This window comes from Pygocentrus nattereri, chromosome 23 (assembly GCF_015220715.1).
Source record: "Pygocentrus nattereri isolate fPygNat1 chromosome 23, fPygNat1.pri, whole genome shotgun sequence".
NCBI lineage: Eukaryota > Metazoa > Chordata > Actinopteri > Characiformes > Serrasalmidae > Pygocentrus > Pygocentrus nattereri.
In genome coordinates, this window is record NC_051233.1 from 1,388,347 (window position 1) to 1,525,000 (window position 136,654).

At 42.3% G+C, this 136,654-nt stretch overlaps 6 protein-coding genes and 1 long non-coding RNA gene across 13 annotated transcripts; 3 read left to right on the forward strand and 4 right to left on the reverse strand.

The window, feature by feature from the left end:
• Nucleotides 1-16,545: 16,545 nt before the first annotated feature.
• Nucleotides 16,546-22,223, reverse strand: LOC119262217. Its single transcript, XM_037533244.1, has 7 exons — nucleotides 22,072-22,223; nucleotides 21,869-21,992; nucleotides 21,676-21,765; nucleotides 20,336-20,413; nucleotides 19,703-19,908; nucleotides 17,529-17,576; nucleotides 16,546-17,312 (listed from the first exon to the last, which is right to left on the reverse strand). The coding sequence occupies exons 2-7, from the start codon at nucleotides 21,990-21,992 to the stop codon at nucleotides 16,998-17,000; spliced, it is 861 nt and encodes a 286-aa protein (XP_037389141.1). The 5' UTR covers nucleotides 22,072-22,223; the 3' UTR covers nucleotides 16,546-16,997.
• An 8,009-nt stretch (nucleotides 22,224-30,232) lies between these two features.
• LOC119262288 (cell division control protein 2 homolog 3-like) lies at nucleotides 30,233-35,583 on the reverse strand. Of its 4 annotated transcripts, none has more exons than XM_037533729.1 (7): nucleotides 35,545-35,583; nucleotides 33,124-33,625; nucleotides 32,650-32,735; nucleotides 32,392-32,564; nucleotides 31,573-31,693; nucleotides 30,829-30,941; nucleotides 30,233-30,668 (listed from the first exon to the last, which is right to left on the reverse strand). In XM_037533729.1, exons 2-7 carry the CDS (start codon nucleotides 33,593-33,595, stop codon nucleotides 30,515-30,517), a joined length of 1,119 nt encoding a protein of 372 aa, XP_037389626.1. In that variant the 5' UTR covers nucleotides 33,596-33,625; nucleotides 35,545-35,583; the 3' UTR covers nucleotides 30,233-30,514. The 4 variants fall into 4 exon arrangements, with proteins under 4 accessions (XP_037389626.1, XP_037389628.1, XP_037389625.1 ...); XM_037533731.1 differs by lacking the exon at nucleotides 35,545-35,583 and adding an exon at nucleotides 35,166-35,261 and having other exon boundaries at nucleotides 33,124-33,622; XM_037533728.1 differs by lacking the exon at nucleotides 35,545-35,583 and adding an exon at nucleotides 35,166-35,261.
• A 1,347-nt stretch (nucleotides 35,584-36,930) lies between these two features.
• LOC119262221 lies at nucleotides 36,931-39,430 on the forward strand. Its single transcript, XR_005129490.1, has 2 exons — nucleotides 36,931-37,428; nucleotides 39,137-39,430. It is a non-coding gene; the product is annotated as an uncharacterized LOC119262221 (long non-coding RNA).
• Nucleotides 39,431-42,100: 2,670 nt separating this feature from the next.
• LOC119262223 (E3 SUMO-protein ligase ZBED1-like) lies at nucleotides 42,101-44,581 on the forward strand. Its single transcript, XM_037533294.1, has 2 exons — nucleotides 42,101-43,868; nucleotides 44,030-44,581. Exons 1-2 carry the CDS (start codon nucleotides 43,233-43,235, stop codon nucleotides 44,564-44,566), a joined length of 1,173 nt encoding a protein of 390 aa, XP_037389191.1. The 5' UTR covers nucleotides 42,101-43,232; the 3' UTR covers nucleotides 44,567-44,581.
• A 21,973-nt stretch (nucleotides 44,582-66,554) lies between these two features.
• Nucleotides 66,555-119,927, reverse strand: LOC119262274. The gene is made up of 6 exons (XM_037533679.1): nucleotides 119,883-119,927; nucleotides 69,526-69,649; nucleotides 69,333-69,422; nucleotides 67,981-68,058; nucleotides 67,376-67,581; nucleotides 66,555-66,665 (listed from the first exon to the last, which is right to left on the reverse strand). Exons 2-6 carry the CDS (start codon nucleotides 69,647-69,649, stop codon nucleotides 66,555-66,557), a joined length of 609 nt encoding a protein of 202 aa, XP_037389576.1. The 5' UTR covers nucleotides 119,883-119,927.
• LOC119262271 (cell division control protein 2 homolog 3-like) lies at nucleotides 76,454-81,796 on the reverse strand. Of its 4 annotated transcripts, none has more exons than XM_037533650.1 (7): nucleotides 81,758-81,796; nucleotides 79,337-79,838; nucleotides 78,863-78,948; nucleotides 78,613-78,785; nucleotides 77,794-77,914; nucleotides 77,050-77,162; nucleotides 76,454-76,889 (listed from the first exon to the last, which is right to left on the reverse strand). In XM_037533650.1, the coding sequence occupies exons 2-7, from the start codon at nucleotides 79,806-79,808 to the stop codon at nucleotides 76,736-76,738; spliced, it is 1,119 nt and encodes a 372-aa protein (XP_037389547.1). In that variant the 5' UTR covers nucleotides 79,809-79,838; nucleotides 81,758-81,796; the 3' UTR covers nucleotides 76,454-76,735. The 4 variants fall into 4 exon arrangements, with proteins under 4 accessions (XP_037389547.1, XP_037389550.1, XP_037389546.1 ...); XM_037533653.1 differs by lacking the exon at nucleotides 81,758-81,796 and adding an exon at nucleotides 81,379-81,474 and having other exon boundaries at nucleotides 79,337-79,835; XM_037533649.1 differs by lacking the exon at nucleotides 81,758-81,796 and adding an exon at nucleotides 81,379-81,474.
• Nucleotides 88,314-90,794, forward strand: LOC108416186 (E3 SUMO-protein ligase ZBED1-like). The gene is made up of 2 exons (XM_017689220.2): nucleotides 88,314-90,081; nucleotides 90,243-90,794. The coding sequence occupies exons 1-2, from the start codon at nucleotides 89,446-89,448 to the stop codon at nucleotides 90,777-90,779; spliced, it is 1,173 nt and encodes a 390-aa protein (XP_017544709.1). The 5' UTR covers nucleotides 88,314-89,445; the 3' UTR covers nucleotides 90,780-90,794.
• Nucleotides 119,928-136,654: the final 16,727 nt, after the last annotated feature.

Here is a 136,654-nt window from a genome sequence, read left to right on the forward strand (position 1 = left end):
AGAAACGCTGCCACCTTCTCTGGGCCTGAGCTCATTTAAAATGGACTGAGGGGAAGTGGAAAAGTGTCCGGCGGTCTGAATCAACATCTGAAATTCCTTTTGGAAATCATGGACAAAGAAGTAAAATTAACAAGCTTATATAATTTTTATCACAGCGAATAATTAATTATTAACTGTCTACAAAGTCTAAGTTTACAGTGATATAAGATTTTAAATGAAATAGGATTTTCTGAAATTCAATATTTTTATTCTTTAGTTCACACTGACCTGTATGTTAAGGTATATGGTATATTTATATTAGTTTTGCATTTTGGAATTAATTATTATTTTAAATTTAATCCACTGAGCAGTATTTACATCTGGGTTACATTCACCTGACGAGCAGCTGAAATCCTGTATCAAACAAGAACAGAAAACCTTTCACGTTCAGAGCTACAGCAGCGTCTCCTCAGAGAAGAGGTGATGAAACACGGCGGTAAACAGACCCCCGTCCCAACGTTTTTGGAATGTGTTGTTGGCATCAAATTCAAAATGGGCACATATTCAAAAAAATGATAATTTCTCAGTTTTAGCACCTAATTTGATGTTTTTGTGCTATTTTTAATTAAATATAGACTTAAATATGATTTGCACATTTCCTTTTGTTTTCATTGACATTTCGCACAGCGTCCCAACTTTTTTGGAAACTTTTGGGGTTGTATAACAGGCACATCACTTCTAACCATACAACTCGCATTCATGGTAGATGCCAACACTGCACTGACCACCCCCCCATTCCCCACTGCAGGAACATCATATTATATCATTTCTCCTCATTTTTTCCAGGTATGTTGTTGTTGTTTGTAATGGTGCCAATTCTGGAGTTTCTATCTTCACAGAACTTCTTGGCCTCAGTGCAGCTCCCTTCATATTCCCAGAACAAGTAAAACATGCCGTCGTGGGGAATCCGCTGGTCTCCACTCCCGCTTTCATCATCTACTCCTAAAACTACAAAGACTAAAGTCATTTCACTCTGAAATGAAGAAGGAAGGAAAGCCTGTTTGAACTTCTGCTTCGTGAAATATAAAGATCTTCTACTTGAGTTACAAACCAAAACGTCCAGCTCAGAAAGTTATTCTGCAGTAAATTCACAGGTGACCTTTAAATGACCACCTAAAATACCTAAAGATATGCAAAGCGGGTGATGACCTCTCCCAAAAATGGACACCTTCATGACTTTTATTCTATATATCTGTCATCATCAATAACATGGAACTGATCTCAAAATATTGCATTTTGATTGTGTATTTGATCGAGTCCTGAAATGTTTCCTCACCAGCGGTGATGTTTCGGCTCACTTCTGTGTTCCGCTTGTTTTCTGCAGCTGCAGCATCACAAGCATTAAAGTTGAAGGACAAAAAGAAGAATAAAGTCGACTCAAGCACTTTTTCATCTGACCTGTCAAGGCTTACTTAATTAGTTGAATTTTCACAATAAAACAATATTTTTTTAGTATATCAGATTTCATACTAAAATTGGCAGGAAAAGGTCATATTTCAGTGTGTCTCCTTACAGGATGTGTTTACTTATTTTATTACTTTGTTTATTTACAGTTAAACAATCAACACAAATATGAATTGGTGGTGTTCAGATTTTTGCAGAAGTCTGCAGTGTAGGGAACGGAAGGGAGTGTTAGGTGTGTTTGTGTGGGTGCGCTGCTCACCAGGAGCTTGTGGTTTGTTCACGTCAGCACGTTCTTGATGTTTTGAAACTGCAACATCAAAGAAAACATTTAAATTAAGGTGGAAAATGACATTTTGCACAGCGTCCCAACTTTTTTGGAAATGTAAAGTTTTTTTGCTCTGAGTGACCTTAATTATATATTAATTATGATTTCTTTATTAAAACAAATCACTACATTTTCCATTTTGTCATTTTCAATTCAGTTTTAAGACGACTTCACCGAATGTTTACAGAATGTTTGACAATTTTGGCTCATTTTGCGCTGAAAAACCCAGCAAACACAGCTGGACACAGAAAATCATCATGTTTTTCATTAAAAGACTAAAAAGCTGGAAATCTGTTTCAGTAGTGATGATTCTTAATGGTCCTCACTGACTTTCAGACTTTGGGACACGTTGACTTCAAAACACTGGGATCTAGCTGCTCACCATGTGGCCATGAGGGACAGGGATGCAGCCTCACCTCCTGCTCCCAATAGAAAGTGCCCTATAGTCCATTCTCTATTCATAGCTCCATTACAAACCTATTAGAGGACTAGACTTAATTCCATCCATCCATTCCCCCCCCACCCCCACCATCTGCCCTACAATGGACTGGAGACCCCCCCCCCCCCCCCCCCCCCAACCGACAGAGATGCGGCTTAGAAAATGGATGGATATTATTATTATTATTATTATTATTATTATTATTCTCACCTGATTTGAGTCATTTTAAAATTACGTTTACTTTTATTATTTGTTCTTACACATCAATCCCCTGATCTGTATTAACTCAGCAACGTTGTAAATGAGGGCCACCTTCAACGTTCTCCGAGATTAAATTAGATTGATTGATACGATCTTGGAGTTGATTGGTAACGGCTCGTTCGAGAACCTTGAGCAGGAACGGAAGAGTAAAGACGGGGCAGTGGTTCTTACATTTGATTGGTCAGCTGTTTAAGTAGAGCAGTAGGCGACCATGAGAAATAATAATGTAACAGGACACTTATTACTGAAATAAATCTGTCACGATATCATATGACATGCTTCTGGCTTGGTTACGTCAATGTTGCGTAGCACGGTTCTAATTAAAAAATGTTGCCAACATGCTGGACATCGAGAAAGTGACAAACAGCCACTTAAATGATTCAAAATAGCAAAAGAATGATCACAGAGATCGATACACACTCATTTAAAACATCAGTTCAGTTAAAAGACTCACGGAAGATTCCGATCATGATCAGGATGACGATCAATAGCAGAGTGTTGAAGACCATCAGCTTCGTCTTTATCCTGCAGCTCCTCACTGGCTCTGTTAGAGATGGACAGAGGAAACGTCCAGCAGCTCATCAGTGACCGTGAGACTGATTTTAATGCTGATTCTCTGCTGGGTTGAAGGTTCTGTGGGTTCTCACCGTGTGCTGGGTTTGGGTTCTTCACTGGAGGAGTTGGCTGAAGAGTCTGGTACACGTCCTCCGTCTTCACGCCCTCGTCCTCCGTCTTCACGCCCTCGTCCTCCGTCTTCACGCCCTCGTCCTCCGTCTTCATGCGCTCCATCTCCATCCTGCTCCCCGACGGCGCGTCCTCATAAACATTCATCTACAGCACAAACGTCCCACCTGTCTGTTATCAGTGAAGTCAGTCAGGCTGCAGTACAGAGTAATGATAGGGTACCAACCTTTCAGCGTTAACTGACCACGGAGTGCCAGACCGTCCTCTGCTGAGTCTGTGGAGAGACAGAATGAGGAACATTTCCTCAACAGTTCTGTTTTTTGATGTTTAATTTTAATGATCAGAGTGAATCTCTGTGCTCTGAATATACATGCAGGCATATGACTATCAAAGGAGGAAACACTGACGTCTGACATCTGACGTCTGCGCATGAGATCAGACTGTGCCTTCAGTTGGTGGGACAGTGTGATCGAGGGAGGCTGAGAGAACTCAGAACTGGAGTTCTGGGTGGGTTCTGTTTGCTGGATCCCCCCTACTTTTCAGACAGTGGTATGACAGACAGACGGAACGGAGCCAGGGTGGAGATGGAGTGGTGGTGGGGAAACAGAAGTCAAGTCAAAATTTATTTATACAGCACTTTTCGCAACAGGTGGTCACAAAGCAGCTGTACAGAAAATCCAGGTAACACTATTTGGAGTGGTGCTTTTTAGATGATTAATAAACTCTTAACAGATATAAGATCAGTGAAGTAGCAGCAGGGAAGCATCTGAATACACTGAAGTAAATATCTTCATGTTCTGTTCATTCATTACCGGTAAATAGATGTTTTATTGGTATGTTATTTGCATTACGTTGAAAATCTAATCATAGACCTCACGCTGGCCCTAATCCTAACTTAACCTTAAATTCAACCCAAAACCTAATAATAACCCTCACCCTGGCCCTCATCCTCACCTTGACTTCATCCCAAAATATAATCCTAAATTCACCCTGGCCCTAATCCTAAACCTATCCTTAACCCAAAACCTAATCCTCGCCCTGGCACTAATCTTAATTTTAACCTTAACCTTAACCAAAAACCTAATCCTAAACCTCTCCCTGGCTCTAATCCTAACCCTAATCTTAGCCTCCGCCCAAAACCTAATCCTAACCCTAAATCGTAATCCAGTGCATCTCCAGGTCCAGGCTGGTGTCAGCTTGGTGAGGATGTTGGTCTGTGTTAAACCTGTTAATGTTCAGATCATCTCAGTGAAACATCTACACATCTGAACTTGGACTAACTGAAATCAGCAGCTTATAAACACATTTATTTACACGGTTAATTAAGCGTCTCTTGATCTACTGAATGTATTCACTGCTGCTTCATCACTGATGCGTTGATGTTACAGAGAGTCTGTTGAGTTTTTTCTTCTAAAAAGGACTTAAAATAAAGTGTCATCAAATCTGAGCCCCCGTGAGTGTCACCAGTGACAAGAAAGGCTCCCTAAGAGCAAGAACCCTCGAGAGGAACCAAAACGTAAAAGCGGAACCCGTCATCTTCTGGTTCACAGCAGAAGACAAGAGCAAGATGAAGAGAGAATAAGGATGTGATATTATTATAAATATTAAAAATAGAGAAAGTGGAAAAAAGCCTGTCATTGGGCAAAAATGTTTAGATTAAGCAATGAAAACTAATGCCTACCGATAGAGGCCTGTCAGAGTAACAGATAGCGGTGGACAGTAACCGAGTAACTGAGTAACTGAGTAACTGAGTATCTGAGTAAATGTAATTAGTTTCTGTACTTTAGTATTTTTGGTGTATCTGTACTGAAGTTTCTCCATTCTGGGCGACTTTCTCCTTTCACTCCACTACATTTCAGAGTCTAATATCCGACTTTTTCCTCCTACATTTTGAGAAATCTGTCGTTCCTTTTGGTTTCTGTGTGTATAAAAACGTAACATGTCAAAACGAAAGAAGCGCAAAGCCAGAGCACCAATCAGGGCCCAGCGGTCACTTTGTTTAGAGCTGGTTTTGACCTGTTGGTCATACCGACCCAGTGCAGCACGCGGTTCAACGTCAGCGCAGCAGCGTAAAACTTTGGGAGAGTCTGTTCAACATAAATGATGAACTAACCTAACTTTGTGTAAATAGAGCTCAATATAGAAATATGTCCACATATGCAGTCGAGACTGACGCGGCTTTTTTCTGAATTTCTACAAACACCGTTTCATTTTATAGTAAATGAGTTTGGGCTGGTTTATGTTTATGAACAGACGCCTACAGATCAACATAGTAAAGGAGCTCATCTGTGATCCTGAGTTTAAAGCCAGTTTTTATTCAACTTAAACTTGGAACTAAGTTGTAAATAAATCTGAAACTGAAACTTTGCTTGTGTGTAAAAAGTGATTTCAGAGCCACTCGGTTCTCCCTGATGGAAACTGTTTACCTTCAGTGTTTTGTGCTTCTGATCATTTTAATAGACGTCAGCAGGGGAACGTTTACACTGTTTGTACCTTGATGAATGAAACATGTTCCTGCACAGAGCCTTTATTTCTAACAGCGGAGGAAACCATGAACATTAATGACCACTGTTGGAGCCTGCAATGACAATCTGAGTTCAGAGTATGGTGAGGCAGGGGAAGAAACGTCTGATTAAAAAATTTGAGCATCATCATCATCAGGAGGGTCAGTTCATGCAGGAGAGGCATGCAAAGCGTTGTACAGCAGGAAGCTCCATGGTGGTCAAGCTGGTCCAGAAGTCTGGCGAGCAGTGGCACCTGATCACAGGACGCACAGGATGGGCAGCTGATCAACTCAGCACAGAAACATAGTCATGTTAATACAGTTTACAGATCAAGCTGTTACAGCCTCACTCAGGGAGAAGCCAGCAGAGACATGAGGCTTCCCCTCCATAGTCAACAAACCTGAGTGAGTGAGTGAGCAGCAGGACGACGGCACCAACACTCCCAGTTTACTATAATACTCCATGAACCCCCAGATCTGCACCTTTTATCGAATAGGGAAGAGTAATCACCAAAGACTCCACTAAACAAGTGGGTTTTTAGCCTAGACTTAAAGACTGAGGCTGAGTCTGAGTCCCAAACATTAACAGGAAGATTATTCCAGAGCTGGGGGGCTCTGTATGAGAAGCTCCGCCCCCTGATGGAGCTTTATTAGTTCTAGGTACCAGTAGTGAGCAGCACCTTGTGATCTAAGTAGGTGTGATGGTTCATAGTGGGAGAGAAGGTCACTCAGGTACTGAGGGGCGAGTCCGTTTAGAGCTTGATAGGTCAGTAATAGGATTTTATAATCAGTGTGAAATTTAACTGGTAACCAGTGCAGGGCTGATAAAACTGGGCTGACCTGGTCAAACTTTCTGGCTCTTGTGAGACTCTGGCTGCAGCGTTCTGGACTAAGTGAAGCTTCTTAAGGCTTTTGCTGGGACGTCCAGACAGCAGGACATTACAGTGTCCAGCCTTGAAGTAATAAAAGCATGAACTAGCTTTTCTGCGTCCTGTAGAGATCATGCATTTCTTAATTTAGCGATATTGTGGAGATGCAGGACGGCTGTTCTAGTGATACTAGTTATAGGTGCATTGAAGAACAGATCAGCGTCTATCATGACACCAAGATTTTTAACAGATGAACCAGAGAAATTGTTACGTTTTAAGTTTGGTTTTTAGCCGCTTTTAGACCAAGAAGCAGAACTGCTCTTTCATCCGAGTTGAATAGGAGGAAGTTACTTGACAATCAGTCTCTTATGCCTTTTACACAGTCCTCAGTCTCATTAAGTTGAAGTTTATGTTCTGGTTGATATATATATATATAAACTGTCACCAGCATAGCAGTGGAAATTAATGCCATGCTTACTGATAATGGTACCCAGTGGTAGCACATATGTGAATAATATAGGCCCTAAAACAGAGCCTTGTGGAACACCATACTGTACTTTTGTAAGAACAGAGTATTTGCTGTTTACATTCACAAACTGATAGCGATCATTCAGGTAAGATCTGTATGGAGAAGTTGATGTCACAAGCCTGTTTTGCTCAGTGTTATTAAACTCCTCTGATGATGCAACTAAACAATCATAACAGCATATTTACAGTGTTTAAGTGAACCTATTATGCTCATTTTCAGTGTTAATAATTTTAGTTTTGGGCTCTACTAGAACAGATATACACCTTTAATGTCAGCGCGCCCACTCTGTTCTGACTGGTCAACAACCAGAGTGGTTCCACCCCTCCACGTTCCGCCCCTGTCCTGCAGGCTGTAGACAGCGCCTTCTCTCCTGAGCAGCTGTAAACTCTGCTGTGGCTGATTCTCCAGCGTCATAGGCTCTGCCATATCAGTTCGATCCAAAGTGTACCCTGAAAATCCGGTCCAGCATCTTCGCCACATGCTGTGCGCTGTGTGAGGGGGCCGAGCTCGCCGGGAGGCTGGCAGTAAGGACTGTGTTTCAAGATGTCATTCTGTAACAAAGGAAAAGGGCTGGAATTCCAACGAGGCACTTCAGCCAGCTGAGAAAAGTGGGTTCTGTGGGAGAGATCTTCTCCCTCTGGAGGAAACACTGAGTTTTGGTACTTTGCAAAATGTTTACATGAACAAAAATCAAATCAAATTTATTTGTAGCGCTTTTTACAACCAATGTCGTCACAAAGCAGCTTCATAGAATTACAGTAAAGATGTTTTAACATGAATGTAAAAACCCCAGGTGAGCAAGCCAGGGGCAACAGTGGCCAGGAGAACCTCCCTCAGAGCTGAGGAAGAACCCTTGGGAGGAACCAGGCTCACCAGGGGGGACCCATCCTCCTCTGGACTACCTACAGAGTTATTATACTACTAATATTAATAGCAGTAGTGTTAGTAGTAGGAATAGCTGGGAGTCTATGAGAACATCAGGGTAGGGATGGCAGCTAGTCCAAGGCAGTTGGTTGTAGCTGGGGCGTGGGCAGCTGGTCTGAAGTGGGCAGCAGGAGGGCTCAACAGTCAGTCGTCCTTCAGTGTCCGGCCAGACATGTGGACGGTCGTTTATTCGGAAAAAGGCAGGGAGATGGAATTAGTTTTATTCTGTCTGTTTGTACATTCCCAGAGTGTGGCTAACGACTCCGGCAGATCTGACTATGACAGCTTAACTAACAGGAGAGAACCAGAAGGACACACAGACACGGCAGCACTCTGAGACAGTTAGGCATCCCTCCACTCCACCGTCCGCAAACCTGAGTGACCGCGTGCGAGCAGTGGGACGACAGCACCAGCGTCTCAGTTTACTATAATTCCCTGTGTCCATGGACCCCTGGATCTGCTGCCTTTATCTAGGGGGAACATTAGCTACCAAAAGCTAAACTGAGCAAGTGAGTTTTCAGCCTAGTCTTAAAGATTGAGACTGTGTCTGAGTCCCGAACAGTTTCTGGAAGATCATTCCAGAGTTTGGGGGCTTTATAAGAAAAAGCTGTTCCCCCAGCTGCAGCCTTAGGAATTCTGGGAACTATTAATAAGCCAGCACTCTGGGATCTGAGTAGTCGTGATGGCTTGTAATGGCAAATAAGGTCTTGCAGGTACTCAGGAGCCCATGTAGGGCTTTATAAGTCAATAAAAGGATTTTATAATCAATACGGAATTTAACAGGCAGCCAATGAAGTGATGATAGCGCTGGACTGATATGATCAAATTTTCTACAGGAAGGGACAGAGCAGACTCTACCTGCTCAGGAGACTGAGGTCATTTGGAGTGCAGGGGCCACTCCTGAGGACCTTTTTCAACACAGTGGTGGCATCAGCCATCTTCTATGGAGTGGTCTGCTGGGGCGGCAGCATCTCCACTGCAGACACGAAGAAACTGAACAAACTGGTCCGGAGGGCCGGCTCGGTCCTGGGAACTCCTCTAGATCCAGTGCAGGTGGTGAGAGAAAGGAGGATGCTGAACAAGCTGGAGAACGACTCCCACCCCATGCGTGAGACTCTGGCAGCACTGGGCAGCTCCTTCAGTGACTGGCTCCTTCACTCCAAGCATGTGAAAGAGCGCTATCGCAGGTCCTTCAGTGACCGGCTCCTCCACCCCAAGCGTGTGAAAGAGCACTATCACAGGTCCTTCATTGACGGCTCCTCCACCCCAAGTGTGTGAAAGAGCGCTATCACAGGTCCTCCAGTGACGGCTCCTCCACCCCAAGTGTGTGAAAGAGCGCTATCACAGGTCCTTCCTTCCTGCTGCTGTGAGACTGTTCAACCAGCACTGCTCCCAGTAGACCACACACACACACACACATATACACACACACAATATACACACATACAATATACACACACACATACACACAATATACACACACACAGAATATACACACACACACACACAATATACACACACACAGAATATACACACAATACACACACACACACACACACACATACAATATACACTTACATTCAGAATGCGAACATTCTTCATTGTGCAATATGTTAAGTGCAATACAGATATTCTGCAACTCTTATTTTATTTTATTTTATTATTATCCTTATTTTCCTGTAAATAGTCGAGATTTGGCTTTAATTTTTATTATTTATAATGTTTATAATGTTTATACTGTTTCCCGTTTCTACTACTGAGAGCCTCACTCCTGTTACTCTGCTGCTGCTGTAATACTGTGAATTTCCCTGCTGTGGGACTAATAAAGGATCATCTTATCTTAAGTTATCTTATCTTATCTTATCTTATCTTATCTTATCTTATCTTATCTTATCTTATCTAGTTTTAGTGAGGACCCTGGCTGCGGCGTTTTGGACTAGTTGGAGTTTGTTTAAATTCCTGCTCGTACATCCTGACAGTAGCGCGTTACAGTAGTCTAGCCTGGAAGTAATAAAGGCGTGTACTAGTGTTTCTGCATCACGCAGGGACAGGGCATTTCTGATCTTGGCGATGTTGTGAAGATGTAGAAAAGCTGTCCTAGTGATGCCGCCTGTGTGTTGATCGAATGATAAATCTGAATCTATTATAACGCCGAGATTTTTAGCTGCTGATCCAGGTGCGGCTGGAAAGTCGGCGAGATTTAAGATTAAATCTGGTGATTTACTTCTGGCTAATTTTGGACCCAGAAGGAGAACCTCTGTTTTGTTACTGTTTAATAGGAGGAAGTTACTTGACATCCAGCCTTTCACGTCTTTTACACAGTCCTCTATTTTCTTTAACCTGTGTTGGTCATCAGGCTTGGCTGATATGTACAGTTGAGTATCGTCTGCATAACAATGAAAGTTTACGCCATGATTACTCATAACTGTGCCTAACGGTAACATGTATAGTGTAAATAGTAATGGTCCTAATATAGAGCCCTGCGGAACTCCAAATCTCACTTTTGAATAACTGGAAGATAAATTGTTTACCCTAACGAACTGATAACGTTCTGATAGGTAAGATCTGAACCATGATAGGGCCGTCCCTGTAACTCCAACCATGTTTTCTAACCTTTCTAGGAGACGCGCTGAGGTCAAGTAGCACTAAGAGAGATATGTAGCCTTGATCAGAGGCCAGAAGAAGATCATTAGCTATCTTAACTAGAGCGTCTCAGTGCTGTGATGTGGCCTGAATCCAGACTGAAATTTTTATATATATGGCTTGTGTAGATATGAACTAAGTTGTTGGGCCACAGCTTTTTCTAAGATCTTTGATATAAACGGTAAGTTAGAAACAGGCCTGTAATTAGACAAAACGGTGACATCAAGATTTGGTTTCTTGATCAGAGGTTTGATAACTGCTAGTTTAAAAGCTTTGGGTACATGGCCCAGACTAAGGGAGAAGTTTACTATAGTTGAGATAGGGTTTATAATAACTGGCAGTACTTCTTTGAGTAATTTTGTTGGAATTGCATCGAGTGTGCAGGTTGTGTAGTTTGCAGAAGAGATAATCTTCTCTAGTTCCAGCTGTGGGAGGGGGTGAAAAGGCTTTCCAGGCTCTTTTCTACAGCTGTGTTTTGTTCTATATCAGCCACGTCAGATGACGGCCAAGCTTGGTTTAATACTGTGGGTTGAATTTGTCGTCTAATATTTTCAATTTTATTATTAAGAAGTCCATAAAAACTTCACTGGTGAGAGTTGCTGGAATTTGTGGTTCAGTACCCGCCTGATTTTTAGTGATTCGGGAAATCACATTAAACAGAACTCTAGGATTATACTTATTATTCTCGATCAGCGAGGCCAGATACGGTGGTGCTTGAAAGTTTGTGAACCCTTTAGAATTTTCTATATTCCTGCAAAAATTTGACCTAAAACCTCAGATTTTCACACAAGTCCTAAAAGTAGATAAAAAGAACCCAGTTAAACAAATGACACAAATATTATACTGGTCATTTGTTTATTGAAGAAAATGATCCAATATTACATATTTTTGAGTGGCAGAAGTCTGTGAATGGGGCAGTGGAGTGTGTGTATTGGATGTCGTAAAGGAGGTGACCTAGAGCCGGGTACGAAACGCCGCTGTACCAATCGGCGGTCCGTGGAGTTACTGATGCCACCGGGACGCACAGGTAACTACGGGTGAAGCCCTTCAAGGAAGGGAAGAAAAGAAAGGCAGGAATGTTAAACTAAGGAATGCTGGATCACAGGTGTACGGACTGAGCCTAATTAGTCCGTGGCTCCTCGTCTGGCAACAGGCGGTGCAGGCTGGGCACCTTGCTGCCAGCTTTAACTGTGTTATGTGCAGTTTTTGATTGATTGGATTGGACGTTTAACAGAAAGATCTGTTTGGGTAAAATGACCACCTGTCACTGGACAGTGCAGTGTGAAGTCTCTGAGACGTGCAGCTGCAGATGGACTGGATGTTCTGTCCATTCTGCTGATCTACAGCGCTACACTAACCACAGCTGACATCATTGACAGCTTCACAGTTCTGGGTAGTGTGAACTCACTGGCTTCTCATCGTACATTCTCATCTCTATTCACTGTTTACTTCTGTTTATTTGTAACTAAATCACCAGTATGTAAATAACTCAAGTGAAAAGATGTGTGCCCAAGTGTAGTCGCACCATTTACGGCATTTTGCAGACGTTCTTACCCAAAGCGAAGGCGGTGTTAGGAGTCTTGCCCAAGGACTTTTATTGGTATAGTGTTTGTTGCGTGCCCAGGCAGGAATTGAACCCCAGTCTACAGCATAGAAAGCAGATGTGTTGCCCACTACACCAACCAACCACCACCACACCTTAAGCAAGTCCTACAATACATAAAAAATCTATATTAAAACCCTCCAAATGATTAGTTTTGAGGTTGTTTTGGTTTAAGATGTGGGGATGACACATATGATATGAAGCTATGATTGACAGCTCCTCCTGCCAGTAAAAATACTCAAGGAAGCTTTTGAAATGATCGTTTTGGTTATTATATTATATAGAATATCAAGAGAGTCAACACCTGTAACACTTGTATCTATGACTCCACTGTGCTTGTAGGTCCACTCCCTACATGGACGTCTGGTTCCTATCACCACCACTGTAAATGGTTCTGCTAATAGAGCAGAAACAGACAGCAGTGAACCAGCAGCCGTGTTCTAATTTACTACGAGGCACAGGAAGAGATGCTCCTCTGCAGCCTCATTGGCTGAAGGGCTTCCTTCATTAGCATAAATGTAAAAATACTCTGCATTGTTGAAGTTCAGCAGATTGAACACTGTCTGCTGGTTTTTTGTGAAGCTTCAGGGGCTCAAACTCTGAACAGCTGCAGTGAACTAAGCAAACGAACACGTTAGTTACAGGTTCAGCCTGACAATATAAACCCTGTTAACGTATACAGGGTGTCCCAAAACACTCGAGTTTCTGAGGAACTGCATGTCGTAGGCCAACCTAATTAAATAGGCTTCATGTTGAACGAGTTCCCTCAAGAACATTCAGAGGAATGTAGACTTTATAACCAATTTCACGGCTTCACCAATGTCCAATAAGGGCACCACCTGTCGTCCAGATCCCTTTGCTCCGCACTGACGGCCTTCCTCTTTAAATTTTTTGTGCCGTGTCCAAATCTGCTTCCCAGTCGGTGCGTTTTTATTGCATTTTCTGCTCTTGTTAGACTGTGTTCAAGAATTTCCTAACACACAAAATGCCTTTTCATGTCTAGTGAACCTGAAATAAACATTCAAAATGATTCTTGGCTAGTTTTTACACACTTTGTTAAAATTTGAGATCATTTGAGGGAGAATTGGCTGTTATTAGGCTACAAAATGATGTTTGGGACACGCTCTACTATAAACACCTGAACAGAAATAATTCTATTGCTTTATATTAGCATGGAATTAAATTTTCAGGTATCTTTATTTTGCAGGTTTTTATTTAGATTTTTATTTGACTTGATTCTAAAACAGCAGTTTTGCTAATTATAGCCATGAAGAATGAAAAGTACATCTCAAATGTTCTTATTTATTCTTTTATTCTATTGCGGTCAATGTTGGCGTGTTAATAAAGTGATAACATTAACATCATTAATGTTTCTTTAAGGTCTGTAATATTTCCGGCTGAATCCAGCTGCAGTGCTGTATGTCAGTCTGACTGTGGATCTCATTCACATACAGCTTTACGACTTTTAAAGCAAAACCTTCAGCTTCTTCAGCCGACCACGCTGGACAAACCTACCAGCAGCAAACCGACAAAAGCAGAAGCAGCAGCTCCAGTTCCCCTCAAGACTCTCCGCAAGAAGCTGAATAAACAAGAGCGAGAGGTTTCGGAGGAACTGAACCACTGACTGCATGTATTATACATACACTCACTAACTGTATATGATACATAACGCTGTTGTCAGAACAAAATCTTGTATCTCCAAAATGACAATTTTACAGGAGAAGGAAAACCGCACTTTACTTTCAATGCAAGTCAATGGAACCAGACGTCTTTCCAAGTCATTTTAGGCCATTTCTTTTGGTCCGCTCATTATAAAATTTACACAGAATGTAAAGGGCAGCAGAAGTTTTCAAATTATGTCAGAAACTGAAAAATGTCAAAACTGGAGATACAAGGTTTTGTTCCGAAAACAGCGATATATATGATATATACACTCATTGACGGTATATATCTATATATACTGCATATACACAACCTCATTTCCTAAAAAGCTGTGACACTGTGCAAAATGTAAACAAAAACAAAATACAATGATGTGCAAATCATTTAAACTCTATATTATAAGGGCCCAGCTTGCCTGAGGCACCACAAGCACAGCAAACTACAATTCCCAGAAGCCCTTGGGCTTATTAGGCCCAACCTGGCACACCTGTGGACTCCTCTACTTAAGGCCGTGGCAAACAGCAGCCTTTTGTCACACCTCTGTAGAGTAGTGACTGGTATGGGACTTACCCCAGGTGGGTATTTAGACTAAAAGAAAACGAAAAGAAAAGAGAGCTGGAAAAACCAAGAGAGAGACAATGTCCCCAAAACTGCTAAAAAGCCCAAAAAGAAGAAGGCTTAAAAAAGGGACGGCTCCAAGCCAAACAGGCGAAACATAAAGCTGACCTACCTTTCATGATCACACCTCGGATCACCAATCAGTACAGCGGCGGTTCTCTGAGCTGCTTCAACCCCAACATGCAGATCACTAAACTCTCTCTCCTTCACCTCAATGTATTCATGTAGCCTCCTAAACTCCTCAGGACCAAACCGCAGATCATGTTCTCCATAACGTTCATACTCCATAAGCTCCATTCAGAAGCTGGGCGTCGTGTGAGGCTGTAGCTCTTCTCTCCAGTCTAATAGACGGTGACGTCATTTTAAACCCTTATAATAAAAGAAGCTGAACTCAGTTTGTTTTTCTACTGAAAGTCGACCCGTTTTTCCCCAAATCTGGGCTCTAAACTATAAACAGACTGCGTCTCTTCAGTGATCTGCTCTGGAAACATCACTTTTAGAGAACAACACAAAGAGCGGCGCAGATTTTTGGCTTTCAGCAGTGAATTGTGAGCGTATAGGAATGTGATCATAAAAGCATTTAAAACAAATAAAATCATTTATATTTATTTCATGCTGTTACTGAATAATTCGCCTTGCGATTTGGACATGAAAATTCAGTTGGACAAACCAAAACATGCCCTGGGTGTGACGCATGCAGCCAGTCCTCAAACGGACAAGAACTGCATTCCCCAGAATCCTTTGGGGAATCACGAGGTGGAGCCATTTCCCTCACTCCTACTTCTAGACTCTAACTCTGCAAAGTCACAACTCCTGAAAGGTCCCAGTCATCCCATCATCGTTCAAGATAGTCAGTTAGTATTCAGGCGATCTCCAGCTGTGTATCTGTCAGATGATTGGTTAGACTAGGATATAAACCCAGGCTTTAGCTTGTACTAGTCAAAGTATTGTTTCATCCTTGTGAGACTACTGAGCGGTTTTTCCTTATGACACATCGTGTTTTTGACCTTCTGCCTGTTTTCTCCTGGACTGTGTTTGGATTTGCCCTTTTGTACTTCTGCCTGGTTTGTTGGACTCCTGGTTTTGACCCATCGCTTGTTTTGTGGACTCTGCTCTGATTTGCCCTTGTTTATGGTCTCCATTCTCACTCTGCTGTGTTTACTGGAACTGACCCCTGCCTGAATCCCGACTATTCTCTGCATCCCTGATTTCTACAAGTAAAGCTTCACTTGTTTTCAAACCGCAAGCGTCTGCTTTGCACGTTACACTGGAGAATAAGAGGTTAAGACCTTCTCCCTCTCATGGGTTTTCGTCTCTGTACTCCCGTATCACATATGTAGTTGAAAATGGTACAAACACAACATATCAAGCTGGTAAATTCATGACTGGGTATAAAGAGCATCTCAGGGAGGCGGAGTCTTTCAGAAGTAAAGAGGAGGAGGGTCACCACTCTGTGAAAGACTGCACCATCAAATAGAGCAACAATTCAAGAAGAACGTTCCTCAACATAAAACAGCAAAGAGCTTCTGTCTATCATTAAAGACTCAGAGAATCTGGAGAAATCTCTGTCTGTGAGGGACGAGGCTGAACACCAGTATCTGCTGGCCGTGATCTTTGGGCCCTCAGGCAGCACTGCATTAAAAACAGACATGATTCTGTAGTGGAAATCACTGCATGGACTCAGAAACACTTCTGAAAACCACTGACTGTGAACACAGTTCATCACTGCATCCACAAACGCTGTTAAACTCTAAAACACAAAGAAGAACCCAAATATAAACAGGATCCAGAAACGCTGCCACCTTCTCTGGGCCTGAGCTCATCTTTTTCATCTGAGCTCGTCTTTTTCAGGGACGGCCTTCATTATTTCAGCAAGACAACGTCAAACTACATTCTGCATGTATTACAGCAGCATTGCTCTGTATTAAGAGTTACTAAACTGACCTGCCTGCAGTCCAGACCTGAACCACTTTTTCATGAAAAAGGCTTCAGTTTCCTAGAGAACATAAAGATTTGTCTTTAGTAACAGCCAAGACACCACAGATCACACAAAGTCAGATTTATTCAGCTAAAAGCTCATTGGTACAAAATCAAGCGATGTGGAGGAAAAATCAGCTTCCACAGGAATGAAGATCAAATTCTAATCAAAAGTTTTGTGACAACCTCTACAAAAGCAGATCTTCTGGAAGCAGCTTTGGAAACAGGTTATTTACATTGACATTCAGATTACGGTAACACAGAACTGTGAATCTCAGAGACCCCTGTCATTAATTTCCAAGAGTCATTAAGTACAAGTTCATTTGTTTTGCATCAGGAAAGTAACAAACTTTTTATTAGAGCTTCTATACTGGCGTTCTTAAACCAATGGACTGACCACCCCACAGTCCAGACTTCAGCATCCCTGAATGTGTTTGATTTACTTTAGAAAATGACCAGCTGAAGACTGAACATTGGAGGTTTTCACAGTCCTGAACATGGTCAGATCTGCACAAACTCAGAGAAGGTTCAGAAGTACAGTAAAGCCAGAACAGAGTGTAATAATGTAGATCTTCACAGAGAGAACAGACAGTGCAGGGATCTCATGCTCAGGTGCTGCTGTGTCATAATCTGGTACAATATCTCCAAAATAATCTTCATAATCCTCAAGATAACGTCTACGACTTAGAAAATGTCGATAATGTCTATGACTTAAATGTCGTGGTCTGATTTCACACACCCAGCCCTGCATTCCCTCTGCGTTTCCTGGGGTTTCTTCATCTGGTGGACAATGACGGAAGGTCTCATTCAAGGGTCCAGTCGTATCACTATCCTGAAGATAAAACATGCACAGTTTACTAAAAAATGTCATTTCACTTTTTACTATCCTCACATGTTTACATTAATGTCCTCAATTTAATTTCTCATCTGGTGTGAATCAGCCAGTTAGATCACATCACTGGATGTCCTGTGGTGAAACTAATCGAGCTGATCAGGGCTTCAGTCCTCATCACTACATCTGCCATCAATGAGGTCAATAATATCTCACCATATTCACCCACAGCTTCCTCCCGTTTGCCTGAGACAGAATCCAGAGCTGTAAACACAAACACACATAGCAATGTTTTAGTTAGAAGCCTCTCTACTCAGTCTGAGGGGCCCCAAGCCGCTCCCAGGCCAACTTGGAGATATAATCCCTCCAGATCAAATGCCCGAGCCACCTCAGCTGGTTCCTTTCAGTGGGGAAGAGTAGCAGCTCTACTCCGAGCTACTCCCAGAAATCAAATAGTGTAGCTGCCACCCTGTGAAGAGGCTCATTTCCGCCGCTTGTATTCGTGATCTCATTCTTTCGGTCGTTACCCACAGCTCATGACCACAGGTGAGGGTCGGGATGTAGACCAACTGGTAAACAGAGAGCTTTGCCTTATGGCTCCGCTCCCTCTTAACCACTACTGTCCAGTACAGTGACCGCATTACTGCTGCCGCCTGTCCCAGCCTGCGGCCGATCTCACCATCCCTCTTCCCATCACTCATCAACAAGACCCCCAGATACTTGAGCTCCTCCACTTGGGGCAAGTCCTTTCCCCTTACTTGGGGTGGGCATGCCATCCTTTTCCAGGCCAAGACCATGGAGGTGCTGATCTGCATACCAACTGCTTCACAAGTTGGTTGCAAACAGCTCCAGTGAGCGCTGGAGGCAACCATGTGACCCCACTTGTTCATGAATATCATGAACAGGAGTGGAGACAGGGCACAACCCTGGCAGAGTCCAACGCTGAAAGAGTCTGACTTAATGCCGAGTGTACGAAAACGGCTTTCACTCCAAATACTGAGATTAAATGGCCCGGCCTAGTAGCCTCGGCACCACATACTCTGGAGGACCTCCCGCAAGATATGTCTGGGAACATGGTTGTAAGCCATCTTCAAGTCCACTAAAACACATATAGACGGTGTTGGCAAACTCCCGTGGCCCCACAACAATCTGAGTGGGTGAAAAGCTGGTCTAATGTTCCATGACTGGGATGGAATCCTTATTGTTCCTCCTCAATCTGAGGTTCAAGTGTCGGTTGAAGTCTCCTTTCCAGCACCTTGGCATATAGGCAGTGGGAGATAGTGGGGGAGGCCCTTTGTGGCATTGGCCCCTGCGTCAGAAACTGGAATCTAACCTCACTGGGGGTAAGGAACCAGGGATGCAGGAGGTTGAGAGGTATCAACTAGATATAGTTGGGCTCACCTCCACCCACAGTGTTGGCTCTGGAACCAAACTCCTCGATGGGGGTTGGTCTCTCTCCTACCCAGGTGTTGCATAGGTTGAGAGGAGCCGGTTGGGTGTGGGGATACTCGCAAGTTTGTCCCAGCGGACGAGAAGGTAGACTCCAATTAATCTTCCGGGAAGGCTTTCCACAAGGGTGAGGAGTGTTTATGGGAATTTCTTCCAGAAGCTCATTTGTGAGGTCAGACACTGATGTTGGACGAGAAGGCCTGGCTCACAGTCTCCGCTCTAATTCATCCCAAAGGTGTTCTATGGGGTTGAGGTCAGGACTCTGTGCAGGCCAGTCAAGTTCTTCCACACCAAACTGGCTCATCCACGTCTTTATGGACCTACTTTGTGCACTGGTGCGCAGTCATGTTGGAGCAGGAAGGGGCCGTCCCCAAACTGCTCCCACAAAGTTGGGAGCGTGAAATTGTCCAGAATCTCTTGGTGCTGAAGCTTTAAGAGTTCCTTTCACTGGAACTAAGGGGCCAAGCCCAACACCTGAAAAACACCCCCACACCATGATCCCCCCCTCCACCAAACTTTACACTCAGCAAAATGCAGTCAGACAAGTACCGTCTCCTGGCAACCACCAAACCCAGACCCGTCCATCGGATTCCCAGACGGAGAAGCGTGATTGGTCACTCCAGAGAACTCGTCTCCACTGCTCTAGAGTCCAGTGGCGGCGCTTTACACCACTGCATTCCACGCTTTGCATTGCGCTTGGTGATGTAGGGCTTGGATGCAGCTGCTTGGCCATGGAAACCCATTCCATGAAGCTCTCTACGCTGTTCTTGGTTTTATACACCTGTGGCCATGGAAGTGGTTGGAACATCTGAATTGATTGATTTGGATGGGTAACTGAATACTTTTGGAAATATTGTGTATCTGGAAATGCATTAACTTATGTTGTCAGTGCTCTCATAATAGGGAAATTAGACATCGACTAGATTTAAGAATTCACTTGCCTCGTGATCAGGATTTGCAGGGTGGTGAAAAGATTCATCCAGAAACATCCAGTGATCAAATCTATCCCAGCCTGAAGTGGTGGCAATTTCTGAGTTTCTATCTTTACAGAACTTCAGGGCCTCGCTGCAGTTCCCCTCAGCCTCCCAGAACAGATAAAACACATCGTCGTGGAGACGCCACAGCTCCTCTCTCTCACTGTCCTCACCTAAAACTCACACAGACACACAGATCATCTGACATGCAGAAGAAAAAGTCTGAGGAGCTTGTTTAGTCTCTTTGTCCTCATCTGACTGTTTTACAGATCTGCTGCTTCACTTCAACGCTTTTACAGCTTCATTCTACAGGTAGATAAACTGGTGAAGCTCTGCAGAATCCAGAAGAATTATTAGTGCATTTATTGTCAACATCTCTTTCTATTATTGAAAGTGATTCCAAACTTCTGGGCACAAATAAAAGAGAAAATCTTTTAGAACTTTGACATTTTATCTCATGGTTTTACCACCAATGGGTTAAATAAAAAAAAAAAAAAAAGGCTGTGATGAGAACTCAAGTTTGAATGTTGAAAAGAATCGTGTGTGTGTGTGTGTGTGTGTGTGTGTGTGTGTGTGTGTGTGTGTGTGTGTGGGGCTCACCAGAGGCTTTCATTTCCTTTACGTCAGCACTTTGTGGTTCTGGCTTGTTCACTTCAGCACTTTGTAATTGATTTGCAGCTACATAAAAAAGGAAGAAACAATTGCACACATCAAAGCACCAGGACTTTGTTTTACTTCTTTCTTTCTAAATAAATATAGAGAATAAAATGACTTCATTAATTTTCAACATTAAATATTCCTGAGAAATGGTTCATTAAAGGTTGGTCATTAGGAAAAAAATTCCTTTGATTTTAGCACAGCTGGATATTAGGATTCTTTAAGAAGAAGAAACTTTTCAAAACAATGCTATTCTGAAACATCAGTACTGTTGAAAATCCAGCAAAATCCCCCACAACTCATCCTGGTGAGCTCACTTTAGCACACAGCTCGACGCACAAACAATATCTCTATGAATTTTAGATATTTTCCTATTAATCTGTTTTCTGATGCTCTTTAAACATCAGTGATCTGTGAAGATGATGTTTTATTTGGTCCATCAGAAGGTTTTAAAACATTTAATCTAGAAAACACTGTTGATATGAACATGCATTCTGAGGGCTAATAAAGTAAAGATTTGGCTTTACTAAACTTTCAGCTAAAGTTTCCTTTATCATGTAAACAAGAGGTGCAAACTCAAGTACTAGATCATTTATTTTAAACTGGCTCAATGTTCTGTTAACTAAACTGTACAATAGGTTTTAGATATTAAACAGATAAAGGATGTAAAATTAGTAAATCAGAAATTCCTCCATTTAGCCAGTAAGTGGAAGTGGTAAGAACCCACTAGAACCACTGGAAGAATCTCTGCCTTTTCTTTTGGCTTATGGATGATAAACAGATATCAGTCATTGCTGTTGGAACAAAATCTTGTATCTCCAAAACCGTAACTTTTACAGCAGAAGGAAAAAACCTACTTTACTTTTAATGTAAGTCAATGGAACCAGAATTTTTTCTGAGGCATTTTAAGACGTTTCTTTTGGTCCATTCATCATGAAATTTATATACAATTAAAGACTGACAGAAATGTCCAAATTATGGCAAAAACTGAAAAATGGAAAACAATGGAGACATTAGGTTTTGGTTTCGACTGGATGCCGTACAATACTGCTTAAACTGCATGAACGTCTGTGACATGATCTATGCAAATGAATCAATATAGTGACTGTACCTATTCAGATTGAAATGGAATCTGTCCAATAAAACGTGTAGGAAAATAAAGACATCTGCATAATTTCAGCACAAATTTTATGATTGTACCAACAGAAATGCTCCAAACTCACTTGGAATAAAAGCTCTTCACACTGACCTCGTGACAAAAATGTGAATATAGTTTAACTCACTGGAGAGTCCGTTCAATATCAGGATGACGATCAATAGCAGAGTGTTGAAGATCATCAGCACAGTCTTTATCCTGCAGCTTCTCACTGGCTCTGTTAGAGATGGACAGAGGAAACGTCCAGCAGCTCATCAGTGACTGTGAGACTGATTTTAATGCTAATTCTTTGCTGGGTTGAAGGTTCTGTGGGTTCTCACCGTGTGCTGGGTTTGGGTTCTTCACTGGAGGAGGCTGGTGGAGAGTCTGGTACACGTCCTCCGTCTTCACGCACTCAGACATCTCCATCCTGCTCCCCGACGGCGCGTCCTCATAAACATTCATCTACAGCACAAACGTCCCACCTGTCTGTTATCAGTGAAGTCAGTCAGGCTGCAGTACAGAGTAATGATAGGGTACCAACCTTTCGGCGTTAACTGACCACGGACCGTCCTCTGCTGAGTCTGTGGAGAGACAGAATGAGGAACACAATTTATTTTTGGACAGATTTTATCTCAACAGCCAATGAGAGTCATTGTGGTTAGAACACAAAGGAAACGTTTTAACCCGTTTCATGTCATTGAATGTGCTCTGGTGGTCCACCCTGGACGCTGAGAACTTGGCTCTAACTGGAAACATCAAGATTTTGCAACCACTTGCTTCTGTGATGGGTCCACCATGGTCTTCACCAGGGGCTTCATCAACAAATCCTGAAACCAATTGTTTGTAAACCCCCTGACTGTGTGCAGAGCCCCCTGCTGGTTAGTGTTATTGCTAGTAAGCTTATTATGAGGTGCAAAAACTCCAAATAATATTCAGCAATTTCAGTATAAGTGATGGAATGATTGGCATCTAAGGTCTCTGTGGAAAATGGACACAATGGTTATAATGTCTCAGTCAGAGTGATATTGTAGTGATAGTGTTATTTTAGCCATGGCAAGTTTGATATTAGTTTGATATTCTTGACGGCTTGTGGTTTCTCTAGTCTGCCAAAGATATATGCTACTTGCAGTGACCTGTCCAGTTAAAAATATGTATGCGAAGCAGCTCGAGCATTTATCACCTCTCATGTTCTAAACAAAGAAAGAGTGGCATGTACAGAACATTTCTGTTCAGCACGTCTCTGGTGAGGACGAGGGTAGATTTCGAGTCACCTACTAAACTGACCCACATGCACCAAAGATCAGAGCATCATGCTGCTTCAAGGCTCATCCAGAGGTAAACAATCACAACTGCCAACGAATGGCAGTCGCTCCCAGAGGATCAGCTTCATCTTCACCAGCTTCACAGGAGCCATCAGGAAGCTACACTGACTGACAGCTGGGCCTATCACCCAGACTGTGTTCTCTTGACGCTGGAGCCTCTTGCTCCAACAGCTGCGTTCTGACATGACTCTTCGAACACAGACGTCTGGATTCACGTCTGATTTTTCTCAGCAGAATGAAATTGTGATGAATATGAAGTTAGATTAATGTAATTCCAGTCTGGCAGGTCAGGCTGAGTCGCATCGCAGCAAATCTGATGCGTATTGGATTTCAGTACCACACATGAAAGCGTCTCAAATCAGAACTGAAAATGTGTTTGTCTGTTCCCACTGACACACAGACACTCATCTGTTTCACAGGAGGAAGATCAGATTTGGGCCACTTTTACCTGCTGTGGGAGCAAAGCCTTTATTATTTCCATGCTGTGGGAACGATACTCATTGCTCAAATCTGATCTCTGACATGATGGTTCGCTCTCGTTTAGGTCAGTGATTCAAATCTGTCATTAATATGATGAACCGGCTCCTGGACTGACCCTCATGAGCTCCTCCTACTCAGTGACGTCACGTGACTGAATCACTGCATCATCAGCACAAACTAACGAGCGGAACGAGCTTCGCTGAGAAGATCATTAACTCTGATCAGCTCTCGGCTTCATTATTAGAGCCAGACGGAGGAGAAAAAGGCGAGATGAGCTGCTTTTCCACCGTTTACAGGCTGTGACGTCTGTTCGGCGCTGCTGCCATGGTAACGCTGAATGATGGAGCAGCGCAGTGGATTAAAAAGTCTATGAATTTCGATCTGAGCGTCACATTAAGGTCACATGACCACAAATCGGATACGTATCCGATCTAGGACCACATATGAAAATGACTTGGATTTGCAAGGATCAGATTTGTGTCCACACAGCCCTGAAAACCCCAGATTTGAGTCCAATTAGGACAAAAAATCAGATTTGCTTGACTTCAGCCTGGTAATGTGAACGTAGCCTTAAAGTGGTGTGGCTGCTGCACTCAAAGCTTCAAGTCTGTTTTTTTCCACCATGTCATGAATACAAACCCTGCTCATCATGCTGCTTTCAAAATGGGTTTGAAGCGGATTAACAGAGAAATAGTTTGTCGTGATGGGTGGTGTTGTGCAGTCATAGTAATAGTGACCCTACTGTCCAAACCAGTGAGCTATGCTGAATGGGCAATATGCTGTGGTCATGTGATCAGGCTGGCTGTATGTTGTTGGAACCGTGGGGAGCTGTACACAGAGTGGTGTTTACACCCATGAGCACTAACTCAATGTCAGAAGGTGCACATGGTGTGTAATCCTGTAAAACGTTTAGCCAACAGAGACTTATTTCCCATTGATAGTGTAATTTGTAAATTTTATAATTCAACGTTTATTTTGTTTGTTTTTCGGTGTTTGAAGCTGAAAAGGAGGGTAGTAAACATTTGTTAGACCTCAGTAGGATGATTGGATGAATCCTTGGACAGGATTGCTGCCATCGCATACCGTCACGTGTCCACTGAGTCTTACCCTGGATCTGGACATGATCTCCCAGACTCTTTTATGACCATTGCTTTTGTTGTGTCCACTTTGCTCCGCCCTTCGGATTGTTTGCTGCATTCTTCTGATTCATGTTTTCGACCACGTCTTTTGCCTGCCTCTTTTTCGGACTGCTGTCTTTTGGGTTTGACCCTCGCATGTTTTTTGACTAAGACCCTGGACTTCAGTTCTGAAAGTAAAGCCTGTTTTGTGTTTTCGAACCACGAGCCTCTGACTCTGTGAGTCAGTCCTAAGGCACTGGAAACATCGCATAACCTTTAGCAGGTTGTGACAGACTCGAACTCCACAGAGCAAATATGATAATTATACCACCCTCATCATCTTCGTCATTGAGGTACATCCAGGTTCTGACACACAGTGCAAAAAGCATGTTTCCCTAGTTTAACTGGAAATGAAATGGGAGGCTCTGCAGCCGGACTGAAGACTGTGAACCACAGGACACTGATCATGTGAATTTTACAAAAGCTTTTTTTGTTATTTATATCTTGTCTTTTTATTGCACATTTATCCCAAGTTATGATTCATGTCTGCACCAAATCCATACAAACCGGTTTCACATCCTCCCCAGTGCAGAGAGCTTCAGTGCCATCTACTGTACACTACTGTCACAAACCCGATTTCCAGGTTTTCTCCATTTTAATACACTTGACATATTGGAGGTCTTTATTTATATATATGTGTGTGTGTGTGTGTGTGTGTGTGTGTGTGTGTGTGTGTGTAACACCCTGCCTAACTCTGTGAAATAAAGGCAGGGCCCTGGGTCCCATTGACGTAGGGGTGACGAACAGGATGTGTTACAATTTGTTTGATGTAAACAAAATGAAATGGACTTGGGGTCAAAACGCCACCGGGTGTCTCCCTTTTCTCTCCCACCCCAGTAAAGTTTTAGTGCTTCATGTAATCCCTTAATCCGAAGAAATACAAGTGTGATATACAAGCAAAGTGGCAGGAAAACTACTGAAAGGAGATTTAGTATTTAGTGGCGCTATAGCTGTATCTAAAACAACAGCTAGATCAAACGAGAACACAGGTAACCAACCCCCCCCCCCCCCCCCCCCAAAATTTCTAGAATTTCCTCTGAAACAGAATAAATTCCATAATTGGGAAATTTGATTTCTAGGCATCTATACACATGTTATAATGCATTCATGAGGCATCATAAACATGGTTATAAATATTTATAAAAATGAATTACACTGAATTACACTTTATAGCCATGTTTATTACACATTATGAAATGTTAAAATATTGCATTATAAATGGTTAATAACATGTGGACGAAACCAGTTCTGCGTGTTCGTTGATGCAAAACCAATGAGACGAGTAGATCAGACTGAAGTGAAACAAAGTTTTATTACAGAATTCTGGTTACAAACAGAGAACAGGCATCATGCGTCTCCCAGGTCAGCTCTGACCTCCCAACGTGTTCTGACTCCTTTTATACCCTGAAGCTGAATGTGTACATGTTCCTGTTTAGTGGGTGCAATGGACATATGCTTTACCATGTATGGATGTGAAAACCTCATGTTCTAACGAAAACCTCACAGTTTGTGGCCTTGGCCAGTTTCCTGATGCGTACATCTCTGCACGCTAAGCGCGAGTTAACGCCTTCTGATATTAATGCTTAAAAGTGTACTACTACAAACATTAATACTCAAAAGTATACTACTACAAGCATTAATACTCAAAAGTATACTACTACAAACTTTAATACTCAAGTGTGCTACTACAAACTTTAATACTCAAAAGTATACTACTACAAACTTTAATACTCAAAAGTGTGCTACTACAAGCATTAATACTCAAAAGTATACTACTACAAGCATTAATACTCAAAAGTATACTACTACAAACTTTAATACTCAAAAGTATACTACTACAAACTTTAATACTCAAAAGTATACTACTACAAACTTTAATACTCAAAAGTATACTACTACAAACTTTAATACTCAAGTGTGCTACTACAAACATTAATACTCAAAAGTATACTACTACAAACTTTAATACTCAAAAGTATACTACTACAAACTTTAATACTCAAAAGTGTACTACTACAAACATTAATACTCAAAAGTATACTACTACAAGCATTAATACTCAAAAGTATACTACTACAAGCATTAATACTCAAAAGTATACTACTACAAACTTTAATACTCAAAAGTATACTACTACAAACTTTAATACTCAAAAGTATACTACTACAAACTTTAATACTCAAGTGTGCTACTACAAACTTTAATACTCAAAAGTATACTACTACAAACTTTAATACTCAAAAGTGTGCTACTACAAACATTAATACTCAAAAGTATACTACTACAAGCATTAATACTCAAAAGTATACTACTACAAGCATTAATACTCAAAAGTATACTACTACAAACTTTAATACTCAAAAGTATACTACTACAAACTTTAATACTCAAAAGTATACTACTACAAACTTTAATACTCAAGTGTGCTACTACAAACATTAATACTCAAAAGTATACTACTACAAACTTTAATACTCAAAAGTATACTACTACAAACATTAATACTCAAAAGTATACTACTACAAACTTTAATACTCAAAAGTATACTACTACAAACTTTAATACTCAAAAGTATACTACTACAAACTTTAATACTCAAGTGTGCTACTACAAACATTAATACTCAAAAGTATACTACTACAAACTTTAATACTCAAAAGTATACTACTACAAACTTTAATACTCAAAAGTATACTACTACAAACTTTAATACTCAAAAGTGTACTACTACAAACATTAATACTCAAAAGTATACTACTACAAGCATTAATACTCAAAAGTATACTACTACAAGCATTAATACTCAAAAGTATACTACTACAAACTTTAATACTCAAAAGTATACTACTACAAACTTTAATACTCAAAAGTATACTACTACAAACTTTAATACTCAAGTGTGCTACTACAAACTTTAATACTCAAAAGTATACTACTACAAACTTTAATACTCAAAAGTGTGCTACTACAAACATTAATACTCAAAAGTATACTACTACAAGCATTAATACTCAAAAGTATACTACTACAAGCATTAATACTCAAAAGTATACTACTACAAACTTTAATACTCAAAAGTATACTACTACAAACTTTAATACTCAAAAGTATACTACTACAAACTTTAATACTCAAAAGTATACTACTACAAACTTTAATACTCAAGTGTGCTACTACAAACATTAATACTCAAAAGTATACTACTACAAACTTTAATACTCAAAAGTATACTACTACAAACTTTAATACTCAAAAGTATACTACTACAAACTTTAATACTCAAAAGTATACTACTACAAACTTTAATACTCAAAAGTATACTACTACAAACTTTAATACTCAAGTGTGCTACTACAAACATTAATACTCAAAAGTATACTACTACAAACTTTAATACTCAAAAGTATACTACTACAAACATTAATACTCAAAAGTATACTACTACAAACTTTAATACTCAAAAGTATACTACTACAAGCATTAATACTCAAAAGTATACTACTACAAACTTTAATACTCAAAAGTATACTACTACAAACATTAATACTCAAAAGTATACTACTACAAACTTTAATACTCAAAAGTATACTACTACAAGCATTAATACTCAAAAGTATACTACTACAAACTTTAATACTCAAAAGTATACTACTACAAACTTTAATACTCAAAAGTATACTACTACAAACTTTAATACTCAAGTGTGCTACTACAAACATTAATACTCAAAAGTATACTACTACAAACTTTAATACTCAAAAGTATACTACTACAAACATTAATACTCAAAAGTATACTACTACAAACTTTAATACTCAAAAGTATACTACTACAAGCATTAATACTCAAAAGTATACTACTACAAACTTTAATACTCAAAAGTATACTACTACAAACATTAATACTCAAAAGTATACTACTACAAACTTTAATACTCAAAAGTATACTACTACAAGCATTAATACTCAAAAGTATACTACTACAAACTTTAATACTCAAAAGTATACTACTACAAACTTTAATACTCAAAAGTGTGCGACCACAAACATTAATACTCAAAAGTATACTACTACAAACTTTAATACTCAAAAGTATACTACTACAAACATTAATACTCAAAAGTATACTACTACAAACTTTAATACTCAAAAGTATACTACTACAAGCATTAATACTCAAAAGTATACTACTACAAACTTTAATACTCAAAAGTATACTACTACAAACTTTAATACTCAAAAGTGTGCGACCACAAACATTAATACTCAAAAGTATACTACTACAAACTTTAATACTCAAAAGTATACTACTACAAACTTTAATACTCAAAAGTGTGCGACCACAAACATTAATACTCAAAAGTATGCTACTAAAGACGTAAAAATCCACACATGTTATACTGTCAGTGCCAAAGAAGTGAGCCCCTCAGTGGTGAAACAGTGGTGAACATTGACTTTCCCACATTGGGTGAAACTCTGATGTTGCTCTAGTTTAAACTCTGACATTTGAAGCCTGTAATGAGCTTATTGTGTTTTAGTGTTTCAGTAAATCCTTCAGTAAATTCTTCAACTTGAAGCCTCAGTCTGAACCCTGGAGGAGGCTTTAGTCCAGTACGCTCCACTTTACACAGACCGGACTAATACAGCTTATGAGCTCTTATAATGTGTTATGAACAGCACTTATAAAGCATTAACAATTCATAATGCATAATAAGCATGGCTATAACATAGAATGCATTTTTATAAATATTTATAGCCATGTTTTATAATGCCTTATGAATGCATTATAACATGTTATGAATGTGTTTATAGATGCTGACAAAGGTGAAATTCAGAGAAAGTGTCACCAAAATCATTACAAGTGAGCCCTTACTGCATAACAGTAAACTAAAATATTCAGTGCCCTGTATGAAATCTGCAAGCATCTAAACATATTTATAGTCATCAAAACACTGAAAGGACACGAACACACAGAACATTTGACCGAATAAGATTAATAAATACTTTTGTAAAAGTATAAACTCTCATTTCTCTAAAGAGCGAATAGTTTTCACAATCACAATCAATGTCGTCTTGGCAGCTTCATAAAAATTCCTTCATAAAAACGTTTGGATGTAAACTTTATCTCCATCCTCTCTGTCTCAGCCGAGTGTCGAGTGAGGAGTGACCGGACGCGGCAGCGACATTCAATACTGGGGTTAACTGCCACATTTTGAAACGTTAAATAAAAGTAACTATTTAAAAAGTGGAAGTGTAAAAGATGGAAAAAATGGTTTTAGCAGTGAAATTATTTCAGAAATGAAAGTGACTGATCTGAATGTAGGGTCAGGGTTAGGCTGGGGGTCTGGTCGGGATTTGGCAGCAAATTGGCTTCAGCCAGTGCAGGACAAACGGCTCTGCTGCAGTGGAACCGCCCCCTTCGGCCAAACTGTGGTGGTTCTAAAAAATTACAAACAGAAAGAAGTGAGTGAGATGACGTATCTGCTGCTAAAGAGCTAGAAAATCTGGAAAACAAGTTGTCCAGTGTTCTACACGTTTAACATTAGGAGCATATAAGTAGTTATTTATAGCATTACTTATTGCTGCTGTTGGAAGAACTTCATATCTCCAGAATGGGAACTTTACAGGAGAAGGAAAAAACCTCATTTACTTTTAATGTAAGTCGATGGAACCAGAATGTTTTCCACATCATTTTGGGCCGTTTCTTTTTGTCCATTCATCATGAAATTTACACACAATATAAAGGACAACAGGCGTTTTCACAAATGGAGATACGAGGTTTTGTTCTGAAAACTCTCATTTCTGTTTGGGCAAAATCTGGCATCGTTACCTTTTTCTACATAATTTGAAAATGCCAGCTGTGAAATGGATGAATGGACCAAAGAAATTCTCTACAAGTCACAAAATTATATTTTTACCAATTCACAAATAAGTTCTCTCTCAAATCTCTTAAACAGATTAAAACCCGTGTGTTTAACAGGGAAAATGACAGTAAAACATAGAGGTCATAACACAGTGACGCCAAAGACTCTCCCATTCGGTGAAGATGTCCTGTAGAGATCTCCTGGAGTTCCAGCCCATCTCCTCAGCAAATAAGTAGACGGTCTCAAAGAGGTCAGGTGAGGTGAGGTGAACTTCATGGACAGGGCCAGCTCAGCTCTGTAGAGGGAAAATAAAGAAACGGGATCTGTGATTTACTGAATATTCCAGAATAGATTTGAGAGCAGTTTCAGTTACAGGTAAAAATGCAGCACCAGATTTTTCATTACCTGAAAAACAACCACAATAAAACGTTTGAATGGACCTAAAAACAACTCACCTGTGTTGGTACACATTGCGTATGAAGCGCAGAAGCCCCCATGTATTGTCCGGGTAGGGGGTCTTCAAATACTTATCCATGCCCTCCAAAAGCCCAGCAAAATCTTTTTCCACCTGAATCAAAACAAAACCGCATTTATAAACAAATTAGATGGTCAGCTTTGAACCTGCAGTTAAGCGAAGATATGAAATCACATTTTCAAAGTTTTATGAAGATTAATTAATATAATGAATGTAATCAAAGTACCGGATGCTTACACCCCACCGGTCAACAAGGCGCCAGCCGCTTGCCTAAGTCCTCAGAGTTCTTCAGTATCTCTAATAGTCTGGATTAAGTGGTGTCATACTTTTTGTACTGATTTTTATTCATTACACTGTCAGAAATGAAGGTTCTGGTCAGGAACGTTTCTCGTGCATCAAGGTACAAACGGTGTAGATGTTCCCTCAAAGGTTCTACAGCGGTTCTGAGGTCTGATTGTAGAGCTTAAATCAGGTTCTCCAGGTCAAAAGTTGGTATTTGTCCCTTTTCATAACCGAATGTTTTAAAACAGAGCAGATGGTCTAGTACCTTTTATTTCTGAGTGCAGAGGTTAAAGAGAAAGTCCTGATCACTGCTTTCTGTTTTTATTCAGGTTTCACTCACTGCCCCAACTTTTTGTGGGCCTGGGTTTGTAAATTAACTAAAAAAAAAAACACCAGTTGACATGAAGAATTTACATCGTTACATGTTAACAGTTAAACCCACCTGTTGTCGCCACGTCATGAAAGACTTGCCCTTGGATGCTTTGATGAGTTTCCGTTTGACCCCTTCGTCATATTTACTATGAATTATGAAGTTCCCCACAGCCTGCAGGTACCACGTCTGTCTGTGAAATGAACGTTAGAGAGAATAACTGTAAATGAAAAAGGCGGTGAGTCTCTCACCCGGCTCACAGCTTAAGAGCCAAAAGACGTTAAAATCTTTATGCCTTTAGTAAATGCCATGTCCCACAGTTCTGTGCGGTACAGCAGTGACATCCTGGTGATAATTAACGTTGTGTTTTTAGCAGAAGTTCGTCAGACTGATTTAATTAAGTGATTATACCACCAGAGTAGTTACTCATCTTGAAATAATGACTCATTACCCTAAAATAACGACCTACTTTCTCAGAATTGTTCGTTACCGTTACGGTCTCGGACTTCACAAAGATTAGAGATGCACTAGAATAACCGGCTGCCATGGTGAGTTTATACCACTGTCATTGTTTAACCTGGGCCAAAATCCCTGCCACACTACCTCCCCGCCCACCTAACTGATATCCATCCAACAATCTGTGTGGTTAGTGCCAGTAGGAGCTGGAGAGTAGCCGCATTCTTCATTAGATTTTTATAACGCACGTATTTATTTATAATTATGCTAATATTAAAGCCAAAATGACGCGGGAATTAAAAAGGCTGTAATAGTACTTTCATTTAGGAGGAAAGGCCTAGTGTTACTGTCTCTAACCAAACTTTAGGGTTTTGAGTGTTATTTCCACCAAACACACCAGAAAAGTGGCTTTGTGTCAGTCTGAGTGTCTCTCACCGGATCTCGGACCAGAAGATGGGGTGGTGGAGAGCATACTCCAGACTTCCTGAGCGGATCATGCCCTCAATGAGGTCCAGGATGAGGCACTTGTTACTCCAGCTGCCATCACCGTCAGACTGAGGGTAAGACTCTCCACCAGAGAGGATATAATATGCCACATTAGCAGCTTTCTGAAATGGAGGAGAAATACTTCATCAGAGATTTTATATATATATATATATATATATATATATATATAAATATAAATGTATTTACCTTGATTTCTTCTTGGATCTTGATATCACCATCCTCCACTCCTTTACTCTTTTTGAAATCAATTAGTTTGGCAGTTGCATTTTTGTCTGTGTAAACAAGAAATTGTCCTAAATGAGTGAGTCGTCATATAATATTATGGTTAACTGGGTTTATAGAAAGAGGGAGATGTACAGTGCATTTCTTCATCAGGTTTTTACTGCATTACTTTCAATAATAAAGAGAACTGTCAGTTGGAGATTATACCACATTTAACCCTTTAAACTCTACAGGTCTGTATGTGGCTCCACAAGCTCTTCATTGTAGTCATTGTTGAATACCTTGTAGTAGTTGTGAATAATCTTAAGTCTTAATATTAGTAACTGAATGAGAAGCCTAGAGGGTTAACTCTGTATAGTAGCACATCATAGGATTTAATATCATAACATGTCATACCCTAGCAAGTACCCTAATAGCACATATGATATAATGTCTTACCCACTAGAACATGCTGAGGTTTAACATCACCGTGAATAATCTTCTTCTCATGAAGGTAAGATAACCCGTGCAGAAAGGTCTTCAGAATTTGTTTCCTTTCCTTTGGGGAGTAATTCTTGATGTTTTTCTCTAGTGTTTGTTCTACAAGCTCCATAACGAGATATGTGAAGCCTGAACAACTAGCACTAAATTTATATTGTATAATGCTGGAGTTATTTAAGTCATGAAGTGTTGTCATTTCATTGATTGATTCTTCAGTCATAGGGCTCTTTTTGATGGCTACTGCAGTGCCATCACCAATCATGCCCGGCAGGATGACTGAGTCACCTGCCCCACAATGTATTATAGAGTTGGGTTCTTCCACGTAATCTATCAGAACAGTAAGTATTAAACGTCCTGTACTGTTTTGAGAAAACAGTTGAACTGTTGAGTGGTGCACCACTTGAACTGAGAGAGGCATGTCGTCATCCATCGCTTATTTGGTTTGTTTTGTTAGTGGCTTCTGCAAAAGAAGAAAAGTGTTCCATTACAAAACGGTTCATATAATCTGCTTTTTGCTTTTATGCATCATTTTTTTATACCACAGGCTTATAACAAGAACGAACTACATACAAGTACAGTGAAATTTTCTATTTCCCAGCGCTGCAGGATAGGCATAACTGATCAGATATATGAATCTGATATTTGAATGTAATTAGACACGGTCGTTCTGATGAGGCGACTGGAGAGATTTTGCATGCATATGCACTGTTACACTAAAAACATCAAATCGAACCACAGCTCGTAGTCATTACAATGTAGACCCATGCTTTTAAACCCCCAGCCGTTTACAACAGTGACACGCCCAAGCCTGTAGTTAGTATGCTGCCACCTGGTGCTGCAGAGGCCTCATGCTGTGATATTGTAGAAAAATGACCAGACCTCCAGAAAAAGGTAGCTAGATAAAGCCCCATCAGATAGTTGTGCTCAGTTGATGATCCAGGCCTACACATCACACTTTCTCACCAACACACTGCTAATACTAACACTGCATTTGATTGTGGTGCCTTTATTAGTTGCATTCAGTGAATAAACATGACTGAGCTTCTCACTACTATGACCATCACCATTACTTATGCTTTTATTGGATTGTATGACGGAGTGCTTCCATCTCAGAATTGGCTAAAAGAGAAATTTCTGCATGAATTTTTCTTGAATAAAAACCTGTTCATCTGACATGACATCTAATAAATAAGAAATAAATATTCACAGCGCATTCAGTAGACAAATTAGCTAATTAGCTAAATTCTCAAATTTAAATGAAAGAAAAATGCAAACATAAAATTAATAAAGGGTTTATTTACAGTTCCTTTAGTACAGCTGACGAACATGCGGTTGAAAACCATGTGTGGGGCCTGCGTGTTCTCTAGTTTCTTAGCAAGGTATCGGTGTGGCGTATGTGAAGGGGGTAGGCTTAAGAAGGAGGGAGAGAGGTTGAGTGGAGGACGCAGTCGAGAGCAGTTGCGTTTTTCTCTCAGACCTGCGGCACTGAGTAGCCGAAGCTGTTGTGTGGATTTTATTAAAAGTGGCTCCACCGAACTCAGTCACCGGGTCCTTCACTCTTCTTTGTTTCCTCGTCCTCACTACTTATCGCCAACCGAACTAACCCACAGCCCCGAGTCTCGGTAAGACCGGGAAGAAGCGAACACTAAGTTTTACACTAACATGAGCCAAAAGCTCATTTCTGTCGTTTAAAGAAATAAATCACCATACATTAGCATGAAGTTCTGGATTTCTGCTTTAATAGTTCTGAAACGTGACCTCGTGATCTGAATTCCAATAATTAATAAAGGGTTTATTTACAGCTCCTTTAGTACAGCTGACGAACATGCGGTTGAAAACCATGTGTGGGGCCTGCGTGTTCTTCGACTGAACACACACTGGTTTGAAATGTTTGTTAGTCTAATGCAGATGACAGACACGACTGAGCTTCTCACTATTGTTATTACTATGCTTAGTCACCTTTAATAACAGTATCATCACGGATCTAAAACCCAAGCCACCTGATTGTTTTAACTCCGGTTTGCCACCTGCCGCTGAGAGTAATGCCGCTGAGTTTGAGTTCCGATGGCGAAGCAGTATTTCTGGACAGACCAGCAAAAAACCTGTGAGAACAGTTTTGATGAATCCAAATGAGAATCGAAATCCAAGTCTCTTTGCGGAGCAAATATATGTAATGTTTACAGAATTGAGTATGATGATCCAGTGATCCACAAATGAGCATAATAACGTGAATTCCGAAATGGTGCGAATTTCTTTCTATTCACTGCCACCTCAGAGACAAAGAGTAGAATACAATACATAGAATACAAGAAAAAAGTAGCAACAACAATTCGTGTTGATGAAGGCATAACACTGATATGTCAATACAGGTGTCCTTACCTAGACGGGCAGGAGTCTTTGTGTATGTGTGTTTTCCTCGTTGGCGGCTCTTATAGTGGTGAGCAGGTCAGAACAAGTTATGACACACCTCTTATGTAATGACGTGATCTGTGAAGACAAGGAAAGTTGGTGGTGGAATGAGGAAGTCCAGGAGAGTATTCAGAAGAAGAAGGCAGCTAAGAAAAAGTGGGATAACCAGAGAGATGAAGGAAGTAGGCAGGAGTGCCGTGAGGCTGGTCGCATAGTGAAAAGAATGGTGTCAAAGGCTCAAAGGCTCAGGCCTATGATGAGCTGTATGAGAGGCTGGACAGTAAAGAAGGAGTAAAGGACTTGTATCGTTTGGCTAAACAGAGAGATAGAGCTGGAAAGGATGTACAGCAGGTTAGGCTGATAAAGGATAGAGAGGGAAATGTACTAGAGAGTGAACAGAGAGTGTTGAGTTGATGGAAGGAGGACTTTGAAGAACTAATGAATGAGGAAAACGAGAGAGAGAGGAGAACAACGGGGGGAGAGACAGTGGATCAGGAAGTGCAGAGAATTAGTAAGGTGGAAGTGAGGGCAGCTTTAAAAAGGATGAAGAATGGAAAGGCAGTTGGTCCAGATGACATACCTGTGGAGGTATGGAGATGTTTAGGAGAGAAGGCAGTGGACCTTTTAACCAGGTTGTTTATCAAACTCCTGGAGAGTGAGAGGATGCCTGATGAGTGGAGAAGCAGCGTACTGGTCCCCATTTTTAAGAACAAGGGTGATGTGCAGAGCTGCAGTAACTACAGAGGTATAAAGTTGATGAGCCACACCAAGAAGGTATGGGAAAGAGTTGTTGAAGCAAGGCTAAGGCGAGAGGTCCAGATCAGTGAGCAGCAGTTTGGTTTCATGCCCAGAAAGAGCACCACAGATGCAATGTTTGCGTTGAGAGTGTTGGTAGAGAAGTACAGAGAAGGTCAGAAGGAGCTGCATTGTGTCTTTGTGGATCTAGAGAAGGCAGATGATAGGGTGCCAAGACAGGAACTGTGGTACTGTATGAGGACGTCTGGTGTAGCCCAGGGTCAAACCCATAACCCTAGTCTAACCTAGTCTCACTAAACATTTATTGAAATATGTTTTGTTGAAGTGTGTTCTACCATGTGAAAGACTTTTAAGCTGGCGGGGCATAGCTAGCTGCCCTAACTAGCTGTTCCAGTTAATATGCCAAAGTAGAGTGAAGTGTAGAGGAATCCCATGTGCTCCAAGATCTAACCTTACTAGCCGAGCTCTGAAATCTCATTGGTACAGAGACAATCTGTCTACCCTTTTCTCCAATCAGAGGGTACTGTGGAGCAGGGGAGGGGCAAGCACACACGCACACACGCACACACTGATGCTCGGGCTCAGAGACAGAGAGTCAGACAGAGAGTCAGAGAGAGACGTGGGAGAGGAGTCATGCAGCTCGCGTGATTTAATAGTACTCTGTGTCTGAATTTATTCAGTTCTCTTACTGTTTAAAGTGAGTAAACTGCTACCAGTCAGGGTTTAAACAGCAGTAACGACACTCTGCTGAAGTGCAGCCTGATAGGGGTGAGTTTGCAGTGGGTTTCCCGGCGCTAATGCTGGGGTGCAGTAGCTTTAGCAGTAGCCGCTAACCGCTAACGCTAGCTCCAGAGCCATTCAGAGGCTAGAGTTTTGGACTGTAGTCTGAATGTCTGCCGTGATAAACCAAGCTACGTGGGACAACCGCTAGCTGATAGCGCCCTGGGTTACCGGAACGCTCAGGGTTCCTCAGTCTATCCTCCGAGGGACGTGAATGCTGTCCGCTAGCGCTCCGAGTTACCGGAATGCTCGGAGTTCCTCGGGTGAGCCACCAGTTCAAGCCCCACTGTATCCCAAGAGCCGCTGACGGACAAGTTTGTAAGCACACCACACCTAAGAACTGATTTGAGTACTGTCCCAATAAATAAAAACAAGGGATTTCTGGAATACTACACTTCAACAGGCCTGCACCTTTTATTATTTTATTCTTTTCTTTGCCGGCTTTAAAAGTTTCCTTAAAGAGTGACCGGTCACAGTAGCATTGTATAGATAGAGCCAGAGGCTTTTAAGTTTTATTTTCTCTAATATAGCTGACAATTATATTTGAGTTTACACTGGGTTGAGAGTATAAATGCACGGTTGATTATCCTTATCTAAATTTGTTATTTGCAGCATTTGGTTATTTACAGCATTGGTATTCGTATATTGTCTTTTCGTTGCATAAAATATATTTTTATAATACACACTATTTTCAAAACTGTCTGACTCCACTCTATGGTTATATGGTTGGTACGTGTAGTACAGTTAGAACGGGTGAAGTTAAGTTAACTGGTAACAACGGGAGCTTAACTGGTGGGAACCACACCCACGAACTCAGTATAACACAAACACCACCCCCTCTGTGGTAAAAGAGGGCTACACTGGTGTAGCTGAAAAGTATGTTAGGGTGGTGCAGGACATGTATGAGGATAGTGAGACAGTGGTGAGGTGTGCAGTTGGAGTGACAAATGGTTTCAAGGTGAAGGTGGGGTTACATCAGGGATCAGCTTTGAGCCCCTTCTTGTTTGCAATGGTGATGGACAGGTTGACAGATGAGGTCAGGCAGGAGGCTCCATGGACCATGATGTTTGCAGATGACATTGTAATCTGTGGTGACAGTAAAGAGCAGGTGGAAGAGAATCTGGAGAGGTGGAGGTTTGCACTGGAGAGGAGAGGAATGAAGGTCAGTAGAGACAAGACGGAATACATGTGTGTGAATGAGAGGGAGGCAGGTGGAAAGGTGAAGATGCAAGGAGTAGAGGTCGTAAAGGTGGATGACTTCAAATATCTTGGGTCAACCATCCAGAGCAATGGACAGTGTAGAAAAGAGGTGAAGAAGAGGGTGCAGGCAGGATGTGGGTGGAGACGGGTGTCAGGGCTGATGTGTGACAGAAGGATAGCAGCAAGAGTGAAAGGGAAGGTCTACAAGACAGCAGTGCGTCCTGCTATGATGTTTGGTTTGGAGACTGTGGCTCTGTCTAAAAGACAGGAGGCTGAGCTGGAGGTGGCGGAGATGAAGATGCTGAGATTTTTGTTGGGAGTGACCAGGATGAACAAGATTAGAAACGAGCAGATCAGAGGGATAGTGAAGGTGGAGCAGTTTGGAGATAAAGCCAGAGAGGCCAGGTTGAGATGGTTTGGACATGTGTTGAGGAGGAATAGTGGATATATTGGGCAAAGAATGTTGGAGATGGAGCTGCCAGGTAGAAGGAGAAGAGGTAGACCTCAGAGAAGGTTTATGGATGTAGTGAAGGTGGACATGGAGATGGTTGGTGTGAAAGTACAGGAGGCAGTGGATAGGGCAAGCTGGAGGCAGATGATCTGCTGTGGCGACCCCTAAAGGGAGCAGCCGGAAGAAGAAGAAGAAGAAGAGGAAGAAGTGTATCTAAATGAAATGCATTTAAGGCATCTTGTCAGTGCTCTCATAATAGGGAAATTAGCCACGTGATTTGCAGGGCGGTGAAAAAGCTCAATCTTAATTGCCCGGCCAATATGATATTTCTCATAGACTGACATGGTGGTTATTCTGGAGTTTCTATCTTCACAGAACTTCAGGGCCTCGCTGCAGCTCCCCTCAGCCTCCCAGAACAGATAAAACACATCGTCGTGGAGACGCCACAGCTCCTCTCTCTCACTGTCCTCACCTAAAACTCACACAGACACACACAGATCATCTGACATGCAGAAGAGGTACATAAACTCTACAGGTAGATAAACTGGTGAAGCTCTGCAGAATCCGGAAGAATTATTAGTGCATTTATTGTCAACATCTCTTTCTATTATTGAAAGTGATTCCAAACTTCTGGGCACAAATAAAAGAGAAAATGTCAAAGTTCTAAAAGATTTTGTCTTTTATCTCATGGTTTTACCACCAATGGGTTAAATAAAAAAAAAAAGGCTGTGATGAGAACTCAAGTTAGAATGTTGAGAAAAATGTCTGGCTCATTAAAGGTTGGTCATTAGGAAAAAAATTCCTTTGATTTTAGCACAGCTGGATATTAGGATTCTTTAAGAAGAAGAAACTTTTCAAAACAATGCTATTCTGAAACATCAGTACTGTTGAAAATCCAGCAAAATCCCCCACAACTCATCCTGGTGAGCTCACTTTAGCACACAGCTCGACGCACAAACAATATCTCTATGAATTTTAGATATTTTCCTATTAATCTGTTTTCTGATGCTCTTTAAACATCAGTGATCTGTGAAGATGATGTTTTATTTGGTCCATCAGAAGGTTTTAAAACATTTAATCTAGAAAACACTGTTGATATGAACATGCATTCTGAGGGCTAATAAAGTAAAGATTTGGCTTTACTAAACTTTCAGCTAAAGTTTCCTTTATCATGTAAACAAGAGGTGCAAACTCAAGTACTAGATCATTTATTTTAAACTGGCTCAATGTTCTGTTAACTAAACTGTACAATAGGTTTTAGATATTAAACAGATAAAGGATGTAAAATTAGTAAATCAGAAATTCCTCCATTTAGCCAGTAAGTGGAAGTGGTAAGAACCCACTAGAACCACTGGAAGAATCTCTGCCTTTTCTTTTGGCTTATGGATGATGATGATGATAATCAGTTATGTCAAAACAGATATCAGTCATTGCTGTTGGAACAAAATCTTGTATCTCCAAAACCGTAACTTTTACAGCAGAAGGAAAAAACCTACTTTACTTTTAATGTAAGTCAATGGAACCAGAATTTTTTCTGAGGCATTTTAAGACGTTTCTTTTGGTCCATTCATCATGAAATTTATATACAATGTGAAGACTGACAGAAATGTCCAAATTATGGCAAAAACTGAAAAATGGAAAACAATGGAGACATTAGGTTTTGGTTTCGACTGGATGCCGTACAATACTGCTTAAACTGCATGAACGTCTGTGATATTGTGTTGATAGTGTTATTTTAGCCATGGCAAGTTTGATATTAGTTTGATATTCTTGACGGCTTGTGGTTTCTCTAGTCTGCCAAAGATATATGCTACTTGCAGTGACCTGTCCAGTTAAAAATATGTATGCGAAGCAGCTCGAGCATTTATCACCTCTCATGTTCTAAACAAAGAAAGAGTGGCATGTACAGAACATTTCTGTTCAGCACGTCTCTGGTGAGGACGAGGGTAGATTTCGAGTCACCTACTAAACTGACCCACATGCACCGAAGATCAGAGCATCATGCTGCTTCAAGGCTCATCCAGAGGTAAACAATCACAACTGCCAACGAATGGCAGTCGCTCCCAGAGGATCAGCTTCATCTTCACCAGCCTCACAGGAGCCATCAGGAAGCTACACTGACTGACAGCTGGGCCTATCACCCAGACTGTGTTCTCTTGACGCTGGAGCCTCTTGCTCCAACAGCTGCGTTCTGACATGACTCTTCGAACACAGACGTCTGGATTCACGTCTGATTTTTCTCAGCAGAATGAAATTGTGATGAATATGAAGTTAGATTAATGTAATTCCAGTCTGGCAGGTCAGGCTGAGTCGCATCGCTGCAAATCTGATGCGTATTGGATTTCAGTACCACACATGAAAGCGTCTCAAATCAGAACTGAAAATGTGTTTGTCTGTTCCCACTGACACACAGACACTCATCTGTTTCACAGGAGGAAGATCAGATTTGGGCCACTTTTACCTGCTGTGGGAGCAAAGTCTTTATTATTTCCATGCTGTGGGAACGATACGAGTCTGTGAACACAGCAAAGTGCTGACCTGCACTGAGGAAAGCATGATCTGGCGTTGAGCTCTCGTTTAGTGTGGATCATCTTAAAAATGCTTCCATAGCAAACTGAACCAGGATTCACTTCCAAGCGGACCGACCCGACGACTTTTAATGAACGATAGTTCAGCTCTTTGGAGTGAACCTGAATACAAGTTCACACCTGGTTAAGAAAAAGGACTAGAGAAAAAGTTGGTAGGTCCGCACCAAATGAGGTAGGCGTGAAAGCGCTTTGACCCTTTAAGTTGGTGGTCTGTGCAGTTTGGGGACAGCGGAGGGTTTTGTTTTCCAGTGTAAGCATCCTGGTACATTCACATTACAAGCCTCATTGCTCAAATCTGATCTCTGACATGATGGTTCGCTCTCGTTTAGGTCAGTGATTCAAATCGGTCATTAATGTGGTGAACCGGCTCCTGAACTGACCCTCATGAGCTCCTCCTACTCAGTAACGTCACGTGACTGAATCACTGCATCATCAGCACAAACTAACGAGCAGAACGAGCTTCGCTGAGAAGATCATTAACTCTGATCAGCTCTCAGCTTCATTATTAGAGCCAGACGGAGGAGAAAAAGGAGAGATGAGCTGCTTTTCCACCGTTTACAGGCTGTAACGTCTGTTCGGCGCGGCTGCCATGGTAATGCTGAATGATGGAGCAGCGCAGTGGATAAAAAGTCTATGAATTTCGATCTGAGCGTCACATTAAGGTCACATGACCACAAATCGGATACGTATCCGATCTAGGACCACATATGAAAGTGACTTGGATTTGCAAGGATCAGATTTGTGTCCACACAGCCCTGAAAACACCAGATCTTAGTCCAATTAGGACAAAAAATCAGATTTGCTTGACTTCAGCCTGGTAATGTGAACGTAGCCTTAAAGTGGTGTGGCTGCTGCACTCAAAGCTTCAAGTCTGTTTTTTTCCACCATGTCATGAATACAAACCCTGCTCATCATGCTGCTTTCAAAATGGGTTTGAAGCGGATTAACAGAGAAATAGTTTGTCGTGATGGGTGGTGTTGTGCACTCATAGTAATAGTGACCCTACTGTTCAAACCAGTGAGCTATGCTGAATGGGCAATATGCTGTGGTCATGTGATCAGGCTGGCTGTATGTTGTTGGAACCGTGGGGAGCTGTACACAGAGTGGTGTTTACACTAGGGATGCAAATGATTAATCGACTTTAGATTAATTGTCGATCAAGAGGTTGCTCGAACAAAATGTATTAATCGCAATTAATCGCTAGAGGGCGCTACTGTAGTAACTTGAACAGAGCGTAAGAACGAGAGGTGAACACGTATCGCGAGAGAGCAGGGTTGAAAACAAAATGAAGCGGGCGAAAAGAAGTGCGGTGTGGGACCATTTCAACATTGTTAATTTAGGCAAAGAAGTCAAATGTCCTCTGTGTAATGCGGTATTGAAATACAACAGTTCCACCAGCTCACTCAGTTATCATTTGAACACCGTGCATGCAGCTGTCCTGCATGGCACCAGTGCACCTGGTCAACCTAAAATCACAGCTACACTGGGAAGGCGAGCGTGTGATGAGAGAAGGGTGGAGGGCATTACAGAGAGGATATGCAGCATGATCGAGAGAGATTTGATGCCAATCAACACAGTTGACGGTGCAGGATTTCAGGTTCTCATTGCGTTCGTAGAGCCAGGCTACAATATCCCTTCGAGGCCATCAATAACCTCCTGCCTCGAAGCTCGCTACGAAAAAAAGAAGAGTGAGCTAAAAACAAAGCTAGCTACTGCTACTGCTGTAGCCCTGACAACAGATTGTTGGGCGGCTCTAACAACAGAAAGTTACATGACCGTGACGTGCCACTACACTGACGAGAACTGGCAGCTAAAATCTGCAGTGCTGATTACGACAAACATGTCGGATAGACACACCGCTGACAATTTAGCTGACAAGCTCAATGATGTTGTGGCGACTCTCCGGTCGCGTTACAGCGTGTGTTCACGACAACGCTAGAAACATTGTCCAAGCAAACAACCCCACGCGAGTCAGCTGGAAATCAGTTGCATGTTTTGCACACACGCTAAATCTCGCAGTCAATGATGGCTTTGCTGCTGCTGGGGTAAGCAGAGCAATAGTGGCAGCGGGAAGGTTGGTGAAACATTTCCACCACAGCACAATCGCAACCAAAGCCCTGGAAGAAAAGCAACAGCAAATGTCACTTCCACCGCATCGCCTCATTCAATCCTGTAAAACCAGGTGGAACTCTGTCTGCGACATGTTTCAGCGCCTAGTCGAACAGCGGTGGGCCGTGTCAGCCGTGTTATCAGACCGGTCCGTGACAAAACTGGCAGATGCGAGGACGCTGGAGTTGAGAGACGACTACTGGCAGCTAATGGAAGATATGGCACCCGTGTTGGGAACCCTGAAGTGTGCAACTACGGTGATGTCTACCGAGTCGGAGGTGTCAATCTCAAACACTTACCCAATCACGTTCAGTCAAATGAACAATCACCTTGGCGCTGCAGATGGGGACAGCCACAAAGTCGCAGAGTTCAAGGAAAGAGTGCGAGATTCGCTGGGCGAGCGCATGAAGGTATGCATCCATTAATTATTAAAACTATCTATATTCAATAATAATAACAATAATAATAATAATGATAAAAAATAATGATGCAAACAATAGGCCCTAATGTAATTGTCATTCAGTTGTATCGTTTTTAATAATTGTAGGCCTATTGTTTCTATTTTCAACAGATTAAGTCTGATGACCTCGACTCATCCACCCCTATGGTCGCAACTATGCTTGACCCTCGCCACAAACACCTGGAATTTCTACCTCCAGCTACCAGGAGGTCAGCTCATTCCAAACTGCTTGAACTGGCTACAGCTGAACGCGACAGCGTCACAGCAACAGGTGCCGCCACCGCTGGAGAGGACGGGAACACTGTCCAGTCAGCAGCGCCTCAGCGACATGGGGCTACATCTGCTATGAGTTTACTCCTGGGTGAAACCTATTCCAATGCCCGCAAAGGTGGCGTGGAGAGCGAAGTCGACATGTACTTAAAGGACCCTCCTGCACTTCTTGAGTCGAACCCCACATTCTGGTGGAAAGTGAATGAAGGGAGGTTTCCGAAGCTGGCAAAACTAGCAAAACGGTATTTGTGTACGCCAGGCACATCAGTCCCATCTGAGCGTGTATTTTCAGCAGCTGGCCTCACTGTAAATAGACTGCGCACACGCCTTACCCCTGACCACGTTAACATGCTCATTTTCTTGAACAAAAATATATAGGTCCAGTTGTGATATGAGCTGTATAGCCATTTGCCACATTTCAGATAGGAAAGGGTAACATGATTTGATCATTACTTTATTTGATTTTTCTGGTTTGAGGCTCTGTAATGTTCTATGTTGTGTCCAGGGACCCTTTTTTTTTTTTAAATATGTCTAATGTTTCAAATGCAAGAACTGAGCCAGTCCTTAATTTATTTCTTTTTTTAAATTAAAGAATGTATTTTGTTATACCATAAAAAACATGTCTGCTTTCTTTTCCTAATGCATAATTACTTGAGGAATATATAATATAATATAATATAATACAATATAATTATCATAATACAATATATACGTTTTGAACTCTGAGTTTTAACTATTTAGCTGATATTTTTAAAGGCCCTATTGAAACACTGAAATTCAGGTGAAAAACGCTGCTTATCAATTAATCGAAAGTCGATCGATAAGATCAATCAACTAATGATTAATGAATTAATCGATAATTTGCATCCCTAGTTTACACCCATGAGCACTAACTCAATGTCAGAAGGTGCACATGGTGTGTAATCCTGTAAAACGTTTAGCCAACAGAGACTTAATTCCCATTGATAGTGTAATTTGTTTATAAAATTCAACGTTTATTTTGTTTGTTTTTCGGTGTGTGAAGCTGAAAAGGAGGGTAGTAAACATTTGTTAGACCTCAGTAGGATGATTGGATGAATCCTTGGACCGGATTGCTGCCATTGCATACCGTCACGTGTCCACTGAGTCTTACCCTGGATCTGGACATGATCTCCCAGACTCTTTTATGACCATTGCTTTTGTTGTGTCCACTTTGCTCCACCATCTTCGTCAATGAGGCACATCCAGGTTCTGACACACAGTGCAAAAACCATGTTTCCCTAGTTTAACTGGAAATGAAATGGGAGGCTCTGCAGCCGGACTGAAGACTGTGAACCACAGGACACTGATCATGTGAATTTTACAAAAGCTTTTTTTGTTATTTATATCTTGTCTTTTCATTGCACATTTATCCCAAGTTATGATTCATGTCTGCACCAAATCCATACAAACTGGTTTCACATCCTCCCCAGTGCAGAGAGCTTCAGTGCCATCTACTGTACGCTACGGTCACAAACCCGATTTCCAGGTTTTCTCCATTTTAATACACTTGACATATTTGAGGTCTGTATGATGTGTGTGTGTGTGTGTGTGTGTGTGTGTGTATGTATGTGTGTGTATGTATGTATGTGTGTATATATTTTATTTTATATATATATATATATATATATATATATATATATATATATATATATATATATATGTGTACATGTTCCTGTTTAGTTTCTGCTGGCGTTCTATTGGATATGCAGTGTTAAATCAGTGCCAGGCTAACGGTGGTGAACATTAACGGTGGTGAACATTAACGTTGGTGAACATTAACGTTGGTGAACATTAATGGTGGTGCACATTAACAGTGGTGAACATTAACAGTGGTGAACATTGACTTTCCCACATTGGGTGAAACTCTGATGTTGCTCTAGTTTAAACTCTGACATTTGAAGCCTGTAATGAGCTTTATTGTGTTTTAGTGTTTCAGTAAATCCTTCAGTAAATTCTTCAACTTGAAGCCTCAGTCTGAACCCTGGAGGAGGCTTTAGTCAAGCACGCTCCACTTTACTCAGAGCGGACTAATACAGCTTATGAGCTCTTATAATGTGTTATGAACAGCACTTATAATGCATTAACAATTCATGATGCATAATAAGCATGGCTATAACATAGAATGCATTTTTATAAATATTTATAGCCATGTTTATTATGCCTTATGAATGCATTATAACATGTTAGCAATGTGTTTATAGATGCTGACAAAGGTGACATTCAGAGAAAGTGTCACCAAAATCATTATAAGTGAGCCCTTACTGCCCTTACTTATTTATAGCATTACTTATCGCTGCTGTTGGAAGAACTTGATATCTCCAGAATGGGAACTTTACAGGAGAAGGAAAAAGCCTCATTTACTTTTAATGTAAGTCGATGGAACCAGAATGTTTTCCACATCATTTTGGGCCGTTTCTTTTTGTCCATTCATCATGAAATTTACACACAATATAAAGGACAACAGGCGTTTTCACCTTGCATCAAAAACTGAAAAACCACAAATGGAGATACGAGGTTTTGTTCTGAAAGCTCATATTTTTACCAATTCACAAATAAGTTCTCTCTCAAATCTCTTAAACAGATTAAAACCAGTGTGTTTAACAGGGAAAATTACAGTGAAACATAGAGGTCATAACACAGTGACGCCAAAGACTCTCACATTCGGTGAAGATGTCCTGTAGAGAATCCATGGAGTTCCAGCGCATCTCCTTAGCAAATAAGTAGACGGTCTCAAAGAGGTCAGGAAACCGTGAGGTGAACTTCATGGACGGGGCCAGCTCAGCTCTGTAGAGGGGAAATAAAGAAACGGGATCTGTGATTTACTGAATATTCCAGAATAGATTTGAGAGCAGTTTCAGTTACAGGTAAAAATGCAGCACCAGATTTTTCATTACCTGAAAAACAACCACAATAAAACGTTTGAATGGACCTAAAAACAACTCACCTGTGTTGGTACACATTGCGTATGAAGCGCAGAAGCCCCCATGTATTGTCCGGGTAGGGGGTCTTCAAATAATTATCCATGTCATTCAAAAGCCCAGCAAAATCTTTTTCCACCTGAATCAAAACAAAACCGCATTTATAAACAAATTAGATTGTCAGTTTTGAACTTGCAGTTAAGCGAAGATATTAACGCTTCCATTAGTTTACTTCTAAAAAAAGATAAAAACCCCCTGGACTGTTCCTCCTTTAGACCTATTAGTCTCCTCAATGTGGACTACAAAATCGTTGCAAAGATACTAGCTCGGAGGTTGGAAAATATTCTTCCAAAAATAATAAATCCGGATCAGGCAGGGTTTGACAACGTACGCCATGTTCTTAATGTTGTTCAGTATCTTAACACTCATAAAAACCCAGCGCTTATAGTCTCTCTTGATGCCGAAAAGGCCTTTGACCGAGTGGAATGGTCATTTCTGTTTTCGGTATTAGTAAAATTCGGTCTAGGCTCTTAATTTCATTAACATTATCAAATCTTTCTATTCGGATCCAATAGCCACAGTTAATACAAATGGCTTATTGTCTGAAAGCTTCCCAGTGAGCAGAGGCTGTAGACAGGGGTGCCCTTTGTCACCTTTATTGTTTTTATTGTTTATTGAACCATTGGCCGAGGCCATCAGAACCAATCCCGATATATCTGGGATTATAGTAGGTAAAGAAAGCCACGTTATTTCCCTATTTGCAGACGATGTCCTTTTATACATGTGTGAACCCGGGAAATCAGTTCCGGCCTTGTTGAAATCTATAGCCACATTCAGCACTTTGTCGGGTTATAAGATTAACCTGGGGAAGTCGGTCGCTACGCCCTTTAATTTCCCCCAGGATATGTCAATACAATCTCCTTTTCATATGTCTAGGAGGGGTTTTAAATATTTGGGTATTTTTGTCACTCCTAATTTAAATAATTTGTTTGAAACTAATAATTCACCTCTAATTCAAAAGGTTAAGAATGATCTAACAATTTGGGCCTCCCTACCAACTTCTCTTCTTGGGAGAATCAACACTATTAAAATGAATATTCTTCCTCGATTCAATTATTTATTTCAAAATCTTCCGTGTTATCTGACCCCTGCATTTTTTAAGTCACTGAATTCTCACATATCTTGCTATATTTGGAACAACAAACACCAAAGAGTTAAGTTCTCTATTCTTACTAAACCAAAGGATCTCGGAGGCTTGTCACTGCCTACTCTACAATTATATTACTGGTGAGCACAACTAAAAAAAGTATGTTTATAACATACTATTAGTTTGGCGAGATGTGAAGAAGTACCTTAATATTTCTCCTGCTTTTTCTTTCCGGTCTCCTCTGGTTTTGAATCCAGATTTACCAGCACAGATTAGGAGTATCGGTTTGATGGAATGGACATCTAAGGGTTTGTCAAACTTCACAGACCTATTGGACTCCGACTCTGTTAAATCATTTAATCAAATCAGGGCTGATTTTAACATTCCCCATAAAGATTTTTATAAGTATCTTCAAATTCGTCACTTTATAGGTTCTCTTTTGAAGTCAGGTAGGATTCGTATGGAACTGTCAGAGCTGGAAAACGCTGTGGTTTTGGCCAAATCTCCTAAAGGACTTATTTCCAGGATTTATACCTTACTGCTTTATTCTGATTCTTCAGGTTACGACTCTCTGAAGGTGTTGTGGGAGCGCGATCTGGAGGTGACATTTAATCCTGCAGATTGGGACAAGATTTGTAAAAGTTTTCCCTAAGTGTACTTCAATCTCTATTCATGAACAGAATTTAAACATTTTTTACAGAACTTATTATACACTTGTTCGCCTCCAGAGAATGTTCCCTGACACCTCTAATCTTTGTTATAAATGTAAGATACATAGAGGTACATTTATGCATTTGTTTTGGACATGTGACCTTATAAAAACTTTCTGGAAGTGGGTTCATTTTGTAATCCAAGAAGTCACCGGTAAACAATTTTTGCTGACTCCTTCTTTCTGTTTCTTTAATCATGCTCCAGATATTTCTTTTGACACGTATACCAAATCTCTGCTGATAATTCTTTTATTTTTGGCGAAAAAATGTATTCTGCTGAGGTGGCCCACCCCCCAGGTCCCTACAGTTGACATGTGGATAACACAGATTTCTGTTCTTATTCCTCTTGAGAAGCTGACTCATGACCTCAACCACAATTCTGACAAGTTCCGGAGGATTTGGGAACCATTACTTTCCTTTTTACAGAAAACATAATTCATCACTTATCCCTGGAACAGGAGGACTGGCTGCCCGTTTATTTGACTTATTTCATATATGTTACTTATTTACCTGTCTCCTGCACTTTTGTTGATCATTTCATTATTCCCATGTGTGCATGTATACATGTTTGTGTGATTATGCAGAGATATTTATTGCAGCACTCATTGTTTTTGTTTTGGGTGGGATTTTATTTATTATCATTATTATTATTACTGTTTATTTTTGTGTTTTTTAATTTCAAAAAGCCAATAAAAAAAATTATAAAAAAAAAAAAAAATGAAGGTTCTGGTCAGGAACGTTTCTCCGTCATCAAGGTACAAACGGTGTAGATGTTCCCTCAAAGGTTCTACAGTGGTTCTGAGGTCTGACTGTGGAGCTTAAATCAGTGTCTCCAGGTCAAAAGTTGGTATTTGTCCCTTTCATAACCGAATGTTTTAAAACAGAGCAGATGGTCTAGTACCTTTTATTTCTGAGTGCAGAGGTTAAAGAGAAAGTCCTGATCACTGCTTTCTGTTTTTATTCAGGTTTCACTCACTGCCCCACCTTTTTTGGGCCTGGGTTTGTAAATTAACTCACAAAAAAAAAAACATCAGTTGACATGAAGAATAATTTTACATCGTTACATGTTAACAGTTAAACCCACCTCTTGTCGCCACGTCATGAAAGACTTGCCCTTGGATGCTTTGATGAGTTTCCGTTTGACCCTTTCGTCATATTTACTATGAATTATGAAGTTCCCCACAGCCTGCAGGTACCACGTCTGTCTGTGAAATGAACGTTAGAGAGAATAACTGTAAATGAAAAAGGCGGTGAGTCTCTCACCCGGCTCACAGCTTCAAAGCCACGGGCATTAAAATCTTTATGCCTTTAGGGTTTTGAGTGTTATTTCCACCAAACACACCAGAAAAGTGGCTTTGTGTCAGTCTGAGTGTCTCTCACCGGATCTCGGACCAGAAGATGGGGTGGTGGAGAGCATACTCCAGACTTCCTGAGCGGATCATGCCCTCAATGAGGTCCAGGATGAGGCACTTGTTACTCCAGCTGCCATCACCGTCAGACTGAGGGTAAGACTCTCCCCCAGAGAGGATATAATATGCCACATTAGCAGCTTTCTGAAATGGAGGAGAAATACTTCATCAGAGATTTTATATATATATATATATATATATATATATATATATATATATGTATATATACACCTCTCCTTGGATCACCACCTTATCGTGGTGGAGGGGTTTGCGTGCTTGAATGATCTTAGGAGCTATGTTGTCTGGAGCAAAAGCTCCTGGTAGGGTCTCCCATGGCAAACTGGTCCTAGGTGACAGGTCAGACAAAGTGTGATCCATAATAACCCCTATGAAGACACAAAAACAGGACTTGTGTACCCTGCCCGGAACAGGGTTACCGGGGCCCCACCCTGGAGCCAGGCCTGGGGGAGGGGCTCGCCAGCGAGCGTCTGGTGGCCGGGCATTTGCTCATGGTGCCCGGCCGGGCCCAGCCCGAAGGAGTTACATGAGTCCCCCCTCCCATCGACCCACCACCAATGGGAGGGGCAGTAGTAGGGGTTCGGTGCGTTGTGGATCGGGCAGTGTCCGAAGGCGTGGGCCTTGGCGTTCTGATCCTCGGTTGCTGAAACTGGCTTTTGGAACTTGGAACGTTACCTCACTGGCGGGGAAGGAGCCTGAGTTGGTGCGCGAGGTTGAGAGATACCGGCTAGATATAGTCGGGCTCACCTCAACACACAGCTTGGGCTCTGGGTCCAATCTCCTTGAGAGGGGCTGGACTTTATTCTTTTCTGGAGTTGCCCATGGTGAGAGGCGGCGGGCAGGTGTGGGCTTTCTCATAGCCCCTCGACTCGGTGCCTGTATGTTGGGGTTTTCTCCGGTGGACGAGAGGGTAGCTTCCCTACGCCTTCGGGTTGGGGAACGGGTCCTGACTGTTGTCTGTGCTTATGCACCGAACAGCAGTTCAGAGTACCCAGCCTTCTTAGAGTCCTTGGGAAGGGTGCTTGAAAGTGCTCCTCCTGGAGACTCTATTGTCCTACTGGGGGACTTCAACGCTCACGTGGGCAATGACAGTGAGACCTGGAGGGGTGTGATTGGGAGGAATGGCCTCTCTGATCTGAACCCGAGTGGTGTTCAGTTTTTGGACTTCTGCGCAAACCACAGTTTGTCCATCACGAACACCATGTTTGAACACAGGGGTGTCCATAAGTGCACATGGCACCAGGACACCCTAGGCCGCAGTTCAATGATTGACTTTGTAGTCGTGTCATTGGACTTGCGGCCATGTGTTTTGGACACTCGGGTAAAGAGAGGAGCTGAGCTATCAACTGATCACCACCTGGTGGTGAGTTGGATCAGGTGGTGGGGGAAGATGCCGGTCAGACCAGGCAAGCCCAAACGCATAGTGAGGGTTTGCTGGGAACGTCTAGCAGAAGAACCTGTCAGATTGATCTTCAACTCACACCTCCGTCAGAACTTTGACCAGATATCGGGGGAGGTGGGGGACATTGACTCAGAATGGGCCATGTTCCGTTCCTCCATTGCTGAAGCGGCTGACTGTAGCTGTGGCCGTAAGGTAGTTGGTGCCTGTCGGGGCGGTAATCCTCGAACCCGGTGGTGGACACCCCAGGTGAGAGATGCCGTCAAGCTGAAGAAGGAGTCCTACCGGACATGGTTGGCCTGTGGGACACCAGAGGCAGCTGGCAGGTATCGACGGGCCAAGCGATCTGCGGCTTCAGTTGTTGCCAAGGCAAAAACCCGTGTATGGGAGGAGTTTGGTGAGGCCTTGGAAACTGACTTTAAGTCGGCTCCGAAAAGATTCTGGCAAACCGTCAGGCGACTCAGAAGGGGAAAGCAGTGTGCCACTAGCACTGTATATAGTGGAGATGGTGTGCTGCTGACTTCGACTGAAGACGTCATTGGGCGGTGGAAGGAATACTTTGAGGACCTTCTCAATCCCACCGACACGTTCTCCAGTGAGGAGGCTGAGTCTGGGGACATGGGAATAGGCTTGTCCATTACTGAGGCTGAAGTCGCTAAGGTAGTTAAGAAGCTCCTTGGTGGCAAGGCTCCAGGGGTGGATGAGATCCGCCCTGAGTTCCTCAAGGCTCTGGATGTTGTGGGGCTGTCTTGGCTGACACGCCTTTTCAACATTGCGTGGACATCGGGGGCGGTGCCACTGGATTGGCAGACTGGGGTGGTGGTGCCTCTTTTTAAAAAAGGGGACCGGAGGGTGTGTTCCAACTACAGGGGAATCACACTCCTCAGCCTCCCTGGCAAGGTCTATGCAGGGGTACTGGAGAAGAGAGTCCGGCTTATAGTCGAACCTCGGATCCAGGAGGAACAGTGCGGGTTCCGCCCTGGTCGTGGACCAACTCTTCACCCTCTCCAGGATTCTGGAGGGTTCATGGGAGTTTGCCCAACCAGTCCACATGTGCTTTGTGGATCTGGAGAAGGCATTCGACTGTGTTCCCCAGGGTATTCTGTGGGAGGTGCTTCGGGAGTACGGGGTACATGGCTCTTTGCTACGAGCCATTCAGGCCCTGTACAAACAAAGCTGGAGTTTGGTTCGCATAGCCGGCAGTAAGTCAGACTCGTTCCCAGTGAGAGTTGGACTCCGTCAGGGCTGCCCTTTGTCACCGATTCTATTCATAATTTTTATGGATAGAATTTCTAGGCGCAGTCAAGGGATGGAGGGTGTCCGGTTTGGTGACCTCAGGGTCACATCACTGCTGTTTGCAGATGATGTGGTCCTATTGGGGACATCAGGCCGCGAACTTCAGCTTTCGCTGGATCGGTTTGCAGCCGAGTGTGAAGCGGCTGGGATGAGAATCAGTACCTCTAAATCCGAGACCATGGTTCTCAGGCGGAAAAGGGTGGAGAGCCCTCTCTGGGTCGGGGATAGGCTCTTGCCTCAAGTGGAGGAGTTCAAGTATCTCGGGGTCTTGTTCACGAGTGATGGTACAAGGGAGCGGGAGATTGACAGGCGGATTGGTGCTGGGTCAGCAGTGATGCGGGCTCTTTACTGGTCTGTTGTGGTAAAGAAAGAGCTGAGCCATAAGGCAAGGCTCTCGATTTACTGGTTGATCTAGGTTCCCACCCTCACCTATGGTCATGAGCTTTGGGTAATGACCGAAAGAATAAGATCGCGAATACAAGCGGCCGAAATGAGTTTCCTCCGCAGGGTGTCTGGACTCTCCCTTAGAGATAGGGTGAGAAGTTCAGTCATCCGGGAGGGACTCGGAGTAGAGCCGCTGCTTCTTCACGTCGAGAGGAGCCAGCTGAGGTGGTTCGGGCATCTGGTTAGGATGCCTCCTGGACGCCTCCCTTGGGAGGTGTCACAGGCGAGTCCACCTGGGAGGAGACCCCGGGGAAGACCCAGGACACGCTGGCGCGACTATATCGCCCAGCTGGCCTGGGAGCGCCTCGGAATCCCCCTTGGAGAGCTGGTGGAAGTGGCTAGGGAAAGGGAGGTCTGGGCTTCATTGCTTAGGAAGCTGCCCCCGCGACCCGAACCCCGGAGAAGCGGAAGATAATGGATGGATGGATGGATGGATATATATATACATATAAAAATATATAAATATAAATGTATTTACCTTGATTTCTTCTTGGATCTTGATATCACCATCCTCCACTCCTTTACTCTTTTTGAAATCAATTAGTTTGGCAGTTGCATTTTTGTCTGTGTAAACAAGAAATTGTCCTAAATGAGTGAGTCGTCATATAATATTATGGTTAACTGGGTTTATAGAAAGAGGGAGATGTACAGTGCATTTCTTCATCAGGTTTTTACTGCATTACTTTCAATAATAAAGAGAACTGTCAGTTGGAGATTATACCACATTTAACCCTTTAAACTCTACAGGTCTGTATGTGGCTCCACAAGCTCTTCATTGTAGTCATTGTTGAATACCTTGTAGTAGTTGTGAATAATCTTAAGTCTTAATATTAGTAACTGAATGAGAAGCCTAGAGGGTTAACTCTGTATAGTAGCACATCATAGGATTTAATATCATAACATGTCATACCCTAGCAAGTACCCTAATAGCACATATGATATAATGTCTTACCCACTAGAACATGCTGAGGTTTAACATCACCGTGAATAATCTTCTTCTCATGAAGGTAAGATAACCCGTGCAGAAAGGTCTTCAGAATTTGTTTCCTTTCCTTTGGGGAGTAATTCTTGATGTTTTTCTCTAGTGTTTGTTCTACAAGCTCCATAACGAGATATGTGAAGCCTGAACAACTAGCACTAAATTTATATTGTATAATGCTGGAGTTATTTAAGTCATGAAGTGTCATTTCATTGATTGATTCTTCAGTCATAGGGCTCTTTTTGATGGCTACTGCAGTGCCATCACCAATCATGCCCGGCAGGATGACTGAGTCACCTGCCCCACAATGTATTATAGAGTTGGGTTCTTCCACGTAATCTATCAGAACAGTAAGTATTAAACGTCCTGTACTGTTTTGAGAAAACAGTTGAACTGTTGAGTGGTGCACCACTTGAACTGAGAGAGGCATGTCGTCATCCATCGCTTATTTGGTTTGTTTTGTTAGTGGCTTCTGCAAAAGAAGAAAAGTGTTCCATTACAAAACGGTTCATATAATCTGCTTTTTGCTTTTATGCATCATTTTTTTATACCACAGGCTTATAACAAGAACGAACTACATACAAGTACAGTGAAATTTTCTATTTCCCAGCGCTGCAGGATAGGCATAACTGATCAGATATATGAATCTGATATTTGAATGTAATTAGACACGGTCGTTCTGATGAGGCGACTGGAGAGATTTTGCATGCATATGCACTGTTACACTAAAAACATCAAATCGAACCACAGCTCGTAGTCATTACAATGTAGACCCATGCTTTTAAACCCCCAGCCGTTTACAATGGTGACACGCCCAAGCCTGTAGTTAGTATGCTGCCACCTGGTGCTGCAGAGGCCTCATGCTGTGATATTGTAGAAAAATGACCTGACCTCCAGAAAAAGGTAGCTAGATAAAGCCCCATCAGATAGTTGTGCTCAGTTGATGATCCAGGCCTACACATCACACTTTCTCACCAACACACTGCTAATACTAACACTGCATTTGATTGTGGTGCCTTTATTAGTTGCATTCAGTGAATAAACATGACTGAGCTTCTCACTACTATGACCATCACCATTACTTATGCTTTTATTGGATTGTATGACGGAGTGCTTCCATCTCAGAATTGGCTAAAAGAGAAATTTCTGCATGAATTTTTCTTGAATAAAAACCTGTTCATCTGACATGACATCTAATAAATAAGAAATAAATATTCACAGCGCATTCAGTAGACAAATTAGCTAATTAGCTAAATTCTCAAATTTAAATGAAAGAAAAATGCAAACATAAAATTAATAAAGGGTTTATTTACAGTTCGTTTAGTACAGCTGACGAACATGCGGTTGAAAACCATGTGTGGGGCCTGCGTGTTCTCTAGTTTCTTAGCAAGGTATCGGTGTGGCGTATGTGAAGGGGGTAGGCTTAAGAAGGAGGGAGAGAGGTTGAGTGGAGGACGCAGTCGAGAGCAGTTGCGTTTTTCTCTCAGACCTGCGGCACTGAGTAGCCGAAGCTGTTGTGTGGATTTTATTAAAAGTGGCTCCACCGAACTCAGTCACCGGGTCCTTCACTCTTCTTTGTTTCCTCGTCCTCACTACTTATCGCCAACCGAACTAACCCACAGCCCCGAGTCTCGGTAAGACCGGGAAGAAGCGAACACTAAGTTTTACACTAACATGAGCCAAAAGCTCATTTCTGTCGTTTAAAGAAATAAATCACCATACATTAGCATGAAGTTCTGGATTTCTGCTTTAATAGTTCTGAAACGTGACCTCGTGATCTGAATTCCAATAATTAATAAAGGGTTTATTTACAGCTCCTTTAGTACAGCTGACGAACATGCGGTTGAAAACCATGTGTGGGGCCTGCGTGTTCTTCGCAGTGGTGCTGACTCACCACGGTGGTGCTAGTGCTAACATGAGCCAAAAGCTCATTTCTGTCGTTTAAAGAAATAAATCACCATACATTAGCATGAAGTTCTGGATTTCTGCTTTAATAGTTCTGAAACGTGACCTCGTGATCTGAATTCCAATAATTAATAAAGGGTTTATTTGCAGTTCCTTTTGTACAGCTGATGAACATGCAGTTGAAAATGTGGCCTGTTGTCAGCTGCCATGCTAACTCACCCCACTGCTAACACCGCATTTGGGGCCAACTGAACACACACTGGTTTGAAATGTTTGTTAGTCTAATGCAGATGACAGACACGACTGAGCTTCTCACTATTGTTATTACTATGCTTAGTCACCTTTAATAACAGTATCATCACGGATCTAAAACCCAAGCCACCTGATTGTTTTAACTCCGGTTTGCCACCTGCTGCTGAGAGTAATGCCGCTGAGTTTGAGTTCCGATGGCGAAGCAGTATTTCTGGACAGACCAGCAAAAAACCTGTGAGAACAGTTTTGATGAATCCAAATGAGAATCGAAATCCAAGTCTCTTTGCGGAGCAAATATACGTAATGTTTACAGAATTGAGTATGATGATCCAGTGATCCACAAATGAGCATAATAACGTGAATTCCGAAATGGTGCGAATTTCTTTCTATTCACTGCCACCTCAGAGACAAAGAGTAGAATACAATACATAGAATACAAGAAAAAAGTAGCAACAACAATTCGTGTTGATGAAGGCATAACACTGATATGTCAATAAAGATGTCGTTACCTGTCCGGGCAGGAGTCTTTGTGTATGTGTATTTCCGCGTTGGCGGCTCTTATATAAGAGGTTATGACATACCTCTTACGTAATGACGTGATCTGTGATGGGTGCCTTAAAAAACAACTGTTATTAACTGTGGATACAAGATATACTCTCAAATAAAAAGAAAGAAAGAGACAGTATAAACTCCTCTTAAATTTCTGTATGAATTTCAAGTAAAATATTTTCTTTTTATCTAAATCAAAGTAATAAATGAAAGATCTATCTACAGGCCAATCAGTGCAGGTGATGGATGTGAGAAAACCAATCAAAATTCAGCTTTTTTTTTTCCCCACCCATGTCCCCAAGCTCAGTGGTAGGCTACTTAGAGGGGTAGCTAAGGTAGCTTGGCTATGAAGCTAAGTTAAGTTTTTATACTTTCCATACAGTTCAGTTAGAAAGTAGAGTAGTACAAGGTAAAAGTTCAGCTTAGTGTATCAATGCTGCCAACTCAGCGAGTGATTTCAAATATAGGCCAGTATTAAAAAGAGAAGCAGTTACTTACCCAGCAATACCAGGCCTGTCAACTTTTATACTCAGGTTTCAGGGCTAGTATTTACTAAGGATTTTTAATAAGGATGTTTTTTGCTTCTTATTTGCGTGTGGATTCTATTTGCAAGAGGAATGCCATTAATGTTTAACACATACCATTAAAGCCATTTGGGTCGACAACATCTGAATCTGATATATTTTTTTTTTTAGAAATGCAGACATTTTTATTTTAATTTGTCGCATGTATAATGAAGTAAACCAGCCATTAGGGGTGTAAACCAGCCATTAGGGGTGTAAACCGGACATTAGGGGTGTGCTTTGTGTACTTCTGGTGCCGGTCCCAAGCCCGGATAAATGGTGAGGGATGCGTCAGGAAGGGCATCCGGCGTAAAACTTGTGCCAAAACTATCATGCGGATCAGAGATATGATCGCCATACCGGATCGGTTGAGGCCCGGGTTAACCACGACCGCCTCCGGTGCTGTTGACCAGCAGGGTGCCGGTGGAAATTGGACTACTGTAGGTTGAAGACCATCAAAGAGGAGAGAAGGAAGGCGGGTTAGACGGCAGCGAGAGAGAAGGAAAGGCAGGAGTGTGGAGGTTAGAGTAGGGACTCTGAACATGGGGACAATGACTGGTAAAGGCAGAGAGCTTGCAGACATGATGGAGAGAAGGAAGGTAGATATTCTGTGTGTCCAGGAGACCAGATGGAAAGGAAGCAAGGCCAGGAAGATTGGAGGTGGATTCAAACTATCATGGTGTAGAGAGGAAGAGAAATGGAGTAGGGATAATCCTAAAGGAACAGCTTGGGAAAAGTGTTCTGGATGTAAAGAGAGTGTCAGACAGGATCATGAGCCTGAAGTTGGAGGTTGATGGTGTAATTTTGAATGTGGTCAGTTCATATGCACCACAGGTTGGTTGTCAGTTAGAGGAGAAAGAGGAATTTTGGAGTAAGATGGATGAAGTGGTAGATGGTGTCCCTAGAGAGGAGAGATTAGTGATTGGTGCAGACTTCAATGGACATGTTGGTGAAGGGAACAGAGGGGATGAAGAGGTGCTGGGTATGTATGGTGTGAAAGACAGGAATGCGGTTGTAGGTCAGATGGTTGTAGATTTTGCAGAGAGAATGGAAATGGCTGTGGTGAACACGTATTTTCAGAAGAGGGAAGAACACAGGGTGACATACAAGAGTGGAGGGAGGTGCACACAGGTGGATTATATCCTTAGCAGGAGATGCCACCTAAAGGAGATTGGAGATTGTAAAGTGGTACCAGGGGAAAGTGTAGCAAGGCAGCATAGGGTGGTTGTCTGTAGAATGAGATTGGAAACAAAGAAGAGGAAGAGAGTGAAGACAGAGCCAAAGATTAGATGGTGGAAGCTGAAGGAGGAGGATGGTTGCAGGCAGTTCAGGGAAAAATTGCAACAAGCCCTTGGGGGCAGTGAGGAGCTACCTGAGGACTGGGAAACTACAGCTAAGGTGGTGAGAGAAACTGGCAAGAATGTGTTGGGTGTTTCGTCTGGTCAGAGGAAAGAAGACAAGGAAAGTTGGTGGTGGAATGAGGAAGTCCAGGAGAGTATTCAGAAGAAGAAGGCAGCTAAGAAAAAGTGGGATAACCAGAGAGATGAAGGAAGTAGGCAGGAGTTCTGTGAGGCTGGTCACATAGCGAAAAGAATGGTGGCAAAGGCAAAGGCTCAGGCCTATGATGAGCTGTATTAGAGGCTGGACAGTAAAGAATGAGTAAAGGACTTGTATCGTTTGGCTAAACAGAGAGATAGAGCTGGAAAGGATGTACAGCAGGTTAGGCTGATAAAGGATAGAGAGGGAAATGTACTAGTGAGTGAACAGAGAGTGATGAGTAGATGGAAGGAGGACTTTGAAGAACTAATGAATGAGGAAAATGAGAGAGAGAGGAGGACATCGGGGGGAGAGATAGTGGATCAGGAAGTGCAGATAATTAGTAAGGTGGAAGTGAGGGCAGCTTTAAAAAGGATGAAGAATGGAAAGGCAGTTGGTCCAGATGACAGACCTGTGGAGGTATGGAGATGTTTAGGAGAGAAGACAGTGGACTTTTTAACCAGGTTGTCAAATCAAATCAAATCAAATTTATTTGTAGCGCTTTTTACAACGGATGTTGTCACAAAGCAGCTTCACAGAATTTCGGAAAAGACAAAGTTTCAACAGGACTGTAAGGATGTACAGAAACCCCCCGGTGGGCAAGCCAGGGGCAACAGTGGCAAGGAGAACCTCCCTCAGAACTGAGGAAGAAACCTTGGGAGGAACCAGGCTCACCAGGGGGGACCCATCCTCCTCTGGTCAAACTACCTACAAGTGATTATATTACAAATATTAATAGCAGTAATATTGGTATTAGGAATAACTAGGAGTTTATGAGAACATCAGTGTAGGGTGGGCAGCTCGTCCAAGGTAGGTGGTGGTAGCTGGGCGTGGGCAGCTGGTCTGAAGTCGGTAGCAGGAGGGCTTGACAGTCAGTTGTCCTTCAGTGTCCAGCCAGACATGTGGGTGATTGTATACTCGGAAAGAAAGCAGGAAGAGGGAATTTAGTTTTCTTCTATCCGTTTGTACATAAACAGGGAATGTAAACATTTCCAGAGTGTGGCTAACGACTCCGGCAGATCTGACTATGACAGCTTCACTAACAGGAGAGAACCAGAAGGACACACAGACACAGCAGCACTCTGAGACAGTCTGGCATCCCTCCGCTCCACCGTCCACAAACCTGAGTGACCGCGTGCGAGCAGCGGGACGACAGCACCAGCGTCTCAGTTTACTATAATTCCCTGTGTCCATGGACCCCTGATTCTGCTGCCTTTATCTAGGGGGAACATTAGCTACCAAAAGCTAAACTGAACAGTGAGTTTTCAGCCTAGTCTTAAAGATTGAGACTGTGTCTGAGTCCCGAACAGTTTCTGGAAGATCAATCCAGAGTTTGGGAGCTTTATAAGAAAAAGCTCTTCCCCCAGCTGCAGCCTTAGGAATTCTGGGAACTATTAATAAGCCAGCACTCTGTGATCTGAGTAGTCGTGATGGCTCGTAATGGGAAACAAGGTCTTGTAAGTACTCGGGAGCGAGACCATGTAGGGCTTTATACGTCAACAAAAGGATTTTATAATCAATACGGAATTTAACAGGCAGCCAATGAAGTGATGATAGCGCTGGACTGATATGATCAGATGTTCTAGTTTTAGTGAGGACCCTGGCTGCGGCGTTTTGGACTAGTTGGAGTTTGTTTAAATTCCTGCTTGTGCATCCTGACAGTAGTGCGTTACAGTAGTCTAGCCTGGAAGTAATAAAGGCGTGTACTAGTGTTTCTGCATCACGAAGGGACAGGGCATTTCTGATCTTGGCGATGTTGTGAAGATGTAGAAAAGCTGTCCTAGTGATGCCGCCTGTGTGTTGATCGAGTGATAAATCTGAATCTATTATAACGCCGAGATTTTTAGCTAATTTTGGACCCAGAAGGAGAACCTCTGTTTTGTTACTGTTTAATAGGAGGAAGTTGCGTGACATCCAGCCTTTCACGTCTTTTACACAGTCCTGCATTTTCTTTAACCTGTATTGGTCATCAGGCTTGGCTGATATGTACAGTTGAGTATCGTCTGCATAACAATGAAAGTTACTGCCATGGTTACTTATAACTGTAACGGTAACATGTATAGAGTAAATAGTAATGGTCCTAATATAGACCCCTGCGGAACTCCAAATCTCACTTTTGAATAATTGGAAGATAAATTGTTTACCCTAACAAACTGATAACGTTCTGATGGGTAAGATCTGAACCATGATAGGGCCGTCCCTGTGACTCCAACCATGTTTTCTAACCTTTCTAGGAGAATATTGTGGTCTATTGAATCAAAAGCCGCGCTGAGGTCAAGTAGCACTAAGAGAGATATGTAGCCTTGATCAGAGGCAAGAAGAAGATCATTTGTTATCTTAACTAGAGCGTCTCAGTGCTGTGGTGTGGCCTGAATCCAGATTGATATTTTTCATATATATGGTTCTTGTGTAGATATGAACTAAGTTGTTGGGCCACAGCTTTTTCTAAGATCTTAGATATAAACGGTAAGTTAGAAACAGGCCTGTAATTAGACAAAACGGTGACATCAAGATTTGGTTTCTTGATCAGGGGTTTGGTAACTGCTAATTTAAAAGCTTTGGGAACATGGCCCAGACTAAGGGACGAGTTTACAATAGTTGAGATAGGGTTTATAATAACTGGCAGGACTTCTTTGAGTAATTTTGATGGAATTGCATCGAGTGTGCAGGTTGTGTAGTTTGCAGAAGAGATAATCTTCTCTAGTTCCAGCTGTGGGAGGGGGTGAAAAGGCTTTCCAGGCTTTTTTCTACAGCTGTGTTTTGTTCTATTTGTGATTTGGGATTTGTGGTTCAGTACCCGCCTGATTTTTAGTGATTCGGGAAATCACATTAAACAGAACTCTAGGATTATACTTATTATTCTCGATCAGCGAGGCCAGATACGGTGGTGCTTGAAAGTTTGTGAACCCTTTAGAATTTTCTATATTCCTGCAAAAATTTGACCTAAAACCTCAGATTTTCACACAAGTCCTGAAAGTAGATAAAAAGAACCCAGTTAAACAAATGACACAAATATTATACTGGTCATTTGTTTATTGAAGAAAATGATCCAATATTACATATTTTTGAGTGGCAAAAGTCTGTGAATGGGGCAATGGAGTGTGTGTATTGGATGTCGTAAAGGAGGTGACCTAGAGCCGGGTACGAAACGCCGCTGTACCAATCGGCGGTCCGTGGAGTTACTGATGCCACCGGGACGCACAGGTGAAGGCACGGGTGAAGCCCTTCAAGGAAGGGAAGGAAAGAAAGGCAGGAATGTTAAACTAAGGAACGCTGGATCACAGGTGTACGGACTGAGCCTAATTAGTCCGTGGCTCCTCGTCTGGCAACAGGCGGTGCAGGCTGGGCACCTTGCTGCCAGCTTTAACTGTGTTATGTGCAGTTTTTGATTGATTGGATTGGACGTTTAACAGAAAGATCTGTTTGGGTAAAATGACCACCTGTCACTGGACAGTGCAGTGTGAAGTCTCTGAGACGTGCAGCTGCAGATGGACTGGATGTCCTGTCCATTCTGCTGATCTACAGCGCTACACTAACCACAGCTGACATCATTGACAGCTTCACAGTCCTGGGTAGTGTGAACTCACTGGCTTCTCATCGTACATTCTCATCTCTATTCACTGTTTACTTCTGTTTATTTGTAACTAAATCACCAGTATATAAATAACTCAAGTGATAAGATGTGTGCCCAAGTGCCGTCGCACCATTTATGGCATTTTGCAGACATTCCTACCCAAAGCGACTTACAATTTGAGCATTTTCTTTATATGGGTAGACAAAGGTGGTGTTAGGAGTCTTGCCCAAGGACTTTTATTGGTATAGTGTTTGTTGTGTGCCCAGGCGGGGATTGAACCCCAGTCTACAGCATAGAAAGCAGATGTGTTGCCCACTACACCAACCAACCACCACCACACCTTAAGCAAGTCCTTCAATACATAAAAAATCTATATTAAAACCCTCCAAATGATTAGTTTTGAGGTTGTTTTGGTTTAAGATGTGGGGATGACACATATGATATGAAGCTATGATTGACAGCTCCTCCTGCCAGTAAAAATACTCAAGGAAGCTTTTGAAATGATCGTTTTGGTTATTATGTTATATAGAACATCAAGAGAGTCAACACGCTTTAGCTTGTACTAGTCAAAGTATTGTTTTATCCTTGTGAGACTACTGAGCGGTTTTTCCTTATGACACATCGTGTTTTTGACCTTCTGCCTGTTTTCTCCTGGACTGTGTTTGGATTTGCCCTTTTGTACTTCTGCCTGGTTTGTTGGACTCCTGGTTTTGACCCATCGCTTGTTTTGTGGACTCTGCTCTGATTTGCCCTTGTTTATGGTCTCCATTCTCACTCTGCTGTGTTTACTGGAACTGACCCCTGCCTGAATCCTGACCCCTGCCTGAATCCCGACTATTCTCTGCATCCCTGATTTCTACAAGTAAAGCTTCACTTGTTTTCAAACCACAAGCGTCTGCTTTGCACGTTACACTGGAGAATAAGAGGTTAAGACCTTCTCCCTCTCATGGGTTTTCGTCTCTGCACTCCTGTATCACATATGTAGTTGAAAATGGTACAAACACAACATATCAAGCTGGTAAATTCATGACTGAGTATAAAGAGCATCTCAGAGAGGCGGAGTCTTTCAGAAGTAAAGAGGAGGAGGGTCACCACTCTGTGAAAGACTGGACCATCAAATAGAGCAACAACTCAAGAAGAACGTTTCTCAACATAAAACAGCAAAGAGCTTCTGCTTTCCATCGTCTGCGGTGCAGAACATCATTAAAGACTCAGAGAATCTGGAGAAATCTCTGTCTGTGAGGGACGAGGCTGAACACCAGTATCTGCTGGCCGTGATCTTTGGGCCCTCAGGCAGCACTGAATTAAAAACAGACATGATTCTGTAGTGGAAATCACTGCATAGGCTCAGAAACACTTCTGAAAACCACTGTCTGTGAACACAGTTCATCACTGCATCCACAAACGCTGTTAAACTCTAAAACACAAAGAAGAACCCAAATATAAACAGGATCCAGAAACGCTGCCACCTTCTCTGGGCCTGAGCTCGTCTTTTTCATCTGAGCTCGTCTTTTTCAGGGACGGCCTTGATTATTTCAGCAAGACAACGTCAAACTACTTTCTGCATGTATTACAGCAGCATTGCTCTGTATTGAGAGTTACTAAACTGACCTGCCTGCAGTCCAGACCTGAACCACTTTTTCATGAAAAAGGCTTCAGTTTCCTAGAGAACATAAAGATTTGTCTTTAGTAACAGCCAAGACACCACAGATCGCACAAAGTCAGATTTATTCAGCTAAAAGCTCATTGGTACAAAATCAAGCGATGTGGAGGAAAAATCAGCTTCCACAGGAATGAAGATCAAATTCTAATCAAAAGTTTTGTGACAACCTCTACAAAAGCAGATCTTCTGGAAGCAGCTTTGGAAACAGGTTATTTACATTGACATTCAGATTACAGTAACACAGAACTGTGAAACTCAGAGACATTAACTGTCATTAATTTCCAAGAGTCATTAAGTACAAGTTCATTTGTTTTGCATCAGGAAAGTAACAAACCTTTTATTACAGCTTCTATACTGGCGTTCTTAAACCAATGGACTGACCACCCCACAGTCCAGACCTCAGCATCACTGAATGTGTTTGATTTACTTTAGAAAATGACCAGCTGAAGACTGAACTTTGGAGGTGTGTCTGCAGACTCTCTAAGGAGCTGAAAGTGAGTCTCTTGAAAAGAATGGAAGCTGGAATGAAGGTAAAGGGTGACTCACTGACCGCCTCACATAGCTGGGAGTAGATTTGATTAAATATGTTAAGTCTCTGCATTTTCACAGTCCTGAACATGGTCGGATCTGCACAAACTCAGAAGAGGTTCAGAAGTACAGTGAAGCCAGAACAGAGTGTAATAATGTAGATCTTCACAGAGAGAACAGATGCTGCAGAGGACGCAGGGATCTCATGCTCAGGTGCTGCTGTGTCATACTGTGGTACGTTATCTCTAAAATAATCTTCATGATCCTCACGATAACGTCTACGACTTAGAAAATGTCGACAATGTCTAGGACTTAAATGTCGTGGTCTGATTTCACACACCCAGCCCTGCATTCCCTCTGCATTTCCTGGGGTTTCTTCATCTGGTGGACAATGACGGAAGGTCTCATTCAAGGGTCCAGTCGTATCACTATCCTGAAGATAAAACATGCACAGTTTACTAGAAAATGTCATTTCACCTTTTACTATCCTCACATATGTTTACATTAATGTCCTCAATTTAATTTCTCATCTGGTGTGAATCAGCCAGTTAGATCACATCACTGGATGTCCTGTGGTGAAACTAATCGAGCTGATCAGGGCTTCAGTCCTCATCATTACATCTGTCATCAATGAGGTCAATAATATCTCACCATATTCACCCACAGCTTCCTCCCATTTGCCTGAGACAGAATCCAGAGCTGTAAACACAAACACACATAGCAATGTTTTAGTTAGAAGCCTCTCTACTCAGTCTGAGGGGCCCCAAGCCGCTCCCAGGCCAACTTGGAGATGTAATCCCTTCAGATCAAATGCCCGAGCCACCTCAGCTGGTTCCTTTCAGTGGGGAAGAGTAGCGGCTCTACTCTGAGCTCCTCCCAGAAGGCCGAGCTCCTCACCCTATCAAATAGTGTAGCTGCCACCCTGCGAAGAGGCTCATTTCCGCCGCTCGTATTCATGATCTCATTCTTTCGGTCGTTACCCACAGCTCATGACCACAGGTGAGGGTCAGGATGTAGACCGACCGGTAAACAGAGAGCTTTGCCTTATGGCTCCGCTCCCTCTTCACCACTACAGTCCGGTACAGTGACCGCATTACTGCTGCCGCCTGTCCCAGCCTGCGGCCGATCTCACCGTCCCTCTTCCCATCCCTCGTCAACAAGACCCTGAGATACTTGAACTCCACTTGGGGGAAGTCCTTTCCCCTTACTTGGGGTGGGCTTGCCAACTTTTTCCAGGCCAAGACCATGGAGGTGCTGATCTGCATACCAACTGCTTCACAAGTTGGATGCAAACAGCTCCAGTGAGCACTGGAGGCAACCATGTGACCCCACTTGTTCATGAATATCATGAACAGGAGTGGAGACAGGGCACAACCCTGGCAGAGTCCAACGCTGAAAAAGCTGTGAAAAGCTTGTGAAAAGCTGGTCTAATGTTCCATGACTGGGATGGAATCCTTATTGTTCCTCCTCAATCTGAGGTTCAAATGTTGGTTGAAGTCTCCTTTCCAGCACCTTGGCATATAGGCAGTGGGAGATAGTGGGGGAGGCCCTTTGTGGCATTGGCCCCTGTGTCAGAAACTGGAATTTAACCTCACTGGGGGTAAGGAACCAGAGCTTGTGTAGGAGGTTTAGAGGTATCAAGTAGATATAGTTGGGCTCACCTCCACCCACAGTGTTGGCTCTGGAACCAAACTCCTCGACGGGGGTTGGTCTCTTTCCTACCCAGGGGTTGCACAGGTTGAGAGGAGCTGGGTGGGTGTGGGGATACTCGCAAGTCCCCGGCTGGCAGCCATGCAGTTGGAGTTTGTCCCAGTGGACGAGAGGGTAGACTCCAATTAATCTTCCGGGAAGGCTTTCCACAAGGGTTAGGAGCGTGTTTATGGGAATTTCTTCCAGAAGCACATTTGTGAGGTCAGACACTGATGTTGGACGAGAAGGCCTGGCTCACAGTCTCCATTCTAACACGTCTCCACTGCTCTAGAGTCCAGTGGCGGCGCTTTACACCACTGCATTCCACGCTTTGCATTGTGCTTGGTGATGTAAGGCTTGGATGCAGCTGCTCCGCCATGGAAACCCATTCCATAAAGCTATCTACACTGTTTTTGGTTTTATACACCTGTGGCCATGGAAGTGGTTGGAACACCTGAATTCATTGATTTGGATGGGTGACTGAATACTTTTGGAAATATAGTGTATCTGGAAATGCATTAACTTATGTTGTCAGTGCTCTCATAATAGGGAAATTAGACATCGACTAGATTTAAGAATTCACTTGCCTCGTGATCAGGATTTGCAGGGTGGTGAAAAGATTCATCGAGAAATATCCAGTGATCAAATCTATCCCTGCCTGAAGTGGTGGCAATTTCGGAGTTTCTATCTTTACAGAACTTCAGGGCCTCGCTGCAGTTCCCCTCAGCCTCCCAGAACAGATAAAACACATCGTCGTGGAGACGCCACAGCTCCTCTCTCTCACTGTCCTTACCTAAAACTCACACAGACACACACAGATCATCTGACATGCAGAGTTATTAGTGCATTTATTGCCCAGCAAAACACCAATGATAACTGCTCTGTGGTTTAATTCCTGATCTGTGTTTACTTGGAATAAATGCTGTTTGGTGAAGTTACTCACAGTTGTCATGAAGTGCTTCACACAACACTCAACATCTCTTTCTATTATTGAAAGTGATTCCAAACTTCTGGGCACAAATAAAAGATAAAATGTCAAAGTTCTAAAAGATTTTATCTTTTATCTCATGGTTTTACCACCAATGGGTTAAATAAAAAAAAGGCTGTGATGAGAACTCAAGTTAGAATGTTGAAAAGAATCGTGTGTGTGTGTGTGCGTGTGTGTGTGTGTGTGTGTGTGTGTGTGGCTCACCAGAGGCTTTCGTTTCCTTTACATCAGCACTTTGTGGTTCTGGCTTGTTCACTTCAGCACTTTGTAATTGATTTGCAGCTACATAAAAAAAGGAAGGAATAATTACACACATCAAAGCACCAGGACTTTTTTTTACTTCTTTCTAAATAAATATAGAAAATAAAATGACTTCATTAATTTTCAACATTAAATATTCCTGAGAAAAATGTCTGGCTCATTAAAGGTTGGTCATTAGGAAAAAAATTCCTTTGATTTTAGCACAGCTGGATATTAGGATTCTTTAAGAAGAAGAAACTTTTCAAAACAATGCTATTCTGAAACATCAGTACTGTTGAAAATCCAGCAAAATCCCCCACAACTCATCCTGGTGAGCTCACTTTAGCACACAGCTCGACGCACAAACAATATCTCTATGAATTTTAGATATTTTCCTATTAATCTGTTTTCTGATGCTCTTTAAACATCAGGGTCAAGTTGATCTGTGAAGATGATGTTTTATTTGGTCCATCAGAAGGTTTTAAAACATTTAATCTAGAAAACACTGTTGATATGAACATGCATTCTGAGGGCTAATAAAGTAAAGATTTGGCTTTACTAAACTTTCAGCTAAAGTTTCCTTTATCATGTAAACAAGAGGTGCAAATTCAAGTACTAGATCATTTATTTTAAACTGGCTCAATGTTCTGTTAACTAAACTGTACAATAGGTTTTAGATATTAAACAGATAAAGGATGTAAAATTAGTAAATCAGAAATTCCTCCATTTAGCCAGTAAGTGGAAGTGGTAAGAACCCACTAGAACCACTGGAAGAATCTCTGCCTTTTCTTTTGGCTTATGGATGATAAACAGATATCAGTCATTGCTGTTGGAACAAAATCTTGTATCTCCAAAACCGTAACTTTTACAGCAGAAGGAAAAAACCTACTTTACTTTTAATGTAAGTCAATGGAACCAGAATTTTTTCGGAGGCATTTTAAGACCTTTCTTTTGGTCCATTCATCATGAAATTTATATACAATGTGAAGACTGACAGAAATGTCCAAATTATGGCAAAAACTGAAAAATGGAAAACAATGGAGACATTAGGTTTTGGTTTCGACTGGATGCCGTACAATACTGCTTAAACTGCATGAACGTCTGTGACATGATCTATGCAAATGAATCAATGTAGTGACTGTACCTATTCAGATTGAAATGGAATCTGTCCAATAAAACGTGTAGAAAAATAAAGTCATCTGCATAATTTCAGCACAAATTTTATGATTGTACCAACAGAAATGCTCCAAACTCACTTGGAATAAAAGCTCTTCACACTGACCTCGTGACAAAAATGTGAATATAGTTTAACTCACTGAAGATTCCGATCAATATCAGGATGACGATCAATAGCAGAGTGTTGAAGACCATCAGCACAGTCTTTATCCTGCAGCCCCTCACTGGCTCTGTTAGAGATGGACAGAGGAAATGTCCAGCAGCTCATCAGTGACCGTGAGACTGATTTTAATGCTAATTCTTTGCTGGGTTGAAGGTTCTGTGGGTTCTCACCGTGTGTTGGGTTTGGGTTCTTCACTGGAGGAGGATGGTGGAGAGTCTGGTACACGTCCTCCGTCTTCACGCACTCAGACATCTCCATCCTGCTCCCCGACGGCGCGTCCTCATAAACATTCATCTACAGCACAAACGTCCCACCTGTCTGTTATCAGTGAAGTCAGTCAGGCTGCAGTACAGAGCAATGATAGGGTACCAACCTTTCAGCGTTAACTGACCACGGACCGTCCTCAGCTGAGTCTGTGGAGAGACAGAGAAAGGAACACAAGTTATTTTTGGACAGATTTTCTCAACAGCCAGTGTGAGTCATTGTGGTTAGAACACAGAGGAAATGTTCTAACCTGTTTCATGTCATTGAATGTGCTCTGGTGGTCCACCCTGGACACTGAGAACTTGGCTCTAACTGAAAACATCAAGGTTTTGCAACCACTTGCTTCTGTGACAGGTCCACCATGGTCTTCACCAGGGGCTTCATCAACAAATCCTGAAACCAGTTGTTTGTAAACCCCCTGACTGTGTGTAGAGCCCCCTGCTGGTTAGTGTTATTTCTAGTAAGCTTATTATGAGGTGCAAAAACTCCAAATAATATTCAGCAATTTCAGTATAAGTGATGGAATGATTGGCATCTAAGGTCTCTGTGGAAAATGGACACAATGTTTATAATGTCTCAGTCAGAGTGATATTGTGTTGATAGTGTTATTTTAGCCATGGCAAGTTTGATATTAGTTTGATATTCTTGACGGCTTGTGGTTTCTCTAGTCTGCCAAAGATATATGCTACTTGCAGTGACCTGTCCAGTTAAAAATATGTATGCGAAGCAGCTCGAGCATTTATCACCTCTCATGTTCTAAACAAAGAAAGAGTGGCATGTACAGAACATTTCTGTTCAGCACGTCTCTGGTGAGGACGAGGGTAGATTTCGAGTCACCTACTAAACTGACCCACATGCACCAAAGATCAGAGCATCATGCTGCTTCAAGGCTCATCCAGAGGTAAACAATCACAACTGCCAACGAATGGCAGTCGCTCCCAGAGGATCAGCTTCATCTTCACCAGCTTCACAGGAGCCATCAGGAAGCTACACTGACTGACAGCTGGGCCTATCACCCAGACTGTGTTCTCTTGACGCTGGAGCCTCTTGCTCCAACAGCTGCGTTCTGACATGACTCTTCGAACACAGACGTCTGGATTCACGTCTGATTTTTCTCAGCAGAATGAAATTGTGATGAATATGAAGTTAGATTAATGTAATTCCAGTCTGGCAGGTCAGGCTGAGTCGCATCGCAGCAAATCTGATGCATATTGGATTTCAGTACCACACATGAAAGCGTCTCAAATCAGAACTGAAAATGTGTTTGTCTGTTCCCACTGACACACAGACACTCATCTGTTTCACAGGAGGAAGATCAGATTTGGGCCACTTTTACCTGCTGTGGGAGCAAAGCCTTTATTATTTCCATGCTGTGGGAACGATACGAGTCTGTGAACACAGCAAAGTGCTGACCTGCACTGAGGAAAGCATGATCTGGCGTTGAGCTCTCGTTTAGTGTGGATCATCTTAAAAATGCTTCCAAGGCAAACTGAACCAGGATTCACTTCCAAGCGGACCGACCCGACGACTTTTAATGAACGATAGTTCAGCTCTTTGGAGTGAACCTGAATACAAGTTCACACCTGGTTAACAAAAAGGACTAGAGAAAAAGTTGGTAGGTCCGCACCAAATGAGGTAGGTGTGAAAGCGCTTTGACCCTTTAAGTTGGTGGTCTGTGCAGTTTGGGGACAGCGGAGGGTTTTGTTTTCCAGTGTAAGCATCCTGGTACATTCACATTACAAGCCTCATTGCTCAAATCTGATCTCTGACATGATGGTTCGCTCTCGTTTAGGTCAGTGATTCAAATCGGTCATTAATGTGATGAACCGGCTCCTGAACTGACCCTCATGAGCTCCTCCTACTCAGTGACGTCACGTGACTGAATCACTGCATCATCAGCACAAACTAACGAGCAGAACGAGCTTCGCTGAGAAGATCATTAACTCTGATCAGCTCTCAGCTTCATTATTAGAGCCAGACGGAGGAGAAAAAGGCGAGATGAGCTGCTTTTCCACCGTTTACAGGCTGTGACGTCTGTTCGGCGCTGCTGCCATGGTAACGCTGAATGATGGAGCAGCGCAGTGGATTAAAAAGTCTATGAATTTCGATCTGAGCGTCACATTAAGGTCACATGAACACAAATCGGATACGTATCCGATCTAGGACCACAAAGTGACTTGGATTTGCAAGGATCAGATTTGTGTCCACACAGCCCTGAAAACACCAGATCTTAGTCCAATTAGGGCAAAAAATCAGATTTGCTTGACTTCAGCCTGGTAATGTGAACGTAGCCTTAAAGTGGTGTGGCTGCTGCACTCAAAGCTTCAAGTCTGTTTTTTTTCCACCATGTCATGAATACAAACCCTGCTCATCATGCTGCTTTCAAAATGGGTTTGAAGCGGATTAACAGAGAAATAGTTTGTCGTGATGGGTGGTGTTGTGCAGTCATAAACTTGGGTAAGTCAAAGTAATAGTGACCCTACTGTTCAAACCAGTGAGCTATGCTGAATGGGCAATATGCTGTGGTCATGTGATCAGGCTGGCTGTATGTTGTTGGAACCGTGGGGAGCTGTACACAGAGTGGTGTTTACACCCATGAGCACTAACTCAATGTCAGAAGGTGCACATGGTGTGTAATCCTGTAAAACGTTTAGCCAACAGAGACTTATTTCCCATTGATAGTGTAATTTGTAAATTTTATAATTCAACGTTTATTTTGTTTGTTTTTCGGTGTTTGAAGCTGAAAAGGAGAGTAGTAAACATTTGTTAGACCTCAGTAGGATGACTGGATGAATCCTTGGACAGGATTGCTGCCATCGCATACCGTCACGTGTCCACTGAGTCTTACCCTGGATCTGGACATGATCTCCCAGACTCTTTTATGACCATTGCTTTTGTTGTGTCCACTTTGCTCCGCCCTTCGGATTGTTTGCTGCATTCTTCTGATTCATCTTTTCCACCACGTCTTTTGCCTGCCTCTTTTTCGGACTGCTGTCTTTTGGGTTTGACCCTTGCATGTTTTTTGACTAAGACCCTGGACTTCAGTTCTGAAAGTAAAGCCTGTTTTGTGTTTTCGAACCACGAGCCTCTGACTCTGTGAGTCAGTCCTAAGGCACTGGAAACATCGCATAACCTTTAGCAGGTTGTGACAGACTCGAACTCCACAGAGCAAATATGATAATTATACCACCCTCATCATCTTCGTCATTGAGGTACATCCAGGTTCTGACACACAGTGCAAAAACCATGTTTCCCTAGTTTAACTGGAAATGAAATGGGAGGCTCTGCAGCCGGACTGAAGACTGTGAACCACAGGACACTGATCATGTGAATTTTACAAAAGCTTTTTTTGTTATTTATATCTTGTCTTTTTATTGCACATTTATCCCAAGTTATGATTCATGTCTGCACCAAATCCATACAAACCGGTTTCACATCCTCCCCAGTGCAGAGAGCTTCAGTGCCATCTACTGTACGCTACTGTCACAAACCCGATTTCCAGGTTTTCTCCATTTTAATACACTTGACATATTGGAGGTCTTTATTTATATATGTGTGTGTGTGTGTGTGTGTGTGTGTGTGTGTAACACCCTGCCTAACTCTGTGAAATAAAGGCAGGGCCCTGGGTCCCATTGACGTAGGGGTGACGAACAGGATGTGTTACAATTTGTTTGATGTAAACAAAATGAAATGGACTTGGGGTCAAAGCGCCACCGGGTGTCTCCCTTTTCTCTCCCACCCCAGTAAAGTTTTAGTGCTTCATGTAATCCCTTAATCCGAAGAAATACAAGTGTGATATACAAGCAAAGTGGCAGGAAAACTACTGAAAGGAGATTTAGTATTTAGTGGCGCTATAGCTGTATCTAAAACAACAGCTAGATCAAACGAGAACACAGGTAACCACCCCCCCCCCCTAAAATTTCTAGAATTTCCTCTGAAACAGAATAAATTCCATAATTGGGAAATTTGATTTCTAGGCATCTATACACATGTTATAATGCATTCATGAGGCATCATAAACATGGTTATAAATATTTATAAAAATGAATTACACTGAATTACACTTTATAGCCATGTTTATTACACATTATGAAATGTTAAAATATTGCATTATAAATGGTTAATAACATGTGGACGAAACCAGTTCTGCGTGTTCGTTGATGCAAAACCAATGAGACGAGTAGATCAGACTGAAGTGAAACAAAGTTTTATTACAGAATTCTGGTTACAAACAGAGAACAGGCATCATGCGTCTCCCAGGTCAGCTCTGACCTCCCAACGTGTTCTGACTCCTTTTATACCCTGAAGCTGAATGTGTACATGTTCCTGTTTAGTGGGTGCAATGGACATATGCTTTACCATGTATGGATGTGAAAACCTCATGTTCTAACGAAAACCTCACAGTTTGTGGCCTTGGCCAGTTTCCTGATGCGTACATCTCTGCACGCTAAGCGCGAGTTAACGCCTTCTGATATTAATGCTTAAAAGTGTACTACTACAAACATTAATACTCAAAAGTATACTACTACAAGCATTAATACTCAAAAGTATACTACTACAAACTTTAATACTCAAGTGTGCTACTACAAACTTTAATACTCAAAAGTATACTACTACAAACTTTAATACTCAAAAGTGTGCTACTACAAGCATTAATACTCAAAAGTATACTACTACAAGCATTAATACTCAAAAGTATACTACTACAAACTTTAATACTCAAAAGTATACTACTACAAACTTTAATACTCAAAAGTATACTACTACAAACTTTAATACTCAAAAGTATACTACTACAAACTTTAATACTCAAGTGTGCTACTACAAACATTAATACTCAAAAGTATACTACTACAAACTTTAATACTCAAAAGTATACTACTACAAACATTAATACTCAAAAGTATACTACTACAAACTTTAATACTCAAAAGTATACTACTACAAGCATTAATACTCAAAAGTATACTACTACAAACTTTAATACTCAAAAGTATACTACTACAAACATTAATACTCAAAAGTATACTACTACAAACTTTAATACTCAAAAGTATACTACTACAAGCATTAATACTCAAAAGTATACTACTACAAACTTTAATACTCAAAAGTATACTACTACAAACTTTAATACTCAAAAGTGTGCGACCACAAACATTAATACTCAAAAGTATACTACTACAAACTTTAATACTCAAAAGTATACTACTACAAACATTAATACTCAAAAGTATACTACTACAAACTTTAATACTCAAAAGTATACTACTACAAGCATTAATACTCAAAAGTATACTACTACAAACTTTAATACTCAAAAGTATACTACTACAAACTTTAATACTCAAAAGTGTGCGACCACAAACATTAATACTCAAAAGTATACTACTACAAACTTTAATACTCAAAAGTATACTACTACAAACTTTAATACTCAAAAGTGTGCGACCACAAACATTAATACTCAAAAGTATGCTACTAAAGACGTAAAAATCCACACATGTTATACTGTCAGTGCCAAAGAAGTGAGCCCCTCAGTGGTGAAACAGTGGTGAACATTGACTTTCCCACATTGGGTGAAACTCTGATGTTGCTCTAGTTTAAACTCTGACATTTGAAGCCTGTAATGAGCTTATTGTGTTTTAGTGTTTCAGTAAATCCTTCAGTAAATTCTTCAACTTGAAGCCTCAGTCTGAACCCTGGAGGAGGCTTTAGTCCAGTACGCTCCACTTTACACAGACCGGACTAATACAGCTTATGAGCTCTTATAATGTGTTATGAACAGCACTTATAAAGCATTAACAATTCATAATGCATAATAAGCATGGCTATAACATAGAATGCATTTTTATAAATATTTATAGCCATGTTTTATAATGCCTTATGAATGCATTATAACATGTTATGAATGTGTTTATAGATGCTGACAAAGGTGAAATTCAGAGAAAGTGTCACCAAAATCATTACAAGTGAGCCCTTACTGCATAACAGTAAACTAAAATATTCAGTGCCCTGTATGAAATCTGCAAGCATCTAAACATATTTATAGTCATCAAAACACTGAAAGGACACGAACACACAGAACATTTGACCGAATAAGATTAATAAATACTTTTGTAAAAGTATAAACTCTCATTTCTCTAAAGAGCGAATAGTTTTCACAATCACAATCAATGTCGTCTTGGCAGCTTCATAAAAATTCCTTCATAAAAACGTTTGGATGTAAACTTTATCTCCATCCTCTCTGTCTCAGCCGAGTGTCGAGTGAGGAGTGACCGGACGCGGCAGCGACATTCAATACTGGGGTTAACTGCCACATTTTGAAACGTTAAATAAAAGTAACTATTTAAAAAGTGGAAGTGTAAAAGATGGAAAAAATGGTTTTAGCAGTGAAATTATTTCAGAAATGAAAGTGACTGATCTGAATGTAGGGTCAGGGTTAGGCTGGGGGTCTGGTCGGGATTTGGCAGCAAATTGGCTTCAGCCAGTGCAGGACAAACGGCTCTGCTGCAGTGGAACCGCCCCCTTCGGCCAAACTGTGGTGGTTCTAAAAAATTACAAACAGAAAGAAGTGAGTGAGATGACGTATCTGCTGCTAAAGAGCTAGAAAATCTGGAAAACAAGTTGTCCAGTGTTCTACACGTTTAACATTAGGAGCATATAAGTAGTTATTTATAGCATTACTTATTGCTGCTGTTGGAAGAACTTCATATCTCCAGAATGGGAACTTTACAGGAGAAGGAAAAAACCTCATTTACTTTTAATGTAAGTCGATGGAACCAGAATGTTTTCCACATCATTTTGGGCCGTTTCTTTTTGTCCATTCATCATGAAATTTACACACAATATAAAGGACAACAGGCGTTTTCACAAATGGAGATACGAGGTTTTGTTCTGAAAACTCTCATTTCTGTTTGGGCAAAATCTGGCATCGTTACCTTTTTCTACATAATTTGAAAATGCCAGCTGTGAAATGGATGAATGGACCAAAGAAATTCTCTACAAGTCACAAAATTATATTTTTACCAATTCACAAATAAGTTCTCTCTCAAATCTCTTAAACAGATTAAAACCCGTGTGTTTAACAGGGAAAATGACAGTAAAACATAGAGGTCATAACACAGTGACGCCAAAGACTCTCCCATTCGGTGAAGATGTCCTGTAGAGATCTCCTGGAGTTCCAGCCCATCTCCTCAGCAAATAAGTAGACGGTCTCAAAGAGGTCAGGTGAGGTGAGGTGAACTTCATGGACAGGGCCAGCTCAGCTCTGTAGAGGGAAAATAAAGAAACGGGATCTGTGATTTACTGAATATTCCAGAATAGATTTGAGAGCAGTTTCAGTTACAGGTAAAAATGCAGCACCAGATTTTTCATTACCTGAAAAACAACCACAATAAAACGTTTGAATGGACCTAAAAACAACTCACCTGTGTTGGTACACATTGCGTATGAAGCGCAGAAGCCCCCATGTATTGTCCGGGTAGGGGGTCTTCAAATACTTATCCATGCCCTCCAAAAGCCCAGGAAAATCTTTTTCCACCTGAATCAAAACAAAACCGCATTTATAAACAAATTAGATGGTCAGCTTTGAACCTGCAGTTAAGCGAAGATATGAAATCACATTTTCAAAGTTTTATGAAGATTAATTAATATAATGAATGTAATCAAAGTACCGGATGCTTACACCCCACCGGTCAACAAGGCGCCAGCCGCTTGCCTAAGTCCTCAGAGTTCTTCAGTATCTCTAATAGTCTGGATTAAGTGGTGTCATACTTTTTGTACTGATTTTTATTCATTACACTGTCAGAAATGAAGGTTCTGGTCAGGAACGTTTCTCGTGCATCAAGGTACAAACGGTGTAGATGTTCCCTCAAAGGTTCTACAGCGGTTCTGAGGTCTGATTGTAGAGCTTAAATCAGGTTCTCCAGGTCAAAAGTTGGTATTTGTCCCTTTTCATAACCGAATGTTTTAAAACAGAGCAGATGGTCTAGTACCTTTTATTTCTGAGTGCAGAGGTTAAAGAGAAAGTCCTGATCACTGCTTTCTGTTTTTATTCAGGTTTCACTCACTGCCCCAACTTTTTGTGGGCCTGGGTTTGTAAATTAACTAAAAAAAAAAACACCAGTTGACATGAAGAATTTACATCGTTACATGTTAACAGTTAAACCCACCTGTTGTCGCCACGTCATGAAAGACTTGCCCTTGGATGCTTTGATGAGTTTCCGTTTGACCCCTTCGTCATATTTACTATGAATTATGAAGTTCCCCACAGCCTGCAGGTACCACGTCTGTCTGTGAAATGAACGTTAGAGAGAATAACTGTAAATGAAAAAGGCGGTGAGTCTCTCACCCGGCTCACAGCTTCAAAGCCAAAAGACGTTAAAATCTTTATGCCTTTAGTAAATGCCATGTCCCACAGTTCTGTGCGGTACAGCAGTGACATCCTGGTGATAATTAACGTTGTGTTTTTAGCAGAAGTTCGTCAGACTGATTTAATTAAGTGATTATACCACCAGAGTAGTTACTCATCTTGAAATAATGACTCATTACCCTAAAATAACGACCTACTTTCTCAGAATTGTTCGTTACCGTTACGGTCTCGGACTTCACAAAGATTAGAGATGCACTAGAATAACCGGCTGCCATGGTGAGTTTATACCACTGTCATTGTTTAACCTGGGCCAAAATCCCTGCCACACTACCTCCCCGCCCACCTAACTGATATCCATCCAACAATCTGTGTGGTTAGTGCCAGTAGGAGCTGGAGAGTAGCCGCATTCTTCATTAGATTTTTATAACGCACGTATTTATTTATAATTATGCTAATATTAAAGCCAAAATGACGCGGGAATTAAAAAGGCTGTAATAGTACTTTCATTTAGGAGGAAAGGCCTATTGTTACTGTCTCTAACCAAACTTTAGGGTTTTGAGTGTTATTTCCACCAAACACACCAGAAAAGTGGCTTTGTGTCAGTCTGAGTGTCTCTCACCGGATCTCGGACCAGAAGATGGGGTGGTGGAGAGCATACTCCAGACTTCCTGAGCGGATCATGCCCTCAATGAGGTCCAGGATGAGGCACTTGTTACTCCAACTGCCATCACCGTCAGACTGAGGGTAAGACTCTCCACCAGAGAGGATATAATATGCCACATTAGCAGCTTTCTGAAATGGAGGAGAAATACTTCATCAGAGATTTTATATATATATATATATATATATATAAATATAAATGTATTTACCTTGATTTCTTCTTGGATCTTGATATCACCATCCTCCACTCCTTTACTCTTTTTGAAATCAATTAGTTTGGCAGTTGCATTTTTGTCTGTGTAAACAAGAAATTGTCCTAAATGAGTGAGTCGTCATATAATATTATGGTTAACTGGGTTTATAGAAAGAGGGAGATGTACAGTGCATTTCTTCATCAGGTTTTTACTGCATTACTTTCAATAATAAAGAGAACTGTCAGTTGGAGATTATACCACATTTAACCCTTTAAACTCTACAGGTCTGTATGTGGCTCCACAAGCTCTTCATTGTAGTCATTGTTGAATACCTTGTAGTAGTTGTGAATAATCTTAAGTCTTAATATTAGTAACTGAATGAGAAGCCTAGAGGGTTAACTCTGTATAGTAGCACATCATAGGATTTAATATCATAACATGTCATACCCTAGCAAGTACCCTAATAGCACATATGATATAATGTCTTACCCACTAGAACATGCTGAGGTTTAACATCACCGTGAATAATCTTCTTCTCATGAAGGTAAGATAACCCGTGCAGAAAGGTCTTCAGAATTTGTTTCCTTTCCTTTGGGGAGTAATTCTTGATGTTTTTCTCTAGTGTTTGTTCTACAAGCTCCATAACGAGATATGTGAAGCCTGAACAACTAGCACTAAATTTATATTGTATAATGCTGGAGTTATTTAAGTCATGAAGTGTTGTCATTTCATTGATTGATTCTTCAGTCATAGGGCTCTTTTTGATGGCTACTGCAGTGCCATCACCAATCATGCCCGGCAGGATGACTGAGTCACCTGCCCCACAATGTATTATAGAGTTGGGTTCTTCCACGTAATCTATCAGAACAGTAAGTATTAAACGTCCTGTACTGTTTTGAGAAAACAGTTGAACTGTTGAGTGGTGCACCACTTGAACTGAGAGAGGCATGTCGTCATCCATCGCTTATTTGGTTTGTTTTGTTAGTGGCTTCTGCAAAAGAAGAAAAGTGTTCCATTACAAAACGGTTCATATAATCTGCTTTTTGCTTTTATGCATCATTTTTTTATACCACAGGCTTATAACAAGAACGAACTACATACAAGTACAGTGAAATTTTCTATTTCCCAGCGCTGCAGGATAGGCATAACTGATCAGATATATGAATCTGATATTTGAATGTAATTAGACACGGTCGTTCTGATGAGGCGACTGGAGAGATTTTGCATGCATATGCACTGTTACACTAAAAACATCAAATCGAACCACAGCTCGTAGTCATTACAATGTAGACCCATGCTTTTAAACCCCCAGCCGTTTACAATGGTGACACGCCCAAGCCTGTAGTTAGTATGCTGCCACCTGGTGCTGCAGAGGCCTCATGCTGTGATATTGTAGAAAAATGACCAGACCTCCAGAAAAAGGTAGCTAGATAAAGCCCCATCAGATAGTTGTGCTCAGTTGATGATCCAGGCCTACACATCACACTTTCTCACCAACACACTGCTAATACTAACACTGCATTTGATTGTGGTGCCTTTATTAGTTGCATTCAGTGAATAAACATGACTGAGCTTCTCACTACTATGACCATCACCATTACTTATGCTTTTATTGGATTGTATGACGGAGTGCTTCCATCTCAGAATTGGCTAAAAGAGAAATTTCTGCATGAATTTTTCTTGAATAAAAACCTGTTCATCTGACATGACATCTAATAAATAAGAAATAAATATTCACAGCGCATTCAGTAGACAAATTAGCTAATTAGCTAAATTCTCAAATTTAAATGAAAGAAAAATGCAAACATAAAATTAATAAAGGGTTTATTTACAGTTCGTTTAGTACAGCTGACGAACATGCGGTTGAAAACCATGTGTGGGGCCTGCGTGTTCTCTAGTTTCTTAGCAAGGTATCGGTGTGGCGTATGTGAAGGGGGTAGGCTTAAGAAGGAGGGAGAGAGGTTGAGTGGAGGACGCAGTCGAGAGCAGTTGCGTTTTTCTCTCAGACCTGCGGCACTGAGTAGCCGAAGCTGTTGTGTGGATTTTATTAAAAGTGGCTCCACCGAACTCAGTCACCGGGTCCTTCACTCTTCTTTGTTTCCTCGTCCTCACTACTTATCGCCAACCGAACTAACCCACAGCCCCGAGTCTCGGTAAGACCGGGAAGAAGCGAACACTAAGTTTTACACTAACATGAGCCAAAAGCTCATTTCTGTCGTTTAAAGAAATAAATCACCATACATTAGCATGAAGTTCTGGATTTCTGCTTTAATAGTTCTGAAACGTGACCTCGTGATCTGAATTCCAATAATTAATAAAGGGTTTATTTACAGCTCCTTTAGTACAGCTGACGAACATGCGGTTGAAAACCATGTGTGGGGCCTGCGTGTTCTTCGACTGAACACACACTGGTTTGAAATGTTTGTTAGTCTAATGCAGATGACAGACACGACTGAGCTTCTCACTATTGTTATTACTATGCTTAGTCACCTTTAATAACAGTATCATCACGGATCTAAAACCCAAGCCACCTGATTGTTTTAACTCCGGTTTGCCACCTGCCGCTGAGAGTAATGCCGCTGAGTTTGAGTTCCGATGGCGAAGCAGTATTTCTGGACAGACCAGCAAAAAACCTGTGAGAACAGTTTTGATGAATCCAAATGAGAATCGAAATCCAAGTCTCTTTGCGGAGCAAATATATGTAATGTTTACAGAATTGAGTATGATGATCCAGTGATCCACAAATGAGCATAATAACGTGAATTCCGAAATGGTGCGAATTTCTTTCTATTCACTGCCACCTCAGAGACAAAGAGTAGAATACAATACATAGAATACAAGAAAAAAGTAGCAACAACAATTCGTGTTGATGAAGGCATAACACTGATATGTCAATACAGGTGTCCTTACCTAGACGGGCAGGAGTCTTTGTGTATGTGTGTTTTCCTCGTTGGCGGCTCTTATAGTGGTGAGCAGGTCAGAACAAGTTATGACACACCTCTTATGTAATGACGTGATCTGTGAAGACAAGGAAAGTTGGTGGTGGAATGAGGAAGTCCAGGAGAGTATTCAGAAGAAGAAGGCAGCTAAGAAAAAGTGGGATAACCAGAGAGATGAAGGAAGTAGGCAGGAGTGCCGTGAGGCTGGTCGCATAGTGAAAAGAATGGTGTCAAAGGCTCAAAGGCTCAGGCCTATGATGAGCTGTATGAGAGGCTGGACAGTAAAGAAGGAGTAAAGGACTTGTATCGTTTGGCTAAACAGAGAGATAGAGCTGGAAAGGATGTACAGCAGGTTAGGCTGATAAAGGATAGAGAGGGAAATGTACTAGAGAGTGAACAGAGAGTGTTGAGTTGATGGAAGGAGGACTTTGAAGAACTAATGAATGAGGAAAACGAGAGAGAGAGGAGAACAACGGGGGGAGAGACAGTGGATCAGGAAGTGCAGAGAATTAGTAAGGTGGAAGTGAGGGCAGCTTTAAAAAGGATGAAGAATGGAAAGGCAGTTGGTCCAGATGACATACCTGTGGAGGTATGGAGATGTTTAGGAGAGAAGGCAGTGGACCTTTTAACCAGGTTGTTTATCAAACTCCTGGAGAGTGAGAGGATGCCTGATGAGTGGAGAAGCAGCGTACTGGTCCCCATTTTTAAGAACAAGGGTGATGTGCAGAGCTGCAGTAACTACAGAGGTATAAAGTTGATGAGCCACACCAAGAAGGTATGGGAAAGAGTTGTTGAAGCAAGGCTAAGGCGAGAGGTCCAGATCAGTGAGCAGCAGTTTGGTTTCATGCCCAGAAAGAGCACCACAGATGCAATGTTTGCGTTGAGAGTGTTGGTAGAGAAGTACAGAGAAGGTCAGAAGGAGCTGCATTGTGTCTTTGTGGATCTAGAGAAGGCAGATGATAGGGTGCCAAGACAGGAACTGTGGTACTGTATGAGGACGTCTGGTGTAGCCCAGGGTCAAACCCATAACCCTAGTCTAACCTAGTCTCACTAAACATTTATTGAAATATGTTTTGTTGAAGTGTGTTCTACCATGTGAAAGACTTTTAAGCTGGCGGGGCATAGCTAGCTGCCCTAACTAGCTGTTCCAGTTAATATGCCAAAGTAGAGTGAAGTGTAGAGGAATCCCATGTGCTCCAAGATCTAACCTTACTAGCCGAGCTCTGAAATCTCATTGGTACAGAGACAATCTGTCTACCCTTTTCTCCAATCAGAGGGTACTGTGGAGCAGGGGAGGGGCAAGCACACACGCACACACGCACACACTGATGCTCGGGCTCAGAGACAGAGAGTCAGACAGAGAGTCAGAGAGAGACGTGGGAGAGGAGTCATGCAGCTCGCGTGATTTAATAGTACTCTGTGTCTGAATTTATTCAGTTCTCTTACTGTTTAAAGTGAGTAAACTGCTACCAGTCAGGGTTTAAACAGCAGTAACGACACTCTGCTGAAGTGCAGCCTGATAGGGGTGAGTTTGCAGTGGGTTTCCCGGCGCTAATGCTGGGGTGCAGTAGCTTTAGCAGTAGCCGCTAACCGCTAACGCTAGCTCCAGAGCCATTCAGAGGCTAGAGTTTTGGACTGTAGTCTGAATGTCTGCCGTGATAAACCAAGCTACGTGGGACAACCGCTAGCTGATAGCGCCCTGGGTTACCGGAACGCTCAGGGTTCCTCAGTCTATCCTCCGAGGGACGTGAATGCTGTCCGCTAGCGCTCCGAGTTACCGGAATGCTCGGAGTTCCTCGGGTGAGCCACCAGTTCAAGCCCCACTGTATCCCAAGAGCCGCTGACGGACAAGTTTGTAAGCACACCACACCTAAGAACTGATTTGAGTACTGTCCCAATAAATAAAAACAAGGGATTTCTGGAATACTACACTTCAACAGGCCTGCACCTTTTATTATTTTATTCTTTTCTTTGCCGGCTTTAAAAGTTTCCTTAAAGAGTGACCGGTCACAGTAGCATTGTATAGATAGAGCCAGAGGCTTTTAAGTTTTATTTTCTCTAATATAGCTGACAATTATATTTGAGTTTACACTGGGTTGAGAGTATAAATGCACGGTTGATTATCCTTATCTAAATTTGTTATTTGCAGCATTTGGTTATTTACAGCATTGGTATTCGTATATTGTCTTTTCGTTGCATAAAATATATTTTTATAATACACACTATTTTCAAAACTGTCTGACTCCACTCTATGGTTATATGGTTGGTACGTGTAGTACAGTTAGAACGGGTGAAGTTAAGTTAACTGGTAACAACGGGAGCTTAACTGGTGGGAACCACACCCACGAACTCAGTATAACACAAACACCACCCCCTCTGTGGTAAAAGAGGGCTACACTGGTGTAGCTGAAAAGTATGTTAGGGTGGTGCAGGACATGTATGAGGATAGTGAGACAGTGGTGAGGTGTGCAGTTGGAGTGACAAATGGTTTCAAGGTGAAGGTGGGGTTACATCAGGGATCAGCTTTGAGCCCCTTCTTGTTTGCAATGGTGATGGACAGGTTGACAGATGAGGTCAGGCAGGAGGCTCCATGGACCATGATGTTTGCAGATGACATTGTAATCTGTGGTGACAGTAAAGAGCAGGTGGAAGAGAATCTGGAGAGGTGGAGGTTTGCACTGGAGAGGAGAGGAATGAAGGTCAGTAGAGACAAGACGGAATACATGTGTGTGAATGAGAGGGAGGCAGGTGGAAAGGTGAAGATGCAAGGAGTAGAGGTCGTAAAGGTGGATGACTTCAAATATCTTGGGTCAACCATCCAGAGCAATGGACAGTGTAGAAAAGAGGTGAAGAAGAGGGTGCAGGCAGGATGTGGGTGGAGACGGGTGTCAGGGCTGATGTGTGACAGAAGGATAGCAGCAAGAGTGAAAGGGAAGGTCTACAAGACAGCAGTGCGTCCTGCTATGATGTTTGGTTTGGAGACTGTGGCTCTGTCTAAAAGACAGGAGGCTGAGCTGGAGGTGGCGGAGATGAAGATGCTGAGATTTTTGTTGGGAGTGACCAGGATGAACAAGATTAGAAACGAGCAGATCAGAGGGATAGTGAAGGTGGAGCAGTTTGGAGATAAAGCCAGAGAGGCCAGGTTGAGATGGTTTGGACATGTGTTGAGGAGGAATAGTGGATATATTGGGCAAAGAATGTTGGAGATGGAGCTGCCAGGTAGAAGGAGAAGAGGTAGACCTCAGAGAAGGTTTATGGATGTAGTGAAGGTGGACATGGAGATGGTTGGTGTGAAAGTACAGGAGGCAGTGGATAGGGCAAGCTGGAGGCAGATGATCTGCTGTGGCGACCCCTAAAGGGAGCAGCCGGAAGAAGAAGAAGAAGAAGAGGAAGAAGTGTATCTAAATGAAATGCATTTAAGGCATCTTGTCAGTGCTCTCATAATAGGGAAATTAGCCACGTGATTTGCAGGGCGGTGAAAAAGCTCAATCTTAATTGCCCGGCCAATATGATATTTCTCATAGACTGACATGGTGGTTATTCTGGAGTTTCTATCTTCACAGAACTTCAGGGCCTCGCTGCAGCTCCCCTCAGCCTCCCAGAACAGATAAAACACATCGTCGTGGAGACGCCACAGCTCCTCTCTCTCACTGTCCTCACCTAAAACTCACACAGACACACACAGATCATCTGACATGCAGAAGAGGTACATAAACTCTACAGGTAGATAAACTGGTGAAGCTCTGCAGAATCCGGAAGAATTATTAGTGCATTTATTGTCAACATCTCTTTCTATTATTGAAAGTGATTCCAAACTTCTGGGCACAAATAAAAGAGAAAATGTCAAAGTTCTAAAAGATTTTGTCTTTTATCTCATGGTTTTACCACCAATGGGTTAAATAAAAAAAAAAAGGCTGTGATGAGAACTCAAGTTAGAATGTTGAGAAAAATGTCTGGCTCATTAAAGGTTGGTCATTAGGAAAAAAATTCCTTTGATTTTAGCACAGCTGGATATTAGGATTCTTTAAGAAGAAGAAACTTTTCAAAACAATGCTATTCTGAAACATCAGTACTGTTGAAAATCCAGCAAAATCCCCCACAACTCATCCTGGTGAGCTCACTTTAGCACACAGCTCGACGCACAAACAATATCTCTATGAATTTTAGATATTTTCCTATTAATCTGTTTTCTGATGCTCTTTAAACATCAGTGATCTGTGAAGATGATGTTTTATTTGGTCCATCAGAAGGTTTTAAAACATTTAATCTAGAAAACACTGTTGATATGAACATGCATTCTGAGGGCTAATAAAGTAAAGATTTGGCTTTACTAAACTTTCAGCTAAAGTTTCCTTTATCATGTAAACAAGAGGTGCAAACTCAAGTACTAGATCATTTATTTTAAACTGGCTCAATGTTCTGTTAACTAAACTGTACAATAGGTTTTAGATATTAAACAGATAAAGGATGTAAAATTAGTAAATCAGAAATTCCTCCATTTAGCCAGTAAGTGGAAGTGGTAAGAATCCACTAGAACCACTGGAAGAATCTCTGCCTTTTCTTTTGGCTTATGGATGATGATGATGATAATCAGTTATGTCAAAACAGATATCAGTCATTGCTGTTGGAACAAAATCTTGTATCTCCAAAACCGTAACTTTTACAGCAGAAGGAAAAAACCTACTTTACTTTTAATGTAAGTCAATGGAACCAGAATTTTTTCGGAGGCATTTTAAGACCTTTCTTTTGGTCCATTCATCATGAAATTTATATACAATGTGAAGACTGACAGAAATGTCCAAATTATGGCAAAAACTGAAAAATGGAAAACAATGGAGACATTAGGTTTTGGTTTCGACTGGATGCCGTACAATACTGCTTAAACTGCATGAACGTCTGTGATATTGTGTTGATAGTGTTATTTTAGCCATGGCAAGTTTGATATTAGTTTGATATTCTTGACGGCTTGTGGTTTCTCTAGTCTGCCAAAGATATATGCTACTTGCAGTGACCTGTCCAGTTAAAAATATGTATGCGAAGCAGCTCGAGCATTTATCACCTCTCATGTTCTAAACAAAGAAAGAGTGGCATGTACAGAACATTTCTGTTCAGCACGTCTCTGGTGAGGACGAGGGTAGATTTCGAGTCACCTACTAAACTGACCCACATGCACCGAAGATCAGAGCATCATGCTGCTTCAAGGCTCATCCAGAGGTAAACAATCACAACTGCCAACGAATGGCAGTCGCTCCCAGAGGATCAGCTTCATCTTCACCAGCCTCACAGGAGCCATCAGGAAGCTACACTGACTGACAGCTGGGCCTATCACCCAGACTGTGTTCTCTTGACGCTGGAGCCTCTTGCTCCAACAGCTGCGTTCTGACATGACTCTTCGAACACAGACGTCTGGATTCACGTCTGATTTTTCTCAGCAGAATGAAATTGTGATGAATATGAAGTTAGATTAATGTAATTCCAGTCTGGCAGGTCAGGCTGAGTCGCATCGCTGCAAATCTGATGCGTATTGGATTTCAGTACCACACATGAAAGCGTCTCAAATCAGAACTGAAAATGTGTTTGTCTGTTCCCACTGACACACAGACACTCATCTGTTTCACAGGAGGAAGATCAGATTTGGGCCACTTTTACCTGCTGTGGGAGCAAAGTCTTTATTATTTCCATGCTGTGGGAACGATACGAGTCTGTGAACACAGCAAAGTGCTGACCTGCACTGAGGAAAGCATGATCTGGCGTTGAGCTCTCGTTTAGTGTGGATCATCTTAAAAATGCTTCCATAGCAAACTGAACCAGGATTCACTTCCAAGCGGACCGACCCGACGACTTTTAATGAACGATAGTTCAGCTCTTTGGAGTGAACCTGAATACAAGTTCACACCTGGTTAAGAAAAAGGACTAGAGAAAAAGTTGGTAGGTCCGCACCAAATGAGGTAGGCGTGAAAGCGCTTTGACCCTTTAAGTTGGTGGTCTGTGCAGTTTGGGGACAGCGGAGGGTTTTGTTTTCCAGTGTAAGCATCCTGGTACATTCACATTACAAGCCTCATTGCTCAAATCTGATCTCTGACATGATGGTTCGCTCTCGTTTAGGTCAGTGATTCAAATCGGTCATTAATGTGGTGAACCGGCTCCTGAACTGACCCTCATGAGCTCCTCCTACTCAGTAACGTCACGTGACTGAATCACTGCATCATCAGCACAAACTAACGAGCAGAACGAGCTTCGCTGAGAAGATCATTAACTCTGATCAGCTCTCAGCTTCATTATTAGAGCCAGACGGAGGAGAAAAAGGAGAGATGAGCTGCTTTTCCACCGTTTACAGGCTGTAACGTCTGTTCGGCGCGGCTGCCATGGTAATGCTGAATGATGGAGCAGCGCAGTGGATAAAAAGTCTATGAATTTCGATCTGAGCGTCACATTAAGGTCACATGACCACAAATCGGATACGTATCCGATCTAGGACCACATATGAAAGTGACTTGGATTTGCAAGGATCAGATTTGTGTCCACACAGCCCTGAAAACACCAGATCTTAGTCCAATTAGGACAAAAAATCAGATTTGCTTGACTTCAGCCTGGTAATGTGAACGTAGCCTTAAAGTGGTGTGGCTGCTGCACTCAAAGCTTCAAGTCTGTTTTTTTCCACCATGTCATGAATACAAACCCTGCTCATCATGCTGCTTTCAAAATGGGTTTGAAGCGGATTAACAGAGAAATAGTTTGTCGTGATGGGTGGTGTTGTGCACTCATAGTAATAGTGACCCTACTGTTCAAACCAGTGAGCTATGCTGAATGGGCAATATGCTGTGGTCATGTGATCAGGCTGGCTGTATGTTGTTGGAACCGTGGGGAGCTGTACACAGAGTGGTGTTTACACTAGGGATGCAAATGATTAATCGACTTTAGATTAATTGTCGATCAAGAGGTTGCTCGAACAAAATGTATTAATCGCAATTAATCGCTAGAGGGCGCTACTGTAGTAACTTGAACAGAGCGTAAGAACGAGAGGTGAACACGTATCGCGAGAGAGCAGGGTTGAAAACAAAATGAAGCGGGCGAAAAGAAGTGCGGTGTGGGACCATTTCAACATTGTTAATTTAGGCAAAGAAGTCAAATGTCCTCTGTGTAATGCGGTATTGAAATACAACAGTTCCACCAGCTCACTCAGTTATCATTTGAACACCGTGCATGCAGCTGTCCTGCATGGCACCAGTGCACCTGGTCAACCTAAAATCACAGCTACACTGGGAAGGCGAGCGTGTGATGAGAGAAGGGTGGAGGGCATTACAGAGAGGATATGCAGCATGATCGAGAGAGATTTGATGCCAATCAACACAGTTGACGGTGCAGGATTTCAGGTTCTCATTGCGTTCGTAGAGCCAGGCTACAATATCCCTTCGAGGCCATCAATAACCTCCTGCCTCGAAGCTCGCTACGAAAAAAAGAAGAGTGAGCTAAAAACAAAGCTAGCTACTGCTACTGCTGTAGCCCTGACAACAGATTGTTGGGCGGCTCTAACAACAGAAAGTTACATGACCGTGACGTGCCACTACACTGACGAGAACTGGCAGCTAAAATCTGCAGTGCTGATTACGACAAACATGTCGGATAGACACACCGCTGACAATTTAGCTGACAAGCTCAATGATGTTGTGGCGACTCTCCGGTCGCGTTACAGCGTGTGTTCACGACAACGCTAGAAACATTGTCCAAGCAAACAACCCCACGCGAGTCAGCTGGAAATCAGTTGCATGTTTTGCACACACGCTAAATCTCGCAGTCAATGATGGCTTTGCTGCTGCTGGGGTAAGCAGAGCAATAGTGGCAGCGGGAAGGTTGGTGAAACATTTCCACCACAGCACAATCGCAACCAAAGCCCTGGAAGAAAAGCAACAGCAAATGTCACTTCCACCGCATCGCCTCATTCAATCCTGTAAAACCAGGTGGAACTCTGTCTGCGACATGTTTCAGCGCCTAGTCGAACAGCGGTGGGCCGTGTCAGCCGTGTTATCAGACCGGTCCGTGACAAAACTGGCAGATGCGAGGACGCTGGAGTTGAGAGACGACTACTGGCAGCTAATGGAAGATATGGCACCCGTGTTGGGAACCCTGAAGTGTGCAACTACGGTGATGTCTACCGAGTCGGAGGTGTCAATCTCAAACACTTACCCAATCACGTTCAGTCAAATGAACAATCACCTTGGCGCTGCAGATGGGGACAGCCACAAAGTCGCAGAGTTCAAGGAAAGAGTGCGAGATTCGCTGGGCGAGCGCATGAAGGTATGCATCCATTAATTATTAAAACTATCTATATTCAATAATAATAACAATAATAATAATAATGATAAAAAATAATGATGCAAACAATAGGCCCTAATGTAATTGTCATTCAGTTGTATCGTTTTTAATAATTGTAGGCCTATTGTTTCTATTTTCAACAGATTAAGTCTGATGACCTCGACTCATCCACCCCTATGGTCGCAACTATGCTTGACCCTCGCCACAAACACCTGGAATTTCTACCTCCAGCTACCAGGAGGTCAGCTCATTCCAAACTGCTTGAACTGGCTACAGCTGAACGCGACAGCGTCACAGCAACAGGTGCCGCCACCGCTGGAGAGGACGGGAACACTGTCCAGTCAGCAGCGCCTCAGCGACATGGGGCTACATCTGCTATGAGTTTACTCCTGGGTGAAACCTATTCCAATGCCCGCAAAGGTGGCGTGGAGAGCGAAGTCGACATGTACTTAAAGGACCCTCCTGCACTTCTTGAGTCGAACCCCACATTCTGGTGGAAAGTGAATGAAGGGAGGTTTCCGAAGCTGGCAAAACTAGCAAAACGGTATTTGTGTACGCCAGGCACATCAGTCCCATCTGAGCGTGTATTTTCAGCAGCTGGCCTCACTGTAAATAGACTGCGCACACGCCTTACCCCTGACCACGTTAACATGCTCATTTTCTTGAACAAAAATATATAGGTCCAGTTGTGATATGAGCTGTATAGCCATTTGCCACATTTCAGATAGGAAAGGGTAACATGATTTGATCATTACTTTATTTGATTTTTCTGGTTTGAGGCTCTGTAATGTTCTATGTTGTGTCCAGGGACCCTTTTTTTTTTTTAAATATGTCTAATGTTTCAAATGCAAGAACTGAGCCAGTCCTTAATTTATTTCTTTTTTTAAATTAAAGAATGTATTTTGTTATACCATAAAAAACATGTCTGCTTTCTTTTCCTAATGCATAATTACTTGAGGAATATATAATATAATATAATATAATACAATATAATTATCATAATACAATATATACGTTTTGAACTCTGAGTTTTAACTATTTAGCTGATATTTTTAAAGGCCCTATTGAAACACTGAAATTCAGGTGAAAAACGCTGCTTATCAATTAATCGAAAGTCGATCGATAAGATCAATCAACTAATGATTAATGAATTAATCGATAATTTGCATCCCTAGTTTACACCCATGAGCACTAACTCAATGTCAGAAGGTGCACATGGTGTGTAATCCTGTAAAACGTTTAGCCAACAGAGACTTAATTCCCATTGATAGTGTAATTTGTTTATAAAATTCAACGTTTATTTTGTTTGTTTTTCGGTGTGTGAAGCTGAAAAGGAGGGTAGTAAACATTTGTTAGACCTCAGTAGGATGATTGGATGAATCCTTGGACCGGATTGCTGCCATTGCATACCGTCACGTGTCCACTGAGTCTTACCCTGGATCTGGACATGATCTCCCAGACTCTTTTATGACCATTGCTTTTGTTGTGTCCACTTTGCTCCACCATCTTCGTCAATGAGGCACATCCAGGTTCTGACACACAGTGCAAAAACCATGTTTCCCTAGTTTAACTGGAAATGAAATGGGAGGCTCTGCAGCCGGACTGAAGACTGTGAACCACAGGACACTGATCATGTGAATTTTACAAAAGCTTTTTTTGTTATTTATATCTTGTCTTTTCATTGCACATTTATCCCAAGTTATGATTCATGTCTGCACCAAATCCATACAAACTGGTTTCACATCCTCCCCAGTGCAGAGAGCTTCAGTGCCATCTACTGTACGCTACGGTCACAAACCCGATTTCCAGGTTTTCTCCATTTTAATACACTTGACATATTTGAGGTCTGTATGATGTGTGTGTGTGTGTGTGTGTGTGTGTGTATGTATGTGTGTGTATGTATGTATGTGTGTATATATTTTATTTTATATATATATATATATATATATATATATATATATATATATATATATATGTGTACATGTTCCTGTTTAGTTTCTGCTGGCGTTCTATTGGATATGCAGTGTTAAATCAGTGCCAGGCTAACGGTGGTGAACATTAACGGTGGTGAACATTAACGTTGGTGAACATTAACGTTGGTGAACATTAATGGTGGTGCACATTAACAGTGGTGAACATTAACAGTGGTGAACATTGACTTTCCCACATTGGGTGAAACTCTGATGTTGCTCTAGTTTAAACTCTGACATTTGAAGCCTGTAATGAGCTTTATTGTGTTTTAGAGTTTCAGTAAATCCTTCAGTAAATTCTTCAACTTGAAGCCTCAGTCTGAACCCTGGAGGAGGCTTTAGTCAAGCACGCTCCACTTTACTCAGAGCGGACTAATACAGCTTATGAGCTCTTATAATGTGTTATGAACAGCACTTATAATGCATTAACAATTCATGATGCATAATAAGCATGGCTATAACATAGAATGCATTTTTATAAATATTTATAGCCATGTTTATTATGCCTTATGAATGCATTATAACATGTTAGGAATGTGTTTATAGATGCTGACAAAGGTGACATTCAGAGAAAGTGTCACCAAAATCATTATAAGTGAGCCCTTACTGCCCTTACTTATTTATAGCATTACTTATCGCTGCTGTTGGAAGAACTTGATATCTCCAGAATGGGAACTTTACAGGAGAAGGAAAAAGCCTCATTTACTTTTAATGTAAGTCGATGGAACCAGAATGTTTTCCACATCATTTTGGGCCGTTTCTTTTTGTCCATTCATCATGAAATTTACACACAATATAAAGGACAACAGGCGTTTTCACCTTGCATCAAAAACTGAAAAACCACAAATGGAGATACGAGGTTTTGTTCTGAAAGCTCATATTTTTACCAATTCACAAATAAGTTCTCTCTCAAATCTCTTAAACAGATTAAAACCAGTGTGTTTAACAGGGAAAATTACAGTGAAACATAGAGGTCATAACACAGTGACGCCAAAGACTCTCACATTCGGTGAAGATGTCCTGTAGAGAATCCATGGAGTTCCAGCGCATCTCCTTAGCAAATAAGTAGACGGTCTCAAAGAGGTCAGGAAACCGTGAGGTGAACTTCATGGACGGGGCCAGCTCAGCTCTGTAGAGGGGAAATAAAGAAACGGGATCTGTGATTTACTGAATATTCCAGAATAGATTTGAGAGCAGTTTCAGTTACAGGTAAAAATGCAGCACCAGATTTTTCATTACCTGAAAAACAACCACAATAAAACGTTTGAATGGACCTAAAAACAACTCACCTGTGTTGGTACACATTGCGTATGAAGCGCAGAAGCCCCCATGTATTGTCCGGGTAGGGGGTCTTCAAATAATTATCCATGTCATTCAAAAGCCCAGCAAAATCTTTTTCCACCTGAATCAAAACAAAACCGCATTTATAAACAAATTAGATTGTCAGTTTTGAACTTGCAGTTAAGCGAAGATATTAACGCTTCCATTAGTTTACTTCTAAAAAAAGATAAAAACCCCCTGGACTGTTCCTCCTTTAGACCTATTAGTCTCCTCAATGTGGACTACAAAATCGTTGCAAAGATACTAGCTCGGAGGTTGGAAAATATTCTTCCAAAAATAATAAATCCGGATCAGGCAGGGTTTGACAACGTACGCCATGTTCTTAATGTTGTTCAGTATCTTAACACTCATAAAAACCCAGCGCTTATAGTCTCTCTTGATGCCGAAAAGGCCTTTGACCGAGTGGAATGGTCATTTCTGTTTTCGGTATTAGTAAAATTCGGTCTAGGCTCTTAATTTCATTAACATTATCAAATCTTTCTATTCGGATCCAATAGCCACAGTTAATACAAATGGCTTATTGTCTGAAAGCTTCCCAGTGAGCAGAGGCTGTAGACAGGGGTGCCCTTTGTCACCTTTATTGTTTTTATTGTTTATTGAACCATTGGCCGAGGCCATCAGAACCAATCCCGATATATCTGGGATTATAGTAGGTAAAGAAAGCCACGTTATTTCCCTATTTGCAGACGATGTCCTTTTATACATGTGTGAACCCGGGAAATCAGTTCCGGCCTTGTTGAAATCTATAGCCACATTCAGCACTTTGTCGGGTTATAAGATTAACCTGGGGAAGTCGGTCGCTACGCCCTTTAATTTCCCCCAGGATATGTCAATACAATCTCCTTTTCATATGTCTAGGAGGGGTTTTAAATATTTGGGTATTTTTGTCACTCCTAATTTAAATAATTTGTTTGAAACTAATAATTCACCTCTAATTCAAAAGGTTAAGAATGATCTAACAATTTGGGCCTCCCTACCAACTTCTCTTCTTGGGAGAATCAACACTATTAAAATGAATATTCTTCCTCGATTCAATTATTTATTTCAAAATCTTCCGTGTTATCTGACCCCTGCATTTTTTAAGTCACTGAATTCTCACATATCTTGCTATATTTGGAACAACAAACACCAAAGAGTTAAGTTCTCTATTCTTACTAAACCAAAGGATCTCGGAGGCTTGTCACTGCCTACTCTACAATTATATTACTGGTGAGCACAACTAAAAATAATGTCAAATTGGTTTATGGACAGGAAAGATTCCTTATGGTTGGGTCTTGAATCTCAGTCTTGTTATCCTAGAAGTCTTAATTCCCTTCCTTTTATCAATAACATATATTTGTTAAATCATCTCAAGAATAACATAATTGTTTATAACATACTATTAGTTTGGCGAGATGTGAAGAAGTACCTTAATATTTCTCCTGCTTTTTCTTTCCGGTCTCCTCTGGTTTTGAATCCAGATTTACCAGCACAGATTAGGAGTATCGGTTTGATGGAATGGACATCTAAGGGTTTGTCAAACTTCACAGACCTATTGGACTCCGACTCTGTTAAATCATTTAATCAAATCAGGGCTGATTTTAACATTCCCCATAAAGATTTTTATAAGTATCTTCAAATTCGTCACTTTATAGGTTCTCTTTTGAAGTCAGGTAGGATTCGTATGGAACTGTCAGAGCTGGAAAACGCTGTGGTTTTGGCCAAATCTCCTAAAGGACTTATTTCCAGGATTTATACCTTACTGCTTTATTCTGATTCTTCAGGTTACGACTCTCTGAAGGTGTTGTGGGAGCGCGATCTGGAGGTGACATTTAATCCTGCAGATTGGGACAAGATTTGTAAAAGTTTTCCCTAAGTGTACTTCAATCTCTATTCATGAACAGAATTTAAACATTTTTTACAGAACTTATTATACACTTGTTCGCCTCCAGAGAATGTTCCCTGACACCTCTAATCTTTGTTATAAATGTAAGATACATAGAGGTACATTTATGCATTTGTTTTGGACATGTGACCTTATAAAAACTTTCTGGAAGTGGGTTCATTTTGTAATCCAAGAAGTCACCGGTAAACAATTTTTGCTGACTCCTTCTTTCTGTTTCTTTAATCATGCTCCAGATATTTCTTTTGACACGTATACCAAATCTCTGCTGATAATTCTTTTATTTTTGGCGAAAAAATGTATTCTGCTGAGGTGGCCCACCCCCCAGGTCCCTACAGTTGACATGTGGATAACACAGATTTCTGTTCTTATTCCTCTTGAGAAGCTGACTCATGACCTCAACCACAATTCTGACAAGTTCCGGAGGATTTGGGAACCATTACTTTCCTTTTTACAGAAAACATAATTCATCACTTATCCCTGGAACAGGAGGACTGGCTGCCCGTTTATTTGACTTATTTCATATATGTTACTTATTTACCTGTCTCCTGCACTTTTGTTGATCATTTCATTATTCCCATGTGTGCATGTATACATGTTTGTGTGATTATGCAGAGATATTTATTGCAGCACTCATTGTTTTTGTTTTGGGTGGGATTTTATTTATTATCATTATTATTATTACTGTTTATTTTTGTGTTTTTTAATTTCAAAAAGCCAATAAAAAAAATTATAAAAAAAAAAAAAAAATGAAGGTTCTGGTCAGGAACGTTTCTCCGTCATCAAGGTACAAACGGTGTAGATGTTCCCTCAAAGGTTCTACAGTGGTTCTGAGGTCTGACTGTGGAGCTTAAATCAGTGTCTCCAGGTCAAAAGTTGGTATTTGTCCCTTTCATAACCGAATGTTTTAAAACAGAGCAGATGGTCTAGTACCTTTTATTTCTGAGTGCAGAGGTTAAAGAGAAAGTCCTGATCACTGCTTTCTGTTTTTATTCAGGTTTCACTCACTGCCCCACCTTTTTTGGGCCTGGGTTTGTAAATTAACTCACTAAAAAAAAAAAAACATCAGTTGACATGAAGAATAATTTTACATCGTTACATGTTAACAGTTAAACCCACCTCTTGTCGCCACGTCATGAAAGACTTGCCCTTGGATGCTTTGATGAGTTTCCGTTTGACCCTTTCGTCATATTTACTATGAATTATGAAGTTCCCCACAGCCTGCAGGTACCACGTCTGTCTGTGAAATGAACGTTAGAGAGAATAACTGTAAATGAAAAAGGCGGTGAGTCTCTCACCCGGCTCACAGCTTCAAAGCCACGGGCATTAAAATCTTTATGCCTTTAGGGTTTTGAGTGTTATTTCCACCAAACACACCAGAAAAGTGGCTTTGTGTCAGTCTGAGTGTCTCTCACCGGATCTCGGACCAGAAGATGGGGTGGTGGAGAGCATACTCCAGACTTCCTGAGCGGATCATGCCCTCAATGAGGTCCAGGATGAGGCACTTGTTACTCCAGCTGCCATCACCGTCAGACTGAGGGTAAGACTCTCCCCCAGAGAGGATATAATATGCCACATTAGCAGCTTTCTGAAATGGAGGAGAAATACTTCATCAGAGATTTTATATATATATATATATATATATATATATATACATATATATATATATATATATATATATATATATATGTATATATACACCTCTCCTTGGATCACCACCTTATCGTGGTGGAGGGGTTTGCGTGCTTGAATGATCTTAGGAGCTATGTTGTCTGGAGCAAAAGCTCCTGGTAGGGTCTCCCATGGCAAACTGGTCCTAGGTGACAGGTCAGACAAAGTGTGATCCATAATAACCCCTATGAAGACACAAAAACAGGACTTGTGTACCCTGCCCGGAACAGGGTTACCGGGGCCCCACCCTGGAGCCAGGCCTGGGGGAGGGGCTCGCCAGCGAGCGTCTGGTGGCCGGGCATTTGCTCATGGTGCCCGGCCGGGCCCAGCCCGAAGGAGTTACATGAGTCCCCCCTCCCATCGACCCACCACCAATGGGAGGGGCAGTAGTAGGGGTTCGGTGCGTTGTGGATCGGGCAGTGTCCGAAGGCGTGGGCCTTGGCGTTCTGATCCTCGGTTGCTGAAACTGGCTTTTGGAACTTGGAACGTTACCTCACTGGCGGGGAAGGAGCCTGAGTTGGTGCGCGAGGTTGAGAGATACCGGCTAGATATAGTCGGGCTCACCTCAACACACAGCTTGGGCTCTGGGTCCAATCTCCTTGAGAGGGGCTGGACTTTATTCTTTTCTGGAGTTGCCCATGGTGAGAGGCGGCGGGCAGGTGTGGGCTTTCTCATAGCCCCTCGACTCGGTGCCTGTATGTTGGGGTTTTCTCCGGTGGACGAGAGGGTAGCTTCCCTACGCCTTCGGGTTGGGGAACGGGTCCTGACTGTTGTCTGTGCTTATGCACCGAACAGCAGTTCAGAGTACCCAGCCTTCTTAGAGTCCTTGGGAAGGGTGCTTGAAAGTGCTCCTCCTGGAGACTCTATTGTCCTACTGGGGGACTTCAACGCTCACGTGGGCAATGACAGTGAGACCTGGAGGGGTGTGATTGGGAGGAATGGCCTCTCTGATCTGAACCCGAGTGGTGTTCAGTTTTTGGACTTCTGCGCAAACCACAGTTTGTCCATCACGAACACCATGTTTGAACACAAGGGTGTCCATAAGTGCACATGGCACCAGGACACCCTAGGCCGCAGTTCAATGATTGACTTTGTAGTCGTGTCATTGGACTTGCGGCCATGTGTTTTGGACACTCGGGTAAAGAGAGGAGCTGAGCTATCAACTGATCACCACCTGGTGGTGAGTTGGATCAGGTGGTGGGGGAAGATGCCGGTCAGACCAGGCAAGCCCAAACGCATAGTGAGGGTTTGCTGGGAACGTCTAGCAGAAGAACCTGTCAGATTGATCTTCAACTCACACCTCCGTCAGAACTTTGACCAGATATCGGGGGAGGTGGGGGACATTGACTCAGAATGGGCCATGTTCCGTTCCTCCATTGCTGAAGCGGCTGACTGTAGCTGTGGCCGTAAGGTAGTTGGTGCCTGTCGGGGCGGTAATCCTCGAACCCGGTGGTGGACACCCCAGGTGAGAGATGCCGTCAAGCTGAAGAAGGAGTCCTACCGGACATGGTTGGCCTGTGGGACACCAGAGGCAGCTGGCAGGTATCGACGGGCCAAGCGATCTGCGGCTTCAGTTGTTGCCAAGGCAAAAACCCGTGTATGGGAGGAGTTTGGTGAGGCCTTGGAAACTGACTTTAAGTCGGCTCCGAAAAGATTCTGGCAAACCGTCAGGCGACTCAGAAGGGGAAAGCAGTGTGCCACTAGCACTGTATATAGTGGAGATGGTGTGCTGCTGACTTCGACTGAAGACGTCATTGGGCGGTGGAAGGAATACTTTGAGGACCTTCTCAATCCCACCGACACGTTCTCCAGTGAGGAGGCTGAGTCTGGGGACATGGGAATAGGCTTGTCCATTACTGAGGCTGAAGTCGCTAAGGTAGTTAAGAAGCTCCTTGGTGGCAAGGCTCCAGGGGTGGATGAGATCCGCCCTGAGTTCCTCAAGGCTCTGGATGTTGTGGGGCTGTCTTGGCTGACACGCCTTTTCAACATTGTGTGGACATCGGGGGCGGTGCCACTGGATTGGCAGACTGGGGTGGTGGTGCCTCTTTTTAAAAAAGGGGACCGGAGGGTGTGTTCCAACTACAGGGGAATCACACTCCTCAGCCTCCCTGGCAAGGTCTATGCAGGGGTACTGGAGAAGAGAGTCCGGCTTATAGTCGAACCTCGGATCCAGGAGGAACAGTGCGGGTTCCGCCCTGGTCGTGGACCAACTCTTCACCCTCTCCAGGATTCTGGAGGGTTCATGGGAGTTTGCCCAACCAGTCCACATGTGCTTTGTGGATCTGGAGAAGGCATTCGACTGTGTTCCCCAGGGTATTCTGTGGGAGGTGCTTCGGGAGTACGGGGTACATGGCTCTTTGCTACGAGCCATTCAGGCCCTGTACAAACAAAGCTGGAGTTTGGTTCGCATAGCCGGCAGTAAGTCAGACTCGTTCCCAGTGAGAGTTGGACTCCGTCAGGGCTGCCCTTTGTCACCGATTCTATTCATAATTTTTATGGATAGAATTTCTAGGCGCAGTCAAGGGATGGAGGGTGTCCGGTTTGGTGACCTCAGGGTCACATCACTGCTGTTTGCAGATGATGTGGTCCTATTGGGGACATCAGGCCGCGAACTTCAGCTTTCGCTGGATCGGTTTGCAGCCGAGTGTGAAGCGGCTGGGATGAGAATCAGTACCTCTAAATCCGAGACCATGGTTCTCAGGCGGAAAAGGGTGGAGAGCCCTCTCTGGGTCGGGGATAGGCTCTTGCCTCAAGTGGAGGAGTTCAAGTATCTCGGGGTCTTGTTCACGAGTGATGGTACAAGGGAGCGGGAGATTGACAGGCGGATTGGTGCTGGGTCAGCAGTGATGCGGGCTCTTTACTGGTCTGTTGTGGTAAAGAAAGAGCTGAGCCATAAGGCAAGGCTCTCGATTTACTGGTTGATCTAGGTTCCCACCCTCACCTATGGTCATGAGCTTTGGGTAATGACCGAAAGAATAAGATCGCGAATACAAGCGGCCGAAATGAGTTTCCTCCGCAGGGTGTCTGGACTCTCCCTTAGAGATAGGGTGAGAAGTTCAGTCATCCGGGAGGGACTCGGAGTAGAGCCGCTGCTTCTTCACGTCGAGAGGAGCCAGCTGAGGTGGTTCGGGCATCTGGTTAGGATGCCTCCTGGACGCCTCCCTTGGGAGGTGTCACAGGCGAGTCCACCTGGGAGGAGACCCCGGGGAAGACCCAGGACACGCTGGCGCGACTATATCGCCCAGCTGGCCTGGGAGCGCCTCGGAATCCCCCTTGGAGAGCTGGTGGAAGTGGCTAGGGAAAGGGAGGTCTGGGCTTCATTGCTTAGGAAGCTGCCCCCGCGACCCGAACCCCGGAGAAGCGGAAGATAATGGATGGATGGATGGATGGATATATATATACATATAAAAATATATAAATATAAATGTATTTACCTTGATTTCTTCTTGGATCTTGATATCACCATCCTCCACTCCTTTACTCTTTTTGAAATCAATTAGTTTGGCAGTTGCATTTTTGTCTGTGTAAACAAGAAATTGTCCTAAATGAGTGAGTCGTCATATAATATTATGGTTAACTGGGTTTATAGAAAGAGGGAGATGTACAGTGCATTTCTTCATCAGGTTTTTACTGCATTACTTTCAATAATAAAGAGAACTGTCAGTTGGAGATTATACCACATTTAACCCTTTAAACTCTACAGGTCTGTATGTGGCTCCACAAGCTCTTCATTGTAGTCATTGTTGAATACCTTGTAGTAGTTGTGAATAATCTTAAGTCTTAATATTAGTAACTGAATGAGAAGCCTAGAGGGTTAACTCTGTATAGTAGCACATCATAGGATTTAATATCATAACATGTCATACCCTAGCAAGTACCCTAATAGCACATATGATATAATGTCTTACCCACTAGAACATGCTGAGGTTTAACATCACCGTGAATAATCTTCTTCTCATGAAGGTAAGATAACCCGTGCAGAAAGGTCTTCAGAATTTGTTTCCTTTCCTTTGGGGAGTAATTCTTGATGTTTTTCTCTAGTGTTTGTTCTACAAGCTCCATAACGAGATATGTGAAGCCTGAACAACTAGCACTAAATTTATATTGTATAATGCTGGAGTTATTTAAGTCATGAAGTGTTGTCATTTCATTGATTGATTCTTCAGTCATAGGGCTCTTTTTGATGGCTACTGCAGTGCCATCACCAATCATGCCCGGCAGGATGACTGAGTCACCTGCCCCACAATGTATTATAGAGTTGGGTTCTTCCACGTAATCTATCAGAACAGTAAGTATTAAACGTCCTGTACTGTTTTGAGAAAACAGTTGAACTGTTGAGTGGTGCACCACTTGAACTGAGAGAGGCATGTCGTCATCCATCGCTTATTTGGTTTGTTTTGTTAGTGGCTTCTGCAAAAGAAGAAAAGTGTTCCATTACAAAACGGTTCATATAATCTGCTTTTTGCTTTTATGCATCATTTTTTTATACCACAGGCTTATAACAAGAACGAACTACATACAAGTACAGTGAAATTTTCTATTTCCCAGCGCTGCAGGATAGGCATAACTGATCAGATATATGAATCTGATATTTGAATGTAATTAGACACGGTCGTTCTGATGAGGCGACTGGAGAGATTTTGCATGCATATGCACTGTTACACTAAAAACATCAAATCGAACCACAGCTCGTAGTCATTACAATGTAGACCCATGCTTTTAAACCCCCAGCCGTTTACAATGGTGACACGCCCAAGCCTGTAGTTAGTATGCTGCCACCTGGTGCTGCAGAGGCCTCATGCTGTGATATTGTAGAAAAATGACCTGACCTCCAGAAAAAGGTAGCTAGATAAAGCCCCATCAGATAGTTGTGCTCAGTTGATGATCCAGGCCTACACATCACACTTTCTCACCAACACACTGCTAATACTAACACTGCATTTGATTGTGGTGCCTTTATTAGTTGCATTCAGTGAATAAACATGACTGAGCTTCTCACTACTATGACCATCACCATTACTTATGCTTTTATTGGATTGTATGACGGAGTGCTTCCATCTCAGAATTGGCTAAAAGAGAAATTTCTGCATGAATTTTTCTTGAATAAAAACCTGTTCATCTGACATGACATCTAATAAATAAGAAATAAATATTCACAGCGCATTCAGTAGACAAATTAGCTAATTAGCTAAATTCTCAAATTTAAATGAAAGAAAAATGCAAACATAAAATTAATAAAGGGTTTATTTACAGTTCGTTTAGTACAGCTGACGAACATGCGGTTGAAAACCATGTGTGGGGCCTGCGTGTTCTCTAGTTTCTTAGCAAGGTATCGGTGTGGCGTATGTGAAGGGGGTAGGCTTAAGAAGGAGGGAGAGAGGTTGAGTGGAGGACGCAGTCGAGAGCAGTTGCGTTTTTCTCTCAGACCTGCGGCACTGAGTAGCCGAAGCTGTTGTGTGGATTTTATTAAAAGTGGCTCCACCGAACTCAGTCACCGGGTCCTTCACTCTTCTTTGTTTCCTCGTCCTCACTACTTATCGCCAACCGAACTAACCCACAGCCCCGAGTCTCGGTAAGACCGGGAAGAAGCGAACACTAAGTTTTACACTAACATGAGCCAAAAGCTCATTTCTGTCGTTTAAAGAAATAAATCACCATACATTAGCATGAAGTTCTGGATTTCTGCTTTAATAGTTCTGAAACGTGACCTCGTGATCTGAATTCCAATAATTAATAAAGGGTTTATTTACAGCTCCTTTAGTACAGCTGACGAACATGCGGTTGAAAACCATGTGTGGGGCCTGCGTGTTCTTCGCAGTGGTGCTGACTCACCACGGTGGTGCTAGTGCTAACATGAGCCAAAAGCTCATTTCTGTCGTTTAAAGAAATAAATCACCATACATTAGCATGAAGTTCTGGATTTCTGCTTTAATAGTTCTGAAACGTGACCTCGTGATCTGAATTCCAATAATTAATAAAGGGTTTATTTACAGTTCCTTTTGTACAGCTGATGAACATGCAGTTGAAAATGTGGCCTGTTGTCAGCTGCCATGCTAACTCACCCCACTGCTAACACCGCATTTGGGGCCAACTGAACACACACTGGTTTGAAATGTTTGTTAGTCTAATGCAGATGACAGACACGACTGAGCTTCTCACTATTGTTATTACTATGCTTAGTCACCTTTAATAACAGTATCATCACGGATCTAAAACCCAAGCCACCTGATTGTTTTAACTCCGGTTTGCCACCTGCCGCTGAGAGTAATGCCGCTGAGTTTGAGTTCCGATGGCGAAGCAGTATTTCTGGACAGACCAGCAAAAAACCTGTGAGAACAGTTTTGATGAATCCAAATGAGAATCGAAATCCAAGTCTCTTTGCGGAGCAAATATATGTAATGTTTACAGAATTGAGTATGATGATCCAGTGATCCACAAATGAGCATAATAACGTGAATTCCGAAATGGTGCGAATTTCTTTCTATTCACTGCCACCTCAGAGACAAAGAGTAGAATACAATACATAGAATACAAGAAAAAAGTAGCAACAACAATTCGTGTTGATGAAGGCATAACACTGATATGTCAATAAAGATGTCGTTACCTGTCCGGGCAGGAGTCTTTGTGTATGTGTATTTCCGCGTTGGCGGCTCTTATATAAGAGGTTATGACATACCTCTTACGTAATGACGTGATCTGTGATGGGTGCCTTAAAAAACAACTGTTATTAACTGTGGATACAAGATATACTCTCAAATAAAAAGAAAGAAAGAGACAGTATAAACTCCTCTTAAATTTCTGTATGAATTTCAAGTAAAATATTTTCTTTTTATCTAAATCAAAGTAATAAATGAAAGATCTATCTACAGGCCAATCAGTGCAGGTGATGGATGTGAGAAAACCAATCAAAATTCAGCTTTTTTTTTTCCCCACCCATGTCCCCAAGCTCAGTGGTAGGCTACTTAGAGGGGTAGCTAAGGTAGCTTGGCTATGAAGCTAAGTTAAGTTTTTATACTTTCCATACAGTTCAGTTAGAAAGTAGAGTAGTACAAGGTAAAAGTTCAGCTTAGTGTATCAATGCTGCCAACTCAGCGAGTGATTTCAAATATAGGCCAGTATTAAAAAGAGAAGCAGTTACTTACCCAGCAATACCAGGCCTGTCAACTTTTATACTCATGTTTCAGGGCTAGTATTTACTAAGGATTTTTAATAAGGATGTTTTTTGCTTCTTATTTGCGTGTGGATTCTATTTGCAAGAGGAATGCCATTAATGTTTAACACATACCATTAAAGCCATTTGGGTCGACAACATCTGAATCTGATATATTTTTTTTTTTAGAAATGCAGACATTTTTATTTTAATTTGTCGCATGTATAATGAAGTAAACCAGCCATTAGGGGTGTAAACCAGCCATTAGGGGTGTAAACCGGACATTAGGGGTGTGCTTTGTGTACTTCTGGTGCCGGTCCCAAGCCCGGATAAATGGTGAGGGATGCGTCAGGAAGGGCATCCGGCGTAAAACTTGTGCCAAAACTATCATGCGGATCAGAGATATGATCGCCATACCGGATCGGTTGAGGCCCGGGTTAACCACGACCGCCTCCGGTGCTGTTGACCAGCAGGGTGCCGGTGGAAATTGGACTACTGTAGGTTGAAGACCATCAAAGAGGAGAGAAGGAAGGCGGGTTAGACGGCAGCGAGAGAGAAGGAAAGGCAGGAGTGTGGAGGTTAGAGTAGGGACTCTGAACATGGGGACAATGACTGGTAAAGGCAGAGAGCTTGCAGACATGATGGAGAGAAGGAAGGTAGATATTCTGTGTGTCCAGGAGACCAGATGGAAAGGAAGCAAGGCCAGGAAGATTGGAGGTGGATTCAAACTATCATGGTGTAGAGAGGAAGAGAAATGGAGTAGGGATAATCCTAAAGGAACAGCTTGGGAAAAGTGTTCTGGATGTAAAGAGAGTGTCAGACAGGATCATGAGCCTGAAGTTGGAGGTTGATGGTGTAATTTTGAATGTGGTCAGTTCATATGCACCACAGGTTGGTTGTCAGTTAGAGGAGAAAGAGGAATTTTGGAGTAAGATGGATGAAGTGGTAGATGGTGTCCCTAGAGAGGATAGATTAGTGATTGGTGCAGACTTCAATGGACATGTTGGTGAAGGGAACAGAGGGGATGAAGAGGTGCTGGGTATGTATGGTGTGAAAGACAGGAATGCGGTTGTAGGTCAGATGGTTGTAGATTTTGCAGAGAGAATGGAAATGGCTGTGGTGAACACGTATTTTCAGAAGAGGGAAGAACACAGGGTGACATACAAGAGTGGAGGGAGGTGCACACAGGTGGATTATATCCTTAGCAGGAGATGCCACCTAAAGGAGATTGGAGATTGTAAAGTGGTGCCAGGGGAAAGTGTAGCAAGGCAGCATAGGGTGGTTGTCTGTAGAATGAGATTAGAAACAAAGAAGAGGAAGAGAGTGAAGACAGAGCCAAAGATTAGATGGTGGAAGCTGAAGGAGGAGGATGGTTGCAGGCAGTTCAGGGAAAAATTGCAACAAGCCCTTGGGGGCAGTGAGGAGCTACCTGAGGACTGGGAAACTACAGCTAAGGTGGTGAGAGAAACTGGCAAGAATGTGTTGGGTGTTTCGTCTGGTCAGAGGAAAGAAGACAAGGAAAGTTGGTGGTGGAATGAGGAAGTCCAGGAGAGTATTCAGAAGAAGAAGGCAGCTAAGAAAAAGTGGGATAACCAGAGAGATGAAGGAAGTAGGCAGGAGTGCTGTGAGGCTAGTCGCATAGCGAAAAGAATGGTGGCAAAGGCAAAGGCTCAGGCCTATGATGAGCTGTATTAGAGGCTGGACAGTAAAGAAGGAGTAAAGGACTTGTATCGTTTGGCTAAACAGAGAGATAGAGCTGGAAAGGATGTACAGCAGGTTAGGCTGATAAAGGATAGAGAGGGAAATGTACTAGTGAGTGAACAGAGAGTGATGAGTAGATGGAAGGAGGACTTTGAAGAACTAATGAATGAGGAAAATGAGAGAGAGAGGAGGACATCGGGGGGAGAGATAGTGGATCAGGAAGTGCAGATAATTAGTAAGGTGGAAGTGAGGGCAGCTTTAAAAAGGATGAAGAATGGAAAGGCAGTTGGTCCAGATGACAGACCTGTGGAGGTATGGAGATGTTTAGGAGAGAAGGCAGTGGACTTTTTAACCAGGTTGTCAAATCAAATCAAATCAAATTTATTTGTAGTGCTTTTTACAACGGATGTTGTCACAAAGCAGCTTCACAGAATTTCGGAAAAGACAAAGTTTCAACAGGACTGTAAGGATGTACAGAAACCCCCCGGTGGGCAAGCCAGGGGCAACAGTGGCAAGGAGAACCTCCCTCAGAACTGAGGAAGAAACCTTGGGAGGAACCAGGCTCACCGGGGGGACCCATCCTCCTCTGGTCAAACTACCTACAAGTGATTATATTACAAATATTAATAGCAGTAATATTGGAATTAGGAATAACTAGGAGTTTATGAGAACATCAGTGTAGGGTGGGCAGCTCGTCCAAGGTAGGTGGTGGTAGCTGGGCGTGGGCAGCTGGTCTGAAGTGGGTAGCAGGAGGGCTTGACAGTCAGTCGTCCTTCAGTGTCCAGCCAGACATGTGGGTGATTGTATACTCAGAAAAAGGCAGGGAGAGAGAATTAGTTTTCTTCTATCCGTTTGTACATAAACAGGGAATGTAAACATTTCCAGAGTGTGGCTAACGACTCCGGCAGATCTGACTATGACAGCTTCACTAACAGGAGAGAACCAGAAGGACACACAGACACAGCAGCACTCTGAGACAGTCTGGCATCCCTCCGCTCCACCGTCCACAAACCTGAGTGACCGCGTGCGAGCAGCGGGACGACAGCACCAGCGTCTCAGTTTACTATAATTCCCTGTGTCCATGGACCCCTGGATCTGCTGCCTTTATCTAGGGGGAACATTAGCTTCCAAAAGCTAAACTGAACAAGTGAGTTTTCAGCCTAGTCTTAAAGATTGAGACTGTGTCTGAGTCCCGAACAGTTTCTGGAAGATCATTCCAGAGTTTGGGGGCTTTATAAGAAAAAGCTCTTCCCCCAGCTGCAGCCTTAGGAATTCTGGGAACTATTAATAAGCCAGCACTCTGGGATCTGAGTAGTCGTGATGGCTCGTAATGGGAAACAAGGTCTTGCAGGTACTCAGGAGCGAGACCATGTAGGGCTTTATACGTCAATAAAATAATTTTATAATCAATACGGAATTTAACAGGCAGCCAATGAAGTGATGATAGCGCTGGACTGATATGAAATTCCTGCTCGTGCATCCTGACAGTAGCGCGTTACAGTAGTCTAGCCTGGAAGTAATAAAGGCGTGTACTAGTGTTTCTGCATCACGCAGGGACAGGGCATTTCTGATCTTGGCGATGTTGTGAAGATGTAGAAAAGCTGTTCTAGTGATGCCGCCTGTGTGTTGATCGAGTGATAAATCTGAATCTATTATAACTCCGAGATTTTTAGCTGCTGATCCAGGTGCGGCTGGAAAGTCGGCGAGATTTAAGATTAAATCTGGTGATTTACTTCTTTCTAGTTTTGGACCCAGAAGGAGAACCTCTGTTTTGTTACTGTTTAATAGGAGGAAGTTACGTGACATCCAGCCTTTCACGTCTTTTACACAGTCCTCTATTTTCTTTAACCTGTATTGGTCATCAGGCTTGGCTGATATGTACAGTTGAGTATCGTCTGCATAACAATGAAAGTTTACGCCATGGTTACTTATAACTGTGCCTAACGGTAACATGTATAGTGTAAATAGTAATGGTCCTAATATAGACCCCTGCGGAACTCCAAATCTCACTTTTGAATAACTGGAAGATAAATTGTTTACCCTGACGAACTGATAACGTTCTGATAGGTAAGATCTGAACCATGACAGGGCCGTCCCTGTGTCAAGTAGCACTAAGAGAGATATGTAGCCTTGATCAGAGGCAAGAAGAAGATCATTAGTTATCTTATCTAGAGCGTCTCAGTGTTGTGGTGTGGCCTGAATCCAGACTGAATTTTTCATATATATGGTTCTTGTGTAGATATGAACTAAGTTGTTGGGCCACAGCTTTTTCTAAGATCTTTGATATAAACGGTAAGTTAGAAACAGGCCTGTAATTAGACAAAACGGTGACATCAAGATTTGGTTTCTTGATCAGGGGTTTGATAACTGCTAGTTTAAAAGCTTTGGGTACATGGCCCAGACTAAGGGAGAAGTTTACTATAGTTGAAATAGGGTGTATATATATTATGGAATTGCATCGAGTGTGCAGGTTGTGTGATTTGCAGAAGAGATAATCTTCTCTAGCTCCAGCTGTGGGAGGTGGTAAAAGGCTTTCCAGGCTTTTTTCTACAGCTGTGTTTTGTTCTATATCAGCTACATCAGATGACAGCCAAGCTGGGTTTAATGCTGTGGGTTGAATTTGTCGTCTAATATTTTAAATTTTATTATTAAGAAGTCCATAAAAACTTCACTGGTGAGATTTGCTGGAATTTGTGGTTCAGTACCTGCCTGATTTTTAGTGATTCGGGAAATCACATTAAACAGAACTCTAGGATTATACTTATTATTCTCGATCAGCGAGGCCAGATACGGTGGTGCTTGAAAGTTTGTGAACCCTTTAGAATTTTCTATATTCCTGCAAAAATTTGACCTAAAACCTCAGATTTTCACACAAGTCCTAAAAGTAGATAAAAAGAACCCAGTTAAACAAATGACACAAATATTATACTGGTCATTTGTTTATTGAAGAAAATGATCCAATATTACATATTTGTGAGTGGCAGAAGTCTGTGAATGGGGCAGTGGAGTGTGTGTATTGGATGTCGTAAAGGAGGTGACCTAGAGCCGGGTACGAAACGCCGCTGTACCAATCGGCAGTCCGTGGAGTTACTGCGATGCCACCGGGACGCACAGGTAACTACGGGTGAAGCCCTTCAAGGAAGGGAAGAAAAGAAAGGCAGGAATGTTAAACTAAGGAATGCTGGATCACAGGTGTACGGACTGAGCCTAATTAGTCCGTGGCTCCTCGTCTGGCAACAGGCGGTGCAGGCTGGGCACCTTGCTGCCAGCTTTAACTGTGTTATGTGCAGTTTTTGATTGATTGGATTGGACGTTTAACAGAAAGATCTGTTTGGGTAAAATGACCACCTGTCACTGGACAGTGCAGTGTGAAGTCTCTGAGACGTGCAGCTGCAGATGGACTGGATGTTCTGTCCATTCTGCTGATCTACAGCGCTACACTAACCACAGCTGACATCATTGACAGCTTCACAGTTCTGGGTAGTGTGAACTCACTGGCTTCTCATCGTACATTCTCATCTCTATTCACTGTTTACTTCTGTTCATTTGTAACTAAATCACCAGTATGTAAATAACTCAAGTGAAAAGATGTGTGCCCAAGTGTAGTCGCACCATTTACGGCATTTTGCAGACGCTCTTACCCAAAGCGAAGGCGGTGTTAGGAGTCTTGCCCAAGGACTTTTATTGGTATAGTGTTTGTTGCGTGCCCAGGCAGGAATTGAACCCCAGTCTACAGCATAGAAAGCAGATGTGTTGCCCACTACACCAACCAACCACCACCACACCTTAAGCAAGTCCTACAATACATAAAAAATCTATATTAAAACCCTCCAAATGATTAGTTTTGAGGTTGTTTTGGTTTAAGATGTGGGGATGACACATATGATATGAAGCTATGATTGACAGCTCCTCCTGCCAGTAAAAATACTCAAGGAAGCTTTTGAAATGATCGTTTTGGTTATTATGTTATATAGAACATCAAGAGAGTCAACACCTGTAACACTTGTATCTATGACTCCACTGTGCTTGTAGGTCCACTCCCTACATGGACGTCTGGTTCCTATCACTACCACTGTAAATGGTTCTGCTAATAGAGCAGAAACAGACAGCAGTGAACCAGCAGCCGTGTTCTAATTTACTACGAGGCACAGGAAGAGATGCTCCTCTGCAGCCTCATTGGCTGAAGGGCTTCCTTCATTAGCATAAATGTAAAAATACTCTGCATTGTTGAAGTTCAGCAGATTGAACACTGTCTGCTGGTTTTTTGTGAAGCTTCAGGGGCTCAAACTCTGAACAGCTGCAGTGAACTAAGCAAACGAACACGTTAGTTACAGGTTCAGCCTGACAATATAAACCCTGTTAACGTATACAGGGTGTCCCAAAACACTCGAGTTTCTGAGGAACTGCATGTCGTAGGCCAACCTAATTAAATAGGCTTCATGTTGAACGAGTTCCCTCAAGAACATTCAGAGGAATGTAGACTTTATAACCAATTTCACGGCTTCACCAATGTCCAATAAGGGCACCACCTGTCGTCCAGATCCCTTTGCTCCGCACTGACGGCCTTCCTCTTTAAATTTTTTGTGCCGTGTCCAAATCTGCTTCCCAGTCGGTGCGTTTTTATTGCATTTTCTGCTCTTGTTAGACTGTGTTCAAGAATTTCCTAACACACAAAATGCCTTTTCATGTCTAGTGAACCTGAAATAAACATTCAAAATGATTCTTGGCTAGTTTTTACACACTTTGTTAAAATTTGAGATCATTTGAGGGAGAATTGGCTGTTATTAGGCTACAAAATGATGTTTGGGACACGCTCTACTATAAACACCTGAACAGAAATAATTCTATTGCTTTATATTAGCATGGAATTAAATTTTCAGGTATCTTTATTTTGCAGGTTTTTATTTAGATTTTTATTTGACTTGATTCTAAAACAGCAGTTTTGCTAATTATAGCCATGAAGAATGAAAAGTACATCTCAAATGTTCTTATTTATTCTTTTATTCTATTGCGGTCAATGTTGGCGTGTTAATAAAGTGATAACATTAACATCATTAATGTTTCTTTAAGGTCTGTAATATTTCCGGCTGAATCCAGCTGCAGTGCTGTATGTCAGTCTGACTGTGGATCTCATTCACATACAGCTTTACGACTTTTAAAGCAAAACCTTCAGCTTCTTCAGCCGACCACGCTGGACAAACCTACCAGCAGCAAACCGACAAAAGCAGAAGCAGCAGCTCCAGTTCCCCTCAAGACTCTCCGCAAGAAGCTGAATAAACAAGAGCGAGAGGTTTCGGAGGAACTGAACCACTGACTGCATGTATTATACATACACTCACTAACTGTATATGATACATAACGCTGTTGTCAGAACAAAATCTTGTATCTCCAAAATGACAATTTTACAGGAGAAGGAAAACCGCACTTTACTTTCAATGCAAGTCAATGGAACCAGACGTCTTTCCAAGTCATTTTAGGCCATTTCTTTTGGTCCGCTCATTATAAAATTTACACAGAATGTAAAGGGCAGCAGAAGTTTTCAAATTATGTCAGAAACTGAAAAATGTCAAAACTGGAGATACAAGGTTTTGTTCCGAAAACAGCGATATATATGATATATACACTCATTGACGGTATATATCTATATATACTGCATATACACAACCTCATTTCCTAAAAAGCTGTGACACTGTGCAAAATGTAAACAAAAACAAAATACAATGATGTGCAAATCATTTAAACTCTATATTATAAGGGCCCAGCTTGCCTGAGGCACCACAAGCACAGCAAACTACAATTCCCAGAAGCCCTTGGGCTTATTAGGCCCAACCTGGCACACCTGTGGACTCCTCTACTTAAGGCCGTGGCAAATAGCAGCCTTTTGTCACACCTCTGTAGAGTAGTGACTGGTATGGGACTTACCCCAGGTGGGTATTTAGACTAAAAGAAAACGAAAAGAAAAGAGAGCTGGAAAAACCAAGAGAGAGACAATGTCCCCAAAACTGCTAAAAAGCCCAAAAAGAAGAAGGCTTAAAAAAGGGACGGCTCCAAGCCAAACAGGCGAAACATAAAGCTGACCTACCTTTCATGATCACACCTCGGATCACCAATCAGTACAGCGGCGGTTCTCTGAGCTGCTTCAACCCCAACATGCAGATCACTAAACTCTCTCTCCTTCACCTCAATGTATTCATGTAGCCTCCTAAACTCCTCAGGACCAAACCGCAGATCATGTTCTCCATAACGTTCATACTCCATAAGCTCCATTCAGAAGCTGGGCGTCGTGTGAGGCTGTAGCTCTTCTCTCCAGTCTAATAGACGGTGACGTCATTTTAAACCCTTATAATAAAAGAAGCTGAACTCAGTTTGTTTTTCTACTGAAAGTCGACCCGTTTTTTCCCCAAATCTGGGCTCTAAACTATAAACAGACGGCGTCTCTTCAGTGATCTGCTCTGGAAACATCACTTTTAGAGAACAACACAAAGAGCGGCGCAGATTTTTGGCTCTCAGCAGTGAATTGTGAGCGTATAGGAATGTGATCATAAAAGCATTTAAAACAAATAAAATCATTTATATTTATTTCATGCTGTTACTGAATAATTCGCCTTGCGATTTGGACATGAAAATTCAGTTGGACAAACCAAAACATGCCCTGGGTGTGACGCATGCAGCCAGTCCTCAAACAGACAAGAACTGCATTCCCCAGAATCCTTTGGGGAATCACGAGGTGGAGCCATTTCCCTCACTCCTACTTCTAGACTCTAACTCTGCAAAGTCACAACTCCTGAAAGGTCCCAGTCATCCCATCATCGTTCAAGATAGTCAGTTAGTATTCAGGCGATCTCCAGCTGTGTATCTGTCAGATGATTGGTTAGTCTAGGATATAAACCCAGGCTTTAGCTTGTACTAGTCAAAGTATTGTTTCATCCTTGTGAGACTACTGAGCGGTTTTTCCTTATGACACATCGTGTTTTTGACCTTCTGCCTGTTTTCTCCTGGACTGTGTTTGGATTTGCCCTTTTGTACTTCTGCCTGGTTTGTTGGACTCCTGGTTTTGACCCATCGCTTGTTTTGTGGACTCTGCTCTGATTTGCCCTTGTTTATGGTCTCCATTCTCACTCTGCTGTGTTTACTGGAACTGACCCCTGCCTGAATCCCGACTATTCTCTGCATCCCTGATTTCTACAAGTAAAGCTTCACTTGTTTTCAAACCGCAAGCGTCTGCTTTGCACGTTACACTGGAGAATAAGAGGTTAAGACCTTCTCCCTCTCATGGGTTTTCCTCTCTGCACTCCCGTATCACATATGTAGTTGAAAATGGTACAAACACAACATATCAAGCTGGTAAATTCATGACTGGGTATAAAGAGCATCTCAGGGAGGCGGAGTCTTTCAGAAGTAAAGAGGAGGAGGGTCACCACTCTGTGAAAGACTGGACCATCAAATAGAGCAACAACTCAAGAAGAACGTTTCTCAACATAAAACAGCAAAGAGCTTCTGCTTTCCATCGTCTACGGTGCAGAATATCATTAAAGACTCAGAGAATCTGGAGAAATCTCTGTCTGTGAGGGACGAGGCTGAACACCAGTATCTGCTGGCCGTGATCTTTGGGCCCTCAGGCAGCACTGCATTAAAAACAGACATGATTCTGTAGTGGAAATCACTGCATGGACTCAGAAACACTTCTGAAAACCACTGACTGTGAACACAGTTCATCACTGCATCCACAAACGCTGTTAAACTCTAAAACACAAAGAAGAACCCAAATATAAACAGGATCCAGAAACGCTGCCACCTTCTCTGGGCCTGAGCTCATCTTTTTCATCTGAGCTCGTCTTTTTCAGGGACGGCCTTGATTATTTCAGCAAGACAACGTCAAACTACATTCTGCATGTATTACAGCAGCATTGCTCTGTATTAAGAGTTACTAAACTGACCTGCCTGCAGTCCAGACCTGAACCACTTTTTCATGAAAAAGGCTTCAGTTTCCTAGAGAACATAAAGATTTGTCTTTAGTAACAGCCAAGACACCACAGATCACACAAAGTCAGATTTATTCAGGTAAAAGCTCATTGGTACAAAATCAACTGATGTGGAGGAAAAATCAGCTTCCACAGGAATGAAGATCAAATTCTAATCAAAAGTTTTGTGACAACCTCTACAAAAGCAGATCTTCTGGAAGCAGCTTTGGAAACAGGTTATTTACATTGACATTCAGATTACGGTAACACAGAACTGTGAATCTCAGAGACCCCTGTCATTAATTTCCAAGAGTCATTAAGTACAAGTTCATTTGTTTTGCATCAGGAAAGTAACAAACTTTTTATTACAGCTTCTATACTGGCGTTCTTAAACCAATGGACTGACCACCCCACAGTCCAGACCTCAGCATCACTGAATGTGTTTGATTTACTTTAGAAAATGACCAGCTGAAGACTGAACTTTGGAGGTTTTCACAGTCCTGAACATGGTCAGATCTGCACAAACTCAGAGGAGGTTCAGAAGTACAGTAAAGCCAGAACAGAGTGTAATAATATAGATCTTCACAGAGAGAACAGACAGTGCAGAGGACGCAGGGATCTCATGCTCAGGTGCTGCTGTGTAGTCATACTGCCATATCACTAAAACAACCAGGATGATTCTCATGATTAATGTATATAACGTAAATGTCGTTGTCTGATTTCACACACCCAGCCCTGCATTCCCTCTGCGTTTCCTTGGGTTTCTTCATCTGGTGGACAATGACGGAAGGTCTCATTCAAGTGTCCAGTCGTATCACTATCCTGAAGATAAAACATGCACAGTTTACTAGAAAATGTCATTTCACTTTTTACTATCCTCACATATGTTTACATTAATGTCCTCAATTTAATTTGTTTTCTCATCTGGTGTGAATCAGCCAGTTAGATCACATCACTGGATGTCCTGTGGTGAAACTAATCGAGCTGATCAGGGCTTCAGTCCTCAACACTACATCTGTCATCAATGAGGTCAATAATATCTCACCATATTCACCCACAGCTTCCTCCCGTTTGCCTGAGACAGAATCCAGAGCTGTAAACACAAACACACATAGCAGTGTTTTAGTTAGAAGCCTCTCTACTCAGTCTGAGGGGCCCCAAGCCGCTCCCAGGCCAACTTGGAGATATAATCCCTCCAGATCAAATGCCCGAGCCACCTCAGCTCTTTCCTTTCAGTGGGGAGGAGTAGCGGCTCTACTCCGAGCTCCTCCCGGAAGGCCGAGCTCCTCACCCTATCAAATAGTGTAGCTGCCACCGTACGAAGAGGCTCATTTCCGCCGCTTGTATTCACGATCTCATTCTTGCAGTCATTACCCACAGCTCATGACCACAGGTGAGGGTCAGGATGTAGACCAACTGGTAAACAGAGAGCTTTGCCTTATGGCTCAACTCCCTCTTCACCACTACAGTCCGGTACAGTGACCGCATTACTGCTGCCGCCTGTCCCAGCCTGCGGCCGATCTCACCATCCCTCTTCCCATCACTCATCAACAAGACCCCCAGATACTTGAACTCCTCCACTTGGGGCAAGTACTTTCCCCTTACTTGGGGTGGGCATGCCATCTTTTTCCAGGACAAGACCATGGAGGTGCTGATCTGCATACCAACTGCTTCACAAGTTGGATGCAAACAGCTGGAACTAAGGGGCCGAGCCCAACTCCTGAAAAACACCCCCACACCATGATCCCCCCCTCCACCAAACTTTACACTCAGCACAATGCAGTCAGACAAGTACCGTCTCCTGGCAACTGCCAAACCCAGACTCGTCCATCGGATTTCCAGACGGAGAAGCGTGATTGGTCACTCCAGAGAACACGTCTCCACTGCTCTAGAGTCCAGTGGCGGCGCTTTACTCCACTGCATTCCACGCTTTGCACTGCGCTTGGTGATGTAAGGCTTGGATGCAGCTGCTCGGCCATGGAAACCCATTCCATGAAGCTCTCTATGCTGTTCTTGGTTTTATACACCTGTGGCCATGGAAGTGGTTGGAACACCTGAATTCATTGATTTGGATGGGCGACTGAATACTTTTGGAAATATAGTGTATCTGGAAATGCATTAACTTATGTTGTCAGTGCTCTCATAATATGGAAATTAGACATCGACTAGATTTAAGAATTCACTTGCCTCGTGATCAGGATTTGCAGCCCAAAATCCAGGGCCAAAACTATCGCTGCCTGAAGTGGTGGCAATTTCGGAGTTTCTATCTTCACAGAACTTCAGGGCCTCGCTGCAGTTCCCATCAGCCTCCCAGAACAGATAAAACACACCTTGGTGGAGACGCCACAGCTCCTCTCTCTCACTGTCCTCACCTAAAACTCACACAGACACACACAGATCATCTGACATGCAGAAGAAAAAGTCTGAGGAGCTTGTTTAGTCTCTTTGTCCTCATCTGACTGTTTTACAGATCTGCTGCTTCACTTCAACGCTTTTACTGCTTCATTCTACAGGTAGATAAACTGGTGAAGCTCTGCAGAATCCAGAAGAATTATTAGTGCATTTATTGTCAACATCTCTTTCTATTATTGAAAGTGATTCCAAACTTCTGGGCACAAATAAAAGATAAAATCTTTTAGAACTTTGACATTTTATCTCATGGTTTTACCACCAATGGGTTAAATTTAAAAAAAAGGCTGTGATGAGAACTCAAGTTTGAATGTTGAAAAGAATCGTGTGTGTGTGTGTGTGTGTGTGTGTGTGTGTGTGTGTGTGTGTGTGGCTCACCAGAGGCTTTCATTTCCTTTACGTCAGCACTTTGTGGTTCTGGCTTGTTCACTTCAGCACTTTGTAATTGATTTGCAGCTACATAAAAAAAAAGCAAGGTATAATTACACACATCAAAGCACCAGGACATTTTTTTTACTTCTTTCTAAATAAATATAGAAAATAAAATGACTTCATTAATTTTCAACATTAAATATTCCTGAGAAAAATGTCTGGCTCATTAAAGGTTGGTCATTAGGAAAACAATTCCTTTGATTTTAGCACAGCTGGATATTAGGATTCTTTAAGAAGAAGAAACTTTTCAAAACAATGCTATTCTGAAACATCAGTACTGTTGAAAATCCAGCAAAATCCCCCACAACTCATCCTGGTGAGCTCACTTTAGCACACAGCTCGACGCACAAACAATATCTCTATGAATTTTAGATATTTTCCTATTAATCTGTTTTCTGATGCTCTTTAAACATCAGTGATCTGTGAAGATGATGTTTTATTTGGTCCATCAGAAGGTTTTAAAACATTTAATCTAGAAAACACTGTTGATATGAACATGCATTCTGAGGGCTAATAAAGTAAAGATTTGGCTTTACTAAACTTTCAGCTAAAGTTTCCTTTATCATGTAAACAAGAGGTGCAAACTCAAGTACTAGATCATTTATTTTAAACTGGCTCAATGTTCTGTTAACTAAACTGTACAATAGGTTTTAGATATTAAACAGATAAAGGATGTAAAATTAGTAAATCAGAAATTCCTCCATTTAGCCAGTAAGTGGAAGTGGTAAGAACCCACTAGAACCACTGGAAGAATCTCTGCCTTTTCTTTTGGCTTATGGATGATGATGATAATCAGTTATGTCAAAACAGATATCAGTCATTGCTGTTGGAACAAAATCTTGTATCTCCAAAACCGTAACTTTTACAGCATAAGGAAAAAAACTACTTCTAATGTAAGTCAATGGAACCAGAATTTTTTCTGAGGCATTTTAAGACGTTTCTTTTGGTCCATTCATCATGAAATTTATCTATAGTCATGGCCAAAAGTTTTGAGAATGACACAAATATTATATTTTCACATGATCTGCTGCCCTCTGGTTTTTATGTGTGTTTGTCAGATGTTTCTATCACATACAGAAATATAATTGCAATCATATTATGAGTAACAAAAGCTTTTATTGACCGTTAGAATGAGTTAATGCAGCAAGTCAATATTTGCAGTGTTGACCCTTCTTATTCAGGACCTCTGCAATTCTCCCTGGCATGACCTCAATCAACTTCTGGACCAAATCCTGACTGATAGCAGTCCATTCTTGCACAATCAATGCTTGCATTTTGTCAGAATTTGTAGGTTTTTGTTTGTCCACCCGTCTCTTGATGATTGACCACAAGTTCTAAATGGGACTAAGATCTGGGGAGTTTCCAGGCCATGGACCCAAAATCTCTATGTTTTGTTCCCTGAGCCATTTAGTTATCACCTTTGCTTTATGGCCAGGTGCTCCATCATGCTGGAAAAGGCATTGTTGATCACCAAACTGCTCTTGGATGGTTGGGAGAAGATGCTCTTGGACGACATTCTGGTACCATTCTTTATTCATGGCTGTGTTTTTAGGCAAGACTGCGAGAGAGCCGATTCCCTTGGCTGAGAAGCAACCCCACACATGAATGGTTTCAGGATGCTTTACAGTTGGCATGAGACAAGACTGGTGGTAGCGCTCACCTCGTCTTCTCCAAACAAGCTGTTTTCCAGATGTCCCAAACAATCGGAAAGGGGATTCATCAGAGGAAATGACTTTACCCCAGTCCTCAGCAGTCCACTCCCTGTACCTTTTGCAGAATATCAGTCTGTCCCTGATGTTTTTTCTGGAGAGAAGTGGCTTCTTTGCTGCCCTCCTTGAGACCAGGCCTTGCTCCAAGAGTCTCCGCCTCACAGTGCGTGCAGATGCACTCACACCTGCCTGCTGCCATTCCTGAGCAAGCTCTGCACTGCTGGTAGCCCGATCCCGTAGCTGAAACACTTTTAAGAGACGGTCCTGGCGCTTGCTGGTCTTTCTTGGGCGCCCTGGAGGCTTTTTGGCAACAATGGAACCTCCTCTCCTTGAAGTTCTTGATGATGCGATAGACTGTTGACTGAGGTGCAGTCTTTCTAGCTGCGATACTCTTCCCTGTTAGGCCATTTTTGTGCAGTGCAATGATGACTGCACGTGTTTCTTTAGAGATAACCATGGTTAACAGAAGAGAAACGATGATGCCAAGCACCAGCCTCCTTTTAAAGTGTCCAGTGGTGTCATTCTTACTTAATCATGACAGATTGATCTCCAGCCCTGTCCTCATCAACACCCACACCTGTGTTAATGGAGCAATCACTGAAACGATGTTAGCTGGTCCTTTTAAGGCAGGGCTGCAGTGAAGTTGAAATGTGTTTTGGGGGATAAAGTTCATTTTCTAGGCAAATATTGACTTTGCAATTAATTGCTGTTAAGCTGATCACTCTTGATGACATTCTGGAGTATATGCAAATTGCCATTATAAAAACTGAAGCAGTAGACTTTGTAAAAATTAATATTTGTATCATTCTCAAAACTTTTGGCCATGTAAATGTAAAGACTGACAGAAATGTCCAAATTATGGCAAAAACTGAAAAATGGAAAACAATGGAGACATTAGGTTTTGGTTTCGACTGGATGCCGTACAATACTGCTTAAACTGCATGAACGTCTGTGACATGATCTATGCAAATGAATCAATATAGTGACTGTACCTATTCAGATTGAAATGGAATCTGTCCAATAAACCGTGTAGAAAAATAAAGACATCTGCATAATTTCAGCACAAATTTTAGGATTGTACCAACAGAAATGCTCCAAACTCACTTGGAATAAAAGCTCTTCACACTGACCTCGTGACAAAAATGTGAATATAGTTTAACTCACTGGAGATTCCGTTCAATATCAGGATGACGATCAATAGCAGAGTGTTGAAGATCATCAGCACAGTCTTTATCCTGCAGCTCCTCACTGGCTCTGTTAGAGATGGACAGAGGAAACGTCCAGCAGCTCATCAGTGACTGTGAGACTGATTTTAATGCTAATTCTCTGCTGGGTCGACGGTTCTGTGGGTTCTCACCGTGTGTTGGGTTTGGGTTCTTCACTGGAGGAGGCTGGTGGAGAGTCTGGTACACGTCCTCCGTCTTCACGCGCTCCAACTCCATCCTGCTCCCCGACGGCGCGTCCTCATAAACATTCATCTACAGCACAAACGTCCCACCTGTCTGTTATCAGTGAAGTCAGTCAGGCTGCAGTACAGAGTAATGATAGGGTACCAACCTTTCAGCGTTAACTGACCACGGAGTGCCGGACCGTCCTCTGCTGTCTGTGGAGAGACAGAATGAGGAACACAAGTTATTTTTCGACAGCTTTTCTCAACAGCCAATGAGAGTCATTGTGGTTAGAACCTCTGTGTTCTAACCACCCGTTTCATGTCATTGAATGTGCTCTGGTGTTCCAGCCTGGACGCTGAGAACTTGGCTCTAACTGGAAACACATTGAAAACATCAAGATTTTGCAAGCACTTGCTTCAGTGATGGGTCCACCATGGTCTTCACCAGGGGCTTCATCAACTTATCCTGAAACCAGTTGTTTGTAAACCCCCTGACTGTGTGCAGAGCCCCCTGCTGGTTAGTTATTGCTAGTAAGCTTATTATGAGATGCACAAACTCCAAATAATAGTCAGCAATTTCAGTGTAAGTGATGGAATGACTGGCATCTAAGGTCTCTGTGGAAAATGGACACTGTTGAGAATTTTTTAGGTAGAGAATTTACTTAGAACACATGATTTAAAATACTAGTTAAAGCAACATTCATAAGTTAGTGTTAAGATTAACAGTTCATGTGTCAGATATGTTAATAGATTAAAAGGAGACTGTAGGTCAGTTTATTTGGGAATATACATAGCAAATGGACTTGAAATGGACTTCATTACCCACAGGACATTGCGCATGTTACGTTATACACACAGTGATTCTTGAGGGGCGGCGCTATTTTTTCTGTTGTTAAGGATGCAGACATTTCAGGCCAACCTCCCGCTGTAAATATGTTAATTTTTTTTTCAGTAAACAGTTGAAACGGAATGACGTCTCACTTCATTACAAAGCGCTTTGACCCTTTAAGTTGGTGGTCTGTGCAGTTTGGGGACAGTGGAGGGATTTGTTTTCCAGTGTAAGCATCCTGGTACATTCACATTACAAGCCTCATTGCTCAAATCTGATCTCTGACATGATGGTTCGCTCTTGTTTAGGTCAGTGACTCAAATCGGTCATTAATGTGGTGAACCGGCTCCTGAACTGACCCTCATGAGCTCCTCCTACTCAGTGACGTCACGTGACTGAATCCCTGCATCATCAGCACAAACTAACGAGCAGAACGAGCTTCGCTGAGAAGATCATTAACTCTGATCAGCTCTCAGCTTCATTATTAGAGCCAGACGGAGGAGAAAAAGGTGAGATGAGCTGCTTTTCCACCATTGACAGGCTGTGACGTCTGTTCGGCGCTGCTGCCATGATAACGCTGAATGATGGAGCAGTGCAGTGGATTAAAAAGTCTATGAATTTCGATCTGAGCGTCACATTAAGGTCACATGACCACAAATCGGATACGTATCCGATCTAGGACCACAAAGTGACTTGGATTTGCAAGGATCAGATTTGTGTCCACACAGCCCTGAAAACACCAGATCTTAGTCCAGTTAGGGCAAAAAATCAGATTTGCTTGACTTCAGCCTGGAAATGTGAACGTAGCCTTAAAGTGGTGTGGCTGCTGCACTCAAAGCTTCAAGTCTGTTTTTTTTCCACCATGTCATGAATACAAACCCTGCTCATCATGCTGCTTTCAAAATGGGTTTGAAGCGGATTAACAGAGAAATAGTTTGTCGTGATGGGTGGTGTTGTGCACTCATAGTAATAGTGACCCTACTGTTCAAACCAGTGAGCTATGCTGAATGGGCAATATGCTGTGGTCATGTGATCAGGCTGGCTGTATGTTGTTGGAACTGTGGGGAGCTGTACACAGAGTGGTGTTTACACCAATGAGCACTAACTCAATGTCAGAAGGTGCACATGGTGTCTAATCCTGTAAAACGTTTAGCCAACAGAGACTTAATTCCCATTGATAGTGTAATTTCTTTATAAAATTCAACGTTTATTTTGTTTGTTTTTCGGTGTTTGAAGCTGAAAAGGAGGGTAGTAAACATTTGTTAGACCTCAGTAGGATGATTGGATGAATCCTTGGACCGGATTGCTGCCATCGCATACCGTCACGTGTCCACTGAGTCTTACCCTGGATCTGGACATGATCTCCCAGACTCTTTTATGACCATTGCTTTTGTTGTGTCCACTTTGCTCCGCCCTTCGGATTGTTTGCTGCATTCTTCTGATTCATGTTTTCGAACACGTCTTTTGCCTGCCTCTTTTTCGGACTGCTGTCTTTTGGGTTTGACCCTCGCATGTTTTTTGACTAAGACCTTGGACTTCAATTCTGAAAGTAAAGCCTGTTTTGTGTTTTCGAAGCACGAGCCTCTGACTCTGTGAGTCAGTCCTAAGGCACTGGAAACATCGCATAACCTTTTAACAGGTTGTGACAGACTCGAACTCCAAATATGATAATTATACCACCCTCATCATCTTCGTCAATGAGGTACATCCAGGTTCTGACACACAGTGCAAAAAGCATGTTTCCCTAGTTTAACTGGAAATGAAATGGGAGGCTCTGCAGCCGGACTGAAGACTGTGAACCACAGGACACTGATCATGTGAATTTTACAAAAGCTTTTTTTGTTATTTATATCTTGTCTTTTCATTGCACATTTATCCCAAGTTATGATTCATGTCTGCACCAAATCCATACAAACCGGTTTCACATCCTCCCCAGTGCAGAGAGCTTCAGTGCCATCTACTGTACGCTACTGTCACAAACCCGATTTCCAGGTTTTCTCCATTTTAATACACTTGACATATTTGAGGTCTGTATGGTATGTGTGTGTGTGTGTGTGTGTGTGTGTGTGTGTGTGTGTGTGTGTATATTTTATTTCATATATATATATATATATATATATATATATATATATATATATATATATGTGTGTGTGTGTGTGTGTGTGTGTGTGTGTGTGTGTGTGTGTGTGTGTGTACATGTTCCTGTTTAGTTTCTGCTGGCGTTCTATTGGATATGCAGTGTTAAATCAGTGCCAGGCTAAAGGTGGTGAACATTAACGGTGGTGCACATTAACGGTGGTGCACATTAACGGTGGTGCACATTAACGGTGGTGAACATTAACGGTGGTGCACATTAACGGTGGTGAACATTAACAGTGGTGAACATTAACGGTGGTGAACATTGACTTTCCCACATTGGGTGAAACTCTGATGTTGCTCTAGTTTAAACTCTGACATCTGAATCCAGTAATGAGCTTATTGTGTTTTAGTGTTTCAGTAAATCCTTCAGTAAATTCTTCAGATTGAAGCCTCAGTCTGAACCCTGGAGGAGGCTTTAGTCCAGTATGGTCCACTTTACTCAGAGCGGACTAATACAGCTTATGAGCTCTTATAATGTGTTATGAACAGCACTTATAATGCATTAACAATTCATAATGCATAATAAGCATGGCTATAACATGTAATGCATTTTTATAAATATTTATAGCCATGTTTATTATGCCTTATGAATGCATTATAACATGTTAGGAATGTGTTTATAGATGCTGACAAAGGTGACATTCAGAGAAAGTGTCACCAAAATCATTATAAGTGAGCCCTTACTGCCCTTACTTATTTATAGCATTACTTATCGCTGCTGTTGGAACTTGATATCTCCAGAATGGGAACAGGAGAAGGAAAAAGCCTCATTTACTTTTAATGTAAGTCGATGGAACCAGAATGTTTTCCACATCATTTTGGGCCGTTTCTTTTTGTCCATTCATCATGAAATTTACACACAATATAAAGGACAACAGGCGTTTTCACCTTGCATCAAAAACTGAAAAACCACAAAATGGAGATACGAGGTTTTGTTCTGAAAACTCATATTTTTACCAATTCACAAATAAGTTCTCTCTCAAATCTCTTAAACAGATTAAAACCAGTGTGTTTAACAGGGAAAATGACAGTAAAACATAGAGGTCATAACACAGTGAGGCCAAAGACTCTCACATTCGGTGAAGATGTCCTGTAGAGAATCCATGGAGTTCCAGCCCATCTCCTTAGCAAATAAGTAGACGGTCTCAAAGAGGTCAGGAAACCGTGAGGTGAACTTCATGGACGGGGCCAGCTCAGCTCTGTAGAGGGAAAATAAAGAAACGGGATCTGTGATTTACTGAATATTCCAGAACAGATTTGAGAGCAGTTTCAATTACAGGTAAAAATGCAGCACCAGATTTTTCATTACCTGAAAAACAACCACAATAAAACGTTTGAATGGACCTAAAAACAACTCGCCTGTGTTGGTACACATTGCATATGAAGCGCAGAAGCCCCCATGTATTGTCCGGGTAGGGGGTCTTCAAATACTTATCCATGCCCAGGAAAATCTTTTTCCACCTGAATCAAAACAAAACCGCATTTATAAACAAATTAGATGGTCAGTTTTGAACCTGCAGTTAAGCGAAGATATGAAATCACACTTTCAAAGTTTTATGAAGATTAATTAATGTAATGAATGTAATCAAAGTACCGGATGCTTACACCCCACCGGTCAACAAGGCGCCAGCCGCTTGCCTAAGTCCTCAGAGTTCCTCAGTATCTCTAATAGTCTGGATTAAGTGGTGTCATACTTTTTGTACTGATTTCGATTCATTACACTGTCAGAAATGAAGGTTCTGTTCAGGAACGTTTCTCGTGCATCAAGGTTCAAACGGTGTAGATGTTCCCTCAAAGGTTCTACAGCGGTTCTGAGGTCTGATTGTGGAGCTTAAATCAGGTTCTCCAGGTCAAAAGTTGGTATTTGTCCCTTTTCATAACCGAATGTTTTAAAACAGAGCAGATGGTCTAGTACCTTTTATTTCTGAGTGCAGAGGTTAAAGAGAAAGTCCTGATCACTGCTTTCTGTTTTTATTCAGGTTTCACTCACTGCCCCAACTTTTTTTGGGCCTGGGTTTGTAAATTAACTAAAAAAAAAAAAACATCAGTTGACATGAAGAATAATTTTACATCGTTACATGTTAACAGTTCGGGTCAGTCGTGGGCTGGAGGTCAGGGATCTGGCCCTGTGACCGGAAGGTCGCCGGTTCGATCCGCAGGGCCGACAGTCCGTGACTGAGGTGCTCTTGAGCAAGACGCCTAACCCCCAACTGCTCGGCGCCGTGGATAGGGCTGCCCACCGCTCTGGGCAAGTGTGCTCACTGCCCCCTAATGTGTGTGTGTGTGTGTGTTCACTAGTGTGTATGTGGTGTTTCACTTCACGGATGGGTTAAATGCGGAGGTGGAATTTCCACGATTGTGGGATTAAAAAAAAGTATCACTTACTTACTTAAACCCACCTCTTGTCACCACGTCATGAAAGACTTGCCCTTGGATGCTTTGATGAGTTTCCGTTTGACCCCTTCGTCATATTTACTATGAATTATGAAGTTCCCCACAGCCTGCAGGTTCCTCATCTGTCTGTGAAATGAACGTTAGAGAGAATAACTGTAAATGAAAAAGGCGGTGAGTCTCTCACCCGGCTCACAGCTTAAGAGCCACGGGCATTAAAATCTTTATGTGCATAATGTATGGCAGATACTGGATAATTCACAGTGGATCCTGGATAATTCACAGTGGATCCTGGATAACTCACAGTGGATCCTGGATAACTCACAGTGGATCCTGGATAATTCACAGTGGATCCTGGACAATTCACAGTGCATCCTGGATAACTCACAGTGGACCCTGGATAACTCACAGTGGATCCTGGATAACTCACAGTGGATCCTAGACAATTCACGATGTGAATAGTTCATTGTAATATTCTTCTGTAACGTGTGGACACTGTAAAGTATAATAACATGTGGCTACTGCTTTTTACTCTTAACTCTTTTGAATGAATCTTATATCATTTCTTACCCACTACAACAATCCGCTGTGTGACATCACCGTGAGCGATGTTGAAAGAGTGAAAGGTATGTAAAATAAAAAGAATGTCCTTCACAAGTAGAATCAAATCCTCCATTCCTGGATGATCATTCATGATGTAAGCAGTGCTCTCACTCCATGTCCTGTGCTGGGGTCACTAATAAACCCCTTAATATTGGGCAGATAGTGAATTAGCAGAAGCATTAGTCTAGCAGGGCTGTCTGACTGATGATGTCTGTTTGGAGCTGCTCGAGTCTTGAACTGGATAACCTCCGTCTATTGAACTCATCATGTATTTGCACTCTGGAAAAAAGGAGAATAAATCAGAAGAAGCATAAAAAGGTAATTCAAGCATCATTATAGTACAGGCTTTTGGTGGGATGTGCATACCTGGCCTCCTCTGAGGTTTTATTAGAGCTTATATTTATGATTCTATAATCGTCATATGAAATCAAATACCTGCATATCAGGATATCAGGTGTGTGTATATATATATATATATATATATATATATATATATATATATATATATATATATATAATAGCACTGATGTGCTGCCGTCGTGGTGCCACGTTGGCCTTATATAATCTGCTGTGATATGACCTGACCACCAGAGGTCGCTAGATAGCGATGCACCAAATATTTGAGCCCGGGGCCCAAACCATAATGATCCAGTCCTGTGTCCTGCATCTGACCGCAGTGTCTTTAGTCTAATTCAGCTGACAAACATGAGTAAGTGACTCTCACTATTCTGTCAACGTCACTATCAGTTACTGCTGGTGTGTTTTCTTTTGAGATGGTACGATGGAGAGCTTCTGTCCCAGAGTTAGCTAAAAGCTAAAAGCTAAAAGCTAACTGCGCTTCATTCGTTCAGCGCCGAGTGTCAGAAGCAGAATTTCTGCCCAGGCTGGAAGAAAACCTGTGTGAACAGATTTAATGAATCCAAACGAGCTCCAAACTCAGATTCTTTCTTTATTTATTTTTGTAGTACAAATATCGTGTGCAAAGTTTAGGGATCTGAGATTGGCAGGCCAGTACGACTGCAGGCCAGTCGTCTCAGAGACGAAGGAAATGACACTCGCAAAAAGTCCAACAACAGCCAAGTTGTGTAAAGCAGACGTGTGGAGGCAGGTCTGCTTACCTCTCGTCGCCGGCGTGGGTGTTTCCTCGCCAGTGGCTCCTCTGATAGCGTGCAGGTTCGAACAGGCTACAGTAACACCGGTCAGAGACGCCTCCGTTGCCTTTCCAAATCAAAAGTTGTTGCACGCAGCACAAATATTTCAAAACGTTATTTGCTGATAGTTTTAACGAGGGTTACTCGTCTAAAGCCTACTTTTATTGAGAGAGCAGATACGCGTGTGGTTTTCGCGGGCTTGGGGTTTGGAGTGCAGTCGTTTGGCGCGCAAACCTCACGGAAGTAATATGTCGTCATCAAAACTGCAAAACAACATGCAAGGTAGGCCTGGATTCCTAGACCCAGTCAGTGCCGCTGATAAATGTTGGAAAACCAGTCAAAATTCATCTTTTGCCAGTGTCTCCAAGCTCCGTGACGGGCCACTTGGAGGGCTGGGTAAGCTGGCCTGGCTATGAAGCCGAGTTAAACTGTAGACTGTTCATACAATTCGGTTGAAAAGTACAGCAGCACAAGCTAAGCTTAGCGAGTAAATGCTAAAATTCGTCAGCTTCGCAGCCAGCTGGCTAAATAAGCAGTGTTTAGGAATATGATTTACTCATCAGTCAATACGGAGATCATTCTTTAGGGATTAGTTGGAAAAGAAACAAAATATGAAGGTTAGATTCCATGTTTATCTCGTTAATGGTTATTAACCAACTTGCTAACGAATATCCAGCCGAATCAGTTCATCTGTAAAGCAGCACAGTAGCCTACATACAATCTGACTAGTAGCAGAAACAGTGCAATGTGTCGCTTTTCAATCAACAGGTGTTGTCACAAAGCAGCTTTACAGGACATTCAGTATTACAGAGAGAAAAGAAAAGAGAAGAAAATCCGGGTCCGAGCCCCCATGAGCGTCGCCAGCGGCGACAGTGGCGAGGAAAAACTCCCTAAAAGAGGAAGAAACCTTGAGAGGAACCAAGACTCAGAAGGGGAACCCGTCCTCCTCTGGTCGACACCGGACAGCAAACATTATTAGTATGAAGTTTTATAGTAAAGTGGGAAAGAGAAGATCTGAGGGTGAGGACTGCACAGCGCTGTACAGCAAGAAGCTCAGTGGTGGTCAAGCAGGTCCAGAAGGCTGGTGAGCAGCGGCACCAATCAAGGCAGTAGAGGCAACAGCATCAGACGCACAGGATGGGCAGCTGATCAGCTCGGCAGAGAAAGGAGAAGAAAAAACTGAGTCAGTTCTGTAAAGAGTGGCTGACCACAGAGTCAGTTCTGTAAAGAGTGACTGACCACAGAGTCAGTTCTGTAAAGAGTGGCTGACCACAGATTACAGTATAACAGAGCAGCAGAGACTCCAGCAGGTCCAGACCTGACAGGGAGACTAAGGCCATTTAATGTCCTGTTTAAAAACTATGCGTGTAGTTTTTCAAACTTCTTCGAAGTGCCAGTGACGCTACTGTCTAACTTACAGGATATTATAAACACTTCACTTCAGAAATATTGAGGCCAGCTGCACTGGGACGGTGGCAGTGGCAGCACTTATTAAGAAACAAGCCTGTTGGGGCTTCTTGCTTCTTATTGCCACTTATTTCTTTCATAAATCTTTGAAAAATTGATTTATTTTAATACGACTTGTCCTCGTGTACATGTGGCTGGGTAATATAGATCAAAAACTACCTTATAGCCCAGTGAACCTCCACTATGCCCACACTAACCATTTCTCTTACTGATGCAGCACAGCAGTTATACTATGAACTTAGTCTTGATGCTTTTATGGATACACTTCTGAATAAAATGCTGATGGTATAGATATAGCTTAGGTATTTTCTGTACCTGTACTTGAAAATAAATTTAGCCCAACAGAATATGTTACTTACATTACAATGAAAGTGAACTATTTAGGAAGGAGAGTGTACCTGGTGAGGTGTTCACTCCAGTTAATTCACAGATGGTGCTTTACACTCTAAACACAGCGAAAGCTGTGAAAAGGTTTTAACTGTGCTTGGTCCATCCTTTTCAAACATCCAAGGTTTTTAATGGTCAGCAATTAATGACTTGGATTTTAATAGACTCTGGGCCTCCATCAAGGGCAAGCCAGGCAAATTTATTATCAGAAATTCAGCTGCTGCTCTCACCAGGAGTCGACTGTGGAGGCTGCAGTTTGCAGAAAGAATGACCTGAACATTCTTTGTTAGTGGGGCTCGTCCACAGGTTCCTCAGCTCACTCGCCAATGTCTGTAAGACAGTATTCTTACTGTAGAAGCTGTCAGTTGAATTGCAGCGCCACCTTTTGGTTAAATCAAAACCTAAAACCTTGCATTAACATAGGTGATGAAATATTGAAAGACTAAAAACTAAATACCACAGACTCTAGCTGATGAGTATTAAACACACTGGATAAAAGCAAATAAGAACATTTTAAAAATATCATGAATTTATTTTTGCCCTCCTTTTAGGTTATGACTGCAAACTCCCAGACCTTCATCCAGCTTTATTGGACAGAACCAGATGTGTCTAAAGGACCAGACAACTTGTGGGTGCAGACCTAAAACTGTTCAATGGACCAGAACCCAAGCTGCTGAAGGGATCTCAACCAAAATTACCTGAGGGACTTGACCCAAATAGACTTGAGAGACTGTCTAAAGTTGCTCAAGGTACCGGATCCAAAGCCAGTCTAAGAACAGGACCCAAAGCCACTTGAGAGACCAGACCTAAAGCCATCTACGCCAGAGAAAAGGAACTTGATGGAACCAGGAGCCAGACCTGGAACTGAAGACTCGCTTCTCTCCCAGTGACCATGCAAACTTCCATCACGGTGGCTTGTCCAGTCTCTTGTTCCCGTGTCTGTGCTGTCTTCTGCCCCACTGTCTGTCCATTGTTCTATTCAAGAAGTCTCCGGTCTCATTTTCCAATGTCCATCCAGTTTCCTGATCCCAGCAACTGTCCAGTCTTCTGTCCCATCATTTCTACAATGCCCTCTCCCAGTGGCTGTCCCATTTCCTAATCCCAGAAACGGTCTAGTCTTCTGTTCCAGCGTCCCTTTTCCAGTATTACTTCAGTCTTCTGTTCATACGCCTGCGGTTTCCTGTGCTAGTGGCTATCCGGTCTTCCAACTCAGTGATGGTCCAGTCTCCTGTTCCAGTGTCCTGTCTCTTGTCACACTATTTGTCCATTCTTCTGTCTTCTGTGACTGTCCAGTCTCCTATCCTAGTGACCATCCTGTCCCAATATTTGTCCAGTCCTAGTCTCTGCCCATGTTTCTGTTACAGTGTCTGCCAGTCTCTGGTCCTAGTGTCCTTCCAGTGTTCATTTTGCAGTATCTGTCCAGCCTCCAGCACCAGTGTTCTCCAATCTTCTGCCCCAGTGATTGTTGAATGCCTTGTCCCGGGCTATCCAGTCTTATGTTTGTCCAGTCTGTTGACCCATTGACGGTCCAGGTTGTCTAGTCTCTCATGTCCCAGTGGCTGTCCAGTCTCTTAACATTGCAGTCTCTCCAGTCTCCTGTCCCAGTGGCTGTCCAGTCTCTTAACACTGCAGTCTCTCCAGTCTCCTGTCCCAGTGGCTGTCCAGTCTCTTAACCTTACAGTCTCTCCAGTCTCCTGTCCCAGTGGCTGTCCAGTCTCTTAACACTGCAGTCTCTCCCGTCTCCTGTCCCAGTGGCTGTCCAGTCTCTTAACACTGCAGTCTCTCCAGTCTCCTGTCCCAGTGGCTGTCCAGTCTCTTAACACTGCAGTCTCTCCAGTCTCCTGTCCCAGTGGCTGTCCAGTCTCTTAACATTGCAGTCTCTCCAGTCTCCTGTCCCAGTGGCTGTCCAGTCTCTTAACACTGCAGTCTCTCCAGTCTCCTGTCCCAGTGGCTGTCCAGTCTCTTAACACTGCAGTCTCTCCAGTCTCCTGTCCCAGTGGCTGTCCAGTCTCTTAACACTGCAGTCTCTCCAGTCTCCTGTCCCAGTGGCTGTCCAGTCTCTTAACACTGCAGTCTCTCCAGTCTCCTGTCCCAGTGGCTGTCCAGTCTCTTAACATTGCATTGCACAAACAGGTGTGCTGTTCAAAAATCTGCACTACAGTGACTGTACAGTAATGTTTATGTACCTTGTACGTGTCGGTTATCGCAGCAAATAAAACATGCAATGAAACCACCACAGCTGTCCGGTCTCATGTACTCAGAAAACAGGGGTTCGAAAGTCTCTGAAACAAGGGGTGTACTGTGACTGTCAGCAAGATCAGCCCAGCTAACACACAGCAAATTGATTTCCACACATATAGTGGTGTGCAAAAGTAAGAGACCACCCTTCGTTTACTCGATAAACATTTACAGCATTAAGCAGAAACTCTTATCCAGACAGATACACTAAATCCTGCACGGTCAGGAATGAAGGTTCTGTTCAGGTACGTTTTTCGTTCATCACAAACAGTGTAAATGATCCCTCAAAGCTCCAGCACTGGTTCTAAGGTCTGACTGTGGAGCTTAAATCGGGTTCTCCAGGTGAAAAGTTGGTCTAAATTCAGTTCAGTTCAAATCGAGCAATTTTATTCAATTCAGTTTAGTTCAATTTTTTTCAGTTCAATTCAGTTGAGTCATTCAGTTTCACTCCAACCAATTTAATTTGGTGCAGTTTTTCATTTCACTTCTTTTTAATTCGATTCAGTCCAGTGCAATTCAATAGTTCTGTTCAGTTGAATGAACGTCAATAAGAGTAAATAGTGTTGACTTCACTTCTCTTTGCTGTGATTGTTACGTTCAAATCTCTTCGGTTTTGCAACGTTGTTCTTTCTCTCTTTTTCTGAGTCTCTTGCTCTTTTCCGTCTCTCTCTTCATGACTGTAGAGCAGGTGTTTAGTTCCCACTGTGTTTAAAGACATTCCTGATAAAGACGGAGATGAAGGCCACTGTGTGAACTCAGCCACATGACTCAGTCATTCCCATCCCCACCTTTACCCTTTAAACCAGTAAAAATGAAAATGTTTCCATTTTGTAAATAGTTGATATTTATAAATCTGTGGAATCTCTCAGTCTCAGCGGGAGCGCCCGGTGCAGGAAGACAGATCCACTCTCTTAATCAATCAAAGAGTTTATTAAGTCTTCTGCACAAAGAAAGAAGGGCACTCCTTCTTTTATACAAACACGTCCTGCCCTGTTGCGTACAAGCAAACAGGGTGGACCCAAATAAGTTGTCTAACAGTCATGAAATGCTAAGCTGACAGAAACAGACTCACGGACCACCGGAACTGCCCAAGGGAGGGGGGCTTCTGCTCTGTGTACGATAATCTTACCTACAAAAGGGAACAAATGGTTCTGGACAGAATGTTGTCCCGATAAGAGGAGCAAGTTGTTTGTGCAAACTGCCAAGGACAGTAGCTATGCTGGCTGCAAAGTCTGCTTAGAGCAGAGTTAGAGCAGAGTTAACCCTTTCAGTGGTCACAGTAGATACAGAACGAGCTGAACTCCAACGTCCACAGCAGAGAGCGGCTCATCACCACTGAGCTCCATCGCTGCCACTGACTCTCCACTCTGGCTTCTGAAGGTTCTCCTCATTATGAGGAGGAGGGCTCAGGCGGCATCGGCGCTGCAGGACTTTCTGCTTCTGCTGTCCTGCGTATCGTGTGGTGTGTTCAGGTGATGTCAGACCTGCAGTGGAGACGTTCTCGAGCCTCTTGATGCCCCACGTGATCAGAGATTATCAATCTGGTGTCTAATGCTCCTCAGAGGAACTGTGAAGTAGCTCCACACAGCCCACCTTTTCCCTGATGATCTGCTGATCAGACTGGTTGAGCGTATCTGAGATACATTCTTATCGCTGTTTCTCAGTTTCATCACCTTTAAAATGAACTGATTTGGGCTATTTTTCACCGTTTCCAGCCACATTTCTTTGTGCATCTCCATTTGTGTCAAATTTCATAGACTAATAAAAATAACCTGAATTCAAAATTCTATCTTGTTCTGATTAGCTTCCATTTTAGGGCATTGATGTTTTTTTCTTTCTCCTGTTTTATAACTTTTCCTGAGATTTTGTTTATTGACATTTACGTCTACAGCATTTACAAGACGCTCTTATCCAGAGTTATCCAAAATTGCTTTGTTTGTCTATTTAGAGAACATAGCTAGTACCAGTAGGTTAGAGAACGCCTGAGCTCAGATACTGCTGGAAGCAAAAGCCCATGTTGACACCTGAATTAATCACAGCACAGTGCGATGCAGCTTAATTCACATTTCAGTTTACACACTTACACATCACAAAACGGATAAAAATAACAGCAATATAAAAATCTCCATCTTCTTCTTTCGGCTGCTGCCTTCAGGGGTCGCCACAGTGGATCATCTGCCTCCATCTTGCCCTATCCACTGCCTCCTCTACTTTCACACCAACCATCTCCATGTCCACCTTCACTACATCCATAAACCTTCTCTGAGGTCTACCTCTTCTCCTTCTACCCGGCAGCTCCATCTCCAACATTCTTTGCCCAATATATCCACTATTCCTCCTCAACACGTGTCCAAACCATCTCAACCTGGCCTCTCTGGCTTTATCTCCAAACTGCTCCATCTTCACCGTCCCTCTGATCTGCTCATTTCTAATCTTGTCCATCCTTGTCACTCCCAACGAAAATCTCAGCATCTTCATCTCCGCCACCTCCAGCTCAGCCTCCTGTCTTTTAAACAGAGCCACAGTCTCCAAACCAGACATCATAGCAGGACGCACTGCTGTCTTGTAGACCTTCCCTTTCACTCTTGCTGCTATCCTTCTGTCACACATCAGCCCTGACACCCGTCTCCACCCACTCCATCCTGCCTGCACCCTCTTCTTCACTTCCTCTTTTCTACACTGTCCATTGCTCTGGATGGTTGACCCAAGATATTTGAAGTCATCCACCTTTATGACCTCTACTCCTTGTATCTTCACCTTTCCACCTGCCTCCCTCTCATTCACACACATGTATTCCGTCTCTACTGACCTTCACTGACCTCTCCTCTCCAGATTCTCCTCCACCTGCTCTCTACTCTCACCACAGCGATATAAAAATAATTGAACTAAATCTCTCACCGGACCGAAGGCCTCGTTTAAAGTGATGTAAGGCTTCTCATGACTCTCTTTAATGTGAATTGATTCTATTCAGGTCAGTTCAGTTCAAATCAGCCAATTTTGTTCAATTCAATTCAGATTCATTTTGTTCAGTTCAATGAAATTGAGTCAAATTCCGTTTCACTCAGTGCAGTTTGATTTAGTTCATTTGATTTAGTTCATTTCATTTCATATCGGTTCCGTTTAATTCAACTCAGTCCAGTGCAATTCGATTCAATTCAAATTAGTTTTTTTTATTAAATTAAATTCTGTTCGGTTTGATGAAATTCAGTTCAGTTCATTTCAGAGTGTTTTACATTCTATTGACTTTGGTTCTACTCAGGTCAGTTCAGTTCAAGCCCACTAGTTTTGTTCAATTCAATTCGTTTTGTTCAGTTCAATTAAATTGAGTCAAATTCAGTTTTATTGACACACACACACACACACACACACACACACACACACACACACACACTTTCTAAGCTGCTTCTCCCTCAGGGTGGCGGGGGTGCTGGAGCCTATCCCAGCGGTCATCGGGCGGAGGGCAGGCGTTTTATTCAGTGTGATTTAATTCAGTTCAGTTTAATTCCATTCTGTTGAGTTTAACGAGTTTCGATAAGAGTAACCGCTGCTGAATTCACTTCTCTTTAATGTGACTCTCTCGGTGACCTGGCCGTGACCTGCGGTGAACAGGGCCCTGAGCACGAGCTGATAGGCTGGACGAGCGTCCGGACAGAGTTAATGATTCATACGAGTGAGAGTGGAGTGAGCTGATCTCAGAGACTCAGAACAGGTGGAGAAACGAAGAGAGAGAGACAGAGGGAGAGGGAGAGGGAGAGGGAGACTGGAGGGTAAGTGGACCACCAATACAACACACCCTGTACATTACATGATGAAAAATCTGAGTAAAATCTAAATAAAGCAGCTGGAATCCACAGACATTAATGTGGACGTGCTTCCCTGAAATTACAGAACTGAAAGTCACAGAAACGACTGATTTGTGATGAACCGCATGTGAAAAAAGTGACCGGCTCTAAAAGGGGACGTCACGCGTTGCTGGAGTCGGAGATCTTGTGGTTCATGACGCGTGCGGTCTGTAAAGATCTGTGGTGTTTGTGGTGAAGCTCTGCTCGTTCACACTAAGTTCAGCTTAACGTTAGAACTGGGTTATTCTGACTCAGCTGGAGGAACATGATGCTGCGGTTGGAGGTTGGGGTTGGGGTGCGGGGGTGCACTCTGTTGCCATATGGCAGCAGGTTTTCAGCCACAGACCTGAATTCTGAAACACAGACAATGGGAAAAAAAACCAATGTGATACAATAAAAACAATAAAAACATGATAAATATTCATATCAGGTTTATTTTTTGCTTGTTTTTTTTTTTTTAATAAGTTTCTAATGAGCAACACATATAGTTTAGCTTTATGTTTAAAATGGATAACATCCAAACCAGTTTCAGTTCTGAAAAATTATGAAAGACCAATTTTGAATTTTCTGTAGATTGAATCTGTTTTTTGTCTTTAGATTTTTGTGTAGAAAAACGACATTAAACATCCAAAAAATGAAAGAGCAGAGTTGATTGATTCCATCGTGCGGTAAAGGGTTAAGCTTTGGCTTCCCCTCTGAGTTTACCGGGTTCTGATCAGCGTAACTTTCATCAGATCCATCGATGCAAATACAATCGACAACCTAAAACAGAATATTATTCATATTATTAATATTCATTACAATATTAATAGAATACAATATAAAATAGAATCCGTACTTTAGGATTTAGGATTTTAATCACTATATGATTCCATATGTGTTATGATACAGTCGATGTTATTGTTTCTCAGGCGTCTGAGCGGAGCTGTCCTGGCTGGACTCTCTCCGAGCTTTGGGGTCAGTAACTGAGATCTGTCCCTGTCTGAAATGATGAACCACAGGGATGATGTCATTACTGCCTTCACGGTCCGGATGCCCCAACAAAGCCAGATCTCTTTCCTGGGGCTCACCTCTCCTGTGGCACCTATCTGAGGCCCTAGAGAGGAGGTGGTGCTATTGAAATTACTGCCATCTAGTGTTGTGGTGTGGTACTGCAAACACAGCCTGAGATTTTTCACCTGCAGTTTGTTGATTAAAAAACTAAATCCTTGCTTTAGTGGTATTTTTCCCTGTAGTTAAATGTGTAGTGTTCCAGTCACTTCCATGGCCACAGGTGTATAAAGCCGAGCCCCTAGGCCTGCAGACTGCTTCTACAGACATTAGTGAAAGAATGGGTCGCTCTCAGGAGCTCAGTGAATTCCAGCGTGGTACCGTGATCGGACGCCACCTGTGCAGCAAGTCCAGTCGTGAAATTTCCTCACTACTAAATATTCCACAGTCCACTGTCAGTGGGATTATAACAAAGTGGAAGCGATTGGGAACGACAGCAGCTCAGCCACGAAGTGGTCGGCCACGTAAAATGACAGAGCGGTCAGCGGATGCTGAGGGGCATAGTGCGCAGAGGTCACCGACTTTCTGCAGAGTCCATCACTACAGACCTCCAAACTTCATGTGGCCTTCAGATCAGCTCAAGAACAGCATAGAGAGCTTCATGGAATGAGTTTCCATGGCCGAGCAGCTGCATCCAAGCCTTACATCACCAAGCGCAGTGCAGAGCGTGGAATGCAGTGGAGTAAAATGGTGATTTTAAATAAAGTGTTTAGGAGCATTAAGACTTATGCCCAGGACAATTAGCACTACTGTACTATAATTCACCGTAGATGAATGTACAGACTGACTGTATGCATGTAATAAAGGGGATTTTAGTTGCTGTATAAAACTGTATGTATGAG

Bases quoted from the DNA above. Each gene is read 5' to 3' on its own strand.
- LOC108416186 (XM_017689220.2), top strand. From the start codon at position 89,446: ATGATGTTGTGGCGACTCTCCGGTCGCGTTACAGCGTGTGTTCACGAC. The intron at 90,082-90,242 runs GTATGCATCCAT...TATTTTCAACAG, and splicing joins CGCTGGGCGAGCGCATGAAG to ATTAAGTCTGATGACCTCGA.
- LOC119262271 (XM_037533650.1), bottom strand. From the start codon at position 79,808: ATGGATGACGACATGCCTCTCTCAGTTCAAGTGGTGCACCACTCAACA. The intron at 77,163-77,793 runs GTGGGTTTAACT...GTTTTGATTCAG, and splicing joins TCATGACGTGGCGACAACAG to GTGGAAAAAGATTTTCCTGG. The intron at 76,890-77,049 runs GTGAGTTGTTTT...TTCCCTCTACAG, and splicing joins CGCAATGTGTACCAACACAG to AGCTGAGCTGGCCCTGTCCA.
- LOC119262274 (XM_037533679.1), bottom strand. From the start codon at position 69,649: ATGAATGTTTATGAGGACGCGCCGTCGGGGAGCAGGATGGAGATGTCT. The intron at 69,423-69,525 runs GTGAGAACCCAC...CATCTCTAACAG, and splicing joins GAACCCAAACCCAACACACG to AGCCAGTGAGGGGCTGCAGG. The intron at 67,582-67,980 runs GTGAGCCACACA...TGTGAGTTTTAG, and splicing joins AAAGGAAACGAAAGCCTCTG to GTAAGGACAGTGAGAGAGAG.
- LOC119262217 (XM_037533244.1), bottom strand. From the start codon at position 21,992: ATGAATGTTTATGAGGACGCGCCGTCGGGGAGCAGGATGGAGATGTCT. The intron at 21,766-21,868 runs GTGAGAACCCAC...CATCTCTAACAG, and splicing joins GAACCCAAACCCAGCACACG to AGCCAGTGAGAAGCTGCAGG. The intron at 20,414-21,675 runs GTGAGTTAAACT...TTTTTTATGTAG, and splicing joins GATATTGAACGGACTCTCCA to CTGCAAATCAATTACAAAGT.
- LOC119262288 (XM_037533729.1), bottom strand. From the start codon at position 33,595: ATGGATGACGACATGCCTCTCTCAGTTCAAGTGGTGCACCACTCAACA. The intron at 31,694-32,391 runs GTGAGAGACACT...TTCATTTCACAG, and splicing joins ATCTTCTGGTCCGAGATCCG to ACAGACGTGGTACCTGCAGG. The intron at 30,669-30,828 runs GTGAGTTGTTTT...TTCCCTCTACAG, and splicing joins CGCAATGTGTACCAACACAG to AGCTGAGCTGGCCCTGTCCA.
- LOC119262223 (XM_037533294.1), top strand. From the start codon at position 43,233: ATGATGTTGTGGCGACTCTCCGGTCGCGTTACAGCGTGTGTTCACGAC. The intron at 43,869-44,029 runs GTATGCATCCAT...TATTTTCAACAG, and splicing joins CGCTGGGCGAGCGCATGAAG to ATTAAGTCTGATGACCTCGA.